General features: G+C 43.2%; 2 protein-coding genes across 2 annotated transcripts; both read right to left on the minus strand.

Annotated features, from left to right (window-relative positions):
* Positions 1 to 3,759: 3,759 nt before the first annotated feature.
* LOC135517034 (collagen alpha-1(I) chain-like) lies at positions 3,760 to 18,969 on the minus strand. The gene is made up of 24 exons (XM_064941064.1): positions 18,952 to 18,969; positions 18,450 to 18,557; positions 18,237 to 18,290; positions 15,997 to 16,050; positions 15,829 to 15,882; positions 15,680 to 15,733; positions 15,464 to 15,571; positions 15,222 to 15,275; positions 14,963 to 15,016; positions 14,649 to 14,702; positions 14,434 to 14,487; positions 14,096 to 14,149; positions 13,933 to 13,986; positions 13,656 to 13,709; positions 13,510 to 13,563; positions 12,928 to 12,981; positions 12,658 to 12,711; positions 11,889 to 11,906; positions 11,559 to 11,612; positions 10,901 to 11,066; positions 7,228 to 7,337; positions 6,766 to 6,846; positions 6,320 to 6,502; positions 3,760 to 6,095 (listed from the first exon to the last, which is right to left on the minus strand). The coding sequence occupies exons 1-24, from the start codon at positions 18,967 to 18,969 to the stop codon at positions 5,943 to 5,945; spliced, it is 1,755 nt and encodes a 584-aa protein (XP_064797136.1). The 3' UTR covers positions 3,760 to 5,942.
* A 419-nt stretch (positions 18,970 to 19,388) lies between these two features.
* On the minus strand, positions 19,389 to 113,040 carry LOC135517035 (collagen alpha-2(I) chain-like). Its single transcript, XM_064941065.1, has 47 exons — positions 113,036 to 113,040; positions 112,612 to 112,770; positions 110,805 to 110,997; positions 106,723 to 106,857; positions 106,007 to 106,093; positions 91,906 to 91,958; positions 86,741 to 86,814; positions 82,720 to 82,787; positions 78,226 to 78,657; positions 77,952 to 78,176; positions 75,206 to 75,250; positions 74,754 to 74,873; positions 72,625 to 72,663; positions 72,327 to 72,380; positions 72,017 to 72,070; positions 64,905 to 65,012; positions 64,645 to 64,698; positions 59,281 to 59,334; positions 58,943 to 58,987; positions 58,474 to 58,527; positions 58,294 to 58,338; positions 58,085 to 58,138; positions 57,916 to 57,960; positions 57,712 to 57,765; positions 57,489 to 57,533; positions 57,325 to 57,378; positions 48,604 to 48,648; positions 48,380 to 48,433; positions 48,150 to 48,257; positions 48,001 to 48,054; positions 47,706 to 47,759; positions 47,458 to 47,502; positions 47,016 to 47,069; positions 26,538 to 26,582; positions 24,451 to 24,504; positions 24,287 to 24,340; positions 24,138 to 24,191; positions 23,927 to 23,980; positions 23,717 to 23,770; positions 23,539 to 23,583; positions 23,384 to 23,428; positions 23,101 to 23,208; positions 21,829 to 21,882; positions 20,000 to 20,053; positions 19,861 to 19,914; positions 19,654 to 19,761; positions 19,389 to 19,465 (listed from the first exon to the last, which is right to left on the minus strand). The coding sequence occupies exons 1-47, from the start codon at positions 113,038 to 113,040 to the stop codon at positions 19,397 to 19,399; spliced, it is 3,621 nt and encodes a 1,206-aa protein (XP_064797137.1). The 3' UTR covers positions 19,389 to 19,396.
* Positions 113,041 to 144,179: the final 31,139 nt, after the last annotated feature.

Consider the following 144,179-nt stretch of genomic DNA (forward strand, 5'->3'; position numbering starts at 1 on the left):
GTTGCAGTAATCCAGACGGGAGATGACAAGTGCCTGGATTAGGACCTGCGCCGCTTCCTGTGTGAGGCAGGGGCGTACTCTGCGGATGTTGTAGAGCATGAACCTACAGGAACGGGCCACCGCCTTGATGTTAGTTGAGAATGACAGGGTGTTGTCCAGGATCACGCCAAGGTTCTTAGCGCTCTGGGAGGAGGAAACAATGGAGTTGTCAACCGTGATGGCGAGATCATGGAACGGGCAGTCCTTCCCCGGGAGGAAGAGCAGCTCCGTCTTGCCGAGGTTCAGCTTGAGGTGGTGATCCGTCATCCACACTGATATGTCTGCCAGACATGCAGAGATGCGATTCGCCACCTGGTCATCAGAAGGGGAAAGGAGAAGATTAATTGTGTGTCGTCTGCATAGCAATGATAGGAGAGACCATGTGAGGTTATGACAGAGCCAAGTGACTTGGTGTATAGCGAGAATAGGAGAGGGCCTAGAACAGAGCCCTGGGGGACACCAGTGGTGAGAGCGCGTGGCGAGGAGACAGATTCTCGCCACGCCACCTGGTAGGAGCGACCTGTCAGGTAGGACGCAATCCAAGCGTGGGCCGCACCGGAGATGCCCAACTCGGAGATGGTGGAGAGGAGGATCTGATGGTTCACAGTGTCGAAGGCAGCCGATAGGTCTAGAAGGATGAGAGCAGAGGAGAGAGAGTTAGCTTTAGCAGTGCGGAGCGCCTCCGTGATACAGAGAAGCGCAGTCTCAGTTGAATGACTAGTCTTGAAACCTGACTGATTTGGATCAAGATGGTCATTCTGAGAGAGATAGCGGGAGAGCTGGCCAAGGACGGCACGTTCAAGAGTTTTGGAGAGAAAAGAAAGAAGGGATACTGGTCTGTAGTTGTTGACATTGGAGGGATCGAGTGTAGGTTTTTTCAGAAGGGGTGCAACTCTCGCTCTCTTGAAGACGGAAGGGACGTAGCCAGCGGTCAGGGATGAGTTGATGAGCGAGGTGAGGTAAGGGAGAAGGTCTCCGGAAATGGTCTGGAGAAGAGAGGAGGGGATAGGGTCAAGCGGGCAGGTTGTTGGGCGGCCGGCCGTCACAAGAAGCGAGATTTCATCTGGAGAGAGAGGGGAGAAAGAGGTCAGAGTACAGGGTAGGGCAGTGTGAGCAGAACCAGCGGTGTCGTTTGACTTAGCAACGAGGATCGGATGTCGTCGACCTTCTTTTCAAAATGGTTGACGAAGTCATCTGCAGAGAGGGAGGAGGGGGGAGGGGGAGGAGGATTCAGGAGGGAGGAGAAGGTGGCAAAGAGCTTCCTAGGGTTAGAGGCAGATGCTTGGAATTTAGAGTGGAAGAAAGTGGCTTTAGCAGCAGAGACAGAGGAGGAAAATGTAGAGAGGAGGGAGTGAAAGGATGCCAGGTCCGCAGGGAGGCGAGTTTTCCTCTATTTCCGCTCGGCTGCCCGGAGCACTGTTCTGTGAGCTCGCAATGAGTCGTCGAGCCACGGAGCGGGAGGGGAGGACCGAGCCGGCCTGGAGGATAGGGGACATAGAGAGTCAAAGGATGCAGAAAGGGAAGAGAGGAGGGTTGAGGAGGCAGAATCAGGAGATAGGTTGGAGAAGGTATGAGCAGAGGGAAGAGATGATAGGATGGAAGAGGAGAGAGTAGCGGGGAGAGAGAGCGAAGGTTGGGACGGCGCGATACCATCCGAGTAGGGGCAGTGTGGGAAGTGTTGGATGAGAGCGAGAGGGAAAAGGATACAAGGTAGTGGTCGGAGACTTGGAGGGGAGTTGCAATGAGGTTAGTGGAAGAACAGCATCTAGTAAAGATGAGGTCGAGCGTATTGCCTGCCTTGTGAGTAGGGGGGGAAGGTGAGAGGGTGAGGTCAAAAGAGGAGAGGAGTGGAAAGAAGGAGGCAGAGAGGAATGAGTCAAAGGTAGACGTGGGGAGGTTAAAGTCCGGTTCCGGGTTGGAGCGAGTTTGCACACGATGGCTCTCTCCTCGTCCAGCTGTCGATCGTCTCCAGCAAAGTTGGCCAGCTCTTCCATCATACTTCAGGTCCCTTTGGTAGATCTGTTCCGTGGCACTGAATAGCATTCTTGAGTTTGAAGAAAAAAACAGAAGCTGCTGACATTCATCTGTGCTTTTTCCACAAAGTGGGTGTGTTTTTGACCAACTCGTAAAAAAGCTGGAGGAAATAACGCTCTGCATCACAGATGTCTACGAGGAAGTCAAAAATGTAAGATGCTTCAGCTGAAACAGGACAGTTTTTTTCTGATACCAGACCAAGCAGCTGATGGACAAACAATTGTCAGCACAAAGGTCCAAGCAGCAACAGGACTTTGAAGTTCTATGACACGTCATTACATACATTGACAAGTGGTTTGATTTTTCAGCAGAACATGTATTGGTGAAACTGATTGGCCTCTATGAGGATCTCTCCTTCACTGACCTGGAGCAGGTGGTTGCCCTCAACATGACAGAGACAGTCAGTATGGACCAACTCTATGAAGAGTGTTGTGCTAGCCAGGAGGAAATACAGAAAGCCAGACAGGATACCACAAAATCCACCCGTGAGAAGTAGGCAGTTTTCCAAAACCTAGGAAAAGCCAACTTGATCAACATGTTCAGGATTGTCTCATTTGTCCTCAGTGTGCCAGGCTCAAATGCCTTTGTAGAGAGGATTTTCTGTCTCATGACCATTAAATGGTCAGACTCAAGAAACTGATGTAGCACAGAGCTGATCAAAAATGAACTTCAAATATCTGGGAACTGTGACTCTGGCTATGCAAGAGGAGAAAGGAAAGGACTGCTTGAATCAGTCAAGAGCTTCAAAAAATATGTAGACTTTGTGAGTGACTCATGCCCATTTTCCTCTTTTGCATTTGAATTTTTTTTTGCTGTAAAAGATCCAAATTGTGATTTCTTTGATAATTTATTTTGGAGGTATATTCACATAAGTTTACATAATGATATAGTTTTAGTAAAGCTATAGGCTAAATGGAATATACAAATGTTTTGCCTTTCCAATTGAATAAGAATACACAACACCATACCCCGGTGGCACCGTGCACTGGCACTAGACCTTTTGTCCCTTATTTGGTAGTGAGAAAGTTGGCAACCCTACCTAAAACCGAATATATTTGCTCCTTGCTAGCTATCCAATTGTTGACTTGTAACGCTACTTTTGAGAATTGATCCACATTTCTCGCAAGTGAAGAGAGAATACCTTTCATTTTCCCAAGTAACATGGCAAGCTAGCTTGTTACCTAACGTTCTTTTTTTTACTTTTCGTTTGCTTCCAAACAGTGGACGGTTTTGCAAAGACCAACGTTTAGCTACATTCGGGTGCCCAGTGTAGTAGATTTTACAAACCTCAACTGCTGAAAATGGTAGTTTAGCAGCAGCTGCATCCTCGTAAACACAACTCACCAGTGACAGTTCAGTGTGGGTCACATGACTCGAGGCCGCGTCATTATTGGTTACGCGTGCGTTAACCCATACTAACATACCGTACAATCTATGCCCATACTTTCTGAGATTGAACAAAGCACAAGCTAGTCTTGGAAATCCTAGACCTAGAGCAACTGAAACATTGTTTACATTGTGGGAGGCAACCGGTCTACCTATGGAGATTAAGCATCATTAAGCATCATTAACCTTTTTACCTCAATAAACCGTTTCTTTTTAAATAAATCCATGGTCTTTTGGGCTATAGCTGATACAATATGAAAGTACAGAATACTGTTATGTGATTTTTTTTATTTAGCTAGTACATTTCTCTGAATGAGTACACAGGTATAAACATGTCCAGTATATAATTTCCTGGCAATAATAACATAAAATCAAATGATGAGAATTTTTACAAAACTAAAACTAAAAATGCACCAATGATCAGTCTCAGCCAGCTAAGGCAATCATGTTGAATGTTGATGTTAGGCTAATAATTGCATATGTTTAGGATACCCAAAAAAATGGATAAATTAATAATACATTGACCTTCTAATAAACCCTGAACATTGTTCCTGAGAAATCAAATCAAATGTTATCTGTCACATGCACCGAATACAACCTTACCGTGAAATAATTACACCTACCTATCCCCCCTACCTATCAGTGATCCAAGTGTGTTCGGAGACAACATTTAGAGAATAAGCCTTCTACTGCAAAGGACACTGTGTCTACTCTTTTACCAAACATTTATATCAGCAATGCTTGGAAAGTTCTTTCTGGAGTTTGTAATGGAAGGTGGCTATACTGATTTGGGGTTGAGTACTTATAAGACGAAACATAATGCATATTCCTTTATGCAAGCTACTGCATGCTAAGACTGAACGCTCCCTGAGACCTTCCTGAATTCCCTGTTCGTTGGTCGGCCAAAACGCATAGGGACAGACCACTACAGCACTGAATTGTTCTGTGACTGAAAATATTAAATGCACTGCTCTCAATGGCCCATATTCACAGTCTCAGAGTAGGGGGGCTGATTGAGGATCAGGTCCCCAAATCCATATAATTATGATCTAATAGGCTAAACTGATCCTTGATCAGCACTCCTACACTAAAATGTTTTGTGAACACAGGCCAATGAAACCACCTCTTCAGCAATTCTAGCTTTGCTGAGCAGCTACAGTGTATGCTGCTTTTCTTTGAGCCTCAGCACTTAATTTGTTGAACAAAGAGAGGACTCGGAAAGCGATTGCTCAGTGCTAAAGCAGGAGAGCCAGCAGCCCAACATAATGCCCCTTTATTAGAACACCTAAAACAGATTTAAAACACATGAAAAGAGTAATGTTTTTAATAATACACATCACGTAGTGTGCACATCCGTGTCTGTGTTGAATATCAAGACTGTACCTGAGACTGTACCATAAGAATGAGCTGAAACAAGCACTGACAGTATGCGGTACATCATTTTTTACAAATAAGAAATAGGCCAGTAACAGAACATGTCAAGCATGAATGAAATAAGGTTTCTTGCCCCAATCACTGCCAAAAGGGAGGGAATAGGTTCATTACAAGATATCAGGGTTTTAGAACCTATTGGTTCTTATCTCATCTAAAGAAACAAGATCAACAACTCAACAGCAAGTTTTTTGGCCTCCTCAAGTACAAGCAGTGGTTTCTCAGTAAGCACCTTTTGAAAGGTCAGTGATGAACCATAAGACAACAGTAGTCGTGTCCAAATAGAACACATTGTTGACCGCTTGAATCCACTGCATCAGATAAAAAACAGACCATTCTGGCATAGGACTGTTCATACAGATGTAGGATCTAATTTGAGCCAGTTTGCTACAGTAGGAAAATAATTATGCATTAACAGGAAATGTGAATTATTATGTGGATTGTAATTAATGGCCTTTTTTAGGGGTTGATACATTTGTTTTGTTACGGCAAATAAATTCTGACATTTTCAAATGGAAATGACAAACTTTATAAGCCTTTTTTAACATTGAATACACTACACGTTTGCATGTCCTGCTGTGCAGAAGAATTATCAGCAACAAAAGAGTGATTAAATATCTGTATACAGAATAAGTTGTTGGCTGTAATGGAAGGCTTCACAGCATCATAAACTGCTGTTCTAAAATGTTTTTGAAAAAAAAATCTAAATAACCATTACATATAGAAATCAAAACAACATTATATAAATTATTCATTACACAACAAATGTCTCTGTAAACAAAAATACAATTGTCCGAAAGAATTTGAGCCTGTGGAAGTTGATGCCCTCTCAAAGAGTAATTTATGTGGAGCCAGTTGACAAGAGAATTGATCGATGTTCTCCAACAAATATATCACATGGAAAGAGGAGTGATGCCTTCACAAAATGGTAGAGCGATTCCCTTTGTCCTCTTGTTCTCTAGATGTATTGGGGTCCTGAACACAGGCTCTTATCCTGGCTCTGAGAGTCCAAGCAAGTGGAAAAGGAGCAATAAGGGCCCCTCTCTCCCTCTCTAGCTGAAACAGATGGGCCCGATGGTGAAGCCAAATTCATGTGTGAAGTTTCCACCCCCGAAGACAGCCACATCTCTCACAGGAAGCAGGTTGAGGTCCTCAAATTCAAACACAGACTCCCGCGGCTCCAGAGAATCCACCTCTTCTCCAGGCTGTCCCAGCATAAACACAGAAACACAGTGAATCAGAAACAGTTGAATCAGTAACACATTTGAATCAGTAACACAGTTGGCCTGGGATAAGCATCAGAAATCCTGCAAACAGATGTCTTTCATGCTTGATATGCAGATATTGTATCTCTTTAATGATACAGTTACTTTAACAATGGGTGAAATATTTAAATAAATGTTTGTCTATTGCATCAAAATCAATGTACCATGCAGTCTTTAAGTGCTCCCAAGAAACTCTGCCTCCTTGTGTCTGCCAGGAACTTGACCTCTCTGTCTGTGTAACCAAGCCTGTGTCCCGGGTGGCATGAGTAGATGATCCTTTGCACGGCTTTCCAACTCTGCAACCTCAGGAAACGCATCTGAACCACATTGGCCCCTGGGTAATAGAACTGCCAGTGGCCAGGGGAGACGGAGTGGTTGTTTGTGAACAATTATGCTTTATACCTCTGCTATGACAGTCTGAGAGACACCAGTACAAATTGAAAACAGCCAACTGATGCATTTTTAATTGAATTGAAGTAACTATGAATTGGTATGTTCAGAGAATAGTTGACAGAGGAGAGAGAGTATGACAGGCTGAGGAAGAGCGTGCATCAAAGAGGAGAATGAGAGAGTGATAGAGAATGATATCATGAAAGAGATAACATTAAACCTGAAATCCTTGTTCCTGCTTGCTGAGCCATTGGAATGAGCTGTTTGTCTCTGATTCCTTAAGCCAGGCCTTCATGGTCATCTACAGGTATAAACAATTATGATTATGTATGAGTATGGGTATTAAGTATGAATATGATTGTGGACATTAGGTTTCAATTGTCAGACACACAATGCTTGATGTCTTGAGTTCTAAAACGTTGACACTGATATCTGGAGGCAAAACACTTAAAAATGTGTCTGTTCACAGTCCTTGATATTAACATTTAGCTCAAAGGCAAAACAAATCTATTTGGATTCCTGTCATAAATGGATGTGTTCTCCGCTAGTCCAGACAGTATCTCATTATTCTGTAGCCACCTGCTGTATTTGGTATTGCAGGAGCATCCCCACTGAGGGATAAATAGAGAGGTGTGAGGGTGAGAGGTGAGGTGTGTGGGGTATTGATGATGTTGTTGTCTACCTGGGCGTCTCGGGGGTGAAGGCAGGTCTGTGCGGGTGTGCCAGAGAAGTTGCAGTAGACTAGGAGAGCATCATTGGGGCTGCCCTGGTTGGGGTCAATATAATACATCCCTGTACAGACACACAGCAACCATAACCTCAGAGTTAGTATACCCTCATCCTGACCTGAAAAGCTCCTGTATATTCACTAGTTTTCATATGAAAATTAGTGAATAGGGACACATTCTCTAGCGTGCACTTCTCTAGGGACATATTCTCTAGGGACACATTCTCTTGCGGGTACTTCTCTAGGGACACATTCTTTAGGGACACATTCGCTAGGGACACAATCTCTCGGGACACATTCTCTAGCGGGTACTTCTCTAGGGACACATTCTTTAGGGACACATTCTCTAGTGATTACTTATACGTTGAAAGGCCCAGCGGTTCTAAATCAAATCAAATTGTATTTGTCACATGCACCGAATAGAACAGGTATAGATAGACCTTACTGTGAAATGCTTGCTTACTTAAGACATTTTTTATTAAATAAACTAAATTAAAAATTAAAAGTAACACAATAAAATAACAATAAAGAGGCGACACTGTATATACAGGGGGTACAGGTTAGTCAAGGTAATTTGCACATGTAAGTAGGAGTAAAGTTACTATGCATAGATAATAAACAGTGAGTAGCAAGGCAAGGGCTGATTTCAAGGTTTTACTGTTAACCTACAAAGCATTACATGGGCTTGCTCCTACCTATCTCTCTGATTTGGTCCTGCCGTACATACCTACACATACGCTACGGTCACAAGAAGCAGGCCTCCTAATTGTGACTAGAATTTCTAAGCAAACAGCTGGAGGCAGGGCTTTCTCCTACAGAGCTCCATTTTTATGGAATGGTCTGCCTACCCATGTAAGAGAAGCAAACTCTGTCTCAACCTTTAAGTCTTTACTGAAGACTCATCTCTTCAGTGGGTCATATGATTGAGTGTAGTCTGGCCCAGGAGTGGGAAGGTGAACGGAAAGGCTCTGGAGCAACGAACCACCCTTGATGTCTCTGCCTGGCCGGTTCCCCTCTTTCCACTGGGATTCTCTAACCCTAACGCTAACCCTTTAACCCTATTACAGGGGCTGAGTCACTGGCTTACTGGGGCTCTTTCATACCATCCCTAGGAGGTGTGCGTGACTTGAGTGGGTTGAGTCACTGATGTGATCTTCCTGTCTGGGTTGGTGCCCCCCCTTGGGTTGCGCCATGGCGGAGATCTTTGTGGGCTATACTCGACCTTGTCTCAGGATGTTAAGTTGGTGGTTGAAGATATCCCTCTAGTGGTGTAGGGGCTGTGCTTTGGCAAAGTGGGTGGGGTTATATCCTTCCTGTTTGGCCCTATCCGGGGGTGTCCTCGGATGGGGCCTCAGTGTCTCCTGACCCCTCCTGTCTCAGCCTCCAGTATTTATGCTGCAGTAGTTTATGTGTCGGGGGCTAGGGTCAGTTTGTTATATCTGGAGTACTTCTCCTGTCCTATTCGGTGTCCTGTGTGAATTTAAGTGTGCTCTTTCTAATTCTCTCTTTCTCTCTTTCTTTCTCTCTCTCTCTCTCTCGGGGGACCTGAGCCCTAGGACCATGCCTCAGGACTACCTGACATGATGACTCCTTGCTGTCCCCAGTCCACCTGGCCGTGCTGCTGCTCCAGTTTCAACTGTTCTGCCTTATTATTATTCGACCATGCTGGTCATTTATGAACATTTGAACATCTTGGCCATGTTCTGTTATAATCTCCACCCGGTACAGTCAGAAGAGGACTGGCCACCCCACATAGCCTGGTTCCTCTCTAGGTTTCTTCCTAGGTTTTGGCCTTTCTAGGGAGTTTTTCCTAGCCACCGTGCTTCTACACCTGCATTGCTTGCTGTTTGGGGTTTTAGGCTGGGTTTCTGTACAGCACTTTGAGATATCAGCTGATGTACGAAGGGCTATATAAATAAATTTGATTTGATTTTGATTTGAGTAGCAGCAGTGTAAAAACAAAGGGGGTCAATACAAATAGCCCGGGTGGCTATTTAATTAATTGTTCATCGGTCTTATGGCTTTGGGGTAGACGCTGTTAGACCTAGACTTGACACTCCGGTACAGCTTGCTGTGCGGTAGCAGAGAGAACAGTCTATGACCTGGGTGATTGGAGTCTGACACTTTTTTTGGCCTTTCTCTGACACCGCCTATTATATAGGTCCTGGATGGCAGGAAGCTTGGCCCCAGCGATTTACTTGGCCGTACGTACTACCCTCTGTAGTACCTTATGGTCGGATGCAGAGCAGTTGCTATACCAGGTGATGCAACCCGCCAGGATGCTCTTGATGGTGCAGCTGTAGAACTTGGAGGAACTGGGGACCCATGCCAAATTTTTTCAGTCTCCTGAGGGGTAAAAGGCTCTGTCGTACCCTTCTCACGTTGAGGGAGAGGTTGTTGTAATGGCACCACACTGCAGGTCTCTGACCTCCTCCCTGTAGACTATCAGGCCTACCACTGTTGTGTCATCAGCAAACTTAATGATGGTGCTGGAGTCATGCTTGGCAACGCAGTCGTGGGTGAACAGGGAGTACAGGAGGGAACAAAGCATGCAGGATCCAGTTTCAGAGGGAGGTGTTTAGTCCCAGGGTCCTTAGCTTAGTGATGAGCTTTGTGGGCACTATGGTGTTGAATGATGAGCTGTAGTCATTGAACAGCATTCTCACATAGGTGTTCCTTTTGTCCATGTGGGAAAAGGGAAGTGTGGAGTGCGATTGAGATTCCGTCATCTGTGGATCTGTTGGGGTGGTAAGCAATTGGAGTGGGTCTAGCGTTTCTGGGATGATTGGTGCTGATGTGAGGCAAGACCAGCCTTTCAAAGTACTTCATGTCTACCGACGTGAGTGCTACGGAGCGGTAGTCATTTAGGCAGGTTAACCTCACTTTCTTGGGCACAGAGACTATGGCGGTCTGCTTGAAACATGTAGGTATTACAGAGGGAGAGGTCAGGGAGAGGTTGAAAATGTCAGTGAAGACACTTGCCAGTTCGTCTGCGCATGCTCTGAGTACACAGCCTCGTAATCCGTCTGGCCGTAATCTGTCTTGTGAATGTTGACCTGTTTAAAGGTCTTGCTCACATCGGCTATGGAAAGCATGATCACAGTCATCTGGAACAGCTGGTACTCTCATGCATGCTTCAGTGTTGCTTGCCTCGAAGCAAGCATAAAATGAATTTAGCCCGTCTGGTAGGCTGGCATTACTGGTTAGCTCATGGCTAGGTTTCTCTTTGTAGTCCATAATAGTTTGCAAGCCCTGCCACATCCGACGAGCATCAGAGCCAGTATAGTATGATTCAATCTTAGTCCTGTATTGATGCTTTGCCTGTTTGATGGTTTGTCTAAGGGTATAGCGGGATTTCTTATTAGCGTCCGGATTAGTGTTGTGCTCCTTGAAAGCGGCAGCTCAAGCTTTTCGCTTGGTGCGAACGTTGCCTGTAATCCATGGCTTCTGGTTGGGATATGTACGTTTGGTCACTGTGGGGACGACGTCTTCGATGCACTTATTGATTCTAATTTGCATTGAAAACGTGAGAGTCCTGAGATTAGGATGCTGTGGCCATTCTTATGTGCCTTTAAATTAGCTTTGGGTTATAGATATACAGTACAGGTATAGACAGAGGGTTTCTGACCGCTGGCGTAGTCGGGGTGGCAGAGCCACAGCTCCATGCAGGTGGTGGAAGGGTGCTCCTTGCTGCCATCAGGGGAGTCTACCAGCAGCCTCAGGTCCTGGTGCAGAGAGTCCAGCAGGGTCTGGATCAGGGGGTAGTTGGGCTTATCTGACAGGTACTGAAGGTCCTACAATGGTGATGAGAATGATATGATCATTATGGAGTTATTCCTTCCACCAGTTCATCTAATGGCCTATTACATCTGCATCCCAAAAGTAGTGGACTAGGTAGGGAATACAATTTGAGACACAGACCTACTTGCTGATCATAAATGACTTGCCTTGAGTTGAGTAAGGGTCATGTTTACTGAGGGTCCTGGAAGTCCAGGGAGTCCAGGTGCCCCTGAAACAAACGCAACAAAAGAGTGGGACTAGGGTTGGAAAATTTCAGTAACTTTCCCAAAATTCCCAGGTTTTCCATAAATTCTGGTTGGAATAATGCTTCAATCAGGTGGTAATATGCAGGAAATCAGGGAATCTTCCAAGCAGGATTTCTGGAAAACCTGGGAATTTTGGGAAAGTAACCGGAATTTTGCAACCTTAAGTGCTGTGTAATGGATGCAATGGTATTGAGTCTCTGTGGTCAATGGACCAATGCGTATGAAATCAGTGTCACTTACCGGCAGGCCCCTTGTCCCAGGTTGCCCAGGAAATCCCTCAAAGCCTTTCAAACCCTATGGAAATACAGCCCATAATGCGATGAGAGTGGACTTATACCATTCCATACTTGCAATGGCATATTCAAATGTAATTTTATAAGGAAATGCACACTTCCTATTACTTTCCTTTGTATCTTCCAGTGTGATGACATGATGTGGTTGTGAATGTTTTCTTTTAGTCTAGGCACTGTGAGACAAAGCTAACACACAACTCTACATGGGGTTCGGTTTTGAAAGAAGATAATGTGTGTATGATTTGAAAAGACGAGAAAATAAGATGTTATATCATACCTTCTCGCCAAACAAACCCTACAGATAAAGAGAGAATAAAAGGAGATGAGTTTGAATATCAGTTCTGAAGCACACTGCTCTGCACTAACAGCTGTTTCAATCTTTCAATGCCCTCTTATTCACTGCATTACGATCACATTAGCCACAGCTTCACTGCTTTTAGAGGCGAGGCAATGGCGTCTTCAATGGCCACAAGTTGAAAAGAGTAATAATCTACAGCTAAACCCGGAGAGAATGGCATAATGGCAGGACAGCCTGGTGATAATAAGGAAATGGACTTGAGTTAACAGAGTCTTGCTTATTAAGACAGTCTGCAATTAAAATGGAATTCGAGACATTATCCTAATCGTCATAATAACGCCTCGATGAAGCATGCATAGTCTTCGTCTTGATGGTTAATAGACAGGGGGTTGTTAAGCTACGTGGCTGAAAGATGAACTTTGTGGTCTAGTGCTCGTTTGTCCTCGCAAGAACTACGATTTCCCGTCGGCAGTGCCCCAAATGGCACCCTATTCTATACTGCAGGAATAGAGGGCCATTTGGGCGGCAGTGAGTGTTGTGCCAGTAATCGAAATGTCACCGGTTCGAATCCCCGAGCCAACTAGGTGAAAAATCTGTTGATGTGCCCCTGAGCAAGGCACTTAACCCTATTTGCTCCTGTAAGTCACTCTGGATAAGTGTGTCTGCTAAATGACTGAAATGTAAAATGTGGGAAGATTTAAAAGGGCTTGAGAAAATATTTCTGAGATTATCCAGAAGGGGGACTTACAGGTAGTCCTGGCATCCCAGGTGTTCCTCTTGGCCCAGACGGTCCAATATTCCCCTGGTGGGAAATAATAGATAATGAAACGTCAATGAAAAGTTATCAATCAATCTTTTCAGAAAGTAAAAGGAATCAAAAGTCTGATAGATCAGTTTAGATTGAATGAGCCTCATCATGGCTTTTGGCAATTGTTACTAGAGGATATGGTGTTATCATAGAGAGTTCTTGCTATAGATGTTTTGAGAGGAACAGTGTGTTCAGATAGTGTTGTTTTACCTGATCTCCCTTTGGGCCCACCTGTCCTGGCACCCCAACAGGACCCACACTACTCTGTAAAACATAAAGTTAGTCAGTTTGTCTGTCCTGGCACCCCAACAGGACCCAGACTACTCTGTAAAACATAAAGTTAGTCAGTTTGTCTGTCCTGGCACCCCAACAGGACCCAGACTACTCTGTAAAACATAAAGTTAGCCAGTCTGTCTGTCCTGACACCCCAACAGGACCCAGACTACTCTGTAAAACATAAAGTTAGCCAGTCTGTCTGTCCTGGCACCCCAACAGGACCCAGACTACTCTGTAAAACATAAAGTTAGTCAGTTTGTCTGTCCTGGCACCCCAACAGGACTCTGATTACCTTGTAAAACTTATGTCTGTCACAGCCCATCTACTATTTACAGCAGAGTATTTTAGGAAATGTCATATTTCTAGATTGTTCCCAAACTTGTCAGTATGTCGTTTTTCTATGGTGTTAAAACTGACATCAGGGCTCGTTTGTAGTGTCTCGGATTAAGAGTGCTGATCTGGAGAATTTTTATGAATGCCAGAAGTTTTTCACACAGAAGTCAGAACCAGAAGTACCTTTAGGCCATCACGCCCTGGCAGACCGAGCGGCCCTATGTTCCCCTTTTCTCCCTGTGGGGAGAGGAACACAGAGGGTGAAGTCTTCACAGTGCATTTCTCTCTAAATTCACTAGTATCAATAATTCAGCCTGATCTATTCATACCTCACTCCCTTTTTCACCCTGATCCCCCCTGTCTCCTCCCAAGCCTGGGATTCCCTGAGAGAGAAAAGACATCCATCAGTTGTGTATCAATCATCAGCTGATCTAAAGCATTATCATGTAGCAATGCATTGCTTTCAACATCCTTTTCTCTAATCAAATAATATTTCTGATAAAGGAGAAGTACGTAAGAGACTCTCCTGTCTGGGATTGAATTATGAAATGGTGAAATAGATGACGACAGTCCTAATTGATGAGAGTAGAAATCTGTTGGACTTACTATAGACCCCACCCATCCTGGAACACCAATCAATCCCACATGTCCCCTCTCTCCCTGTAGGAATGACAGGAAATGTTGGTGCACGCCATGAAATATTATAGTATCATGGTTAAGAGATCGTTGTGTATGTGTGTGTGACCCTTCACATCACCCAACATCTGACCTTTGGTCCTCTCTCTCCTCTTGTGCCCCTGATTCCAGCCTTGCCTCTTTTCCCCTGTGGATGTTTACAATGTTGGTGAACGAGGCAATACACACAGGGTAAAACACACTGACACATCTCGTTCGTCTCCTAAATGACACCCTATTCCCTTTATAGTCCACTCAAAAGTAATGCACTATAAAGGGAATAGCGTGTCATGTATATATGGAACAGGGCGCCAGTTGGGATGCATCCCTCATCTTTCATTCAGGAACCTGAATAATATTTGTTATTTTTCTAGAATACACCCCTTTTATTTCCACTGTTACATTGAATGGATTGAAGGAAGGGGCTCTTACACTCCTTCCGATGTGACCTGTCTTTCCAGGTGATCCATCTCTGCCGTCATCTCCCTGTAGAGAAAACACAGCATCAACAAACAGGGGGACCTAGTCTAGCCTCTCTGTATGCATGAGTGTCCCCAGAGAGGTGAGGAGAACATGGGACCTGAGACTGGGTTTCACAGCACAAGAAGAGAAGAGAACAATAGAGAAACAGAGAATCCTGATCTCACCTTCTCTCCTTTCAGTCCCTGTTTTCCCTCAGGTCCTGGGTTTCCCCTGACACCCTGAAACATTCAACACAGTAGAATGACTTAAAGAAACTTACCAGATGTCAGAGAAAGATAATAGGGTAGAAAATATCAGTGACCTTCTGGTAGTGCTGCTAGCTTTTCAATATCACAATATGCCCATTTGACACTGCTTGAGGTCATCAATATCGGCTAAATAATAAACTTAGACGGACACCGGTTGCTATAAGAGCATAATGAACTAATTACATAATCTGTGGCATCCCTTTGCCCCACCCCTGTGTTTGTGAACTCACCAATGCCCCTAGGGGACCTTCTGGCCCCTGGGCTCCCACCTCACCCTGTGGCCCCTGTGGTGGGAGAGGAGACAACAACAAACAAGGAAGAATGAAGCAGAAGCAAAGAGTAAAATATAATACAGAGTTAATGGTAGATATGTGTATGAGGTGCGGGACATAGCCTGAGTGCGGGACATGTTTGACTTGATAATGAGCAATGGAGTTGGCAAGTATACAAGCAGATCTGGGACCAGGCTAAGATGTTGCTGTTCTTTACCTCCAAACCAAGAAGTGCTGGGGGCCCTCTGATGCCTGGCAGACCGTCAACCCCCTAGAGAGACAATTACAAAATCAAAACATACATTGTAGACTATTTTTGATTTGGTACAGTATATTTTGAAAATGATATTCATAAGAAAACCAGACATTAAATTGGGGTTAAATGGGCTACTGTCTATTTCCCATGAACATTGGACTTGCTTTAGGGGCCAAACTGAATGCAACACTGAATGGGCTCACCTGTTCTCCTGGCTCGCCTGGTCCCCCTGGCTCCCCTTTCTCTCCATCTAGTCCTGGCTCACCTTTATGGCCCAAGTCTCCCTCAGTCCCAACCTTCCCTACTGGACCCTGCAATAGATACCACACCAGCACATGGACAATGTTATTCGTAGGAGAATCACTGGGAACATGGCTGACTTGACTAGACCATGGTCTAAGAGACGGTGAGACACTGACCTGTGGTCCTGGCGTCCCTGTGTCACCTCTGACTCCTTGAAGTCCAGCCACCCCCTTAGAATACAACAACAAGACAACATGAAATCAGACCAAAAGGACAAATGGATAATGCCCTTCACCATGCACTTAGGTTATGAAGCGACCCTTACCGGAGGTCCTGTTTTGCCTTGAGGTCCGATGGCTCTGCTAGGCCCAGACTCCCCCTGGGGAGAAAGGGACAGAGAAAAAAATTGGAATTATAGATGGAAGCGTTTATAATTTCCCTATCCTGAATTGCTACTCCATTTGGTGTGCAGGCTAGGGAATCAAGATATTACCTTCTCTCCCTGAGGTCCATCAGGCCCTGGAGGCCCCCTAGGGCCCATAATACCCTGGGAAGAAATAGAAGAGACCAACGGATCACTGTACATCCTGACAACACTCATCGCAAACCTGAGTGTTTCCCTGATTCCTTGCATCCTATCTCCTTGCTTCCTTCTCAACCATACTGGAGGAGAAGATTCAAGGTCCCTCACTTCAGGCCTTCTTCTCCAATGGGTTTTGAGAAAGAAGCAAGAAAAGTGGGTGTGAGGAGTTGAGGAAAAATGAATCGAGAAAGGGCCTAACAGAGCAGAGAAGTCTAACCCAAGGACGCCAGAGGACAAAAATCAGTGAACCACCTAACTGAGGAACTCAATTTAACCTTGCGCAATACCCTAGATGCAGTTGCACCCCTAAAAACTAAAAACATTTCTCATAAGAAACTAGCTCCCTGGTACACAGAAAATACCCGAGCGCTGAAGCAAGCTTCCAGAAAATTGGAATGGAAATGGCGCCACACCAAACTGGAAGTCTTCCGACTAGTTTGGAAAGACAGTACCGTGCAGTACCGAAGAGCACTTACTGCTGCTCGATCATCCTATTTTTCTAACTTAATTGAGGAAAATAAGGACAATCCGAAATTACTTTTTGATACTGTCGCAAAGCTAACTAAAAAGCAGCATTCCCCAAGAGAGGATGGCTTTCACTTTAGCAGTGATGAATTCATGAACTTCTTTGAGGAAAATATCATATAAAACAGAGATGCTTGTTCTAGGTCCCAAGAAATAAAGAGATCTTTTGAATCTGACAATTAATCTTAATGGTTGTACAGTCGTCTCAAATAAAATTGTGAAGGACCTCGGCGTTACTCTGGACCCTGATCTCTCTTTTGAAGAACATATCAAGACCATTTCAAGGAAAGCTTTTTTCCATCTACGTAACATTGCAAAAATCAGAAACTTTCTGTCCAAAAATGATGCAGAAAAATGTATCCATGCTTTTGTTACTTCTAGGTTAGACTACTGCAATGCTCCGGCTACCCGGAAAAAGCACTAAATAAACTTCAGTTAGTGCTAAATACGGCTGCTAGAATCCTGACGAGAACCAAAATATTTTATCATATTACTCCAGTGCTAGCCTCCCTACACTGGCTTCCTGTCAAGGCAAGGGATGATTTCAAGGTTTTACTGCTAACCTACAATGCATTACATGGGCTTGTTCCTACCTATCTCTCTGATTTGGTCCTGCCGTACATACCTACACGTACGCTACGGTCACAGGCCTCCTAATTGTCCCTATAATTTCTAAGCAAACAGCTGGAGGCAGGGCTTTCTCCTATAGAGCTCCATTTTTATGGAATGGTCTGCCTACCCATGTAAGAGACGCAAACTTGGTCTCAACCTTTAAGTCTTTACTGAAGACTCATCTCTTCAGTGGGTCATATGATTGAGTGTAGTCTGGCCCAGGAGTGGGAAGGTGAACGGATAGGCTCTGGAGCAACGAACCGCCCTTGCTGTCTCTGCCTGGCCGGTTCCCCTCTTTCCACTGGGATTCTCTGCCTCTAACCCTATTACAGGGGCTAAGAGTCACTGGCTTACTGGGGCTCTTTCATACAGTCCCTGGGGGGGGATCTTCCTGTCTGGGTTGGCGCTCCCCAGTACTTCTCCTGTCCTATTCGGTGTCCTGTGTGAATTTAAGTGTGCTCTCTCTAATTCTCTCTTTCTTTCTCTCTCTCGGAGTACCTGAGCCCTAGGACCATGCCTCAGGACTACCTGACATGATGACTCCTTGCTGTCCCCAGTCCACCTGGCCGTGCTGCTGCTCCAGTTTCAACTGTTCTGCCTTATTATTATTGGGCCATGCTGGTCATTTATGAACATTTGAACATCTTGGCCATGTTCTGTTATAATCTCCACCCGGCACAGCCAGAAGAGGACTGGCCACCCCACATAGCCTGGTTCCTCTCTAGGTTTCTTCCTAGGTTTTGGCCTTTCTAGGGAGTTTTTCCTAGCCACCGTGCTTCTACACCTGCATTGCTTGCTGTTTGGGGTTTTAGGCTGGGTTTCTGTACAGCACTTTGAGATATCAGCTGATGTACGAAGGGCTATATAAATAAATTTGATTTGATTTAACCTATTGGGGAAAAAATGTGCAAAAGTGGACATTGATCAATGCCAGTTAATGGCAACTTTTTAAAATGTATTTTTTACTTTGAGTGACATATATAGTATCTGATGCTTGTCACTTCCTGACTCACCTGTAGCCCTGACAAGCCTGCAGGTCCTATTTCTCCCATGAATCCTGACTGACTCTGGTGGATACAGAACAGAGGTGATGTACCAGTCATCAAATTGATCACCCAAAGCCACGTCTCAAAAATCATATTGAAAATGATTTTGATTCCGTTTCATGGTTTCAAAACATAAACTAGAATGTGCAGCTCATTATGTATTGGCATCTGGGCACTCACCATAAGTCCGATGTGGCCCTTCTCTCCTTTTGGTCCCTTCTCCCCATTTTGCCCCAAGGTCCCCCATGGACCCTCCTGCCCTGTGGGCCCCAGAGGCCCCACTTCACCCTACAAATAACAGCCATGTCAGTCAGACATCACCATGATGTAATTTATTTTTATTTTTTAATGTTTTGAATTTTACCCCATTTTCTCCCCAATTTCGTGGTATCCAATTGTTGGTAGTTACTATCTTGTCTCATCGCTACAACTCCCGTACGGGCTCGGGAGAGCCCGATCCAACCCGGAAACCAGTCGCACCAATGTGTCGGAGGAAACACCGTGCACCTGGCGACCTGGTTAGCGTGCACTGCACCCGGCCCGCCACAGGAGTCTCTAGCGCGATAAGACAAGGATATCCCTACTGGCCAAACCCTCCCTAACCCCGACGACGCTAGGCCAATTGTGCGTCGCCCCACGGACCTCCCGGTCGCGGCCAGCTGCGACAGAGCCTGGGCTCAACCCAGAGTCTCTGGTCCATGATGTAATTTCAACCAAATTTTAAACTGTTTGTAATGAGGTTATTTCAACCACAATTCAACCTATTTGTAATGATGCTATTTCAACCACATTTCAACCTGTTTGTAATGACTATTTCAACCAGATCTCAACCCATTTGTAATTTCATTATTTTTGTTTGTAATTACTTTATTTCAACCAGATTTCAACTTGTTTGTAACCACAACCAACACTTATATGGCCCTGTCAAAAATTTGTGTCAAACGCACAAATGTTTACATTTACATTTACATTTAAGTCATTTAGCAGACGCTCTTATCCAGAGCGACTTACAAATTGGTGAATTCACCTTCTGACAATGTTAATCAATGAATAGATATGCACTATACTGTACACACAGCACATTTATATTGATGGCTTAAATATGTAAATCACTGAGTGCCGAAAAGTCAGTGTTTGTTAACCTTCTCCCCTTTGGAACCTGGACCACCAGCAACGCCAAGAGGTCCAACATCACCCTGGGAACCAAAGGAGACATCTCTTTAATTACTATACACTGCTGAGTATACTGTATGTGTATGGTCTGGTTGTGTGTATGATGCCTGGGTAAATGGATGTGTGCTAGGTACACATGTGAGAATCTACAGGTGATGGTTCAGGTATGTACAGTAGATGTCCAATGCCATAGGCAGGTGACGGTGCTCACCTCTATTCCCATAGGTCCAGGAGAGCCTTGTAACCCTTTGAGTCCTTGTAGACCTCGAGCTCCAGGCTGCCCTGGAGGACCAAGTTTCCCACAAGGCCCTAGGTCTCCCTGGAATACACATGAAGTAGAAGAAGTAGTGAGAAGTGAAAGATGGTGAAATATATCTCTAGGTGTTTGTTTAGGCATCATAGTGTCACTATCACCAACCTTTTCCCCATTTGTTCCTGTTTGCCCCTCCAACCCCGATTGGCCAGGAGTGCCCTGGAAACAGGAAATGGAAGAGGACTGTCAGAAAACTCACCTGGCTGAGACCACAGAGTTCCTGTTCGGAGTGTGTCCTACAAACCTGTTCGCCATCCAGTCCAGGAGGACCTAGATCACCAGAAGGTCCCAGCATACCCTGTGATGTTCCAAAAAGTGTGGTTTAACACACATCACAAATTGCTAGATTATACATACAGTTGAAGTCAGAAGTTTACATACACTTAGGTTGGAGTCATTAAAACTTGTTTTTCAACCACTCCACAAATTTCTTGTTAACAAACTATCATTTTGGCAAGTCGGTAATTTTTGCAACAATTGTTTACAGACAGATTATTTCACTTATAATTCACTGTATCACAACTCCAGTGGGCCAGACGTTTACATAAACTAAGTTGACTGTGCCTTTAAACAGCTTGGAAAATTGCTGAAAATTATGTCATGGCTTTGGAAGCTTCTGATAGGCTAATTGGCATAATTTGAGTCAATTGGAGGTGTACCTGTGGATGTATTTCAAGGCCTACCTTCAAACTCAGTGCCTCTTTGCTTGACATCATGGGAAAATCAAAAGAAATCAGCCAAGACCTCAGAAAATAAAATTGTAGACCTCCACAAGTCTGGTTCATCCTTGGAAGCAATTTTCAAACACCTGAAGGTACCATGTTCATCTGTACAAACAATAGTACACAAGTACTATACACCATGGGACCACGCAGCCGTCATACCGCTCATGAAGGAGACGCATTCTGTCTCCTAGAGATTAACGTACTTTGGTGCGAAAAGTGCAAATCAATCCCAGAACAACAGCAAAGGACCTTGTGAAGATGCTGGAGGAAACAGGGACAAAAGTACCCATATCCACAGTAAAATGAGTCCTATATCGACATAACCTGAAAGGCCGCTCAGGAAGGAAGAAGCCACTGCTCCAAAACCGCCATAAAAAAGCCTGACTATGGTTTGCAACTGCACATGGGGACAAAGATCGTAATTTTTGGAGAAATATCCTCTGGTCTGATGAAACAAAAATAGAACTGTTTGGCCATAATGACCATCGTTATGTTTGGAGGAAAATGGGGGCTTGCAAGCCGAAGAACACCATCCCAACCGTGAAGCACGAGGGTGCCAACATCATATGTGGGGGTGCTTTGCTGCAGGATGGACTGGTGCACTTTACTAAATAAATGGCATCATGAGGAAAAATGATGTGGATATATTGAAGCAACATCTCAAGACATCAGTCAGGAAGTTAAAGCTTGGTCGCAAATGGGTCTTCCAAATGAACAATGACCCCAAGCATACTTCCAAAGTTGTGGCAAAATGGTTTAAGGACAACAAAGTCAAGGTACTGGAGTGGCCATCACAAAGCTTGACCTCGATCCTATAGAACATTTGTGGGCAGAACTGAAAAAGTGTGTGTGAGCAAGGAGGCCTATAAACCAGACTCAGTTACACCAGCTCTGTCAGGAGGAATGGGCCAAAATTCACCCAACTTGTTGTGGGAAGCTTGTGGAAGGCTACCCTAAACTTTTGACCCAAGTTAAATCATTTAAAGGTAATGCTACCAAATACTAATTGAGTGTATGTAAACTTCTGACCCACTGGGAATGTGATGAAAGAAATAAAAGCTGAAATAAATCATTCTGTCTACTATTATTCTGACATTTGGTGATCCTAACTGACCTAAATCAGGGAATTTTTACTCAGATTAAATTTGGCTAATATGTAAACTTCTGACCTCAACTGCATTTAGGGGTGCAAAATTGTGGTAACATTCCTAAATCAGGGAATAAGCAGGAACCAGGATTAACCAGGATTAACCAGGATTTCTTGAAAACCTGGAACTTTTTGGGAAAGTTACCAGAATTTTGCAACCCTAGATATATCATTATCATCTATTACAATTGCTGTACTTACCATTTCTCCTCTTTCCCCCGCTGGTCCAATTAGTCCACCAGCCCCTGTCATTCCCTGAAGATGGACCATACAAGGTTTAAAAAGAAGGACAACAAAGCATTACAATGGAACACAGATTACATTTTTTGATTACATTTTTATTTATCCACATGCACAGGATCGCAGATGTAGTTGCACTCAAATATAAAATATATTATTTGGTTACTACATGATTCCATATTTATTATTTCGTAGTTTTGATGTCTTCACTATTATTCTACAATGTAGAAAATAGTACAAATATATACAAATTCAGGAATGAGGTGTGTCCAAAGGGCTGTGCTTGGCATCCCAAGCCATGCCAAATAAGCATCCAATGGGCTTTGAATCGTAAGCCATGTAATAAATTACAAATAAATGTATTGAATTCACCCACTGAAGCCTGACATAAAATGCATCCAACAGGCATCAGAGACTTAATGTCCCATAGTCTAGGAGTTTAGGAGGTTCTATAGAGGTTCTACACACTTAGATTTTTTTTCTAGGGTTCTTTGGTAAGGGAGATGGTTTTATGTGGAACCATAATGACTCAAAGAATGCTTTGAGCCGTTCAATGGTTATTTGCCATTCAGAAAATGGTTCTTTCATCTTTTAGTGATAAAAACGTAGGCGTGGCAGCTCATTAGAATATTTTGGGGCACGATTTGCTCACAGCTCTTTTTGTGCAACTGTGAGTGAGAGTGTCATTCCAGTTGATCTAATCTGTTGTGTTATGTCGTTACATGTAAAATATGAGCATGGCCAGCAACAGTGTCTTGTGAAAGAGTAACGTAAGGCCTGTCAACTGAGAACTGTTGACTAAATCAGTGGTTCTAAATTTTCTCCTCAGGGACCCCCAGCCATTCCAGACACCTATGGAATTTTAACAATATAATATAATACAAAACTCTGTATGGACGTTCAAAAAGTTATTTGTAGAACCATTGAGATGGTTACAACCCTTTTTGGTGCTTTAAATAACCTTTTTTTAATGGTTATTTGAAGAACCTTAAAAAATGGTTATTTATAGCACCATAAAGGTTTCTATTCAAAACTTTATGAGCATCTTTTTTATAGAACATTCAAAAAAGGGTTCTATATTGCACCAAAAAGGTACCCGCTATGGTGACAAGCCAAAGAACCCTTATTTGGCACGATATAGAACCATTAAACACTTTTTAGTGTGTACAGAGGTTACAGTCCTCAGAGGTTGTTTAGGGGAGAAGAGAGCAGTGTCTGAAAAGTAGTACCCACTAGGATTCCTGCTGGTCCGTTAGAGCCTTGTGGCCCCGGAGGCCCCCTGCTTCCCCTTGGTCCCGGTTTCCCCGTGGCTCCATCTGAGCCCTGCAGACCCAAGGGGCCCTGGAACACACAGACAGGTGAGTAGCTTCATCTATTAGTCTTGTTCCCAGTGTGTATTGTGTCTACACTATTGGTCTGGCCAAGCAAGACTAACTATATATTGGCAGTGTATAGAGCATGGATCTATAAGAACTGCTGAGGGAGTAGTGAAAAGGCCAGTTCTGCTGTAATTTACCTGTGGGCCCTCTAGCCCTGTGCGTCCCAGATCCCCTAGCCGACCCTGAGGAAAAAACCCAGAGACACCATTGAAAGGCATGGATTACATTACAGATTGATTTTTCAAGATATTTAGGAAATGTAGTTCTGATATGTGATTCCTGTTGATCTCACCTGAGGTCCTGGAGGGCCTCTATCCCCATGAGGTCCTGATACACCCTATAAAATACAGCCCGGTCAGAACAGGCTCAATACACACATAATTTAAACTAACACCAGACTCAATGAAGTTGTCTACAAGGACTTGTCACATACTGTATGTGGACTTGTTAACGACAGTACAGTTACTTACTGGAGGTCCAGGCTTCCCAGTAAGACCAGACAGGCCTCTTACACCAGTCTCCCCCTGGGACACCAACACACAGTCCACCACACCAATCATTACACATTTGAAAGGAAATACACAATGTGATGCTGTTGGTATAAATTGAGGCCCACAGGTCTGGGATGGACATTTGGAATAGTGTCCACTGTTTACATGACTCAAATACTGTGTCCTTACCCTATGTCCGGTGTGACCATTTGTGCCACGCATTCCCATGCTACCCCGGAAACCCTGGGGGACGAGAAACACAGGACTGGTAACATAAATAAGCTAAGTTGCACACACAGGATGACATGGCAGTGTCATCAGTCAAAAATACCAAACAGAGACATTGTCAGTGTGTCGGTCAAACCCCTTGCCCAGTAGGCCCTACAGAAGCATCACTTACATACATGCCTACTGGCCCCTGGGGTCCCTCCACACCTTCCTTCCCAGTGAAGCCCTGATGCAGAGAGACAGCAACACACACATACACGGTTCAAACCTGTCCTATTTGAGAATCACATCAATCACATCCATCTTAAATGTGTCACTTACCCTCTCTCCCAGTGGCCCAGGGATACCTGTTGGTCCTGTCCGTCCAGGTGGGCCCTGTCGTGGGACAGTAGTCAGTGACACTGCACTCTGTGTGTGATGATGGCCTAAGTCCCCAACACTAAATCAGTATTGGTTGCAATAGTGCTGTCTAATGCTAGACTCACCAGAGGGCCTGAACGACCATCTGGACCTGGCTCTCCAGCAATGCCCTGGAATCCCTGGATGAAGGACAAAGAAGGTGAGAGAGTGATGGAGAGAGTATGAGTAGAGGATGAGCGAATGATAGAGAGAGGAAGAAAGAAGAGATGGGAGCTTATCGCATGGGTCCAGTCAATGAGAACCATTTAAATGCTAATATAAAACAAATCCGAATTGATTACTTACAATCAAATTAAGATGTATGCACAACGCTGTGAGTCACATCAGTGTTTAATTTAGTTTATTATTTTTTTGCTTACAGTTGTTTAATCTTCTGATTAATGACTTTGTAATTATGATTATATATGCGGGGCTATTGAGTAATTGTGTCTCTGGTTATGTACAGAGGTTAACTGCACCCAATTTAATGATGTAAACATCAACAATGGAGTAAAACTGTACCAATGTTCCTGCAAAGGACATTACATCAATGAAGAACCTTCAGCTATTTACAGGTATTAATGGATATGTAGATGGCACATAACTTTTTCAAATGGATCATTATTGGTCATATTGCCCAGATGCCACAAATATTTCTCTTAGTCATCCCTCTTCCTCTGCTTCCTACTCCTGTCTCCCTGTCCCCCCCCACTATGCTCTCTGCCTGGGTATGAGTCTATATTATATAGCAGAGGTTGTAATACAATACACTGGCCAGGTGACTAACTGGGGTACAAACCACTTTCACACCACCTCATATTATATTATCCACATCCCACATAATCATACGTTTATATGAGAGCGTGTGTGTGCGAATGCACAGGTGTGTGTGTGTGTGCCTGTGTGTGTAGTGATGATGCGATATCCCTTACCTACCACCTCATACTCCTAAACCTTTTAATGCTTCCGTTTACAAGTATGGAGAGACACCTGATATCGTTAACTAGCTCAGTGGCAGGTACTTTTCTGCCCTATTAAAATGTTTGCCCAAGTCTGCGTTTGTAGTGGTCATGAAATCATATAAAACCCATCATATAATCCAGGGGTGTCCTATAAATGTGATAAGGTGTTTATATTTGCTACCTTGCACTGCCCGGCCAAAAATAGCTGAGCCTGGAGAATGATATAATTCGCCAACCAATGAATTTAAACATAAAGGTCACTATGAGACTGAGTAACTATAAGAAGTTCTTAGAGTTACTTATACTGAACCAAAATATAAACGCAACAGATAAAGTGTTGGTCCCATGTTTCATGAGCTGAATTAAAGAAATCAGAGAAATGTTCCACGTGTACAAAAAGCTTATTTCTTTCAAATTGTGAGCACAAATTAGTTTACATCCCTGTTAGTGAGCATTTCTCCTTTGCCAAGATAATTCATCCACTTGACAGGTGTGGCATATCAAGAAGCTTATGATCATTACACAGGTGCACCTTGTGCGGGGGACAATAAATGGCCACTCTAAAATGTGCAGTTTTGTCACACAACACAATGTCTCAAGTTTTGAGGGAGCGTGCAATTGGCATGCTGACTGCAGGAATGTCCACCAGAGCTGATGCCAAAATTGAATGTTCATTTGTCTATCATAAGCTGCCTCCAACGTCATTTTAGAGAATTTGTCAGTACATCCAACCTGCCTCACAACCACAGATCACATGTAACCACGCCAGCCCAGGACTTCCACATCCGGCTTCTTCATCTGCGGGATTGTCTGAGACCAGCCACACGGACATTTGATGAAACTGAGGAGTATTTCTCTGCAATAAAGCCCTTTTGTGGGGAAAAAAATATTCTGATTGGCTGGGCCTGGCTCCCCAGGTTGGCCTGGCTCCCAAGTGGATGGGCCTATGCCCTCCAAGGCCCACCCATGGCTGTGCCCCTGCCCAGTCAAGTGAAATCCATAAATGTGGGTCTTATTCATTAATTTCATAGAACCTCATTTCATTCAATTTACTGATTTCCTTATATGAACTGTAACTCAGTAAAATCGTTGAAATTGTTGCATGTTGCATTTATATTTTTGTTCAGTAGTTTCATAGTGACCTTTAAGTGAACCACATGTATTGTGTTTCTGTCTCCATGATAAGACTATGCATACTGCTTTTACTGTACCTTTAGGCCTTTATCGCCAGTTATTCCCACCGAACTAGAGAGACCCTGTAACACATGAGAAACAAGTGTCAACTCAATACACATCAACAGAGGTCATATTGTATACACAAGCACTAATGTGAAGAAGACACACAGGGCTAACCATTAGCAACTACAGTAACTACATGACTACACATATTAAACAAGGACACAAATTCATTAATCTTGTCATAATAACTTTAGAATGTAATGCTATGAGGTTGAAGTTGATGGGTGATTAATTAAAGTGGAAAATTCCTGACATACAATGACAATCATTTGTGAATCTGTCACATTGAGCAGGGTTGTGAAGATTGCCATCTGCTGTTCAGAACCAGAATGATTACAGTTGTCCAGCTATTGTACTGTATATACAGAACTCTCAGGAGTATGTTTGCAAAATTTGCACTTCCAGGAATTTTCCCCAACTGGAAAACTGGGAAAGTTAACAGAATTAACAATTTTGGGAAAGTTGACAGAATTTCTCAACCCTACTCAGACATTTTACTAGAATCCTTTCTGATTACACTAATACTTTTCTTGAGCAATCTTTCAAATATTTTCTCAATTATATGTCAATATACAGATGTAGGATCTTAATTTCAGCCAGTTTGCTACAGCAGAAGAATTGTTCCGGAGCAATAGGAAATGTGAATTATTATGTGGATTATAATTAATGGAAAAAAATAGTGGGGGGTGCAACATTTTTTGTAAGGGAAAATCAAGTCTGAAATTTCAAACTTCAGATGCCTTTTTAAACCTCAAAATCACTAAACATTTTAAATGTCCTGCATTGCAGGAAGGTTCTGCTACAACAGGGTGATACAATTAAGATCCTACATCAGTATGCAGTACAGACAGGGGGGAAAAACCAGACAAAATACATTTGAGATCTATTTTGTGACATTGCTCTATGTATACATAGTGCCTTGCAAATCTTTGTTTAGGCAAGCCTAAATTACTTCAGGAGTAAAAATGTGGCTTAAGAAATCACAAAAGTTATATGGACTTCACTCTGTGTGAAATAATAGTGGTTGATATGATTTTTGAATGACTAACCTTTTCTCTGTCCCCCATACACACAACATCTCCAAGGTCCCTCAGTCAAGTATTGAATTTCAAGCACAGATTCAACTACAAAGAACAGGGAGCTTTTTAGAAAGCCTCATAAAGAAGGGAAGTGGTTGGTAGATGGTTAACAATAACACATCAGAAATTGAATATCTCTTTAAACATGGTCAGGTTAATAATTATGCTGTGGGTTATGTATTAAACCACCCAGACACATCAAATATACAGTTGTCCTTCTGAATTAAGCTGCAGGACAGGAATGAAACTCTCTAGGGAGTTTTCATTCCTTCTTTTGGGAAGTTACTATTGACCACCAAGTGCTAACAGTCCGTATCTGTGAAATGCTTGATAATGTATGTGATATCAACAGAGAGGTATATTTTTTTCTGGGTGACCTACATATTGACTGGCTTTCATCAAGCTGTCCATTTAAGAAAAAGCTTCAAACTGTAATCTGTGCCTGCAACCTGGTTCAAGTTATCAGTCAACCTACCAGGGTATTTATAAACTGCACAGGAATGAAATAATCTACATGTACTGATCACATCATTGCCGAGGCTGCAGAAATCTGTTCTGAAGCAGTATCCACATCCATCGGATATAGTGATCATAATATAGTAGCAAAATCGAGAAAAAACAAGGTTCCAAAGGCTAGGTCCTAATATAGTGTATAACATATATATTAATTTTTTTTAACCTTTATTTAACTATGCAAGTCAATTAAGAACAAATTCTTATTTTCAATGACGGCCTAGGAACAGTGGGTTAACTGTCTGTTCAGGGGCAAAACAACATATTTGTACCTTGTCAGCTCGGGGATTTGATCTTGCAACTTTTCAGTTACTAGTCCAATGCTCTAACCACTAGGCTACCCTGCCACCCTGATATCATACACAACGTTTAGTAGTGATTCCTATGTTGAAGAATTGCTAATTCCAGCTACTAATAAGCATGCACCCATTAAGAAAATGACTGTGGATTGATGAGGAATTGAAATATTTTATAGTTGAGAGGGATGATGCAAAAGGATTGGCAAATACAGTGCATTCGGAAAGTATTCAGACCTCTTGACATTTTCCACATTTTGCAAAAACAGTTTTTTAGACATTTTTGCAAATTTATACAACATAAAAAGTATTCAGACCCTTTTCTATGAGACTCGAAAACGAGTTCAGGTGCATTCTGTTTACATTGATCATCATTAAGATGTTTCTACAACTTGATTGGAGTCCACCAGTGGTAAATTCGATTGATTGGACACGATTTGGAAAGGCATACATCTATATATATAAGGTCCCATATAAGGTCCCATAGTTGACTGTCCATGTCAGAGCAAAAACCAAGCCATGAGGTCGAAGGAATTGTCCGCAGAGCTCCGAGACAGGATTGTGTCGAGGCACAGATCTGGGGAAGGGTACCAACACATTACTGCAGAATTGAAGGTCCCCAAGAACACAGTGCCTCCATCATTCTTAAATTGAAGAAGTTTGGAACCACCAAGACTTCCTAGAGCTGGCCGCCCGGCCAAACTGAGCAATTGGAGAAGAAGGACCTTGGTCAGGGAGGTGAGCAATAACCTGATGGTCACTCTGACAGAGCTCCAGAGTTCCTCTGTGGAGATGGGAGAACATTCCAGAAGGACAAGCATCTCTGCAGCATTCCACCAATCAGGTGATACAGCATCCAGGTGGAAGCCACTCCTCAGTAAAAGGCACATGACAGCCCGTTTGGAGTTTGCCAAAAGGCACCTTTGGCCCGAGCCTGGACTTAAACCCGATCGACCATCTCTAAAGAGACTTGAAAATAGCTGTGCAGCGACGCTCCCCATCCAAACTGAAACACTGTCTGGCTGCACAGCCGATTGGTAAACATACTGTGAATTGAGAAATTGTGTGACTAAACTAAATAAAACTGTAGTGAAACGTCAAAGGGATCTCCCTCCTACCCCCCTGGCCCCATTGTCCCCTCCACCCCTGCCTCAGCCAGACTCAAATGATCTACCAGATTGGGCTCAATCTCCAGCAGAGGACGCCAGTCCACCACCCAACTCAACAGACTGGTATCAAGAGACACCCACCCAGCTAACCGACGACACCCCAGACGAATGGGAGAAACTGCTAGAATCATTGCTACTAGAGTAGAAGGCTCTGTCATAAACGGAAGCCCATATAAGAAATATAAAAGTATTTCCTGCTGTACGCATCATTACTGCACTTGACATAGTCTCTGAGGTGATGAGTCATCACTGCCTTTGCCAGAGAGGACGAGGAGCGGATCCGGTGCAGAGAAACAAAAGGTATATAAAGACAAATTGCCATTAAATTGGCGCTGCCTTCTTGAATCTGGAATTCATTTAGACAACCATTTGACTTTGAGCCATTAATGCTCGACTCAAATTATCTATAGATTCTAACTTGCTGGAACTCAGGTTACCTATCGGACAATTGTACTTGTCGCCATTTGCCCTGTGCTCGGTTTATCTTGATGCAATAATATCTTAACTGATTGAGCTCAACATTCCAGCTGGGTATTTTTGCCACAGACACTGCGGTAGATCAACGGTGAACCTCTGATCTCTCCAGACTAACTTGAATCTCGAAATTTAAGTGAACCACCGATCTCTCATAGGAGGAATCGATACTGAAACTAAATTCTCAGAACTCTGACCGATTGAAACTCTGCTCCTGATCTAGTGGGTCTCCCCATCATCTCTCAAAGGTAATTAAAGAGCTATTATAAGCATTACTATAGAGATAAGTCTTATTATTGTACCAGGCTTTATAGAGCATTAAGGCATTTGCATGTTTTTGATTAACGCTGTGTGTGACCGAGTAACAAATTGTGTATTTTGAAGTGTGTTTGATTATAAAAGACAAAAAACAGAGTGTTTTGAAAAATAAACGGTAGCCTTGCTTTGTCTGGAGTAAAACGCCCTCCCAAGACAGTTAACGGCACGGGAGATAACAACTCTGACACTCCCCTCTACCGGGACACTGGAAACGGAGACCAATACTCTATGACAAAATGAGTTACCATTAAAAGACAAAGAGGAAGGTGTGTCCAGTAGTGATTCATTAATTGTCTTATCGATCTATCTAAGTTTTATTATCCAAGCAATACATAGCCGACGGGCAGAGTAGTGAGACTAAGTTGACTAAAGGTCTTCACACTTTAAACTAGATACATCACAGAGGGGAAATACTCAACCACAGGGAAATCATATAGAGACTGGTGGGACTAGTGCTTAATAACAACTCAGGGATCAATTAGTGGTGAAACAAAGAGTCTAGAGGATAAACGTGGGGTTCACACATCCCAGCTAGAGCTAGACCGTTGAGAGTGACAAGGCTAAAGACCTCTCTACGCGGACAACGTATCGATATAGAAAGAGAGGCTGGGCTACGCGAGCGGTCCTGGTTATACCGAGATAACCTGAAGTATCTATAGTGCCCTGTCCAATCCAGGGAACGGGACGCTAACCACCTCTAGCACCCCGCTGCCGGCCAAGGGGCGGGGCTGAAGGTTTCGTATCGCGACAAAATGAAGAAAAAAATGTTAAGATAACTGATATAAAGGATAATAGTAAAAAGATTTTGAGCATCTTAAATTAAATGTTGGGCAAAAAGGCAAGCTCAGTTCACTCATCATTCATTGAATTAGATGGCTCATTTATCACAAAATCCACTGATATTGGCAGATATTACTTTAATGACATGCCAACAACAACTTATGAACCTACACCTCAATGTGTAACTGACCAAATTATGAAAAACAAGCATTGGAATTTGGAATTCAGTAAAGTGAGTGTGGAAGAGGTGAAAAATGTATTGTTTTCTGCCAACAATGACAAGCCACCTGGGTCTGACAACTTGGAAGGAAAATTAATGAGGATGATAGTGGACTATAATATTATTGCCACTCCTATTTGCCATCTCTATAATCTAAACCTACAAGTTAGTGTGTGCCCTCAGGCCTGTAGGGAAGCAAATGTAATTCCCAATAATAGCAAAGTACACTTTACTGGCTCAAACAGCTGACCAACAACCTGTTACCAACCTTTAGCCAAATTTTGGAAAGAAATGTGTTTGACCAGATACAGTGCTATTCCACAGTAAACAAATGTACAACAACTTTCATCACACTAATAGGGATGGGCACTCAACATGTCCAGTACTTACACAAATGACTGATGATTAGCTGAAAGAAAATTATAATAAGAAGATTGTGGGAGCTGTTTTGTTAATCTGCTGTTGTAAAAATATACAGTACAAGTCAGAGGTTTGGACACACCTATTCATTCCAGGGTTTTTCTTTATTTGTACTATTTTCAACATTGTAGGATAATAGTGAAGACATCAAAACTATGAAATAACACATACAGTATGGAATCATGGAATCATGTCTCCAAAAAAGTGTTATATTTTATATTTCAGATTCTTCAAAGTAGCCACCCTTTCCCTTGATGACAGCTTTGCACACTCTTGGCATCCTCTCAACCAGCTTCATGAGGTAGCCACCTGGAATGTATTTCAGTTAACAGGTGTGCCTTGTTAAAAGTACATTTGTGGAATTTCCTTCCTTCTTAATGTGTTTGACCCTATCAGTTCGGTTGTGACAAGGTACCGTAGGGTGGTATACAGAAGATAGCCCTATTTGGTAAAAGACAATGTCCATATTATGGCAAGAACAGATCAAATAAGCAAAGTGAAATGACAGTCCATAATTACTTTAAGACATGATGGTCAATCCAGAAAATGTCAAGAACCTTGAAAGTTTCAAGTGCAGTCGCAAAAACCATCAAGCGCTGTGATGAAACTGGCTCTCATGAGGACCGCAACAGGAAAGGAAGACCCAGAGTTACCTCTTCTGCAGAAGATAAGTTCATTAGAGTTAACTGCACTTCAGATTCCAGCCCAAATAAATCATTCACAGAGTTCAAGTAACAGACACACCTCATCTCAACATCAACTGATCAGAGGAGAATGTGTGAATCAGGCCTTCATGGTCAAATTGCTGCAGAAAAACACTACTAAAGGACACCAATAATAATAAGAGACTTGCTTGGGCCAAGAAACACGAGCAATGGACATTAGACCGGTGGACTTTGGTCTGATGAGTCCAAATTTGAGATTTTTGGTTCCAACCACCATGTCTTTGTGAGACGTAGTGTAGCTGAATGGATGATCTCCGCATATGTGGTTCCCACCGCGAAGAATGGTGGAGGACGTGTGATGGTGTGGATTGATTTGCTGGTAACACTGTCTGTGATTTAATTCGAATTCAAGGCACACTTAACCAGCATGGCTACCACACCGATACGCCATCCCATCTGGTTTGGGCTTAGTGGGACTATCATTTGTTTTTCAACAGGATAATGACCAAAAACACACATCCAGGCCATGTAAGGGCTATTTGAACAAGAATGAGAGTGATGGAGTGCTGCATCAGATGACCTGGCCTCCACAATCACCCTACCTCAACCCAATTGGACTGCAGAATGAAGGAAAAACAGCCAACAAGTGATCAGCATATGTGGGAACTCCTTCAAGACTGTTGGCATTCCAGGTGAAGCTGGTTGAGAGAATGCCAAAAGTGTGCAGTCATCAAGGAAAAGGGTGGCTACTTTGAAGAATCTAAAATCTAGTTTTGATGTCTTCACAAGTAAGTGTGTTATGTCTTTACATCCCCTGCAATGTCGTGAATCAAGAGGTACCTGTCTAACAGAACACAGAGGGTGTTCTTTAAAGGAAGCCTTGTCAACATAATTTAGGTAGAGTCAGGCATTCCCCAGGGCAGCTGTCTAGGCCACTTACTTTTTTTTCAATCTTTACTATTGATCTGCCAACTGGCACTCAGTAAATCCTGTGTGTCTATGTATGCTGATGACTCAACACTATACAAGTCAGCTACCACAGCAAGTGAAATCTCTGCAAACGCTTAACAAAGAGCTGCAGTCAGTTTTAGAATGGGTGGAAAGAAATAAGCTAGTTCTAAATATTTCAAAAAGTAAAAGCATTGTATTTGGGACAAATAATTCACTAAACCCTAAACCTCAACCACATATTGTAATGTACAATGTGTAAATTGAACACGTTGAGGAGACTAAACTGCTTGGAGTAAGCCTGGATTGTAAAACTGTCATGTACAAAACAAATATATGCAACAGTAGCTAAAATGGGGAGAGTATAATAAAACAATGCTCTGTTTCTTGACATCACTATTAACAAAACAAGTCCAACAGCCACATGTTTTGTTGCACCTGGATTACTGCCCAGCCATATGGTCAAGTGCCACAAAGAGGGACACAGGTTAATTACAGTTGGCCCAGAACAGAGCAGCACAGCTGGCCCTTAAACGTACATGGAGAGCTAACATCAATAACATGCATGTCAATCTCTCCTGGCTCAAAGTAGAGGAGAGATTGACTGCATCACTACTTGTCTTTGTGAGAAGCATTGACATCTTGAAAGCACTGAGTTGTCTGTTTAAATGATGAGCACACAGCTCAGACACCCATGCATACCGCACAAGACACGTCACCAGGGGTCTCTTCACAATCCCCAAGTCCAGAACAGACCATGGGAAACATACAGTACTACATAGAGCCTTGACTACATGGAACTCTATTCCACATCAAGTAACTCATGTAAGCAGTAAAATCACATTTAAAAATCTGATAAAACTACATCTTATGGAACATTGCGAACTGTGAAGAGACACACACACACACACACAAAGGCACACGCATACCATACACATGCTAAGACACACACTGTACATTTCAATATTGCCATATTATAGATTTTTGAAGATATGTTGTGGTGGAGTAGTATGTAATAATGTGTTGTGTGATGTACTGTTTTATTTTGTATGTAATTACCTTAATCTTGTTTGGACCCCAGGAAGAATAGCTGCTGACTTGGCAGCAGCTAATGGGGATCCGTAATAAAATACAAATACCATGAAGCCATTGGTGATTGACAGAGTTACAGAGTTCAATGGCTGTGATAGGAGAAAACTGAGGATGGATCAACAACATTGTAGTGACTCCACAAATTACTTAAATGACAGAGTGAAAAGAAGAAAACAAATATACAGAATAGACACGGCAAAGAAATACACTTTTTGGCCTAAATGCAAAGTCTTATTTTTGGGGCAAATCTAACACAACACTACCTATTTTCAGGATGGTGTGGGCTGCATCATGGTATGGGTATGCTTGACATCCAAAAATACTGGGGTTTCTCAGTATAAAAAGAAATGGAACTAAGCCCAGGCAAAATTCAAGAGGAAAACCCGCTTCAGTCTGCTTTACACCAGACACTCGAAGAGGAATTCACCATTCAGTGTGACAGGTTAAAGGAAAAATTCATAGCCTGTTATACATTAAAAAGTATTAATAAGTTCATATTATGTGAGGATATTAAAACATCTAAGGTTAAAAAGATCATGCATTCAGTATTAGTTGATAGAGATTGATAACATTCAAATTGGGGAGACAGGGTAGCCTCGTGGTTAGAGCGTTGGACTAGTAACCGAAAGGTTGCAAGTTCAAATCCCCGAGCTGACAAGGTACAAATCTGTCGTTCTGCCCCTGAACAGGCAGTTAACCCACTGTTCCTAGGCCGTCATTGAAAATAAGAAGTTGTTCCTAACTGACTTGCCTAGTAAAATAAATCAAATAAAATATAATTGTGTTAACATTTACATTTAAGTCATTTAGCAGACGCTCTTATCCAAAGCGACTTACAAATTGGTGAATTCACCTTCTGACATCCAGTGGAACAGCCACTTTACAATAGTGCATCTAAATTTACAATAATGCATCTGATTACTTTATTTTGTGGTGCCTAAAAGTGTTAATCTGTGATCTACGAAATGCACTTAATCTATGAGCCGGAGATCGATTGCTCTGGTCTCCACCCATATTCCTGGGGAAATCGTGGTCAACACCGTATCACTCTCGTGATTATTTCTCCCCTGTTTTCAGGTACTTTATTGATGATAAAAAAGAGTCATTTAAATGTTATAACTCGCTAACATGTCAAGAGTGTTTAAGGTGTGTCTTAGTAACATCTTGAGGAAGTTAGAGTTAAGTTTGAAGAGAGTAATATGAGCCCTGCTCGGTTGTAGTGAAGAATAGCATCGCACTGAGAGTAGCTGCCCTTTTATGTCAATTGTGAATGAACATGTGCGTTGTTAATAAGATATTTTGCTGTGTTATTTGTATAATGGTTTTTCTGTTGTTTTGTAATGTGTTACTTTTGTAAAATGATTGAACTAAAAGTTGAATTGAGAAAACAACACCGTATCACTCTCGTGATTATTTCTCCCCTTTCAGGGGCGTAACATTTTTGGAGGCAGTAAAAGTTCCTCCTGTTCTGTCAACATGACAAGCGCCTTGGAAGAACTACAGGAAGAGGTAGTAGGAGAATTGCACACCCTTACTAAAGACAAATTACTAGAGATAAGTGATTTCCTTGAAATATCAGGTGAACAGAGAAGAGATATTAAAGACAAATCCCGCATATCATTGATGACTCACATTATGATGTTCCTTGAAAGAGAGGAAGTTGCAGAGTTAGAAGATGGCGGCATGTCGGAATTGTTGCTACTTAAAGACGAAATGACAGAGATGATCAGTGGCATAGATAACAAAACAGGGCAAACTGACCATGATATTGAACCAGCCGGAACACATCACATCATATGCTCCTTTCCTGAGGACGGCTCACCTCTCACAGTCCTGGGCGACTTTAACCTCCCCACGTCTACCTTTGACTCATTCCTCTCTGCCTCCTTCTTTCCACTCCTCTCCTCTTTTGACCTCACCCTCTCACCTTCCCCCCCTACTCACAAGGCAGGCAATACGCTCGACCTCATCTTTACTAGATGCTGTTCTTCCACTAACCTCATTGCAACTCCCCTCCAAGTCTCCGACCACTACCTTGTATCCTTTTCCCTCTCGCTATCATCCAACACTTCCCACACTGCCCCTACTCGGATGGTATCGCGCCGTCCCAACCTTCGCTCTCTCTCCCCCGCTACTCTCTCCTCTTCCATCCTATCATCTCTTCCCTCTGCTCATACCTTCTCCAACCTATCTCCTGATTCTGCCTCCTCAACCCTCCTCTCTTCCCTTTCTGCATCCTTTGACTCTCTATGTCCCCTATCCTCCAGGCCGGCTCGGTCCTCCCCTCCCGCTCCGTGGCTCGATGACTCATTGCGAGCTCACAGAACAGAGCTCCGGGCTGCCGAGCGGAAATGGATGAGAACTCGCCTCCCTGCGGACCGGGCATCCTTTCACTCCCTCCTCTCTACATTTTCCTCCTCTGTCTCTGCTGCTAAAGCCACTTTCTACCACTCTAAATTCCAAGCATCTGCCTCTAACCCTAGGAAGCTCTTTGCCACCTTCTCCTCCCTCCTGAATCCTCCTCCCCCTCCCCCCCTCCTCCCTCTCTGCAGATGACTTCGTCAACCATTTTGAAAAGAAGGTCGACGACATCCGATCCTCGTTTGCTAAGTCAAACGACACCGCTGGTTCTGCTCACACTGCCCTACCCTGTGCTCTGACCTCTTTCTCCCTCTCTCTCCAGATGAAATCTCGCTTCTTGTGACAGCCGGCCGCCCAACAACCTGCCCGCTTGACCCTATCCCCTCCTCTCTTCTCCAGACCATTTCCGGAGACCTTCTCCCTTACCTCACCTCGCTCATCAACTCATCCCTGACCGCTGGCTACGTCCCTTCCGTCTTCAAGAGAGCGAGAGTTGCACCCCTTCTGAAAAAACCTACACTCGATCCCTCCGATGTCAACAACTACAGACCAGTATCCCTTCTTTCTTTTCTCTCCAAAACTCTTGAACGTGCCGTCCTTGGCCAGCTCTCCCGCTATCTCTCTCAGAATGACCTTCTTGATCCAAATCAGTCAGGTTTCAAGACTAGTCATTCAACTGAGACTGCTCTTCTCTGTATCACGGAGGCGCTCCGCACTGCTAAAGCTAACTCTCTCTCCTCTGCTCTCATCCTTCTAGACCTATCGGCTGCCTTCGATACTGTGAACCATCAGATCCTCCTCTCCACCCTCTCCGAGTTGGGCATCTCCGGCGCGGCCCACGCTTGGATTGCATCCTACCTGACAGGTCGCTCCTACCAGGTGGCGTGGCGAGAATCTGTCTCCTCGCCACGCGCTCTCACCACTGGTGTCCCCCAGGGCTCTGTTCTAGGCCCTCTCCTATTCTCGCTATACACCAAGTCACTTGGCTCTGTCATAACCTCACATGGTCTCTCCTATCATTGCTATGCAGACGACACACAATTAATCTTCTCCTTTCCCCCTTCTGATGACCAGGTGGCGAATCGCATCTCTGCATGTCTGGCAGACATATCAGTGTGGATGACGGATCACCACCTCAAGCTGAACCTCGGCAAGACGGAGCTGCTCTTCCTCCCGGGGAAGGACTGCCCGTTCCATGATCTCGCCATCACGGTTGACAACTCCATTGTGTCCTCCTCCCAGAGCGCTAAGAACCTTGGCGTGATCCTGGACAACACCCTGTCGTTCTCAACCAACATCATGGCGGTGGCCCGTTCCTGTAGGTTCATGCTCTACAACATCCGCAGAGTACGACCCTGCCTCACACAGGAAGCGGCGCAGGTCCTAATCCAGGCACTTGTCATCTCCCGTCTGGATTACTGCAACTCGCTGTTGGCTGGGCTCCCTGCCTGTGCCATTAAACCCCTACAACTCATCCAGAACGCCGCAGCCCGTCTGGTGTTCAACCTTCCCAAGTTCTCTCACGTCACCCCGCTCCTCCGCTCTCTCCACTGGCTTCCAGTTGAAGCTCGCATCCGCTACAAGACCATGGTGCTTGCCTACGGAGCTGTGAGGGGAACGGCACCGCAGTACCTCCAGGCTCTGATCAGGCCCTACACCCAAGCAAGGGCACTGCGTTCATCCACGTCTGGCCTGCTCGCCTCCCTACCACTGAGGAAGTACAGTTCCCGCTCAGCCCAGTCAAAACTGTTCACTGCTCTGGCCCCCCAATGGTGGAACAAACTCCCTCACGACGCCAGGACAGCGGAGTCAATCACCACCTTCCGGAGACACCTGAAACCCCACCTCTTCAAGGAATACCTAGGATAGGATAAGTAATCCTTCTCACCCCCCCCCCTCCCCCTTAATGATTTAGATGCACTATTGTAAAGTGGCTGTTCCACTGGATGTCAGAAGGTGAATTCACCAAGTTGTAAGTCGCTCTGGATAAGAGCGTCTGCTAAATGACTTAAATGTAAATGTACATCACAGAATAGAGGAACTGAGAACTGTAACCCCACAACAAGGGGTGGGAACTGAGCAGATTACTGCAGCCAAAGCCAGTGATTCTCTGCGTCAGCCACAACCCCATGCCAATCTTCAGGGGAGCGTTCCGCTTTCACCCAATGCACAGCCCAGCTCGTACTGGCGCAAAGAGTTTAAAATTTCTGGTCAGATAGGTGAACCGGGCCATAAAGAAAAACAGATTTTTTTCCAGCCTTGCCCATCAGATCGAGAATGGACTTAACAGAGGCTATCCTGAGGTAGAAATAGTAGACGCAGTAGTCAGGGCTATTTCTCCAGGCTCACAGCTACGCAGCTACTTGGAAGGTAAACCCCAGCTAACTCTTCACACACTTAGATGTATACTGCGTTCCCACTTCCAAGAGAAGAGTGCAACAGAGTTTTACAAACAGCTAGCTTCAGAAGCACAGCATAGCAAGGAGACCCCTCAAAGCTTCCTGATGCGCGTCTTAGATTTGAGGCAGAAAGTACTGTTTGCATCCCAGGAGTCAGAATCAGGGCTTAAGTATGACCCTGCTCTAGTCCAGAGCATGTGTTTACACACAGTCCTTACGGGTCTCCAGAGTGACAGTATCAGTATAGACATGCAGCCTCTCCTGCTAGAGAGCGAAACATCAGATGAGGTTTTGCTAGAGAAGCTTAACATTGCTTGTGCTAATGAAATAGAAAGACGAAACAAAAAGCGGTTTAATGCCCCACAGCCTGCTACAACTGTAAGTGTAGTCCAGTTAGAAGATACGCCATCTGCCAAGTGTCCTGTGAAGGAAGCCAAAGCTATGATACCCGCAGAACTGTTAACAGAGTTAGCTGAACTTAAGACAGGTGTAGCTTCTCTAAAAGGTTTCAGTGCAGAGATTGCTCAGATTAAGGAGACATTACAGCAGCCTATGTTTCAGTCACCGCCTTGTACCTATGCCCCACCCCCAGTTAGGAGGCCAGATAGGGACCCCCAGCCACCTGTTTCCCAGCAGCATTATTACAGCAACTACAGTCGGTCCCAAGCACCTGACACTGCACAGCATCAATATGCACCTAACCCGTATACGAACCACTCTGCTCAAGCTCCAAGGAGGTGTTTTGTCTGCCAGCAGGCCAGAACAGATGCACGCTGCACACACTGCTTCCGCTGTGGGAGTGGAGAACATTTTCAAGCTGGATGTAAAATCCGGGGAGCCAGACCATCAAGGGAGGCCCCTTTAAACGGAAATGGGTTACCGCTGAGGGACGAGTGTTAACCGTAGCTACCAAAAAGTCCCAGAAATGTGCAAATTGTGCCAGAGAAAATTCATTTGAGAACCTGAAACAATGTTCATCATGTAAAGAGACACTGTACTGTTCCAAAGTATGTCAAAACCAACATTGGACTAAACATAAGGAAAAATGCACTCACCTGAAAATTGACTCTACCAGTGAAAGGTTTTCCTGCACAGAGGAAAATGCCCACTCCTTACCATCCCTAGCTCAAGGTTACCACCCCCGTAAGGTCACCTCGCTAGTCGGCAGACAGTGCCTTATTGAGTGTCACCTGAATCGCCACCACCTCCAAGCTCTATGGGACACAGGCTCTCAGGTATCGGTCATTGATGAACGATGGAAAGAGGAATCTCTCCCAAACGCAAGGCTGAGAGATGTTTCAGAAATCCTGGACTCACCTGATGATCTAAGGTTGACTGCAGCAAATGGGACTGAAATGCCGTACCTGGGATGGATTGAAACAACTTTTCGGCTAGCCTCTGAAACTGACCAAACAAAGGAACTGATCATTCCGGTGCTGGTAATGAAAGGCTGTCACCTATCTCATCCCATCATAGGTTTCAATGTTATCGAGCACATCCTGACAATGACCGAAAAGACTAAACGATACAGTACAGTAAAAACAGCTTTCCCAAGCCTCAAAAGAAACAAGGTGAGAGCTTTTATACAGGCTGTTAACGCAGAACAGACAGATGAATACACAGTGAAAACCAAGAAAGAGAAGGTTGCTGTACCAAAACACAGTAGCATTCAGATTGAGTGCCGTGTAGCTTCCCAGCCTTTCAAAGATGACATGACAATGCTTTTCCAGCCAGATCTGAACCCGTAGTGGCCAGACGACCTTGAGTTCTTTGACACACTAGTCAGAGTCAGAAAAGGTGTTTTTCCAGTTATCCTGCTTGATGTCTCTAACCCCACTGACCACGACATTGCCCTGCTAGGATGCACAATAATCGGTACAGTACAAACCATTATGACTGTGTTACCTGCCCAAGTCTTTAAAAGAACTGTCACCCCAGCCACAGTGAATCACACCAGCGTTCAAACCCCATGTACTGCTACTGAACAGTGGGATCCACCAGTAGGTTTAACTCACCTAACCGAAGAGCAGAGAGAGGTTGTTAGGCAAATGCTTAGAGAAGAGTGTCACTCCTTCTCCAGATCAGACAATGACATTGGCTGCATTGAACGATTGAAAATGACTATTTCTCTAAAGGACTCTGAACCAGTAAAGCACACATACATGTCAGTGCCCAGGCCACTGTATCAGGAGATGAAGGGTTACATTTATGACCTCATAGTCCAGGGCTGGGTTAGGAAGTCAAACTCTTCATATTCTTCACCTGTCGTGTGCGTTCGTAAGAAGGACGGGACCCTCCGGTTGTGTATAGATTACAGAGATCTGAACAGAAAGACACATCCCGACTGCCAGCCCATCCCTCGGGTCCAAGACATCATGGACAGTTTAGGTGGTAATTCTTGGTTCTCCCTCTTAGATCAGGGAAAAGCGTATCACCAAGTGTTCATCTCTGAAGAAAGCAGACCACTGACAGCATTTGTGACCCCATGGGGACTCTATGAGTGGATACGTACGCCATTCGGCCTCATGAACGCTCCTGCAGCTTTTCAGCGGTGTGTGGAGGAGTGTTTGGAAGGGCTCCGGGATAACATCTGCATTCCTTATCTGGACGACACGCTAGTCTTCAGTAAAACATTCGACAGCCATGTGAATGATGTGCGAAAAGTTTTGCAGCGTCTCAGAGAGTATGGCATTAAACTCAAACCAAGTAAGTGTGATCTCTTTAAACCCCAGGTCCGTTATTTGGGCAGAATAGTGTCTGCAGAGGGGAGCCGAGTTGACCCAGCCGATTTTGAAGCAGTAAGAGCATTGAAAGAAATCAGACCAGAGACTGTGGGCCAGCTCTGAAAAATGCTTGGTTTACTCACTTACTACAGACAGTACATCAAAGACTTTTCTTGGAGTGCCAGCTGCCTGTATGACCTCCTGAAAGCAGATTCAGAGAAATTACCTGACCACCCACGGAAAACAAAAACAAAGAAAGTAAGTCATGTGGTGCCCTCAAACAAGCCAATCCTGTGTACTGACCAGCATCAACAGGCACTTGAACAGCTGATTGAGTGTTTGCTTCACCCACCAATTTTAGGTTTCCCTGATTTCACTCAGCCAATTGTTGTACACACTGATGCGTCACACCAAGGCTTGGGAGCAGTTCTTTATCAAAAGCAAGATGGGAAGCTTAGGGTCATTGCTTATGGTGCTCGAACCTTAACAGCAGCTGAGAAGAACTATCACTACCACTCGAGCAAGCTAGAATTTCTAGCTCTAAAATGGGCAAATCACTGATAAGTTCCATGACTATTTGTACTATGCTCCGACCTTCACTGTATACAGCGATAACAACCCGCTCTGCTACATTCTGTCTACTGCAAAACTGAACGCAACCACTTCCAGGTGGGTTGCAGACTTGGCTGATTTCCACTTTACAATAAAGTACAGGCCAGGCAGAGAGAACGGTGATGCAGATGCTTTGTCAAGGATGCCACTGGATGTAGAGTCACTGATGAGAGACTGTTCTGAGGAGCTTCCACCAGACACCAATGCCGCCACGATACAAGCAGTTGAGGTACAGAAAGAGGCTGTTGTACCTTGGTCATTTTCAGCTGCATCTATGTCAGTATCAGCTGAAGGTGAGACAACCACTGCAACAACCAGCTCGATCCCAAAAGATGGGATAAGAGAAGCACAAGAATCTGATCCGGTCATCTGTCCTGTGCTCAATTTCAAACTGTCTGGTTCCAAACCGCCAGTTAAAGAGCAAAAGAAATTCAGTCCAAAGACAAAATGCCTATTCAGAGAATGGGACAAATTGACAATAGACAGTGATGGCATTCTGTACAGAATCACTACAGCCCGCAAGCAGTTAGTTCTACCAGAGAAGTACATACATTACATTACATTTAAGTCATTTAGCAGACGCTCTTATCCAGAGCGACTTACAAATTGGTGAATTCACCTTCTGACATCCAGTGGAACAGCCACTTTACAATAGTGCATCTAAATCATTAAGGGGGGGTGAGAAGGATTACTTATCCTATCCTAGGCATTCCTTGAAGAGGTGGGGTTTCAGGTGTCTCCGGAAGGTGGTGATTGACTCCGCTGTCCTGGCGTCGTGAGGGAGTTTGTTCCACCATTGGGGGGCCAGAGCAGCGAACAGTTTTGACTGGGCTGAGCGGGAACTGTACTTCCTCAATGGTAGGGAGGCGAGCAGGCCAGAGGTGGATGAACGCAGTGCCCTTGCTTGGGTGTAGGGCCTGATCAGAGCCTGGAGGTACTGCGGTGCCGTTCCCCTCACAGCTCCGTAGGCAAGCACCATGGTCTTGTAGCGGATGCGAGCTTCAACTGGAAGCCAGTGGAGAGAGCGGAGGAGCGGGGTGACGTGAGAGAACTTGGTACAAAGGTAAAGTGGTGGAAGAGTTGCACAATAACATGGGACACCAAGGTACCGACCGCACTGTATCACTAGTACGTGACCGCTTCTTCTGGCCATATATGCAATCTGACATTGAGCACTATGTGACTAAAACTTGTAGCTGTGTCAAGCAGAAAAAGCCAGCCAATGAAACAAGAGCTCCTCTGACGAACATTATGACAACACAGCCATTTGAACTGGTATATATAGACTTCCTTCATCTCGACAGATGCAAAGGGGGATATGAGTACATCCTCGTGATTGTTGATCATTTTCCACGTTTCATTCAAGCCTACGCCACCACATCAAAGTCAGGTAAAACTGCTGCAAATCTCATCTTCAATGACTTTGCCCTGAAGTTTGGGTTCCCGTCCCGCATCCACCATGACCAAGGGGGAGAATTTGAAAATCAGTTGTTCCATCAGTTAAAGAAACTCAGTGGCGTGGCGGGGTCCAGGACAACACCCTATCACCCGATGGGAAACGGTCAAGTGGAACGCATGAACAGAACATTGTTGCAAATGTTAAAGAAACTAACCGAGACACAAAAGTCAAATTGGAAGGAGTCTCTGAACAAACTGGTTTATGCCTATAACTGCACCCGTTGCGAAGTGACTGGCTATTCACCATTTTATCTTCTGTTTGGGAGATCACCCAGGCTTCCAGTTGATATGCTCTTTGGATTGTGCACAGAGGCAGGTTCCAGTAACCAGTGAGACTACGTGGAGAACTGGAAACGAGGGATGGAAGAAGCATACGCCATTGCAAATGAAAATGCTCAGAAAGCCGCTGAAAGAAGTAAGAAGTACTATGACACTAAAGTTAGGAGTTCAGTGCTACAGCCTGGCGAGCGAGTTCTGATTAAAAACCTGACACCAAGAGGAGGACCAGGAAAACTCCGTAACTATTGGGAAGATACAATTCACACAGTGGTGAGACAAATGGATTCAGACCTGCCGATTTATGAATTGAGACCAGAAAAGTGTAGGGGACGCTCCAGGGTCCTGCACAGAAACCTGCTCATGTCCTGTGACCACTTACCTTTTGAGACACAACCAGAAATTACCAAAGTGGACAAAAGTCAGAAAACGAGGAGACACCAGCCTGCATCACAGCCTCTAGATTCTGATGAAGACAGCGGGGATGAATATGACCTTCATCATGAGCCGCTACAGGTTCCCACATCTCCTACAGTACCTGAGGAGAGGAATGCTGAACCAACGAGAGAGTGGGAACACAGGCCCCCAACAGTGAAACAGACAGTTGCAGTGCCAGTCCCTGATACGCTACCAGCACAGCCTCTTGTTGAAAAGCGGCTGGAGGAGACAACAACAGTTAAAGACCTGCCTGCTGAGGAGATGAACTTGCCTGCTGAAAATTTGCCTGATGATCGTCCACCAAGTGCCTTTCCTTCATTAACTGATGCTGCTGAACCTGAGGAACCAGCCTACCAGCTGCCACAAAGAGAGAGACACCCTCCAAGACGTATCACCTATGATCAGCTTGGTATCCCTTCCTGCTACAGTATCCAGCCACAGCCACAGTTGTTCCCTGTCTACTCTGCACCAGGACTGGTTCCATGGCTGCCATCACTACAGCAATGTTACTTTCAGCCACCTTACATGTATGGGCTTCAGCAAACATGAGGCTACAGAGTTGACATGTTTGACCATGGACTACTGTCTGATTTCACAGACTGTCAAAAGAGACAATTTGTAGACTATGCATATAGATCATTAAAATTGATGGACTGTTGATCAATAGTATGAGAAAATACTGCTTATGTTATACAGCTGATCAACAGATATGGACTGTGAATATAACTTGTTAGTTATATTCGAACTGTGACCCTTGACCTCTGCTCAAGTACTACCTTACAGAAGAGGATTTTCTAGGTCCAGTGCATACGGACTGTTGAAGAAGACAATGTTGGTAATGTTGGGACAACATTTATTTTGTCGGGGAGAGTGTGACAGGTTAAAGGAAATATTCATAGCCTGTTATACATTAAAAAGTATTAATAAGTTCATATTATGTGAGGATCTTAAAACATCTAAGGTTAAAAAGATCATGCATTCAGTATTAGTTGATAGAGATTAAAAACATTCATATAATTGTGTTAAAGTTCAAATCCGTCAAGCGTACAAAGGGTACGAATTGTGAGAGTAATGTGTAAACGTTATATTGATTACTTTATTTTGTGGTGCCTAAAAGTGTTAATCTGTGATCTACGAAATGCTCTTAATCTATGACCTGGAGATCGATTGCTCTGGTCTCCACCCATATTCCTGGGGAAATCGCAGTCTTTTCTCATTCAACTAAAAGTTGAATTGAGAAAACAACACCGTATCACTCTCGTGATTATTTCTCCCCTGTTTTCAGGTACTTTACTGATGATAAAAAAGAGTCATTTAAATGTTATAACTCGCTAACATGTCAAGAGTGTTTAAGGTGTGTCTTAGTAACATCTTGAGGAAGTTAGAGTTAAGTTTGAAGAGAGTAATATAAGCCCTGCTCGGTTGTAGCGAAGAATAGCATCGCACTGAGAGTAGCTGCCCTTTTATGTCAATTGTGAATGAACATGTGCGTTGTTAATAAGATATTTTGCTGTGTTATTTGTATAATGGTTTTTCTGTTGTTTTGTAATGTGTTACTTTTGTAAAATGATTGAACTAAACGTTGAATTGAGAAAACAACACCGTATCACTCTTGTGATTATTTCTCCCCTGTTTTCAGGGGCGTAACATCAGCAGTATAATAACCTACAGCACTTGGCCAAATCTACACTGGAGTTGCTCACCAAGAAGACAGTGAATTTTCCTGAGTGGCCAAGTTACAGTTTGGACTTAAATCAACTTGAAAATGACTGTCTAGCCATGATCCCCTACATCTTGAAAGAGCTTGAAGAATTATGAATAGATTAATGGGCTAATATTGCACAATCCAAGTGTGAAAAGCACTTAGAGAATTACCTAAGAAGACTCACAGCTGTAATCGCTGCCAAAGGTGTTCCTAACATGTATTGACTCAGGGAGCTGAATGACTCCGGGAGCTGACTATAGTTTAGTTATTTAATTTATATACAATTATTTGTGTGTTTTTTTTTCATTCTTCCACTTTGACATTACAGAGTATTTTGTGTAGATTGTTGACAAAAAAATACAATTAAATCCATTTTAATTAGACTTTGTAACACAAAAGGTGAATAAATCCAATGGGTGTGAATATTTTTGCAAGGCACTGTATACAAGCTCAGTGTCTTCAGGGGTGTGATCATGGTATTGAAATATGATATAGAATGGGAACCTGTGTACCAGGCTTTCCTTCTGGTCCCTCTGTCCCAGGTGGGCCTGGCAAACCCTGTTGGAGACAAGTACACACACACACTCATAATAAGTGTACTGTGATTACGTAATATCCAGCAGCCTACAGTATTCACCAAGGTGGCCGGGGGGGGGGGGTCAATAGTGGGATGATGGACGGTAATTCACACTAGCTTTTAGTCATATCCATTAGATAAGCCCATACAGCCTTGGATACTCTTCATCACCAAGCAGAAGTGTCAGTATGAAGTGTTCTGCCACTTATCTGCACACACACCACAGATCTGCTTTTCTGACAATCACAGATGTTGCCCATTGAGGTGTATACTGTATATCTGATTTGTCAAGAATATTGATGTTTTTCAATGCAAATTGATCAAGTAGGTGGCTCCACTAGTGTTTGTCTGTGCATGGTATGTGCTTACCAGTGAACCAGGCTGGCCATCATGCCCTCTCTGTCCGATGCGACCCTGGGTAGAAGAAGGCAGTGCCAATCAGGTTACCATTCAAATATCAAGAGCAGGACTAAAATCACGCTTTACTAAATACTAAGGTTGAACAAAAATCCCTGTAGAATTCCAAATCCCAGAAATTCTGGATAACATGGACATTTTGTGAAAGTTCCCAGAATTTTCCAACCCTCATAAACACATTCAATAGGAGAGTGTCCTACCTTGGTCCCTCTGTGTCCAGGCTGGCCGTTGCCCCCGTCTGGACCCCTATTCCCCTTCAGAGAAACAGACATTTTTTATGAGTATATCTGTTTCCCAAATGGCACCTCCTACAGGACTCAAAGTAGTGCACTATATACTGTAGGGTATCGGGTGCCATTTGGGACACACATTTTAGGACATGACATCCAGTTTTATCATCATTTTGACCAAACTTAACAGGCAGGCTGATGAAAGAATGACAATCTAAATGTTCCTTTCACTATAATGCATTAATTTTTTTAAGTCTTCTCTGACCTTCAGCCCATCTCTGCCCAGTTTTCCCTGAGGGCCAGTTTCTCCATTCTCCCCCTAAAAGAGGAGACACAAAATCCATCAGTCTTCCAGTGGTAAAGTAGCAGTCTATATAACTGTAGATACAGTGATAAGGCAGGGAGACGACCTACCCCAATGCCTTTAGTGCCAGGTTGACCATTGAGCCCTGTAAAGCCAGGGAAGCCACTAGGACCACTCTCTCCCTGAGGCCCTTGGATGCCCGAAGCACCCTGAACACACTGAGAGATAGAACGAGAGAGAGAAGACAAATGTGTAACTCATAATTTAGATGTCAAAGAGTATGAATCAAGAGTTTTAGTTTTGTTGAATGTCTACACGTCTCCAGAGGCTGGGTTCTTACTCTCTCCCCCTTCGGTCCAGGGTCCCCTTTGTCCCCGTCTGGTCCTCTCTTACCCTGTGGAGGTCAGAGAGGAGTCAGAGGACTGCAGGTACAGTAAGTAGTTGAAAAGCATGCAACCTGATTCTTCAAAGTGTTTTGAATCAATCTAAGGACAATACAACAATGTATTATATCTAATTCAAAATGTATTTTGGGTAAAACGCAGAAGCAGTACTAATACTTACAGTAATTCCAGGGAAACCCTTTGGACCTTGTGTTCCCAGTGGCCCCTTCAATCAAAGAATGACAGAGAAGGGATTGAAGTGTTAGTTCCTTTAGTTAGATTTTCTTGCTTCAAGTAGATAGACATGGAGGCATATCACATCATGGCTCCAAAACTCCAGAAATATTTCACAAAATCTTCCCTTTCATGATGATCTCATTGTCTAATCTATAGCCACACTTCAGCCATACTGACTGACAATGTAAACTGACTAGACTGAAAACCATCTACTTGAAAACCTCACATTTTCAAAGAATACATTTATATTTTCCAACAGGGCTATACATTTGGGTGAGTTTTTTTCTCTCGCCTGAGTAGTCTCGTTTCACTGCCAAAAATAAAATTAAACCATCTAGTGTTCAGCGAAATAACAACACAATGTCAAATACAGGTAGCCTAGTCAAATAATTAACATTGAATCACATTAACCATTACTTTCTCGCAGGACACCTTCACTCTTGCGCAGACATTTAGAAATTAAACATGACAATTTGAAAAATAAGCGAGAATAAAGATGACTTTTGAGTAGTAAGACGTATAAAAGCTACAGATAACATAAATAAGAAGGGGCTAGAAGCGCCTTATACGGTGAGCTACCGAGTGTCTAGGACAGGCAAGCCCGTACAAAAAGGCCAACAAAACTATACAGACAATGCCTTCATCAAACAACACTGTTTCACAATGCATCATATTTACTTTCAATATCTTTTCGATTTTTAATTCGATTATACCTCCCGGTAACCTGCCTCACCCAATGTGATACGGAATCTGCTGTTATTTGTAATTTTTAGAACACATTCAAGAACCTCCAGAAGCTAACTAGCTACAAGCTATTTAGCCATGTTTAGCCACTGCTAGCGGCTTTACCTTCTGCACCTTCTGCTTCCCTGCCCCATCCACCGCTGCCCCCTGGACACTGATCACCTGGCTACATAGCTGATGCATGCTGGACTGTCCATTAATCACGGTACTCCATTCTGCTGGTTTATGTTTTATCTGTCGGCCCCAGCTGCACTCAGTCACTGTGTGTAGTTAATCCGACCCTCCCTGCCTCGTCAACGCCATTTTACCTGCTGTTGTTGTGCTAGCTGATTAGCTGTTGTTGTCTCACCTACTGTTTTAGCTAGCTCTCCCAATTCAACACCTGTGATTACTGTATGCTTCCCTATATGTCTCTCTCAAATGTCAATATGCCTTGTATACTGTTGTTCAGGTTAGTTATCATTGTTTTAGTTTACAATGGAGCCCCTAGTTCCACTCTTCATACCCCTGGCACCCCCTTTGTCCCACCTTCCACACATGCGGTGACCTCACTCATTACAACCAGCATGTCCAGAGATGCAACCTCTCTCATCATCACCCAGTGCCTGGGCTTACCTCCACTGTACCCGCACCCCACCATACCCCTGTCTGCGCATTATGCCCTGAATATATTCTACCATGCCCAGAAATCTGCCCCTTTTATTCTCTGTCCCCACCGCTCTAGGCGACCAGTTTTGATAGCCTTTAGCCGCACCCTCATACTACTCCTCCTCTGTTCCGCGGGTGATGTGGAGGTAAACCCAGGCCCTGCATGTCCCCAGGCACCCTCATTTGTTGACTTATGTGATCGAAAAAGCCTTGGTTTCATGCATGTCAACATCAGAAGCCTCCTCCCTAAGTTTGTTTTACTCACTGGTTTAGCACACTCTGCTAACCCTGATGTCCTTGCCGTGTCTGAATCCTGGCTCAGGAAGGCCACCAAAAATTCTGAGATTTCCATACCCAACTATAACATTTTCCGTCAAGATAGAACTGCCAAAGGGGGAGGAGTTGCAGTCTACTGCAGAGAGAGCCTGCAAAGTAATGTCATACTTTCCAGGTCCATACCCAAACAGTTCGAACTACTAATCTTAAAAATTACTCTCTCCAGAAATAAGTCTCTCACTGTTGCCGCCTGCTACCGACCTCCCTCAGCTCCCAGCTGTGCCCTGGACACCATTTGTGAATTGATCGCCCCCCATCTAGCTTCAGAGTTTGTTCTGTTAGGTGACCTAAACTGGGATATGCTTGACACCCCGGCAGTCATACAATCTAAGCTAGATGCCATCAATCTCACACAAATCATCAAGGAACCCACCAGATACAACCCTAAATCTCTAAACAAGGGCACCCTCATAGACGTCATCCTGACCAACTGGCCCTCCAAATACAATTCCGCCGTCTTCAACCAGGATCTCAGCGATCACTGCCTCATTGCCTGTGTCCGCTACGGAGCCGCAGTCAAATGACCACCCCTCATCACTGTCAAACGCTCCCTAAAACACTTTTGTGCGCAGGCCTTTCTAATCGACCTGGCCCGGGTATCCTGGAAGGACATTGACCTCATCCCGTCAGTTGAGGATGCCTGGTTATTCTTTAAAAGTAACTTCCTCACCATTTTAGATAAGCATGCTCCGTTCAAAAAATGCAGAACTATGAACAGATATAGCCCTTGGTTCACTCCAGACCTGACTGCCCTCGACCAGCACAAAAACATCCTGTGGCGGACCGCAATAGCATCGAATAGTCCCCGTGATATGCAACTGTTCAGGGAAGTCAGGAACCAATACACTCAGTCAGTCAGGAAAGCTAAGGCCAGTTTCTTCAGGCAGAAATTTAAATCCTGTAGCTCCAACTCCAAAAAGTTCTGGGACACTGTGAAGTCCATGGAGAACAAGAGCACCTCCTCCCAGCTGCCCACTGCACCGAGGCTAGGTAACACGGTCACCACCAATAAATCCATGATTATCGAAAACTTCAACAAGCACTTCTCAATGGCTGGCCATGCCTTCCGCCTGGCTACTCCAACCCCGGCCAACAGATCCGCCCCCCCCCCCTCCCCGCGCAGCTACTCGCACAAGCCTCTCCAGGTTCTCCTTTACCAAAATCCAGATAGCAGTTGTTCTGAAAGAGCTGCAAAACCTGGACCCGTACAAATCAGCTGGGCTTGACAATCTGGATCCTCTATTTCTGAAACTATCCGCCGCCATTGTCGCAACCCCTATTACCAGCATGTTCAACCTCTCTTTCATATCGTCTGAGATCCCCAAGGATTGGAAAGCTGCCGCTGTCATCCCCCTCTTCAAAGGGGAGACACCCTGGACCCAAACTGTTACAGACCTATATCCATCCTGCCCTGCCTATCAAAGGTCTTCGAAAGCCAAGTCAACAAACAGGTCACTGACCATCTCGAATCACACCGTACCTTCTCCGCTGTGCAATCGGGTTTCCGAGCCGGTCACGGGTGCACCTCAGCCACGCTCAAGGTACTAAACGATATCATAACGGCCATCGATAAAAGACAGTACTGTGCAGCCGTCTTCATCGACCTTGCCAAGGCTTTCAACTCTGTCAATCACCATATTCTTATCGGCAGACTCAGTAGCCTTGGTTTCTCTGATAACTGCCTTGCCTGATTCACCAACTACTTTGCAGACAGAGTGCAGTGTGTCAAATCGGAGGGCATGCTGTCTGGTCCTCTGGCAGTCTCTATGGGGGTGCCACAGGGTTCAATTCTCGGGCTGACTCTTTTCTCTGTATATATCAATGATGTTGCTCTTGCTTCAGGCGATTCCCTGATCCACCTCTACGCAGACGACACCATAAAACCAAATGTATGCTTTTCAACCGTTCGCTGCCTGCACCTGCACGTCTGACTAGTATCACCACCCTGGCTGGTTCCGACCTTGAATATGTGGACATCTATAAGTACCTAGGTGTCTGGCTTGACTGTAAACTCTCCTTCTAGACTCATATCAAACATCTCCAATTGAAAATCAAATCCAGAATCGGCTTTCTATTCCGCAACAAAGCCTCCTTCACTCATGCCGCCAAACTTACCCTAGTAAAACTGACTATCCTACCGATCCTCGACTTCGGTGACGTCATCTACAAAATAGCTTCCAACACTCTACTCAGCAAACTGGATGCAGTTTATCACAGTGCCATCCGTTTTGTCACTAAAGCACCTTATACCACCCACCACTGCGACTTGTATGCTCTAGTCGGCTGGCCCTCGCTACATATTTGTCGCCAGACCCACTGGTTCCAGGTCATCTACAAGTCCATGCTAGGTAAAGCTCCGCCTTATCTCAGTTCACTGGTCACGATGGCAACACCCACCCGTAGCACGCGCTCCAGCAAGTGTATCTCACTGATCATCCCTAAAGCCAACACCTCATTTGGCCGCCTTTCGTTCCAGTTTTCTGCTGCATGTGACTGGAACGAATTGCAGAAATCGCTGAAGTTGGAGACTTTTATCTCCCTCACCATCTTCAAACATCTGCTATCTGAGCAGCTAACCGATCGCTGCAGCTGTACATAGTCTTATCGGTAAATAGCCCACCCAATTATACCTACCTCATCTCCATACTGTTTTTATTTATTTACTTTTCTGCTCTTTTGCACATCAATATCTCTACCTGTACATGACCATTTGATCATTTATCACTCCAGTGTTAATCTGCAAAATTGTAATTATTTGCCTACCTCCTCATGCCTTTTGCACACAATGCATATAGACCCTTTTTTTCTACTGTGTTATTGACTTGTTTATTGTTTACTCAATGTGTAACTCTGTGTTGCCTGTTCACACTGCTATCCTTTATCTTGGCCAGGTCGCAGTTGCAAATGAGAACTTGTTCTCAACTAGCCTACCTGGTTAAATAAAGGTGAAATAAATAAAAAATAATAATAAAATCAGTGACATGGCAGGAGATGTTTTGAAAAAATTACTGCTTCGCGTACAAGCCAGTGAATTATATGCGTTACAGCTGGATGAGTCAACAGATGTGGCGGGCCTGGCACAGCTCCTGTCCATTACGTTTATGGGGGGTCAATTAAGGAAGACATTCTCTTCTGCGAACCACTGGAAACCAGCACCTGAGTGAACTGGGTGCGCAATTACGCAGGTACTTTCCCGAAATGGACGACACAAACAACTGCATTCTGTCAGGACCCGGTTACGAACCTGGGTCTCCGGAGTGCGAAACAGTCACTTAACCAACTGAGCCACGAATAGTCAGCAGAACCCAGAAGATGAGGCAGACACAGCAGTACTTAAGACGGTGTATTTAATAAAGTAAAAAAGGAGAAGTCCTTCAATACAAAAAATGGCAAATCCAAAAGGTGGTAGGAATAGCACAAAAAGCCTCAAGAGATACTCAAAAAACAAAAACAGAATTCCACAAGAGCATCCACCGGAAACGACAAGAATACACAGAACACTAGGGCTGGGTGCTAACATACAAACACAGAGCACAGAACTGAGGGAAACTAAGGGTTTAAATACAATCAGGGGAAACGAGGCACAGGTGCAAATAATAATGGGGAACAAGGGAAAAAACATGAGGTCAAAAAGCACAATGGGGGCATCTAGTGACCAAAACCCGGAACAACCCTGGCCAAATCCTGACACATTCGTTATCCCTTTCGTGCCCTGCCTCCAGTCCACTTACCGATATCTGAACAAGAGAGCCTCATCGAACTTGCAACAAGCAGTTCTGTGAAAATTTAATTTAATCAGAAGCCACTGACAGATTTCTGGATAGGGCTGCGCTCAGAGTATCCTGCCTTGGCAAATCACGCTGTTAAGACACTGATGCCCTTTGCAACCACGTACCTATGTAAGAGTGGATTCTTGGCCCTAATTACAAGCACAGACGTGTATGGAAAATTATTTCAGACTGAGACTCTCTCCAATACAACCCACCATTGCATTGAGTTATGTGCATCCTTTCAAGCACACCCTTCTCATTAACCTGGGAGTTATTCACCATTTTTTGATGAACAAATAAGGTTTAATATGTATGATGGCTAAATAAAGAGCAAAATGATTGATTATTAATATATTATTATTTGTGCCCTGGTCCTATAAGAGCTCTTTGCCACTTCCCATGAGCCGGGTTGTAACAAAAACTTACACTCAATACTTATGTTTAATAAATATATTGTGTGTGTGTGTGTGTGGCAGGCTTACAATGATGGCAAAAAACAACATTTGAGAGTGCGCTGCCCCTGGTGCTAGAGGGGGCACGCAGCTGGAGGTTGAACGTTTGAAGGGGTACGGGACTATAAAACGTTTGGGAACCACTGGCCTTAGAGGACGTTAAACTAACATGCAAACCGCCTGGGGATGGGTTTCTACACTATGGCAATCTAGCAGTTTACAACTTCTCCAAATGGGCGTTTAATATCACACAGAGATACAGTGTGGTCATCATTCAGATCAGTGTTCATATTGGATCTTTTTTAGATATAGTCTAGTCTTTGTCATTTTGATGAAAAAAGTGGGTCACTTTAGTCAACTTAATGCCCTTTCATTTTAGTCACATCACATTTGTATTGCCTCATTAACCTATACTAAACACAAATGTCTTGTCTTGTGCACAAACATGCATAGCCTTGTCCTACCAACATAGTTTCCTGCATAACATCCTATTCTCTTCCCAACAGCAGAAATACTGTATCACAAACATATACACTGTGTACAAAGCATTAAGAACACCTGCTCTTTCCATGACAGACTGACCAGGTGAATCAAGTTGCAATCTATGATCCCTTATTGTTAAACTTGTTAAATTCACTATAAATCAGAGTAGATGAAGGGGAAGAGACAGGTTAAAGAACGATGGTAAATCCTTGAGACAACTTAGACATCCAATGTATGTGTGTGTCATTCAGAGGGTGAATGTGCAAGACAAAAGATTGAAGTGCCTTTGAACGGGGTATAGTAGTAGAGAACTGCAACGTTGCTGCAAGAACTGCAAGGCTGCTGGGTTTTACACGCTCAACAAAAAGTATTGACAAAGTAGTATGGATTGCACCTCCGTCACTCGGTTGTGGCATTACGATTGTTATCAATGTTCCACAGACGCCGAAGCCACATTGGTGTCCAAAAGTAAAAAGAGGGCTAATGACTTTGAATGGGAGTTAATGTTTCGCCCAGTGATGTGACTTAAACCTTGAGTCCAAATCGAGTCCCAACTCCCCTGTGCTCCAAGTCCAAGTCACCAATGGTCGAGTCACGAGTCCAGTGACGAGTCCCTATGGCTGAAGTCCGGGTCCCAGTGCTCAAGTCCTGGTCCAAGTGCTCAAGTCCTGGTCCAAGTGCTCAAGTCTGACTTATTGGGTCCCCATTAACCCAAAATAAAGTTGTTAACGCAGTCAGATACAGTGTAGTGGCAAGAGAAATTTAGTCAACAAATGGATTACTGTTCCTTTTCCCTTCTTTCTGTGCCACCAAATGTTAGCATATAGGCTACTGGTAATGCTGCCAGGGCCACGTTCAGCTGCAAAACGTTCTCGAATATTGCAGACAGAAAGTCCATGAATTTAGAGTCTAGCTTAACCCTCCCACTTTCCCCACTGCATTTGCTCCAGGTTCTGTAGCCAACGTAGCCAAGTCTCCATCTTTTCCTCTTGAGAAAACGACTTGATTCTGGCACAACCGTTCAAATGATATGACCCATAATACCGGCGCTATGTTTTTTTCTTTGTATTGTGCATTGGCGGGCTGCATTTTACATTCATAAAGCATATCGTGGGCCGTTCTAAAAACTAGGCAACTTGCGGACTGGACCGTTAACCATTTGTTTAGACTACACCTTGTTCAGTCATGTTACCTCATTAGCTAGCTATAGCTAACAACCTGGGACGTGATCAGCAGTAAGCAAAGTATACATTATTCCTTATTCAACATCACAGAGAGGCATGTTTGTTCTACATATCATATTTCTATCTGAATGTTCCAAAATGTTGTGTCCTACTGAACGTGCCCCAGGTTGTTATCTACAGTATAGCTATTGCTAGCGAACGTGGTGTGTCCATCCCACTGCTGAACAGAACTGAGCTACTCAACTGTGCTGCTAATATTAATTGAGCTTATTACTGAAAAGCTCTCAATCTCTCCAAAAGACTATTGTCCAGTCCACTTAGTATCCGTCACATCTCATATTGGTGAACAGAAATGAAAAATCATTTTAGTTTTTTTTTCTGGGTCTATTTAGTCAGTTATAGTCTTGTAATTTGTCACTAAAAATAGGTTTTTGACAAATATTTTAGTCACAATATTTGGGTTACTCTCTTAAGCTAGAGGATAAGGCTATCAGAATATCATACAGCTTGAGGATAGAGCTTTCATCCATTAGCTAAGATCAGCGTTCCACAACACATAAAAGCTTCAATATGTAGGTAATGGGATACACACTGAGTAGTATCATCAGTAGCCTAATGCTGTGACTTAAAACTGGAATCCTTAGTTGCGACATACAACTTATAAATACATCATCAGCTTAGTTCAATTTATTACCCCATCAGAACACAAAATATAAGCTTGTTTTACTATGTTTGTAAACAATGTACAGTAAATGTAAACAAACACTGTATAGCCTAAAAAAATGTTTTACTATAATTTTGGCATAATGGATGGTCAGTACTTGCATCGATAGCTCTGTCTATGAATTTTAAAGTGGTTACATCTCTCTAGATCTTTCCCTCAGTTTTTTACCAAAACATTGGCGGGGTAACCACGTTGTTATTGTTTTAATTAAAGATTCTAGCTTTAAGTGACAGATGGGGGTACTGTGAGGTTGCTATGTGTGTGTGTCTCTGGAAGGAAGAGTGGGGTTTAGGTGGTCAGTCCACTGGGTACTATGCTACTCACCATGGGCCCCTCGAACCCTGGCTCACCCCGGATACCCATTGTCCCCATAGGCCCCTGAGGAAAACAGAGAAAGGAAGGAAAAGAGGGGGTTGGAGAGAGACATTTATAGTCATTTATTTACTAGAGCAGAATTAACTTTACGAGAGAAGAGAGGAGAGACTTACAGGATCACCTTTCGGACCAAGGGCACCACTCATCCCAGGCTGTCCCTGTGAAAATATGAAAACGGTACAGATGACCTTTAACCCGCTGATATTATATATTATTATGGTGAGAAATCCCTCTGAAAAATATATGTTTCCAAATACATTAGTCAATCATCTGGTCCCAAGTTAGGAATCGGGTCCCAAGTTAGGGAACATTACTGTGCAGCTGAGTGAGACTGACCTGGATTCCCCTGAGTCCTGGAGGCCCACTCTCGCCATCTAAACCCTGGGGTCCCTGGTGAAATAAATAGAAAACAGGTCATTTTAAAACATGTTGTATAGTATGTGTGTAATATTTCCAAGTATAGTCTTACGAGCATTGAGTTCTGTTAAATGTGACCCAACTTTAGGCAAGAAAACACAACAAGCAAATGCCTCCTCTTACCTGGGGGCCTCTGGGGCCAATGACTCCAACAGGCCCCAACTCTCCCTAGAAAGTAAAAGCAGGCTACCTTTGTTGAAGGTTGACATATTCAGAAAGAGCTACCAGTAAAGTAGTTAACTAAAAAATTATGGGAAGACCCTCATCTTCTGGGGTCAAAATGTCCCCTCACCTGTGAGCCGTTAACTCCCTGATCGCCAACACGGCCTGTGAAACCAGTGGCTCCCTACACAAAACAAGAATATACACACTGAGTTATGTGATATGGGATGAGTGACATAGCATTAGGAATTGGGGCCCATTATGATATTGTGCTGTACTGTATGAACCCTTTTTTCTAAGAGTGTATGGAAGGTACATACTTGTTTGCTGTCTACTCACCACTGTCCCAGGAGGCCCTGGAGGCCCATCAAACCCAGCCTCCCCCTGGAGAGTCACAAACACATGGACACAAGTCAGTGACACACTCAATTACTGATGAATAACACCCTAAAGTATTCAGAAATGTTTGAATCTGTAAATCTGAAACAAGGTGTAGTATTGTTACTGTGGGTCACTCACATCAGGTCCTGGGTTTCCCTCTGAGCCTGTGAACCCTCTGACTCCCTGAGGCCCCTGAAGAAAAGACAGACATAGGGTTAGACCTTTTACAAAGTATTGTCATAAGAGTGAAAATTAGGGTACAACCCAAAAAAGGCAGCTTGAAAGAAAAGAGACAGTGGACACATCCTCTTCAAGGAATACCTAGGATAGGATAAGTAATCCTTCTCACCACCCCCCCTTAATGATTTAGATGCACTATTGTAAAGTGGCTGTTCCACTGGATGTCAGAAGGTGAATTCACCAATTTGTAAGTCGCTCTGGATAAGAGCGTCTGCTAAATGACTTAAATGTAAATGTAAATGGCACCCTATTCCCTATTTAGTGCACTACTTTTGACCAGGGTCCATAAGGTGCTGGTAAAACAAATGGTGCACTATAAAGGGAAAACAGGTGCTATTTGGACACATACAGCGAGAGAAACACTTACTGGTGGACCAACATAACCGGGACGGCCTGGTAAACCAAAAGAGCCCTACAGGACACACAAAGTTCCGATGTTAAGCTCTCAATAGAGAGGGCTATCAACACAAAAGCCTTCAGTAAAATGCATACATGAGCATTACAGGAATATGAGTAAAAACATTTGATGTGAACTGTACAAGCAGGGCATCCAGCTCTCATAGTACTTCATCTTTCCACTAAGGGGCAGCATATTCCAAATAATAATCTAGACCAGTGATAACTGGGGACCGGGGATGACTTTAATTCAGTGTGACTAATTCAGTAATAAAGGAACAATAGTCAGCAATCATACTTGAGTCTTACCTTCTCGCCCACTTCTCCAATATGTCCTCTTGGGCCCTTGGCTCCAATAAGGCCCTATAAGGCATTATAAAATACATTATAAAGCATTATACATACAGTGCCTTTGGAAAGTATTCAGACCCCTTTACTTTTTTTTACATTTTGTTACATTACAGCCTTATTCTAAAATTAATTAAATGTGTTTTTTCATCGTCAATCTACACTTAATACCCCATCATGACAAAGCAAAAATAGCTTTTTAGAAATTTGCACATTTATTAAAAATAAAAAACTGAAATATCACATTTACGTAAGTATTCAGACCCTTTACTCAGTACTTTGTTGAAGCACCTTTGGCAGCGATTACAGCCTCGAGTCTTCTTGGGTATGACACAACAAACGAGAGGTTGACCGATTAATCGAATGGCTAAATAATTAGGGCCGATTTCAAGTTTTCATAACAATCGTTAATCTGCAATTTTGGACACCGATCATGGCCGATTACATTGCACTACACGAGGAGACTGCGTTGCAGGCTGACTACCTGTTATGCGAGTGCAGCAAGGAGCCAAGATAAGGTGCTAGCTAGCATTAAACGTATCTAAAAAAAACAATCAATCTTAACATAATCACTAGTTAACTACACATGGTTGATGATATTACTAGTTTATCTAGCTTGTCCTGCGTTGCACATAATCGGTGCAACGACAGTGCCTGTTAATTTATCATTGAATCACAGCCTACTTCGCCAAATGGGTGATTTAACAAGCGCATTCGTGAAAAAAACACTGTCGTTGCACCAATGTGTACCTAACCATAAACATCAACACCTTTCTTAAAATCAATACACAAGTATATATTTTTAAACCTGCATATTTAGTTAATATTGCCTGCTAACATGAATTTCTTTTAACTATGGAAATTGTGACACTTCTCTTGGATTCTGTGTAACAGAGTCAGGGTATATGCAGCAGTTTGGGACGCCTGCCTCGTTGCGAACTTTGAAAACTATTTCTTCCTAACAAAGACAGCCAACTTCGCCAAACGGGGGATGATTTAACAAAAGCGCATTTGCAAAAAAAGCATAATCGTTGCACGAATGTACCTAACCATAAACATCAATGCCTTTCTTAAAATCAATACACAGAAGTATATATTTTTAAACCTGCATATTTAGTTAAAATAAATCCAGGTTAGCAGGCAATATTAAACTAGGAAAATGGTGTCACTTCTCTTGCGTTCATTGCACGCAGAGTCAGGGTATATGCAACAATTTGGGCCGCCTGGCACGTTGCGAACTAATTTGCCAGAATTTTACATAATTATGACATAATATTGAAGGTTGTGCAATGTAACAGGAATATTTAGATTTATGGATGCCACCCATTAGATACAATACGGAACGGTTCCGTATTTCACTGAAAGAAAAAACGTTTTATTTTCAAAATGATAGTTTCCGGATTTGACCATATTAATGACCTAAGGCTTGTATTTCTGTGTTATTATGTTATAATTAAGTCTATGATTTGATATTTGATAGAGCAGTCTGACTGAGCGGTGGTGGGCAGCAGCTGGCTCACAGGCATTCATTCAAACAGCACTTTAGTGCGTTTTGCCAGCAGCTCTTCACAATGCTTCAAGCATTGCGCTGTTTGTGACTTCAAGCCTATCAACTCCCGAGATTAGGCTGGTGTAACCGATGTGAAATGGCTAGCTAGTTAGTGGGGTGTGCGCTAATAGCGTTTCAAACGTCACTCGCTCTGAGACTTGGAGTAGTTGTTCCCCTTGCTCTGCAAGGGCCGAAGGCTTTTGTGGAGCGATGAGTAATGATGCTTCGAGGGTGGCTGTTGTCGATGTGTTCCTGGTTCGAGCCCAGGTCGGAGCGAGGAGAGGGACGGAAGCTATACTGTTACACTGGCAATACTAAAGTGCCTATAAGAACATCCAATAGTCAAAGGTATATGAAATACAAATGGTATAGAAATAAATAGTCCAATAATTCCTATAATAACCTTAACCTAAAACTTCTTACCTGGGAATATTGAAGACTAATGTTAAAAGGAACCACCAGCTTTCATACGTTCTCATGTTCTGAGCAAGGAACTTAAACTTAGCTTTTTTACGTGGCACAAATTGCACTTTTACTTTCTTCTCCAACACTTTGTTTTTGCAATATTTAAACCAAATTGAACATGTTTCATGATTTATTTGAGGCTAAATTTATTTGAGTGATGTATTATATTAAGTTAAAATAAGTGTTCATTCAGTATTGTTGTAATTGTCATTATGTCATTGGTCCTCCAATAATCGGAATTGGCGTTGAAAAATCATACTCGGTCGACTTCTACTACAAACTGGGCACACCTATATTTGGGGAACTTCTCCCATTCTTCTCTGCAGATCCTCTCAAGCTCTGTCAGGTTGGCTGGGGAGCGTTGCTGCACAGCTGTTTTCAGGTATCTCCAGAGATGTTTGATTGGGTTCAAGTCCGGGCTCTGGATGGGCAACTCAAGGACATTCAGAGACCTCTCCCGAAGCCACTCCTGTGTTGACATGGCTGTATACTTAGGGTTGTTGTCCTGTTGGAAGGTGAAACTTCGCCCCAGTCTGAGGTCGTGAGCGCTCTGGAGCAGGTTTTCATCAAGGATCTCTCTGTTCTTTGCTCCGTTCATCTGTACCTCAATCCTGACTAGTCTCCCAGTCCCTGCCGCTGAAAAATATCCCCACAGCATGATGCTGCCACCACCATGCTTCACTATAGGCATGGTGCTAGGTTTCCTCCAGACGTGATGCTTGGCATTCAGTTCAATCATGGTTTCATCGGACCAGCAAATCTTGTTTTTCATGGTCTGAGAGTCTTTAGGTGCCTTTTGACAAACTCCAAGCGGGCTGTCATGTGCCTTTTACTGAAGAATGGCTTCTGTCTGGCCACTCTACCATGAAGGCCTGATTGGTGGAGTGTTACAGAGATGGTTGTCTTTCTGGAAGGTTCTCCCATCTCCACAGAGGAACTCTATTGCCCTGTCTGAGTTACCATTGGGTTCTTGGTCACTGCCCTGGCCAAGGCCCTTCTCCCCCGGTTGCTCAGTTTGGCCGGTCGGCCAGTTCTAGGAAGAGTCTTGGTGGTTCCAAACTTCTTCCATTTAAGAATGTTGGAGGCCACTGTGTTCTTTGCTCTGACTGTTCTTTGCTCTGACATGCACTGTCAACTGTGGGACCTTATATAGACAGCTGTGGCCTTTCCAAGAGCTGCAAAATCTGAACCCCTACAAATCAGCCAGGCTAGACAATCTGGACCCTCTTTTCAAAAATGATCGGCCAAAATTGTTGCAATCCCTATTACTAGCCTGTTCAACCTCTTTCATATCATCTGAGATCCCCAAAGATTAGAAAGCTGCCACGGTCATCCCCCTCTTCAACGGGGGAGACACTCTAGACCCAAACTGCTACAGACATAAATCTATCCTACCCAATCTATCCTATGCAATCTGGTTTCCGAGCTGGCCATGGGTGCACATTCTTATTGGCAGACTCAACAGCTTCAGTGTTTCAAGCCTGTTGTCCGGGCCTTTGGCAGTCTCTATGGGGGTGCCACAGGGTTCAATCCTTGGGCTGACTCTTTTCTCTGTATACATCAATGATGTTGCTCTTGCTGCTGGTGATTCTCTGATCCAGCTCTAGGCAGACGACACCATTCTGTAAAATTCTGACCCTTGTTTGGACATTGTGTTAACCAACCTCCAGAAGAGCTTCAATGCCATACAACTCTCCTTCCGTGGCCTCCAGCTACTTTACAAGTAAAACTAAATGCATGCTCTTCAACAGATCGCTGCCCACACCTGCCCGCCCGTCCAGCATCACTACTCTCACTTCTGACTTAGAATATGTGGACAACTACAAATACCTAGGTGTCTGGTTAGACTGTAAAATCTCCTTCCAGACTCACATTAAGCATCTCTAATCCAAAATTAAATCTAGAATCGGCTCCCTATTTCGCAACAAAGCATCATTCACTCATGCTGCCAAACATACCCTTGTAAAACTGACCATCCTACCAATCCTTGACATCGGCGATGTCATTTACAAAATAGCCTCCAACAATATACTCAGAAAATTGGATGCAGTCTATCACAGTGCCATCCGTTTTGTCATCAAAGCCCCATATACTACCCACCACTGCGACCTGTATGCTCTCGTTGGTTGGCCCTCGCTTCATATTCGTCGCCAAACCCAATGGCTCCAGGTCATCTATAAGTCTTCGCTAGGTAAAGCCCCACCTTATCTCAGCTCACTGGTCACCATAGAAGCACCCACCCGTAGCACACGCTCCAGCAGGTATATTTCACTGGTCAATCCCAAAGCCAATTCCTCCTTCGGCCGCCTTTCCTTCCAGTTCCGCCCGCTAGGGACGGTTTCCCTTATGACATAATTTGTAATCAAGGTATGATTAATTCTGTGTATATGCAATTCTGTGTGATTCGTTAGGTATTTAGTAAATAAATAATGAAACCCAATTTTGTATTGCTGATTCAACTTGTTAGCCAGGGTTCGTGAAGATAACCAAGAATTTACAACTTTCAGATGAGACTGAATTAAGGTGATAATTAATATTGACTGCTATTGATGTAAAATATGACTAGGTCTTTAAGGGTTTATTCGGAAGATAACAGCTCTATAAATATTATTTTGTGGTGCCCCGACTCTCTAGTTAATTACATTTACATGATTAGCTCAATCAGGTGATATTAATTACGGATAAATTATTTTATAGAATAGCATGTCATATCACTTAATCTGGCATAGCCAAAGACAGGACACCGCAATGGCCTATTTATTGCCTAACCTCCCTTATCCTACCTCATTTGCACATACTGTATATAGACTTTTTCTGTTGTATTATTGACTGTATGTTTGTTTATTCTATATGTAACTTTGTGTTGTTGTTTGTGTCATATTGCTTTGTTTTATCTTGGCCAGGTGGCAGTTGTAAATGAGAACTTGTTCTCAACTAGCCTACCTGGTTAAAAAAATGTTTTTAATGCCCTATCAACTAAATTTACCACAGGTGGATTCCAATCAAGTTGAAGAAACATATCAAGGATGATCAGTGGAAACCAGATGCACCTGGATCTGTTTTTTTATTTTGTATACATTTGCAAACATTTCTGAAAACCTGATTTCGTTTTGTCATTATGGGGTATTGTGTGTAGATTTCTGAGGAATTGTTTGTAATTAATCAATTTAATAAAAAGGCTGAAATACTTTCCCAAGGCACTGTATGTACTTCATAGAAAGTACACACCACTTGTGCTCTTCATTGGTACACTCATTAGACCAATATTTCAGAAATTATAAGGGCATTGTTTCACTATCCAACCCCCTTACCTCGTCCCCTTTTTCTCCTTTGGAACCACCTTCTCCCCTATACCCGAAGGGTCCCTAAGCAAAATGAGACAGCAATCATTGATATAATCAGAGATAAAACAGAAATAGCACCCTATTCCCTATATAGTGCACTTCTTAGGAAATACTTACTGGTCAAAAGTAGTACACTAAATATAGGGAATGGCTAGAACGGTTGTTTCTGAGAACAGATGGGTTCATAATAAGAAGGTTATCATGTAATCACCAAGTGGTGCCCTCACCTGTCGCCCAGGGTCACCCGGCATCCCAGACTGACCGTCCAGCCCATTCTCTCCATATTTCCCATGGAGCCCTGCTCTGCCCACCACGCCCTTTTGGCCCGGCTCACCCTGCAATATAACAGACACCATCACCCAATCAGAGACTGTGGATCTGTGACAGAGACACCATCACCCAATCAAAGGCTGTGGATCCATGACAGAGACACTATCACCCATTCAGAGTCTATGGTTCTGTGACATTACCGATCCGAGACTGTGTAAACCTGTGACACAGCGAGGACACATAACACACCTGGGCTACATCCCAAATGGCACCCTATTCCTATATATAGGGCTCAAAAGTGGTGCAATATACAGTACCAGTCAAAAGTTTGGGCACACCGACTCATTCAAGGTTTTTTCTTTATTTTTACTATTTTCTACATTGTGGAATAATAGCGAAGACATTAAAACTATAAAAATATGGAATCAGGTAGTAAGCAAAAAAGTTAAACAAATCTAAATACATTTTAGATTCTTCAAATAACCACCCTTTGCCTTGATGACAGCTTTGCACACTCTTGGCATTCTCTTATCCAACAGTCATGAAGGAGTTCCCACATATGCTGAGCACTTGTTGGCTGCTTTTCCTCCACTTTGCGGTCCAACTGTCACGTTCTGATCTTTATTTCCTTTGATTTGTCATTATTTAGTATGGTCAGGGCGTGAGTTAGGGAGGGCAGTCTATGTTTGTTTTTCTATGATTTGGGTATTTCTATGTTTCAGCCTAGTATGGTTCTCAATCAGAGGTAGGTGTCATTAGTTGTCTCTGATTGAGAATCATACTTAGGTAGCCTGGGTTTCACTGTGTGTTTGTGGGTGATTGTTCCTGTCTCTGTGTCTCAACCAGATAGGGCTGTTTAGGTTTTCGCACGTTTATTGTTTTTGTTAGTCTATTCATGTATAGTTTTCTTTATTAAAGAACCATGAATAGAAACCACGCTGCATTTTGGTCCGCCTCTCCTTCAACACAAGAAAACCGTTACAGAATCACCCACCACAACAGGACCAAGCGGCGTGGTGGCAGGCAGGAATGGACATGGGAGGACGTTTTGGACGGCAAGAGTATGGACTATACTACTTGGGAGGAAATAGACAGGTGGGCGGTCGACCCAGGAAGAGTGCCGGAGCTGGAGCAGTGTGAAGAGGGGTATAGGAGAATGGAGTTGGAGAGACAAGCACGGCGGCGCGGTAGGAAGCCCGAGAGTCAGCTCCAAAAATGTCTTGGGGGAGGCACACAGGAAGTGTGGCGAAGCCAGGTAGGAGATCTGCGCCAACTTCCCGTGCTTACCGGGGGGCGAGAGAGACCGGGCAGGCACTGTGTTATGCGGTGGAGCGCACGGTGTCCCCAGTGCGGGTGCATAGCCCGGTGCGGTACATACCAGCTCCGCGTATCGGCCGGGCCAGAGTGAGCATCGAGCCAAGTGCCATGAAGCCGGCTCTACGCATCTGGTCCCCAGTGCGTCTCCTTGGGCCGGCTTACATGGCACCAGCCTTGCGCACAGTGTCCCTGGTTCGCCTGCATAGCCCAGTGCGGGCTATTCCACCTCGCCGCACTGGCAGGGCGACCGGGAGCATTCAACCGGGTAAGGTTGGGCAGGCTCGGTACTCAAGAGCTCCAGTGCGCCTGCACGGTCCGGTCTATCCGGTACCACCTCCACGCATCAGCCTTCCGGTGGCAGCCCCCGGCACCAGGCTGTCTCTCTGTCTCATCCCTACAGGTGCTCCCGCCTGTCCAGTGCTGCCAGAGCCTTCCTCCTCTCCAGCGCTGCCGGAGTCTCCCGCTTGTCCAGCGCTGCTAGAGCCTTCCTTCTCTCCAGTGCAGCCGGAGTCTCCCGCCTGTTCAGCGCTGCCGGAGTCTCCCGCCTGTCCAATGCTGCCAGAGCCTTCCTCCTCTCCAGCGCTGCCGGAGTCTCCCACCTGTCCAGCGCTGCTAGAGCCTTCCTTATCTCCAGTGCAGCCGGAGTCTCCCACCTATTCAGCGCTGCCGGAGTCTCCCGCCTGTCCAGCCCTGCTAGAGCCTTCCTCCTCTCCAGCGCTGCCAGAGTCTCCCGCCTGTTCGGCGCTGCCAGAGCTCCCGCCCCTCAGTCCAGAGGAGCTAGAGCCCTTCATTCCAGAGGCGCCAGAGCTACTCAGTCCAGCGCTGCCAGAGCCTTCCTCTCCAGCGTTGCCGGAGCTTCCCGTCTGCCCAGCGCCATCTGAGCTACCCGTCTGCCCAGCGCCATCAGAGTCGCCAGTCTGCCCAGCGCCGTCTGAGCCACCCGTCTGCCCAGCGCCGCCAGTGCCGTCAGTCTGCCCAGCGCCGCCAGTGCCGCCAGTCTGCAAGGAGCCGCCAGTGCCGCCAGTCTGCCAGGAGCCGCCAGTGCCGCCAGTCAGCCAGGGGCCGCCAGTGCCACCAGTCAGCCAGAGGCCGCCAGTCAGCCAGGGGCCGCCAGTGCCGCCAGTCAGCCAGGGGCCGCCAGTGCCCCTCAACCCAGAGGCGCCAGAGCCCCTCAGCCCAAAGCCCCTCAGCCCAGAGGTTAGGAGGCCACGGAAGCAGACAAGAAGGCGGACTAAGACGTTGGTGAAGTGGGGTCCGTGTCCTGCGCCAGATCCGCCACCGCGGACAGACAGACACCCACCCAGACCCTCCCTATAGGTCAAGGTTTTGCGGCCGGAGTCAGCACATTTGGGGGGGAGGTACTGTCACGTTCTGACCTTTATTTCTTTTGATTTGTCATTATTTAGTATGGTCAGGGCGTGAGTTGGGGTGGGCAGTCTATGTTTGTTTTTCTATGATTTGGGTATTTCTATGTTTTGGCCTAGTATAGTTCTCAATCAGAGGCAGGTGTCATTAGTTGTCTCTGATTGAGAATCATACTTAGGTAGCCTGGGTTTCACTGTGTGTTTGTGGGTGATTGTTCCTGTCTCTGTGTTTGCACCAGATAGGGCTGTTTAGGTTTTCGCACGTTTATTGTTTTTGTTAGTATATTCATGTATAGTTTTTTCTTTATTAAAGAACCATGAATAGAAACCACTCTGGGTTTTGGTCCGCCTCTCCTTCAACACAAGAAAACCGTTACACCAACTCATCCCAAACCATCTCAATTGAGTTGCGGCCAGGTGATTGTGGAGGCCAGCACTCCATCACTCTCCTTCTTGGTCAAATAGCCCTTACACAGCCTGCAGGTATGTTTTGGGTCATTGTCCTGTCGAAAAACAAATGATAGTCCCACTAAGTGCAAACCAGATAGGATGGCGTATCGCTGTGGTAGCCATGCTGGTTAAGTGTGCCTTGAATTCTAATTAAATCACAGACAGTGTTACCAGCAAAGCACCCCCTCACCATCACACCTCATCCTCCATGCTTCATGGTGGGAACCACACATGCGGTGATCATCCTTTCACCTACTTTGCGTCTCACAAATAGACGGGGGTTGGAACCAAAAATCTCACATTTGGACTCATCAGACCAAAGTACAGATTTCCACCGGTCTAATGTCCATTGCTCATGTTTCTTGGCCCAAGCAAGTCTCTTCTAATTATTGGTGTCCTTTAGTTTTTTTTGCAGCAATCTGACCATGAAGGCCTGATTCACACAGTCTCCTCTGAACAGTTGATGTTGAGATGTGTCTGTTACTTGAACTCTGTGAAGCATTTATTTGGGCTGGAATCTGAGGTGCAGTTAACTCTAATGAACTTATCCTCTGCAGCAGAGGGAACTCCGGGTTTTCGTTTCCTGAGAGACAGTTTCATCATAGCACTTGATGATTTTTGTGATGGCACTTGTAAGAAACTTTAAAAGTTCTTGACATTTCTGGATTGACTGACCTTCATGTCTTACAGTAATGATGGACTGTCGTTTCTCTTTGCTTATTTGAGCTGTTCTTGCCATAATATGGACATGGTCTTTTACCAAATAGGGCTATCTTCTGTATACCACCCCTAACTTGTCACAACACAACTGATTGTCTCAAACGCATTAAGAAGGAAAGAAATTCCACAAATTAAGAAGGCACACCTGTTAACTGAAATGCATGAAACCTCATGAAGCTGGTTGAGAGAATGCCAAGAGTGTGCCAAGAGTGAGCAAAGCTGTCATCGAGGCAAAGGGTGGCTATATAAAATATATTTTGATTTGACTTAACACTTTTTTGGTTACTACATGATTCAATGTGTTATTTCATAGTTTTGATGTCTTCACTATTATTATACTATGTAGAAAATACTAAAAAGAAAGAAAAATCCTGGAATGAGTAGGTGTGTCCAAACCTTTGACTAGTACTGTACAGGAATGCTATTTAAGACACCCTGCCCAATAGGGTGTCACTGAGAGCTTATCAAGAGGATGAGAAGTTGTGGCATTATTTGTTTATCTTTATGTTAGACTTTAGACCCCCTTGTAATCAATAACTTGCACTGCAGACATGTGGAGAATATGTACAAATCAGATAGCTTAAACACCTGTTAACTATTGGCAGTTTGGACAGTGTGGACTGTTATATTTCTGGGCCTGAAAAGTGATTGATATTTTATGTTTGTGTGTGCGTGCGTATGTGTGTGTGGACAGTAATTGATATTGTACATGCAGAAGCTCGCCAGACTGATAAATGAGTTCTCAGGTGCACATATTAGGGATGTATTATATATCGGTGAACATATCGGAATCAGACGATATTAGCTAAAAATGCCAACATCGGTATCGGCCGATGTCTAGTTTAACGCCGATGTTAAAAAACGATGTCAAAGGTACTGTGCATACCTATATAACGTAGGTACATGACGTAATGACGCCATGTAAAATTTAGCGCTACACGTGCAACACAGCATTCCTAAACAGCATTCCTAACCTAACTCACACAATGTCTGCTGTGTGGATCGAGTAGTCAAATCGAGCAGTCGTTTGAAAGAGTAAGAACATTTCAGAGAGACAACTCAAAGGGGAAATCCATTAAAGCCAAGATAATGTAATTCAATCAAATGTTTTCTGTCGTGGGTGATGTTGGCTTTCGCCGACTGGTCGAACACCGTTACACACTACCAAGTACTCTATTTTTCAGATGTTGCCCTACCGGAGTTACACAGTAATAGTGTCGTTGCTATTAGCTTCACAACATACATACTATGGAACGCCGTTTGGGTATTTGCGTGCCAAAAAAGATACAATAGCACTGTCAAAGTTGTACAAAAAAAGTATGCAAACAAGCAAAGCTAGCTTGGTACCTAGCTAGCACCAATACAACCAGCCACTAGAAACTGTAGTAATTTATTTATTCTAAGCAATGATTTGGGAATCCTTGTGAGTAAGTATTAGCTATGTTTCCACTTGATGATCGCCAATTGAAATTGAATTTCAGTTCATGAAAATAAATAGCTAGCCAACTCTTTAACCCTGTTGCCCAAAGCTAACGTTATAAGCAGCCAGCTAGCTTCATCTGCCTAGTGGGGCTCGACCGGACTGGGTTATGTGTTGTGAAGCTAGCCACAATAAGGCACAATAGTGGAATTTGCAGTTTGCCTGAAAAATAAAAGTATGTCATTGACAGTGATGCAAATTAATATAAATAGTAGAATTATGCCATACTTTTATTTTGAAGGTTAACCACTAAGTCCACTATTGTGCCGAGCTTCACATGGTTGGGTCTGACAACCATTAATCAAATAAGAACTGTCTTATAAATTAGGGTTATTTTAGATGATGATACCTAGCTATATAGTTAGCTATCTAACTATAGCTACAGAAACAGATTATGTTGTGTTATTTGACACGTCAAAAAGTGTTATTTAACGTGTATCTTTTTTGACACGTAAAGACCCAGGCGGCCTTCCATAGAAATCCTGGTTGAGAATGAAACGACTGAACTAATGAACAACAAAACCGCACAGCAAGTAAGTTAAAGAAATAGGTTTAGATTGTGTTTTACTGGTAATGGGGACATACGTAAATGCCAACAAAATAACCTTTATTTAACTAGGCAAGTCAGTTAAGAACAAATCCATATTTACAATGACGGCCCGAACGACACTGGGCCAATTGTGATACAGCCTGGATTCGAACCAGAGACTGTAGTGACGCCTCTTGCACTGAGTGCCTTAGACCACTGTGTCCATGTTAACTATTTAAAAGGCTGCTAAATTGTTAAATATTCGTTATGGGTTTTTTGGCAAGAAAAATATTGGATATCGGTATTGGCCAAAAATGTCATATCAGTGCATCACTAGCACATATACATACTGTATCTGTGTATATACATACACACACACACACACACACACACACACACACACACACACACACACACACACACACACACACACACACACACACACACACACACACACACACACACACACACACACACAATACAGCCATTCTTCACGCCACGTGTTCTGCCACACGGCCCAGACATCGTAGCTTTCGTATTGGGGAGGGAGAGGAAGTGTTTACAACTGTACCCAAAACCTCAGCAGTCTATGATGTGGGCCGTCTTGTTAGGCTGGTAGCGTCAGTGCTCAGTTCAGCTGAGGTCTCTGACTGGCTAAGACACAACATAGCATGTGTTTTTCTGTTGCCACAAAGCCACAGCTTGGAAATCAGGCTCCAAGCCTTGTGCCAATGTGTTTGTGTGGTTGTGAGGGATGTGGGAAGAGCCTGAGATGCTAATACCTTTAGCTCTACAAAGTGCTAACCGCTAAACAGATTCTCCCACGCTTTCTTTGAGTACATGTTTAGTACAGTAAAATCCTCATAGCATTATGGCATCTATTAATTCAGCTGCAAAACATTTTGATTTGACCAATTTCCCAGGGACAACAATGGGGTCATTGGGTGTTATTGTATAACAGTAATGCGCCTAAACCCAGAACGGATGTCATCAGTACTCAAAAATATGCTATTTTGATTTGACAACAGAAAGACCCTCACACTCTATGATCCTAATGATCACCTTTAATGGCAACGTTTCCATCCAGAGGATTTTCATCACGTCATCTTGGATTGAAATATAGTGTGCAGGCCTTTCTGTTATTTTTACAGTATGTACACTTTTAAAGGATGTGCGTACGACAACAAACATTGCTCCTGTCATCAGTACCATTTCTCCAATTATTCCTGGAGGCCCTCGTTGGCCAGGATCCCCTGTTGGCCCCTGGGTGGGATAAGAAAGAGAGAAAGAAAGAGAGAGGGGGAGGCAAGACAGACAGGCAGAGACAGAAAAATGTGTAACTCACAATAGGTCAAACAGTATGAATCAACACTTTTGCTGAGTGTTGATTCATTGATCAGGCATTCATCTCAACTGCATCATCATTTAAACCAGTATTCATGGTATTACTACCCAGATGATGAGACTCTCTACCAAACCTAAAGTAGGACCAAATATGCAGGGAAGGGGTTTCGCTCACCTGTGGGCCTGTCTTTCCCATCTCCCCAGCTGGTCCTGGGGGTCCCTGCTCCCTCTGCAAGCACACAGAGAAGAAAACAGTGCCAGGAAGAACCAAAACACATCCTGCTGTATTTTATGACCCATATACTGCATAAGACCCTTAATGTCTCCCAAATGGCACCCTGTTCCTGTTATAGTGCACCATTTTTACCAAGACCCATAGGGCTCTGGTCAAAAGTAGTGCACTATATAGGGAATAGGGTGCCATTTGGGATGCATTCCCAGTCTAGTCCTAGTCATGGGTGTCCATTACTTACAGGCCAGCCAGCATAGAGCAAATGGTAGAAAGATGTTTGCTGGAAGAAACATGGAGACATGACAAATTAGTCAGGAATCAAAACGATAAGAAAATGTAATGTATATTGATTCCTTCAACCATAATTCATAGCATTGCCATATTCATGGGACATTTCACTCATAAATAAAAGTGTCAGCTGTTTTCAGACCTGGTTTTCTTATTTTTTTCTGTGCCTTATTCTCTCAAGAAAAAGCACTGGGGCTAAAATCAAAGCTAGTTTTATCATCCCAACTCATTTGAAATAGATAGCAGTATCTGATCGCTGTCTGACCACATGGCTCAGTTCAAAGCCCAGAGTAACAAATGGCCTTTTATTCTTACACAGCATCTTTATTCAATAATGGCCATGCAGTTTTCTGTCACGCTGATAGTCATGCTGTACTATACGGCCTGCAGCTGCGGTCAGTCTCAGACTCAGAGCAGGCAGGGGGATTAAACTGATGAGGGATAGATGGAGCACCGGCTCACACCCACCAGCAGTGTGGGGTCAAAGAATGTACAGCTAGGGAGCCTGGGAAAACCTCTGGGCAATACCTGGGAATTTCGGGGAAAGTTACCAGAATTTTGCAACCCTGCACGGGCAGTCTATAGGGCCTAATACTGTATGTCCTTGTGGAGTTGAGGTAAGGCATCTGCATGTTTCCCATCCGAAACAGTTTGTGTATATATTTTTAGGATTGATTTTCGTACTTGAGAAATGCTGCATCAAACATATTAGTTGGATATAAAAGTTTGCGACAAAGACCTCCTCAGCAAAAATGTGAAAATTAATTACAGATTTCTTGAGTTTTATCTAAGATTAATTTTGACTACATTGAGGCTACGTCATCTCAAAAGGGACAAACAGTACTACTGCCACCTTTTTCTAGTTTTTCAAGCGAAGGTCTTATAAAGGAGTATGCAAGGCACAGGCATTCACTTCACCTAGCCGCGTTCTGCTAGGAGCAAACTGAACCTAGTATGCAGACGCCTTTAGGGGAGAGTTGGGGCAAGGTTGGGTTATTGCTGGGGGTGGGATTTGGGGGTGGAGTTGACATGTGACAGGTTTGAGTTGGGGGTTGGAGTGAGGCTGATTTTAAGTGAGATGGGGTGAGGTATTAGTATTTATTAGGGATCACCATTAGCTGTTGCCAAGGCAGCAGCTACTCTTCTTGGGGTCCAAACACATTAAGGCACTTACATCATACAAAACCCCCAAAATAAAACAGTACATCATATAACATTGTTACACCACTACATATGTACAATACAATGCACGTGTGTGTAGAGTGTGTGTGCTAGTGTGTGTGTGCGTATGTGTGTGTGTGTCCCTGTGTGTCTCTTCACAGTTCACATTGTTCCATAAGGTGTAGTTGTAGCTGTTTTTAAATGTGATTTTACTGCTTGCATGAGTTACCTGATGTGGAACATAGTTCCATCTAGTCAAGGCTCTATGTAGTACTGTGTGCCTCCCATAGTCTGTTCTGGACTTGGGAACTGTGAAGAGACCTCTTGTGGCATGTCTTGTGGGGTATGCATAGGTATCTGAGCTGTGTGCCAGTAGTAGCATTCAACACGACAATACCTCTCACAAAGACAAGTCATGATGCAGTCAATCTCTCCTCTACTTTGAGCCAGGAGAGATTGACATGCATGTTATTGATGTTAGCTCTCCATGTACGTTTAAGGACCAGCTGTGCTGCTCTGTTCTGGGCCAACTGTAATTAACCTGTGTCCCTCTTTGTGGCACTTGACCATATGGCTGGGCAGTAATCCAGGTGCGACAAAACTATTGCCTGTAGAACTTGTTTTGTTAATAGTGATGTCAAGGAAGCATAGCATCGTTTTATTATGGACAGACCTTTCCCCATCTTAGCTACTGTTGCAACTATATGTTTTGACCATAACAGTTTACAGTCCAGGGTTACAACAAGCAGTTTAGTCTCCTTAACGTGCTCAATTTACACATTATTCATTGCAAGATTTGGTTGAGGTTTAGTGAATGGTTTGTCGCAAATGATTTTAGTTTTTAGAAATATTTAATTCTAGGTAAAGCGTGAGCGTGAGGTTGGAGTAGGATTTGGGATGGAATGGGGGTTGTCAACTCACCCGAAAAGCAGCCCACTCCTCAATAGTGTTCTTCCACAGGTAGAAGGACGGCAGACCAGGTGGGCCAGGGGGGCCTGGATCCCCCTGTCGCCCTGCACGCCCCTCAGGCCCCAGCTGGCCCTGTGAGAAACATCATAGGTACTTGTTATCTACACCTAGAATGAGTAAGCTGAAGTCATACAGTCAGTCATAATGGACTGTGAGAGATTTTACAGGAGGACTTGTAGTCAAAGAGAGGCTGAAAAGCTAGGGGTTTATTGTTGTAAACACATGACTTATTATCTCAACTTCAGTCGTAAAACAATTAGCTACTCATGCTCTGATCCTAACGCAGTTCCATCATTTACAAAGACAAAGTTAAGGTGCATTCAAAAGTCAAGCAGAGTAACTCAAAGGCCATTGTCATAAATTGAAGCCACCTCAAGTCATTCCAAAATGTCAGCTCCTCTTACCCTGTCACCTTTAAACCCACGTAAGCCAGCGTGACCGGGAAAGCCCTGGAGAAAGTAAATGAGAAAAGAAAGAGAACAGAACATGTGAGACATTAAGTCAAGTTCATTCAGAGATGTAGTGGAGTGCAGAGGACTTCTAAACTTCTCATATACAGAGATGTAGCTCCTGTATCATACAATCAAACGTGAAGTAACCAATGCTCTTGTAAGCTTAAGCACAACAAAAAACAACAACACATTGATTAACAGACTAAACTTAAAATCCAAATGAGTGTTGACAAAGAGCCCATCATATGCATCTACTGCTTAATATCGTACTGTTATAAACATGAACTACCAAATGTTTTACAACATCTACTCTGTCCACTATTAACAGACTGAGACAGGCAGCCAGAGGAGAGCAGCTGACCCCTGTAAAGTTTCCAGGGTTTCCACCACGGCCCGCTGCCTATGACAGTTAAAAGACTTCCTCCCCACCGTTTAGCTCTAAACGTGCAGTAGTATCTAACAATTCACAACAATACACACAAATCTAACAGTAAAAGAATGGAATTAAGAAACATAAATATTAGGACGAGCAATGTCGGAGTGGCATTGACTAAAATACAGTAGAATGGAATACAGCATATACATATGAGATGAGTAAAGCACTAAGTAAACGTTATTATTGTCTAGTGTTCCATGATTAAAGTGACCAGTGTTCCATTATTAAAGTGACCAATGTTCCATTAATAAAGTGACCAGTGATTCAATGTCTATGTATATAGGGCAGCAGGTTCTGGTCTTTTTAGTCAGCTATCATACACTGAGTGTACAAAACATCCCTCTCGCTCTCCCTCCCTCTCTCTCTCCCTCGACCGCACCTGCTGTCCCGATCTCTGAATGTTTGGCTATGAAGACCCAACTGACATTTACTCCTGAGGTGCTGATCTGTTGCACCCTCTACAACCACTGTGATTATTATTTGACCCTGCTGGTCATCTACGAACGTTTGAACATCTTGAAGAACGATCTGGCTTTAATGGCCATGTACTCTTATAATCTCCACCTGGCACAGCCAGAAGAGGACTGGCCACCCCTCAGATCCTGGTTCCTCTATAGGTTTCTTCCGAGGTTCCTCCCTTTTTAGGGAGTTTTTTCCTAGCCACCGTGCTTCTAAATCTGCATTGCTTGCTGTTTGGGGATTTAGTCTGGGTTTCTATATGAGCACTTTGTGACATCTGCTGATGTAAAAAGGGCTTTATAAATACATTTGACTGATTGATTAATTAAGAACACCTTCCTAATGTTGAGTTGCACCCCCTTTTGCCCTCAGAACAGCCTCAATTCGTTGGGACATAGATAGACTCAAGGTGTCGAAAGCGTTCCACAGGGATGCTGGCCCATGTTGACTCCATTGCTTCCCACAGTTGTGTCAAGATGGCTGGATGTCCTCTGGGTGGTGGACCATTCTTGATACACACGGGAAACTGTTGAGCATGAAAACCCAGCAGCATTGCAGTTCTTGACACACTCAAACTGGTGCGCCTGGCACCTACTACCATACCCCGTTAAAAAAAATTACAAATATTTTGTCTTGCCCATTCACCCTCTGGCACACATACACAATCCATGTTTCAATTGTCTCAAGGCTTAAAAATCATTATTTAACCTGGCTCCTCCCCTTCGTCTACACCGATTGAAGCAGATTTAACAAGTGACATCAATAAGGGATCATAGCTTTCACCTGGATTCATCTGGTCAATCTATGTCATGGAAAGAGGTGTTCCTAATGTTTAGTCCACTCAGTGTATATGTCACGTCAAATATCACGGAAGATTTACATGCAACGAGGACATAAAAATTCCTCAAATGCCGTCCATGTCATTTAAGGGAGCTATAGCCAGACCAGCCTCACCTAACAGTCACACACACACACGCAAGCACACACACACCCTCCGCAGGCCTGACATACAACACAATCGCCAGGACATCTAGACCATAGCCTTGCTTTACATGAGGGGGCTTAATTATTGCAGCCTTCTCCACTACAGAGCCATTTACTCCTGGCCAGCAGGACATCTATCATGTTCGATACAGCCGGGATAAATCACAGTAATGGTGCCGAGTGATCCCAGGCTTTTATAGCAGCAAGAGAGCCAGGCTGAGGCTCCAGGACCAGGACCAAAATGGGCCAGATGTTGCTCCATCTGGGTCTGGTTCTGGCGGCTTCACGCCCCCTCCACCAATCAAAGAGGCTTGTTGATATGCTTGCTGCGACTAATGCAGTGAAGGCATTGACACTTATGGTGCCATTTGGAGCTGTGGAGTAGCTAATGTAAGGAGAGGAACATGAAAGACATCAGGGTTAACTCATGTTTTAACAAGATCAAAGCTGTTGATTATATTCAGATTGATGTCGAACCTAAAGGCCAAACACAGAATATATTTTCTGATTTCATAATGCTCCACACATTATTTTATGATGTGAAGGACTTTGTTACTTGTATTGAAAAGCGCTAGACAAATAAAGTTATTAATATTATAATCATTATTACTATTATTATGATGTTAGGTTTGTTTTCTTGTTTACATAAAAAAAAGTGGTAAGCAAGACAACGATCTCTGCTCTAACATCAAAACCACTAATGAACTGTCCCAAGCAGTAAGCATCACCCTCCATAAACATGAACATTAAAAGTTACACAACATGACACATGAGCACTGGCACAGCGAAAAAGTTGAGGAAGATGTTGAAGACACTTACCTCCTTTCCTGGGGGCCCCATTCGACCTGGGGGCCCTCTCTGGAGCCTATACATCTGGCCATCAGAGCCCAGAACCAGATCCCCTTCCCTGTGTACGATGGACACTGTGCGTGGGCTTTCTGGTCCTCGTTCCACAGTGATAGCCTGGTCAGGGTCTGGCTGGGTGGGGATGTGTGTGGTGGGTCTCCTCTCCTCAGTTACAGCCTCCACAGGGGGCAGGGGGCTCTGAGGTGGGGGTGAAGGCAGTCTGAGAAGGGGTCTGAGGCCACTCCACCTCCTCTCTCAGCAGGTTAGAGTCTGGGTGCTCCTGGTCCAGGGGGGTCTCTATCTGAGTCTTATCGACATGGGGAAACTCCACTGAGGGCTTCTTCGGGGAAAACCCAGGGTCCAAATCAATAATGATGTCATCCAAGGGTTTTGCGGGAAACAGGCCGACACCCCTCCCTCCAGAGTCTTTTGTCTTCTTGTCCGTGGTGATGTTCTCCTCCAAGAGTTTGGAGGAGGGCTCAGGCTTGCCCTCACGGCTGCCTTTGGGGCCCTGACTGCTGGGTTTCCACTGAGGGTTGCGGTGTCCCCCCTGGAGGATTGGATCAGCCAGGTCTGTGTCCTCGTCCACCACAAAGACATCCCCTCGTCCCACCGAGCCTTTCTGGCGGGGACCCCATGTCCCGTCCCCACGCTGACTCCCACTCTGCCCAAACACATCCTATGGCGACACAACATAAACACAAGTAATGTATTGTGGTGCTGAATATCAGTATATGAGATCATAGGTTAGATTACATATTTATCAGAGATGTTTATTTCTTGTTGTGTATGCATAACTTGTGGAAAGCTGTGGAAAGAATTACTTAGAAAAAAAAACAATTTTAAAATACAATACACATCATTGACCTATCTATCAATCATGCATCCCTCGCCTCAGAGCATGTGCAGACCAGCTGACTGGTGTGTTTTTCGGACATATTCCATATCTCCCTATCCCAGTCTGCTGTCCCCACATGCTTCAAGATGGCCAACATTGTTCCTGTACCCAAGAAAGCAAGGTAACTGAACTAAATGACTATCGTCCCGTAGCACTCACTTCTGTCATCATTAGGTGCTTTGAGAGACTAGTGGAGAAGGTGTAAAGTTGTAAGTTCCTCGGAGTACATATCACGGACAAACTGAAATGGTCCACCCACACAGACAGTATTGTGGAGAAGGCGCAAAGCGCCTCTTCAACCTCAGGAGGCTGAAGAAATTTGGCATGTCACCTAAAACCTTCACAAACTCTTACAATGCACAATTGAGAGCATACTGTCGGGCTGTATCATCGCCTGGTTCGGCAACTGCACCGCCCACAACCACAGGGCTCTCCAGAGAGCGGTGCGGTCTGCACAACGGATCACAGGGGGCAAACTACCTGCCCTCCAGGACACCTACAGCACCTGTTCACCCCGCTACCATCATCTCATACTGGCCAGAAAATTGTCAGTCTATTCTTCTTCTGAGAAATGAAGGCTATTCTATGCGAGAAATTGCCAAGAAACTGAAGATCTCGTACAACGCTGTGTACTACTTCCTTCACATAACAGCCCAAACTGGCTCTAACCAGAATAGATGGAGGAGTGGGAGGCCCCGGTGCACAACTGAACAAGAGGACAAGTACATTTGTATTGGCCAGTCTGAGATATGGCTTTGTCATTGCAACTCTGCCTAGAAGGCCAGCATCCCGGAGTCGCCTGTTCACTGTTGATGTTGAGACTGGTGTTTTGTGGGTACTATTTAATGAAGCTGCCAGTTGAGGACTTGTGAGGTGTCTGTTTCTCAAACTAGACAATCGAACGTACTTGTCCTCTTGTTCAGTTGTGCACCAGGGCCTCCCACTCCTCTTTCTATTCTGGTTAGTGCCAGTATGTGCTGTTCTGTGAAGGGAGTAGTACACAGCATTGTACGAGATCTTCAGTCAAGCAAGCCAGGTCCTAAGCATCCTCTCAAACTCCATGTGTGGGGGTCAATTTCTCGCTAGGGACCAGGTCCATATTTGATTTTTGATGGTAAGTTTGTCTATATACAAAGCAAAAGGTATATAAAGGTATAAAACAGAAGGTTAAATAAAATAACAGTATACAGTTTAAGTCGGACGTTTACATACACCTTAGCCAAATACATTTAAACTCACCTTTTCACAATTCCTGACATTTAATCCTAGTATAAAGTCCCTGTATAAGGTCAGATAGAATCACCACTTTATTTTAAGAATGTGAAATGTCAGAATAACAGTAGAGAGAATGATTTATTTAATATTTTGTTTATTTCATCACATTCTCAGTGGGTCAGAAGTTTACATACACTTAATTAGTATTTGGTAGCATTGCCTTTAAATGATTTAACTTGGGTCAAACATTTTGTGTAGCCTTCCACAAGCTTCCCACAATATGTTGACTGAATTTTGGCCCCTTCCCCCTGACAGAGCTGGCGTAACTGAGTCAGGGTGGTGTAGTCAGCGTGCTCGCACAAGCTTTTTCAGTTCTGCCCACAAATTTTCTATAGGATTGAGGTCAAGGCTTTGTGATGGCCACTCCAATACCTTGACTTTGTTGTCCTTAACCTGTTGAAACTCTGGGGGCGCTATATCATTTTTGGATAAAAAGACGTGCCTGTTTTAAGCGCAATATTTTATCACAAAAAGATGCTCGACTATGCATATAATTGATAGCTTTGGAAAGAAAACACTCTGACGTTTCCAGAACTGCAAAGATATTCTCCGTGCATGCCCTAGAACGTGAGCTACAGGCAAAACCAAGATGAAACGGCATCCAGGAAATCAGCAGGATTTTTGAGGCTCCGTTTTCCATTGTCTCCTTATATGGCTGTGAATGCGAGAGGAATGAGCCTGCCCTTTCTGTCGTTTCCCCAAGGTGTCTGCAGCATTGTGACGTATTTGTAGGCATATCATTGGAAGATTGACCATAAGAGACCACATTTACCAGGTGTCCGCCCGGTGTCCTGCGCCGAAATTGGTGCGCAAACCTCAGCTGCAAGTATTTTTCCATGGAATTCAGAGAAGAAAGCAGGCTTCCACGAACGATATATCAATGAAGAGATATGTGAAAACCTTGAGGATTGATTCCAAACAACGTTTGCCATGTTTCGGTCGATATTATGGAGTTAATTCGGAAAAAGTTTGACGTTGTTGGTGACTGAATTTTCGGTTCGTTTCAGTAGCCAAATGTGATGTACAAAACGGAGCGATTTCTCCTACACAAAGATTCTTTCAGGAAAAACTGAACATTTGCTATGTAACTGAGAGTCTCCTCATTGAAAACATCTGAAGCTCTTCAAAGGTAAATGATTTTATTTATTTGGTTATCTGGTTTTTGTGTAAATGTTGCGTGCTAAATGCTACTCAAAATGCTAAGCTAGCTTAGCATACTCTTACACAAATTAGTGAATTGCTATGGTTGAAAAGCATATTTTGAAAATCTGAGATGACAGTGTTGTTAAGAAAAGGCTAAGCTTGAGAGCAGGCGCATTATTATCCCGGATCCGGGATGGGGCTAGTTTTCCACAATTTTAGAAGAATGCTTGGGGTCATTGTCCATTTGGAAGACCCATTTGCGACCGAGCTTTAACTTCCTGACTGACGTCTTGAGATGTTGCTTCAATATATCCACATAATTTTCCTCCCTCATGTTGCCATCTATTTTCTGAAGTGCACCAGTCCCTCCTGCAGCAAAGCACCCCCACAACATGATGCTGCTACCCCCGTGTTTCTCGGTTGGGATGGTGTTCTTCGGCTTGCAAGCCTCCCCCTTTTTCCTCTAAACATAACGATGGTCATTATGGCCAAACAGTTCTATTTTTGTTTCATCAGACCAGAGGACATTTCTCCAAAAAGTACGATCTTGGTACCCATGTGCAGTTGCAAACCGTAGTCTGGCTTTTTTATGGCAATTTTGGAGCACTGGATTCTTCCTTGCTGAGCAGCCTTTCAGGTTATGTCGATATAGGACTCATTTTACTGTGGATATAGATAATTTTGTACCTGTTTCCTCCAGCATCTTCACAAGGTCCTTTGCTGTTGTTCTGGGATTGATTTGCCCTTTTCACACCAAAGAACGTTCATCTCTAGGAGACAGAATGCGTCTCCTTCCTGAGCGGTATGACAGCTGCGTGGTCCCATGTTGTTTATACTTGCGTACTATTGTTTGTACAGATGAACGTGGTACATTCAGGCGTTTGGAAATTGCTCCCAAGGATGAACCAGACTTGTGGAGGTCTACAATTTTTTTCTGAGGTCTTGGCTGATTTCTTTAGATTTTTTTTCTTTAGAAGAGGCACTTAGTTTGAAGGTAGGCCTTGAAATACATCCACAGGTACACCCCCAATTGACTCAAATGATGTCAATTAGCCCATCAGAAGCTTCTAAAGCCATGACATCATTTTCTGGAATTTTCCAAGTTGTTTAAAGGCACAGTCAACTTAGCATATGTATACTTCTGACCCACTGGAATTGTGATACAAGTGAAATAATCTGTCTGTAAACAATTGTTGGAGAAATTCCTTGTGCCTTGCACAAAGTAGATGTCCTAACCAACTTGCCAAAAGTATAGGTTGTTAACAAGAAATTTGTGCAGTCGTTGAAAAACGAATTTGAATGATATTAGAATATTTTCGTTTCTCCATGCTTGTCTCAGAGCAGCGCGAAACGGAGCTGAAATAGATGTCCACAGCGGGAAGGCTACGTATTCTGTGCAGACTAGTGATATTTCTCTTCGGTTACACATCCGTGGAACAGCAGAACAGCATAACGGTCTGGGCAGCCCTTGCTGTGCCTGGTGAGCAGTTGATCTGTTGTCAGAAGAGGAATGGAAATGTCAGGGTGAACCGAAGACCTGACAACCCGCTACATATGTTGACTCTGCCTGTCGGAGATGGAGTTCCAGAGATCACAGGTGTGCCTTGCATGGATTGTGACTTCATCTCGTTCCTCGCCCTTCTCCTTTTCAACGCGTGAGTGAGTCAATGATTCGTCTGACAAACAAAAAACTTTGCGTCCTGCAGGCCCAGGCATGGATCAAAGCTGGCGAGACATTCAATAACGTCATCTTCACAGACTAATCATCTGTGGCCCTTGAGCAATTTGCTCAAAATTGCCACAAACAAAGAGAGATCAAGAAGATTAACGAAAGCATAAAGATTTTGATGAAGAAATGCTGTTTTGAGTTAGAACTGTACACTTTAGAGTACTTAAGCATTGAATACATTGCAAGTTGAGGGATTTTCACAACAGTAGCCGGGCTATAAAAACACTATTGCCCTGCTCATAGGATACATTTGCATGATGGGCTACATTCTTTATTGTAACCACAATGTCACACATAATTTATATCTATCTTCCTTTCCAATTACTTTTATAGTTTGGGATTTAGAAATGTGCGCTTTAATTATTAGTTCCATTGTTTAGATCGAACGTGCAGACTTTTTTTCTTTAAATGATTGTTCTATGTCGGATGCTACATTTTAGACCAGTTGCAATTGTAAGTAGGCCTATTAACGCCTCATAGCCTCCCTCAGCCAGTTAAGTTATTTTATATAGGTCAAGGCTCCAAATAATCACACCTAGCTCGGCTATTAGACAATTCTTTAGTAAAGGGTGAATAGTCTATTGTACAGCTAATAGCCCATCCTGCTCCACTTATGAACAACTAGTAATAACACTTTCCCCCCTTTCCACATGTTAAAGATTCCAATAGATAAAGTGTTTTTAGCCACAATCGGCCCCAACCCCAATTAATACATTTGGGCACAGTCGATAGCGTGCTGGACTTTGCGTTAGAATGTTGAGGGTTCGAAATCTGCTCCCTGCTTGTTTCATTACATTATTATGCTGGTCTCAGAGCAAACAGCCTGGATAGTTACTCCCATCTGGTTCCTCGCTCTCTTCCACGTGTCATTCAGCACGCTTGTGGGCATGAATGTACTGTCTTTTTATTCTGTATATTTGAATTACAAATCAGCCATTACTTAAATCATTTTTCTAGTCTATTGCATAGTTACAATGTGTAATCATTGATGTCCCAGGAGTAGGAGTGGTAAACACTGTTGAAGTGTATAATTGTAATACATACATGCAGACACAGCATCATTCAAATAATGGAGTTTGATACACCTGGTATTGGATATGACAGTAAAAAACTTGCGAAATAGCGATTTTCATAAATTAACTTTTTGACAAAAAAATATGCACAATCGTTTGTCTATACATTAAAACTTCTTAGGGATCGGCGTCCCATCAACCGGACAGTTGTAAATCATGCAGCGCCTTGTGTCACGATCGCAGATTTTAGAGAAACAACAAATGTCGGTACATATAAGTGTCTTACATCGGCTGAAAGCTTAAATTCGTATTAATATCACTGCACTGTCCAATTTACAGTAGCTATTACTGTGAAAACATGCCATGCTATTGTTTGAGGAGAGCTCCTATCAACAAAACACTTTTTTCAACGCGATATGTTTGATAAATTCACCTCTGAATTTACGGTCCATATAGCATGCACGATCGATTTTGTATTTCCACTCGTTCAATTTGCAAAGAAAGGAATCTGTGAAAATCTAACCCTAAACGTTGTTTCAACCAGTCAAATCACATTCGTATTTATTCCTCAGAGATCCTAGAACATAACCAGACTTCACTGTATCATTAGGGGTGTATTATATCCTACTGGACACCACAAATTTGGTCAGAGAGCAACACCTTCATGGCACGCTAATGACGCGAGTGGTCTTCACTTGATCAACTGTAACTTTGTTAAATAAGAACAAATCGGGGTAAAACACAGCTCGCTAGATAGCCAATGAGCTGGGCTTTACGGGAGTATCCGGAGTACCCCTTATCTGTCGTAAAATGTAGCTGCTAACCTTCTGCCACAGCAAGCCTTTTCCTTTTGGACAAAAATTCTAAGAATATGGAGAGTTATGAAGTTATGAAAACTGTTTGTTTTGCAAATGTTGAACTTATAATAGGGCTACTAATACTTGAAAAACGAAATAAATGTGCAAGTATACAGATTTGACGATATTCTCGCAGAAAGATGTAATGTGAATGTTAATGTGTCCTTCGTGATTTGCCCAAATGTAACTGGGTGACTTCACACTAAATGTCATGTAGTTTGCTCATACTTCAAGTTATCTGTCTGAAACATATACTGCTGCCATCTTGTGGACACCATTGGAATTAACCAGAATGATGGCAAGATGTGGACCCTTTCTGTTGCATTTCATAGTTGGTGGTAGAGGGGGAAAACTGTTGTTTTTTACATTCAATTCCCATTTCCACAAACTTCAAAGTGTTTCCTTTCAAATAGTATCAATAATATGCATATCCTTGCTTCAGGGCCTGAGCTACAGGCATTTAGATTAGTCCTTTTAGGCGGAAATTGAAAAAAATGTGTATTTGTTTTGTCAGCCGTCTTTGCTGAAGACAGTCACCAGAGACGGGTGGCTCACGTCAAATTTGCCATTGGAACCTCTCAATATGATTGGTCATATAAAAACCTTGGGACCCAAATGCATAATGAGTGCTCTAACTCTCCCTTGTGGTGGTCTGGAGCAATGAAGCCGTGATGCTGGCTACCTCTAAGTCCCGTAGTCTAAGCTCGCAACTTTTAAAGGAGGAACCACTGCATGTGTACACCCTCCTCACTCAACTACCACAGTAAAAACATCACCTCTTTAGAACTGTGTACTTCCCTTCCCATTTCAACACATACACCATCTAACTACCTGTAACTGACCTCAGATGTTGAAACTCCTCATACAAAACAAGTCCACAACAACCTGAAGTTACATTCCCCTCCCTCCCAGTGCACATTGCTAGCTCAGGAGAGGGTGTGGAGAAGAGAGGAGCCTGCTTGGGGTGAGGGATTGTAAATTCTGTTTGATGACCCTGATGGGCCTCCACAGCAGGGAGCAGTAAAGTTAAGCTGGTCTGGGAGGCATATGGGGAGCAGCAGCCTGCCTGCCCAGCTGTGTGTGTGTGTGTGGGGGGGGGGGCAGAGGACAGTGTGAAGTTCAGAATCAGTGCAAAACTAGGCGCCACATGGTACATATAGTTTCTCTCATCAAAGCTCAATGTGCACATGGTACATATAGTTTCTCTCATCAAAGCTCAATGTAATATGAAACAGAGAGTTAGAGATCCAAACTCAAGGGCACTCGGGTGACTGAGCAAGGGGGGCCAGTGAGGGGCTGGTACGGGGTGCTCCACTGCTGGAAACAAAGGTTCTTTCTCAAGTTCCTCTGCCTGGCCCGCAGTGACTCCTCTCTGATAAGCCGACACTGGATCTGTCCCTGGCTTCTGGCGCCTCTCCAGCTTATCTACTGTATTGTCTGCCCGATATCCCAGCCTGGTAGGCTGTGCTTACTTGGGGTACCATTACAGTGCACGCGCGCACACACACACACACACACACACACACACACACACACACACACACACACACACACACACACACACACACACACACACACACACACACACACACACACACACACACAAATCAGACAGGAGCCAGGGGTGCTGAGCTGTTGTAGTAGTACTCAGTACCCCACTCGGGGGCAGACAACACAATGATGCTTTCCATTATGATCCAGCAAGGTCTTGGCAATTTCGAAGTGATGTTTTTCAGTACCTCAAGTACCTCCTTATGATGGATCTATTAAGAACCTTCATAGGTAATTCAATACATCTCCTTTACATGTTCAGTGCCAAGACAAGATGCCCTATTTGCTCCCTTTACCCAGGGGCCTCTGCAGCAACAGGCTCAAGCAGGCACTGTATGTGTCATCAACAGTAGCGCTTTCAACCAGCGTGCTGAGACACAATGAGGAAACGTGAACTCAGCACAAACAGAGGAATAGGTGGAGGGTGGAGAGGGCCAGATGTGCAGGTGAGTGACAGTTATATAGCATGTTGGTATGTCTGTAGGTTCAGAGCAAGGCACTAACAGCCATAACACAAACACTTTACATAAGACATTTAACTTTCAAATCAAATCAAATTTTATTGGTCACATAGACATGGTTAGCAGATGTTATTGCGAGTGTAGCAAAATGCTTGTGCTTCTAGTTCCGACCGTGCAGTAATGTCTAACAAGTAATCTAACAATTTCACAACAACTACCTTATACACACAAGTGTAAAGGAATTAATAATAATATGTACAAATAAATATATGGATGAGCGATGGCCGCACGGCATAGGCAAGATGCAGTAGATGGTATAGAGTACAGTATATACATATGAGAAGAGAAATGTAATGTAGGTTATGTAAACATTATATAAAGTGGCATTGTTTAAAATGACTACATTTATTTTAATTATTAAAGTGGCTAGAGATTTGAGTCAGTATGTTGGCAGCAGCCACTCAATGTTAGTGATGGCTGTTTAACAGTCTGATGGCCTTGAGATAGAAGCAGTTTTTCAGTCTATCGGTCCCAGCTTTGATGCACCTGTACTTCTTCACTACGCTGTCTGTGTGGGTGGACCATTTCAATTTGTCCGTGATGTGTACACTGAGGAACTTAAAAACTTTCCACCTTCCACCTTCTCCACTAGAATGAATGTGTCTGGGGTCTGGGCTGCATGCCACAATACAAACAAATGACTCTTCCTGTTAGTTTTACATGCTCTTTGTTGACCCAGCTACAGTGCCTTGCGAAAGTATTCGGCCCCCTTGAACTTTGCGACCTTTTGCCACATTTCAGGCTTCAAACATATAGATATAAAACTGTATTTTCTTGTGAAGAATCAACAACAAGTGGGACACAATCATGAAGTGGAACGACATTTATTGGATATTTCAAACTTTTTTAACAAATCAAAAACTGAAAATTGGCAGTGCAAAATTATTCAGCCCCCTTAAGTTAATACTTTGTAGCGCCACCTTTTGCTGCGATTACAGCTGTAAGTCGCTTGGGGTATGTCTCTATCAGTTTTGCACATCGAGAGACTGAAATTTATTCCCATTCCTCCTTGCAAAACAGCTCGAGCTCAGTGAGGTTGGATGGAGAGTTTGTGAACAGCAGTTTTCAGTTCTTTCCACAGATTCTCGATTGGATTCAGGTCTGGACTTTGACTTGGCCATTCCAACACCTGGATATGTTTATTTTTGAACCATTCCATTGTAGATTTTGCTTTATGTTTTGGATCATTGTCTTGTTGGAAGACAAATCTCCGTCCCAGTCTCAGGTCTTTTGCAGACTCATCAGGTTTTCTTCCAGAATGGTCCTGTATTTGGCTCCATCCATCTTCCCATCAATTTTAACCATCTTCCCTGTCCCTGCTGAAGAAAAGCAGGCCCAAACCATGATGCTGCCACCACCATGTTTGACAGTGGGTATGGTGTGTTCCGGGTGATAGATGAGCTGTGTTGCTTTTATGCCAAACATAACGTTTTGCATTGTTGCCAAAAAGTTCAATTTTGGTTTCATCTGACCAGAGCACCTTCTTCCACATGTTTGGTGTGTCTCCCAGGTGGCTTGTGGCAAACTTTAAACTACACTTTTTATGGATATCTTTAAGAAATGGCTTTCTTCTTGCCACTCGTCCATAAATGCCAGATTTGTGCAATATACGACTGATTGTTGTCGTATGGATAGAGTCTCCCACCTCAGCTGTAGATCTCTGCAGTTCATCCAGAGTGATTATGGGCCTCTTGGCTGCATCTCTGATCAGTCTTCTCCTTGTATGAGCTGAAAGTTTAGAGGGACGGCCAGGTCTTGGTAGATTTGCAGTGGTCTGATACTCCTTCCATTTCAATATTATCGCTTGCACAGTGCTCCTTGGGATGTTTAAAGCTTGGGAAATCTTTTTGTATCCAAATCCGGCTTTAAACTTCTTCACAACAGTATCTCGGACCTGCCTGGTGTGTTCCTTGTACTTCATGATGCTCTCTGCGCTTTTAAGGGACCTCTGAGACTATCACAGTGCAGGTGCATTTATACGGAGACTTGATTACACACAGGTGGATTGTATTTATCATCATTAGTCATTTAGGTCAACATTGGATCATTCAGAGATCCTCACTGAACTTCTGGAGAGAGTTTGCTGCACTGAAAGTAAAGGGGCTGAATAATTTTGCACGCCCAATATTTCAGTTTTTAATTTGTTAAAAAAGTTTGAAATATCCAATAAATGTTGTTCCACTTCATGATTGTGTCCCACTTGTTGTTGATTCTTCACAAACAAATACAGTTTTATATCTTTATGTTTGAAGCCTGAAATGTGGCAAAAGGTCGCAAAGTTCAAGGGGGCCGAATACTTTCGCAAGGCACTGTATGCCCACTTGGAAATTCTCCATCACAGGTGGTCGGTGGCACCTTAATTCGGGAAGACGGGCTCATAGCAATGGCTGGTACAGAATAATTGGATCGGTATCGAACAAATCAAACATATTTTCCATGTGGTTGATGCCATTGCATTCACTCCATTCCAGACATTATTATGAGCTGTCATCCCCTCAGCAGCCTCCTGTGTTAATGTATTGATTTCTTCTACTCAGTGGATTTCAGGGGGAAAATGGGAAATTCCTAGGATTCATCATATATGTCAGATCTTTAGTGGCACACCTGGGATGGAGACGAATGGTTATTTCTAATTGGGGTGATATCCCTCTGTCAGCGCCAGTCTCAGTCTGTTCTGGTAGCCTCCATGTCTCTGGAGCTGACAGCTCTCCACTCTACAGGCCATCCTGAGAGATCTATGGAGGCCAACCACTCACACAACTGCTCTAGGCATAGGTGCTACCCCCCCCCCCACCACACACACACACTCACACACACAAGGCCAAATCAAGCAGTAAGGTTCGTAAATCTATCCCAGACACAGGTATGTCTGTAGGCAATCTCAAACTGGCTGGGTCTTGCAGCAGGAGGTAGAAAAATTGGCTTTAAAATAACACCACAATGCTCAGGACTTCCCTGGTGAAAAGAGAAGTAAACATTGAATTGACACAAATTGGAAACCAGAAAATAATAGCAAGGAAAGTGTAGTGGAAATAGCCATAAGAATATGGCTGTTGAAAAAGATGTTATGTTATATATGAATATACAGAGCTGAAAGAAAATGGACATTACAAAAAAAACTAAAAAGTGCTGTCAGCTTTAAGGCTAGAGGACTCTGGACAGATTTACAGTACAGACATGATCAAAGAGGATGAATAACATGGAGTGAAATATTGAGTGGGAGAGTAATAGTAGGCCAACATTCCCACTTCCCAGTAGGAGAAATCCCTCAGAGTACGGGTCAGCTCTTATTCCCAACTCCAACCAACTGAAAAAGCCTCAAGTACAACTTCAGAATCAGAGGATTGCTGTAATAGTACTTTTAACATTTCAAGTTGATGTTTTCCTCCTGTTAACATTGCACTTACAAAATGACTGGGATTTTCACATTGTATCACAATTAAATTTCATTCAACATAGGCCTAGTAATAGGGAGGTGAACATTGCCATTTTCATTGGATAGTGCATAGTGCAATGAAACAGAACCTGCCAAGGTTGAACAAATCACATGTATTTATAAAGCCCTTCTTACATCAGCTGATGTCACAAAGTGCTGTACAGAAACCCAGCCTAAAACCCCAAACAGCAAGGAATGCAGGTGTATAAGCACAATGGCTAGGAAAAACTCCCTAGAAAGGCCAGGAAGAAACCTAGAGAGGAACCAGGCTATGAGGGGTGGCCAGTCCTCTTCTGGCTGTGCCGGGTGGAGATTATAACAGAACATGGCCAAGATGTTAAAATGTTCATAGATAACCAGCAGGGTCAAATAATAATAATCACAGTGGTTGTCGTGGGTGCAACAGGTCAGCACATCAGGAGTAAAAGTCAGTTGGCTTTTCATAGCCCGATCATTCAGAGTATCTCTACCACTCCCGCTGTCTCTAGAGAGTTGAAAACAGCAGGTCTGGGACTTGTAGCACATACGGTGAACAGGTCAGGGTTCCATAGAAAATCCATAACAAATCTCCCCAGTACTCAGTGTTGTAATGTTGAACAATAACTCAACCAAAGGGATAGTTTAGGTTAAACCAGCTCACTGATGACTGCTCTTCTGTCTAACCAACAAAAACCACTGTGAACCTCTTAGATCTAAAACCTCATAACCACAAGCAACATTCAGTGTGTTAATAATACACAAACATTAAACAAACTTCAAGACCTCTATAATCAAGCCGACCCGTTGCACAGTTATTAACATGAAATTGAACTCAATTAAAGCATTATCAAGGCCTTTGTAACAGTTATGCTAATGTATTCATTATGTGGATATTTCTCTCACATACCAAAGTGACTGAACATATCCTATCTAGGACATACACATCTCTGGCCCTGTCATGATGCCATATTGAGGACCTACTAAAGTGTGCTTAAGGACCACATTAATAATTCTACATCAATGGAACATAATCACACTACACCAACCCAATAGAAACATATGGGTGTTTTTACTTGAATGACTTTATTGTCCCCATGGGGAAATGTTGTTGCAGTATCATGTACACGTTTAAAGTGGCGTTTAAATACTGTAGACAAGAACATTCACAACAGTTACATACCAATAAAAGAGACTAGCCTGCTGGCTTTACAGGGTCGATAGGAACATTAGCCTAAGCTGTTAAGGAGGGGTATCACACCTGGCACAAATGATTGTCTAGTTCTGTTTTTCCTGCCAGGGTGCCCTATAACTGCCCTCAGAGGGGAGTAGTTCAAAGTCCGGGTGAGGTCCTACCTCTTTTCTCTTTGACTTTGGTATCCTTTGTCCCTCCAGACAAGCTCCAAGTAAATCCAGTAGCAGGCACCCAAGAACCAAGTACCATCCAAGATGGTAGTGCATGACTGCATCAGACATGGGGCTCTCTGCTCCCAGTAGATTCACAATACCCTCAGCCACACACACTCACTGTGAGGAGAGGCTGGTCCAACTCAAAGCAGACACACCCATAGCCCCAAACACCTAATGGATACACAACCCACACATTGTCACAAATCTTACACAGGGCAAAGTACAGCTCTAATCCTGGGTTGCTCCACGAAATGAGTGCCTTTTACTCATTTTTTAAGTAGAAATTGTGCACCAGTATTGCATTTAGAAAAGACCACATGGATAATTCAATAAATCAGATTTTTTATATTAATTTGCTAAAGTGCCAAAATTCAGCATTTGGACATTTGGTCCCTCTGTGCACCCTCTGACTTCAAGAGAGATTTTTACCCACTTAACCACAAATGTTAGGTTTTCACCATCATTGTAAAGCCCTAGTTATTATGTAGCTTTGACAAAGTAATCTCTGAAGATGATTATTTATTTCATGTGATTTGTTTTAAGGAAAAACAGCTGGCTGGCATTTTAAGGTCAACCCTGTTATGTGAACTGAACTCTCATTTTAATATGGTGAAACCATTAATTTCTTTATGATTCTTTCAAAAGAAACAAAGCACATCTAATAGTCAAATCTACTATTCTACTATTTTTTGGCCATTTTCATTTTTTTTGTTGCTGTGGTGGAACCCAGAGTGGGTCGAGCATAACACATCAACCATGTTACCCATAGATAGATAGGCTGGAAATGTTTGAAAAATTACACTTTTTTTGTGAAGCTTGTATTCAATTGCCCCTCCCTGATGCATATAAGGGAAATGTACGGCAGATTTAAGATTTAAGATGAAATCGTCAACCCTGGCACTTAATAGGTACCCTTGGCACTTAATATAGTCATTTTTTCACTTAACCTCTTGAAATGTATTAAGTTGAACATGTATGTGCTCTTTTTGACAAAATGTTGAAAATAGGTGAAACCAATTTTTTTTTTTTACCAAGTTACACATTTCAAAAGGCACTGAATTGGTGGAACGACCTTCCTACGTTCAGAATATCACGTATTATAGCAGACCTTACAGCAGCTACTTGCTTTACAGATTTCTGATCCTGCCCAACTTCTCGTGTGTGTGTGTGTGTGTGTGTGTGTGTGTGTGTGTGTGTGTGTGTGTGTGTGTGTGTGTGTGTGTGTGTGTGGTGTGTGAGAGAGAGTGTTAATGTTTGCTCGATGAGGGACACAAAAACCTCAACCTCAACCATGACCTACGATTTACAACCAGAATACATGGGATCTCATGCAATGCATGTGTTGTAAATGCTGAACGAAGCTTGTGTCGACAACATGACTCACTCTAACCAAGGCCTAACCAAGTTAGATTGAGGGTGAAAGTAAACATCTGATTATGGACATCCATTGGCACAACAATAGAAACAGCGGTTTCATGGACAACCAAGTGTCTCCAGTTGAGTGAATCCCCTAACAGACACAAAGCCAGAGCTGAGGGGAAGAAGATGAGACTCAGCATCAGATGTAACAAGAATCCCCACTGTTTTCAGACGTGTATGGCTCTGTCTGTTCGGCTCGGAAACGTGGATGGAGGTTCGAGGAGGAGGGAGGCCACAGAACCCACAAGGATGACATGCTCTGGAGCATAAAACTCTCCCCAAAACAGAGTTCCAGAAAAAAACACAGTTGAAAGCAGAAGATGGTAACATTTACTGGAGAATTTCAGAGGTTCAATTGAATTATATGGGGTGGAGGAAGACAAGACCTACAGCGCACTGAATCACAGGCCATAACATAGTGGGTCGTTCCCAAACACAGGAAGAATTTCTTCATGTATATGGGAACAAAGAAGAACCACACTAATGCAACTATAAGCTATTCTAAAGCATGAGAGGGGTTGAGTTGGAGTGACAGTCCCAGTTGGGGATTCTCTGAGACTGTGGGTGTATGAGTGTGGGGTCAGTGGTTCCCTTCTATCACATCCCAGCCTTCCCCACTAGCTAATAGCTTCCAGAGAGCTCCAATGTCTCCTATAGGATAGTATTCCCCATAAAACACTGGTCTGGTGCTGAGCTGTGGTTGAGTGGTAACACTTCCCGGTCTCCACTTACGATTCTGTGTTGGAGAGCAGGGTTCAATCCCTGAATCAACCCTTCTAACTTTCTCTCCTCTTGTCATTTCTACTATGTCTGAAGAAAGCTTGAATGAAAAAGAACATTGGTTGGAGGAACCAGTTTAATGTACTGCATTTTTGAGGGAGCGAGCACACAAGCGATTCGCTGCACCTTTAAAACCTGCAGTAAACGCTGTACATGCCGAATACAATTAGATTTTATTTAGCTATCCTACGAACCCACTCAACCTACTTTTGGGACTCCATGATACAGGTATGGTTGGGTGTGAGAGATAGAAAACAAAACAGAGCTGCCTCCTTCTCCACCTTTATCTCCCTTGCTCCTCCATCTCCACGTCCTCCCCCCCTTGCCCAAACACCTACTCCACTTTCTCTTCTCATCCATGACATATACACTATGAACACCCTTTGTCTCTGTCAAGGAGCCAGTCTAGAAGCATTCAGCCTATTGTTTATCACAAGGGTACCCACTGGGTACCCACTGGGTACCCACTACATTAAGTGCCTATTAAGTGCCACGGTTAACGATTTCATCTTAAATCTGTCATACATTTCCCTTGTGTGCATCAGGGAGGGGCAATTGAATACAAGCTTCACACACTAGTTGAATCAACATTGTTTCCACTTCATTTCAATGAAATTACCTTGATTTCTATGTCCAGTGGGTATATATTTCATAACTGAAACCTTTGGCTGTAGTATTAAATAAAACATTAACATTATACAGAATCTTCCTGACGAGGAAACAAACAGCGCATATAATTCAGAAGTCTAAAGACGTTTTACAACAAACAAAGTAGTTTATGAGTGGGGGTGAGTGACCTGTGGCTTGCTTCTTCCAACTCTCAAATAAATAGTGTCCAAGGGAGAGATGGGGTATGTCCCAAATGGCATCATATTTTGTATTTAGTGCACTATATATGGTAGGGATTATGATGCCATGGGATGCATCCGTGTGATCTCCAGCCTCCTAATTAACACAGGGTTCTGGGAACCTCCGGATCCCATCAAACTTAACCTGGATGGTGGATTGTTTAATCCTTTTATGAAAGAGTGAAGAAAGATGAAAGAGTGAAGAAAGATGAAAGAGTGAGTGAAAGATGTGTTCCCTTCTTTCTTTATATGAGAGCTCTTGATGCTGGATGGAGGTTTGCTCTGACTTGCTCTGGCTGCTGTGTCATCTATTCCTCAATAACAGGAGATCTATAGGGCATCACACAGAGGGCATCACACACATGGAATACACAGAGAAACAAAAATGGTTTTCCAGATATTGTGTTAGCCGCTCTAACACCCTTCCATTTAATGATCCTCAAACCATCCTTACTGAGGTTCCATTATAAGTGTCAAAAGATTACAACTCTGTCAGAATAATCAAAATGGGTCTATTGCCAATGACCGTCATCAATAACAACCCAGGTATGATGAGAATGGATATTACAGTGCTAACATGTAAAGTGCTTATCCAATGTCAAAACTCCCATATGTCTAGCCAGGCACACGTGTATAAGGGTGTGGATACATACATGTCTTTCAGTGTGTGTGCATGTGTGTTTGTTCGTGTGTGTGGTTTGTATGTGTGTGTATATATGTGTGTGTGTGTGTGTGTGTGTGTGTGTGTGTGTGTGTGTGTGTGTGTGTGTGTGTGTGTGAGCGTTCGCGTGTGTGCGTCTCATGTGTGTATACATCAGTGGAGGCTCCTCAGAGGCAGAAGGGGAGGACCATACTACTCAGTAAATTACAATTCTGAAACAAAACATTTTCTTATTTTTAGATTAAAATATACTAAATATACACACGTCACCAAATATCTGATTAAAATACACTGTTTTGCATGAAGGTCTACAGTAGCTTCAACAGCACCCTCTAGAGTAGCACCATAATGTAGCCGGAGGACAGCTATTTTGCTTCCTCCTCTGGGTACATAGACTTAAATTCAGAACCTAGGAGGCTTATGGTTCTCACTCCCTTGCATAGAGTAGTTGACTCAAAGAGAAAGAAAGACAATAGTTGAACAGTTTTTAACACATTAATTTCTTCAAAAATGAAGGAGAAGAAGCAGAGAGAGAGAAAGCATTTTTTGTTTTTGTTTTGTTTGTTACCTTTCACTTAAGCTTTCGGGTTTAAAAATGTATTGCCACCGGGGCCTGCCAGTGTAACTGGTAAACTGTTTGCTGTACACTGCAATGTGTGATAGTAAACCCAAAATCCAATCTGTGTTTACAAACGCGTTAGTTCTAGTTTGCTGACTATGAAGTTCATAGGGTGACAGCAATTTAGGCTGTGTGGCGGTTAGCGGTTAGCTAAAGGTGAGAGGAGAAGAGCACGAAGATGCGAGAAGGAATTATACAACGAGCAAGTGGTAATGCTGTATGTGGCTGCTATGAAAGTGAATTGTGTGTGTGTGATCAGGGATGTATTCATTCCTCCGATTCTGTTGCAAAACGTTTCTTAAATGGAAGCAAACAGAACGAAATGAAACACTTTGTTTTGCAACTGTTTGGACTAATGATTACACCCCAGATTAGCTAGATGTAGGTAAGAGTGTGCAATGCGGTATTGTATGTGTGTGTCACACAATGATTAGTCTAATTTGTCTCTCGACCGTTGCATCTACGTTATAAACGTTAATTTGTAGGCTAGGTTGTACCAACCTCATGATAGGTTTAGGGTACATTTGAGTAGCCTAAACCTATCGCTGTTATATTGAACTTGGTGAATGGAATATGAATGACAGTCATCCAATATCCTGTAATAGAAATAAAGCCGTGCACATACATTTAAAAAAAAAATCCTCCTTAACCTTAAACTGCACCAACCGCCACTGGTATCCTTGAACATGATAGCCCAAACAGCCCCTGTCTGAGAGTTGGCTGATCTTTCAGCACCAGAAAAGGGGTAGGTAGGGTGGAGATGTACAGATAATTACCCTTATTATATCACAGGCTTCATCATGACAGCTCCAATGCAGTGGTAAAGCAAAAGCAGACAACCACTTAATCATCCCATCTGAGGCCGAGGACAAGGAGAACAAAAGCAGCCAACAGATACACACTGTACTGTACACATTCAGCAGATCAAGGTCATATTCGTTAGTGCACATCAGTTCAAAACGTAGCAAAATGTTTTGCAACGGAAAAGGAAAACAAGCTTTTTTTATAATGGACAACGGCAGGTAGATCCCTCTCTGTTTCAATCCATTTTCTTCTGTTTGGTGCCTAATGAATTTGACCCAGCTCTGATCATCTCTGAGCTCTGAGGTGTGTTTGATTTATTATGTCAGGTTGGCAGAGCACCATACCATCCAGGAATAGGATCTACCGCGCTGACACACAGGTTACTCATCTACTAGTGCCAGCATCTACTGCTGCTGGCAATGGAACATTACCAAAGGTGCCTTCTGTCTGAACGATAAGGAGCTCTGTCTGTCAGCACTCCTACCCCGCTCCCAGTTGCTAGGCAACCGCACAAACCTGTCTGTGTTTTGTAACCTCATCCCATCGCCTTCTGAACTACAGGGGAAAAGAATGATTTGGAGGCGAACGTCAGGATCAGGAAAATGAGATTGAGGAAAAAAATGAAAAACCCTGGAAAGCGATCTCTGGTATGTATGACATGGGAGAATGTTGGTCTTGGCTGGCATTGCAGAGTTTTGGCCTGTAGCGTATGTACTGTATATGTCTTACAGATGAATAGGCAACAATGGACAGTCTCCATTTTTCTTTTTTTTCTCCACATTAATGCACATTCCTATACAAATCATCATATCCGGAAAGGCATGTGGTCATACTGATCCTGGCAGAGCATGATCTGTGACTAGAGATACCTTATAACTTGAGATAGCGTATACATGTAGATTCGAGATATTAGGCCAGAGGTAGTGTGGTGTGTGTGTGTGTGTGTTTGGTTTTACTATCCTTGTGGGGACTAGGAGTCTTCACAAGGATATTAAAACAAGGAAAATTCAGCAAGTGGAGACATTTTGCCAGTCCCCACAAGGAAAAGAGCTATTTTGGGATTAGGGTTAGGAGTTAAGGTTAGGGGTTAGGGATAGGTTTAGGGAAAATAGGATTTTGAATGGGAATCAATTGTTTGGTCCCCACAAGGATTGTAAACAATTGTGTTGTAGGTCTTTCCTAATATTACCTCTCTTTCCAGGTGCTCCCTCTGGCCAACTAACCAACTTGACTAGGCGTGTAAGAATTCACGAAAGCTTCCAGCATTTCACATGCATGGAAAAAATACTATAGTATCCTATGGTACAAATACTATTGTATTACTATATTTCTATACTATAATATTCACTGTAGTGTTTTTGCGGAAATTAGTGTAGTATTTTCTGTAGTGTTTTTGCAGACATGACTGCAGTATACTGTAGTACTTACTGTAGTGTTTTTGCAGAGATGACTGTAATATACTGTAGTATTTACTATTGTGTTTTTGCTTTATTATCTTTGACATAGAAGTGGAGTCTTTCTACTTGAGGAAACCTAATGGACAAATACTAAAAGAGCACACTTTCTATAACCTGTATGTAGATAGGACTGGAGTCTAAATGGATAGTTCAGAGCTTCTGCTCTTTTCTATAACCTGTAGGTAGGTAGGACAGGAGTCTAAATGGACAGTTCAGAGCTTCTGCTCTTTTCTATAACCTGTAGGTAGGTAGGACATGAGTCTAAATGGACAGTTCAGAGCTTCTGCTCTTTTCTATAACCTGTAGGTAGGTAGGACATGAGTCTAAATGGACAGTTCAGAGCTTCTGCTCTTTTCTATAGCCAAATATGGTCTATACTTGGCATGTAGGTTTCTCATTCATGGGTGGTGTATATGCAAATGAAATACTGTACTATAGTTTTTAAAAACTGTCGTGTTTTTGAGGACACTAGTGTTTTTGCGGATAATACTGTAGTATTTACTATAATATTCTACAGCATTCAAAAAATATATATAAGTACTACACCTGCTCGAGGGATACTACAGTGTGTAGTGTATTCTACAGTGTACTACAATATACTACATTAAGCACTACATAATCAATGGATACTACAGTGTGTAGTATAGTACAGTGGGTCCTCATTTAAAAGTTGAATCATACCGCAGCGCAGCTTGCGGGATATTGCGCAATGTTATGGCATGTTGGAGTGCATGACATCATAGTATTTTACCGTCAGCCATTGTTGTCATTGATGCTCGTTTGACCACCAGAGGGCATCTTTGAGGGTGTATTTATGAAGCATGTTGGTGCTTGCTTACTTTTCCATAAAATCCGAGGTCCATGCAGGCAAGGCGTTTTGATTGCTAAACCCTATCCGAAAGTGCGTATTCCACGGTTTTTAATTAACCTAGTTTTGCCAAGCAACACAAAATGTTTTACAGATGGTCTCTCTTTCAGAGTGAAACGGTGCTGAAATAGTTGACCACACTCCAGTTGACCACACACTTCAAATCCTATCATAACAATTGGATGACTTTGGGTGTTTCAGTATGCAACAATTTCATGCCATCAATTGCATTAGACTACTTTATTCCAATATTTGTGTTATTCAGTGATATTTATTCCCATAGTAATTCGTTCTGGATCCATCCAGATGTGGTTAGAAAACAGTGCATGTGGTGGGCTATGCAAAGAGATGGGTGAAGTGAAATGCTGTGCTAACGCGCATGAATACATTTAAAGACCCTAAACTCGGCAAGAGTCTATTGTCCTGCTAAACCATTTACACCTGTCCTACAGCCTTGTTGAGTACTTACAGTACGATGCACTTTCACTCCATTCTCCGCATGACTCTCTGCCACCAGATGCTTCCTTCTATTGTTGAGATCTATTCAGTAACATTCCACAGGTAAATGTAATAAATGAAACACATAGCTGTGGTCTGGAAAACATGTTAAACCTTTTGGGGGGGGTTTATTAATCTGTGTTTAGTAGCTGAGGCTTTATGGCTTCAACTTGTTCATTTAGCAGACATCACTTGCAGTAAACCATATATTTTATGAATATAACAGAATATAACATAACATTTTTAGTTTCTCTTAGAATAAAAACCTTATAGTGTAACAACAGTTGTAGTAAGTAATAGCTGCAGAGGAAGAGCAATTCTTACACTATTGTTCTAAATTCAATCACCCTCTTCTTCTTCATCCTCCTCATCATTCAGCTCATTAAAATTCAATTATAATACAATTTGTCACTCCCATTCAACAACTCAAAATCTTTTTTGCATGTGCTCCAAAGGGATAACTTGAAATAACATGATATAGGTTAATTGAATAATCAAAATACAAAAATGTTATTATTTATTATTGTCAGTCCACATATCAAGTGTAATTGTGCCATTGTATTAACCCAAGTTCTCTTTCAACTCCAGGACCACTTGCTAGCAGATGTTGTTGTTGCCTGATGCAGGACTCCAGTACCAGAGGAGACTATAGGACTGAAACATTCACACCTCCATTAATTTACAAAAAGATAGTCTAATAGCTTGGCTAGGTGTGAAAAATCCCCCAAATTGTGCCACAGTTTAGACTACCGATAGATCAGCTGTCAGGATTTGGCCAGGGTTGTTCCGGGTTTTGGTCACTAGATGCCCCCATTGTGCTTTTTGACCTTATGTTTCTTCCCTTGATTCCCATTATTATTTGCACCTGTGCCTCGTTTCCCCTGATTGTATTTAAACCCTTAGTTTCCCTCAGTTCTGTGCTCTGTGTTTGTATGTTAGCACCCAGCCCTAGTGTTCTGTGTATTCTTGTCGATTCCGGTGGATGCTCTTGTGGAATTCTGTTTTTGGTTTTTGAGTATCTCTTGAGGCTTTTTTGTGCTATACCTACCACCTTTTGGATTTGCCATTTTGTATTGAAGGACTTCTCCTTTTTACTTTATTAAATACACCATCTTAAGTACTGCTGTGTCTGCCTCATCTTCTGGGTTCTGCTGACTATTCGTGGCTCAGTTGGTTAAGTGACTGTTTCTCACTCCGGAGACCCAGGTTCGTAACCGGGTCCTGACATCAGCGTTATAATTCCTCCTTGTGATAGTGTGGCGCAATGACAGAAGGACGCAATTTACCACCATCCACCACAAACTGTTACGGCATAAGCTCAAAACTTTTAATTGAGGAACCACTGTATTCTATAGTATACTACAAGCGTCTATAGTAAGTACTACACATGATAAAGGGATACTACATTGTGTAGTATAGTATTTTACAGTATACTACAAAATGCTATAGTATGGACTACACATGCTTGAGGGATACCACAGTATACTACACAATTCTATATCAAATCAAAGTTTATTTGTCACGAGTGCCGAATACAGTGAAATGCTTACTTACAAGCCCAAATCAACAGCACAATTTTTAAGTAAAAAATAGGTAGTAGGTAAACAATAGATAAGTAAGGACTACGCATTATCAAGGGATACTACAGTGTGAGGTATAGTATACTACAACATTTGATAGGAAGTACTAAAGTATTCTAGTATTCTAGTAAACTGTAGTATTTTTTTATGTGGGCAGTCCGCCCTGCGGTGTGCTGAGCAATACTGACCCTCCCTCACACACCTGTGTCTGTGCCTGTATGCTGTGTCTATAATCCCAAGGGCACTCTTTCTCTCTCATGTCTGCCAGACTGTATTGTATTCAACTTAATCAGTAGCATAGGAAACTGACCTTACATTCTAAGGACTCTGACCAGTAGCATTTTAGCAATGACATTATACATTCCATGGTGGTAGTACAATATAGAGGGCTGCCAGTTGACGTACGACGCCTTCTGGCGGCCATGTTGGAAGTCCACCGCATCAATTATTTCAACAATAGCTGAGTGGCTACTCCAAGCTACATAGTAACAGTACCTAAAACTAGTTGATTCATCACCACGGTCAATTTCAGGGCAGTATTTGGCTGCTCTAACATGGCAGGAAAGACAACAGGAAAAACATATACAGATTACTAACAATCATGAAACACCGAGGAGATAAGACTCAAGAACTGTCAGAGAAGCAAAGAAACCTGACTCTGGTCTTCCAACATGGCACCTGGTGCGGTTGCTAGATGATTTGTGACACAACTGTAAGTTTGTTTTTTGTGCATGACCTATATGGATTAGAGTAAGAAAACACTTGGTTTCACTTAAAACATCAAGATCAGCTCTATTAGATCTATTAAACACTCCTGTACACACCAGGCTTCAGTAATAAAATCACAACACTTTTCTCTAGTTGCTTAAAATCCTTACCTGAATTACAAACGTCTGACAGTAGCTATTTCAGATGACGCTTAAAAAGATATCACTCAATGCCAAGTCAAAACAATAGGCTATACAAAGTCATGAAAATGCTAGCTGGGTAAAGTCATTTAAAAAGGCAAACGCTGCCAAGCTTATCTTTAAAGAGAATATTGTACAGTATGAAAGCAGTGACTTTACAAAGTCATGGAAAGTGTCAAATTAAGGATGGATGTTTTTTCCCACTTGTTTTTGGTCCTTAAAACCTGTTGATGCTCTGGGGGCGCTATTTCATTTTTGGATGAAAAACGTTCCCGTTTTAAACAAGATATTTTGTCACAAAAAGATGCTCGACCAAGATGAGACGGCATCCAGGAAAAGAGCAGGATTTTTGAGGCTCTGTTTTCCATTGTCTCCTTATATGGCTGTGAATGCGAGAGGAGTGAGTCAACCCTTTCTGTCGTTTCCCCAAGGTGTCTGCAGCATTGTGACGTATTTGTAGGCAGATCATTGGAAGATTGACCATAAGAGACCACATTTACCAGGTGTCCGCCCGGTGTCCTGCGCCGAAATTGGTGCGCAAAAGTCAGCTGCCAGTATTTTTCCATGGGATTCAGAGAGGAAAGCAAGCTTCCACGATGCTTCCACTAGCTTCCACTATGCTAGCTTTGCATACTCTTACACAAATTAGTCAATTTCTATGGTTCAAAAGCATATTTTGAAAATCTGAGATGACAGTGTTGTTAAGAAAAGGCTAAGCTTGAGAGCAGACGCATTATTTTCATTATTTCATCGTTAACGTTGCGTTATGCTAATGAGCCTGAGGCTTTAGTCACGATCCCGGATCCGGGATGGGGAGTTCCAAGAGGTTTTAACTTGACAGTTGAAAGAAATCATTTAGAACGTTTTATAAAAGTCTACCCAAGAGATTGGAGGGGAAAACACAGTTTGGTTGTTATTGTGGAATATTTCTGAACCGCAGGCCCGTGTCCATGTTTCTCTCTAAAAGATGTAGTCTTAGGAACACAGTGTTAGTTGGATCTTAACTATTTCTAAAACCAAATGGCTTCCGGGCTGTTGGAAGCACACATTACACGCACAAACACGCAAACATTGTCATGCAACATCAAGCAGAAATGGTGAGCATTAAGACATAGCATCTCCATTTGGGACTAACACAATAGTATAGTTGTTAATAACACAAATGGGAAATTCAGTGCAGTCCAATTCTCAAACTGACATTTGCTGGTGTTGAGAGTTCTGGACCTTGGGTTATGAAGGTTCAAAACCATCAGCTAATGTTAAAACCCATTGCTTTGACTTTAGTAATGATGTCTTTACCTAAGGACTCTGACATCCAGAAGTGTTTCATATCTTTGGGGTGCATTGTGGGAGTTGATGATTAACTACTCAAGTGGCATGGCACTACATGGAGCACCTGTCAAGGGAGTTGAGGTCTCAGACGGAATATGCATCAAAATCAGGAACAGCAACAACAGACCCCAACAATCACAGACTACAGAGGCCTCGGCTTCAAAGAGCAGAGAGAGCAGACCTCAAAGAAAAACACATTCAGGTTATGTGGGCTGTATCTCAAGTGACACCCTATTCCCTACATAGTGCACTACTTTTGACAAGCGCTCTGTGGCCATAAGGCTCAAGACAAAACTAGTGTACTATACTGAATAGTGCCAGTTGGTAGTGGGACTCAGTCTGTTTCAGGTCTCAGGACTGGAGCCTTCATCACGCACTGCCTAAGAAGTTCCTTTCCATCTAGTAGAGCCAACAGAGCAGAGGAACTGTAGTGGATGTAGTTGGTATCGTAACACTGTGCTGCTGACATTAGTTAGTGCTGGGTGGGTGGACACAGGGCATGGCATGATATAAAATGTTTTAAAACTTTATTCTCATAAGTAGGTTTCCATCCAATTGGAATATTCTAAAATCGGCATAAAAACAATATGCACATTTTCCCACCAGAGATGTGTTTCCATCAAATTGAGTTGTGGATAAAAGACTGTGCATGATGTTGTAGTGCACATAAAATACCTTTTACATACCAGTTAAATGGGTTTCCATCGCATTTTCAACTCTGATGGTTTTCTCACACAAGATGTCGCATTATATAGTGAGTGTGCCCACTCTGGTATTTACACGTGCGCTCTAGCCAACAGCTCGTAGATTCAGTACGGGAATAGTCTACATGATGAGATCATTATTATGGATGATTTATATTTGTCAAATGGCAGCCAAGCATTGATGATCATGTCACCAGAATAAGACCCTCCATATTGAAAACGAGCATCAAGCTCATCTTGCACTTTCACCACCCTGTGAAGTTTATCTTAACTTATTTCATCTGTAGCCTAATAACCTGCATGCTTCCCTGACGAGTCGTAGTGGGAGGACCACACAACATGCCATCACGTGACTTAGTTTACTTCGATTTGATGGTTATTTATCAATATTTGCATGTAAAAGCGTTTCCCACCGGCATTTCTCGCATTATTCATTTTACCGAAATAAAATGATCCCACCTCGTATAACGTATTTTGTTTTGTCGACATTGGGGAAAGTATACCAACAAATGTTCTGTTTCCATCAGGCCTGTCATTATATTTTTTATCTGTTGTACTTTAATTGTATAAAAAGGTTGGCTGGAAAACTTGTTCAAGAGGAAGATAACAGTCACTCCCTTATCCATGTGTAAAGACTTCCAGATGAAATGTATCCGTACATACATTTGCATATAGTGCAAAATTCTGAGTTAAATCTTGCCGTGCTTTTACAATTGTGTATAAAAACATTGACTGTGTTTCCATATCAGTTTATAATGCTGCCAAATACGACCATCATTTCAGGAATACGTTTATTTATTATAGGAAACTAAACACAACTGAGGCTTTACACCTTAAAAACAGCATCAAGGTATATCAAGATATATATATATATATATATCATGATAAGTAATATTATCACATAGTCGTGATATAATTCTCAGGCTCCAAGTGAAAATAATTGAGGAAGTTTGTGTATGTAAGATTAATTAGTGAGATAAGAGCTTATTATGTGCCCATATATATTCACATTTAATTTGCCCCCCTGAGGCGTTTGCTATTCATCATAATATTACGATCTAAGTGTGCTTACAATCTCAAAATACACACACACACACACACACACACACACACACACACACACACACACACACACACACACACACACACACACGGTCAGCCAAAGGGTTGGTTGGGGTCTCAGGTCCACAATGCTAATTAATCATAGTCCTCCCTGTTTATGATGGAACAAAACAGAACAGATCAGTGGTGTTTTATATTGGGACTAATGAAAAACCAGGGCCGGTCCCTTCTCTGTTGTCTGCATGTCACTGGCTGTGGCTGCAATTGGGGACTATTCTAGATTATACAATGGGTGGGTCTAATCCTGAATGCTGATTGGTTAAAAGCGCATTCCAGCCGGTGTCTATTCGACAAATTACCAAGGGCTAAATCACACATTATCACTTAAATCTACACCTTGCGGCCTATACTGCTGGTCAGTTTCCTTGATTAAACCAGCAGTACGCATCACGTTAATGCAACAAGGAGTCCATCCTGTGCCAAACCAATCTGTGAATCCAGTCAAAGGGCTGTTTCTGTCTCAATCATGGCAGGTAGAAACAGAGCACAGGGCATATGTCACGTCCCCCTTTACAAGAGAGGTTTCTTACCCCAAGGGTTTTTTCCTGGTTAAATAAAGAACAATTACATTCAGCTAGACTTGGGATTCCCCTTGAATCAGATAGACCTTTATACTCACAGTCTTCCCCACTTGCACATCCAAGAAAGAGGAGTCCTTGGATCTCTCTAGCAGGTCCACCAGGTCATTTGAGGACAGCAGGAGCTTCTGGGTGGTAAGAGAGGGAATTAAAACAATCCAGAGCAAAACTAATGAACAAGAAAAGCCCTGGTTACGTCTCCAATTGCATTTATAGTGCACTACTTTTGACTAGAGATCATAGGGTGTGATTTGGGAAGCAACCACTCGGAGTAATGAAATTTACCAGAATGGATCAAACCACAAGAGGAGTGCCAGTCTTGTTGATTCTCTATTGGTAGCTATGATCACAGGGTGCTGTACTGTACAGGGAGTCTGTCGACAGGGTCTTAACTCCTGGAGTCTGTGTGTCTGGTCTGCACACAGCACTCTGACAGGCACCTGGCCCTTTTATCTCCAGCACACTACAGTACTTCGACCATAAACACAGAGCCCCTGTGCCAGGGCTTTTCATTCTATGCACTTGTATATAGTACTCATAAGACTATCATTTGTACCATTTGGAGTCAATGCAGTGGCACAAACCACTAGAACATGACCTCAATCCTTCCTAAACGTCCCCCCCTCTCCCTCTCTTTATGTTGTATAACCATTATTTTGGGTCAGCATAACATTGTTTGAATGTTTTTCTGTGTCATTTAAACATTGTCTAAACGTTAGTTTGGATCAGTCTGATGTTGTTGTGAGCTGCAGCGTACCTCGAGGGCGTGGTTGGTACGTGGGGAGCGGGGGGACTTGAACCCGGCCCCCCCACACTGGGCAGGGTGAAGAGTGCAGTGATGGTGGCCGGCATCTGTGTCGCCCATCAGGAACGTCAGCTGTCGGAATTGGCCCTGTGGAGACAGAGCCGTCAAACACACTCACCTGACCCCCAAAGGTCACGAGAGGTCACTATGTTCAGACGGAATCCCCAGAGGACCCTTCCTCCGTCAGGGCCTCTGAGACACTGAGACAAATATGATGGACAGACAGACTTTAGAGACCTCTACATACATTTATCTACACCAGCTAGCGTTCTACTCCCCAAGCTATGTTTACGTGTGTGTGAGGTCCTGTGTGTGTGATTAAATGTTAAGTATTTTATGTAAACAAAGATCGCTCCCTTTGCAGCAGACAAAGAACACCAGACATCATTTTTCTTTTTTGAAGAATAAAAACGTGTTACAGTATAAAATGCAAATGAATCTGTGCTTTAGCTATAGACTCAGACCCTGCATTCCTTAACTGTTTACACATCAAACCTTTAATGATGATAACATATGGCTTATAATTAGTGCCAAACTAAACAAATAACTTTATTGTGTGAAATATGGACGAAATAATTGTTAGAAGCTAAATAAAATTGAGAGAGAGAGAGAAAGAAATACAGCACACAGTAGGCATACTGTTTCCCCACCTCTCTCTTTTTGGTCCTAATGTGTCATGATTAAACCCGTGTGTCCAAATGAAGCATGGCTTAATGAATACATGTATGTATACATCTGAGTGTCTGAGTGTGTTGGGTAGGGTCCTGGTAGGGCACTGGTCTCGCTAAGGCTCTCTGTCTAAAGCTCATGGTGCATTAAAGGGACAGTTCACCGAAATTACAGAATATATTGGTTTCCTTGTCCTGTAAGTAGTCTATGGACAAGGTAATATGCAGCCCATGCTTTGGTTTTGTAAGTCATTTTGGAATCTAGGTGAACTATCCGTTTAACTTTTCAATCCACTAAACAGTAACACTCACTGTCACAACCTTCATCATCCATCCTTATCTCATCTTCTAAAATCAATTACATCCTCTTCTGACATGCCAGTGGATTCAAGGGCATTCCTGTCTGTCTGTCTGTCTGTCTGTCTGTCTGTCTGTCTGTCTGTCTGTCTGTCTCAGAGCTCTGTCTTTCAGTAGACTAATGCTCTTGTAGTATGGGATGGGTGCACAGAGATACAGTGACAAGGTCCTGAGGCCCATTGTCATGCCATTCATCCGCCGCCATCCCCTCATGTTTCAGCATAATACACGGCCCCATGTCACAAGGATCCGTACACAATTCCTGAAAGCTGAAAATGTCCCAGTTCTTCCATGGTCTGAATAGTCACCAGACATCTCAACCATGGGATGCTCTGGATCAACGTGTATGACAGTGTGTTCCAGTTCCCGCCAATATCCAGCAACTTCGCAAAGCCATTGACAAGTAGTGAGATAACATTCCACAGGCCACAATCAACAGCCTGATCCACTCTACCGAAGGAGATGTGTCGCGCTGCATGAGGCAAATGGTGGTCACACCAAATACTGACTGGTTTTCCGTTTTCACGCCTCTACCTTTTAAAAAAAGGTACTGTATCTGTGACTAAGAGATGTACAGTTGAAGTCGGAAGTTTACATACACTTAGGTTGGAGTCATTAAAATTTGTTTTTCAACCAGTCCACAAATTTCTTGTTAAAAAACTATAGTTTTGGGAAGTCGGTTAGGACATCTACTTTGTGCATGACACAAGTTATTTTTCCAACAATTGTTTACAGACAGATAATTTCACTTATAATTCACAGTATCACAGTTTCAGTGGGTCAGAAGTTTACATACACTAAGTTGACTGTGCCTTTAAACAGCTTGGAAAATTCCAGAAAATGATGTCATGGCTTAAGAAGCTTCTGATAGGCTAATTGACATTATTTGGTATGAAAGGTTCTATATCCACAGTAAAAGGACAAAGATCGTACATTTTGGAGAAATGTCCTCTGGTCTGATGGAACAAAAATAGAACTGTTTGGCCATAATGACCATCGTTATGGTTGGAGGAAAAAGGGGGAGGCTTGCAAGCCGAAGAACACCATCCCAACCATGAAGCACGGGGGTGGCAGTATCATGTTGTGAGGGTGCTTTCTGTAGGAGGGACTGGTGCACTTCACAAAATAGATGACAGCATGGAGGAAGAACAATTATGTGGATATATTGAAGCAACATGTCAAGACACCAGTCAGGAAGTTAAAGCCTGGTCGCAAATGGGTCTTCCAAATGGACAATGACACCAAGCATACTTCCGAAGTTGTGGCAAAAGGCTTTAAGGGCAACAAAGTCAAGGGATTGGAGTGGCCATCACAAATCCCTGACCTCAATCCCATAGAAAATTTGTGGGCAGAACTGAAAAAGCGTGTGCGAGCAAGGAGGCCTACAAACCTGACTCTGTTACACCAGGTCTGTCAGGAGGAATGGAAGGCTGCCCGAAACATTTGACCCAAGTTAAACAATTTAAAGACAATGCTACCAAATACTAATTGAGTGTATGTAAACTGCTGACCCACTGGGAATGTGATGAAAGAAGTAAAAGCTGAAATAAATCATTCTCTCTACTATTATTCTGACGTTTCACATTCTTAAAATAAAGTGGTGATCCTAACTGACCTAAGATTGGGAATTTTTACTAGGATTAAATGTCAGGATTTGTGGAAAAACTGAGTTTAAATGTATTTGTCTAAGGTGTATGTAAATTTCCAACTTCAACTGTATCTGTATTCCCAGTCATGTGAAATCCATAGATTAGGCCCTTATGCATTTATTTACATTGACTGATTTCCTTATATGAACTGTAACTCTTCTAAAGTAAAATCTTCTAAATTGTTGCATGTTGCGATTATATATATTTTTCAGTATATATATTCACAGGGCTAAAGGAACTGTCTGCACAAATGCCTACCTTTCCTCTGTGGAGGAACAACAAACCAATTAAAACTGGTTTTAAAGCCTGCTTAACCTTCACGAAAAACCCATTAGCAAAGGCCTCATCTATATCAGTCTTTATTGTGCTGTAACTGCAGAGAAAGGAAATGGATCAACTGACAATAAATAAATAAAACACAGACAGGGCAAGGTGTTTTCCTCCCCTAGTTGTCCTGAAGTGGATGACCATTAAGGTGAACATTGAAGGGGTGCTAAAGTTCCAGTAATGAAGAACCTAGCGGGAGAAGAATGTTACCACCTCAGAGAGAGGAAGCTCAATCCTCTGAGGGGTTGTCATAAAGACCTGTCGCTGTGGGAGAGAAGGCGATGGAGAATCAATCTTGGCTGGACTGAGCTGAGCACAAAGCCAGATGCTGCCTGCTGTCTGTCCCATTCTGCTCTCCTCTCGCCCCCCCCTGCACTCTGCACTGATACTGTACGCTCTAACACGCATCCTTCATAAATACTGGCTCTGGCTGCTGGCTTCCGCTATGGACAGCACAGGGATGTCTTCATGTGTCTTGGGGAATGGGGGCAGTTGGTGGGGTCAGGGCAATGGGAGGAGCCCCCATCCCAACTCACCCCCCTAAACCTCCCTTACAGGTTGGGTAGGGGGATAGCTAGACCATTGGGTTCCTATACAGTGTGCTTATTCACAGTGTTTTTTTGGCTACAAGATTTGACAGTACCTACATCCTGCAGACCGTTACTGATCTTCTATGATAAATTACCCACCATTCAACAGAAAGGGCACTCAGTTATTGAGTCATTCTGAACAGCAGGAGATGAAGCTGTATAGCCTATGTTGCATAATGTGTTGCTGGTATGTTGCATGATGATTTAGGCAGATACATCCTCTTGTATGGAAACATGCAGGAAAAGGGAGGAGGAGTGGAGAGAGTAGAGGAAAGGAAAGGAAAGGAGAAAAGGGGAGAACAGAGGAGAGAAGAGGAGAGAAGAGGAGAGGAGAGAAAAGGAGAGGAGGAGACGACAGAGGAAAAGAGAATGGAACTGGAGAGGAGGAAAAAGAAGAGAAAGCAGAGGAACTAAAGAGGTGGAACAGTAAGTCCAGTACTTACCTCAAAGGGTGTCTCGAAGCCCTCTATGATCCCTCCCAACAATAGTAGGCCTTCAGATGTGATGCCCATACCCTGGTACACCCAGTCCACACTCTCCACCAGGGCACAGTCCACATACAGCGCCAGCCTAACAGATGATACACTCACAGCTACGTGGTGCCACTGGCCGTCAGACAGACCACTGACCGGGAACCTGGGAATCGGGTCAAAACAATGTAATGGGTGATGTCATACAGTATGGCAAACATGATTGAGAAGGAAGTGCATGTCTCTGTTATTTGCTGTTTTGGCAATAATGTGAAGTGTGTGGTGCACGTTTGCCCTCTAAAAGCTTCACTTCCAAGACAGTGTTGAGATTCAAATATAGTCACACCTCAAATATCAGCTATAAATCTCATGCACTATACAAGAACCAAGGCAACAAAATGACTCTGTCCATCTTCTGGCCAAGTCTTTTGTCTGTCTAACAGTGATGTATTGCTTAAAATCCACTGTGGCTTAAGAAGAGAGGAACAAGCAACCTGCCAGTAGGCTTTAGAAAAACAGCCCTTGAATCGTTTCAACCTCAGTCAACATATACACGCACACGATTTTGCAACTGGGCCCTTTTGTCATGTCTTATTTAGAAAAAATATTTAGTTTCTTGAAAAATACTTTTAGCAACATAAATACTTTTCTCATTTTAGCAGGAACCAAACTGGTATTGGCTGTGACCATTTTATTCAACAATACATTGAATTTACTCCATTGTCCCAAAACAGTTTCTGCACAAAGCGTTTACATCACATCATAAAACATTACATTTTAGTTTAAAACTGAATCACAAACAAAATGAGTTTGGGGATTATGTGGTTTACCTGATTTATTTAGAAAATATGATTTTAATTCCTTATTGAATACATATGTCTGTTTGTTTCCTGTGCTTGTAAACCTGCACTGAGGCTACCATAAACAATATAATTACTTGTTGAAATTGTTATGTATTTAATATTTTTAAGTAGTTATATTGAGAATAAGTAAGTGCATTTGTGTAGATTGTGGTGGTAATTACTGTGTAATGACGGGGTAATGGTCAAATGCATTGCTACAAAAGATGAAGTGATAAGCAGTACTGAGCCGGGAGTGATATACCCCATTTTACACTTTATGGTGGTAATAACCTGGAAATCTTCATTACAGACGGTAAGGACACAAAATAAAATATTATCTTGACAAATTCAAATGTACTTTTCTTGGAGGTAGAGATATAATATCACAAACTCTCTACCTCATATCCATGTTCACCACTGTCACTTCCCAGTTCTTGTGTGAATTGATTTGTAAAATGTTGATTATTACTACAATTGATCACTTTATTCAGTGTGATGGTGATGACGTAAAACTGTGGGACAACTGTATTTCGTAAAACAAAATATATATTTAGTGCTTATGAACATATCAAAGTACCTAACTTTAATTTATTTTACTTTTTTTAAACAGCTGCATTAACTATTTTCAAATTATCAAATTGCTTCGTATTGAAATACATAGCAGTAGATCAAAAGTCAGGGTGTGGGACAACTGCCTTGTCAATTCAAAACAGTGAAATACAGAAATAAAATGCTTTCGAAAATTAACAATAAAACATATATTTGAAAAATTAAAACAAAAGTTTAAGGTTAATTTGTGACAACTTAACATAGGTAATAGATTAAAACCAATTATTATTATTGTTTTTAAATTGCATCTACCCGAGAGACAAAATAAAACTGTATTTGCAAAATCGCCACAGACGGGCAGATAGACATTCTCAGACAAACAGACTCACTCGTAGTGGCGCTGTTGCGTGCTGATGAAGGTGAGTGTGTATGCGCTGATGCGTAGTTGCAGCAGGATGTGGCTGTCATGGCTGAGCAGGGTGAGCACGCTGCGTTCATCTCGCTGTGGGCTTCGCAACTGCACCAACAGGCTGAACTCATCTGCAAACCTGTACAACACAATGCCGGTACACAGTGTCAGTCTCAGTATGTACAGTCCTGGCAAAAAGTTTTGAGAATGACACAAATATTAATTTTCACAAGGTCTGCTGCCTCAGTTTGTATGATAGCAATTTGCATAAACTCCAGAATGTTATGAAGAGGGATCAGATGAATAGCAATTAATTGCAAAGTCCCTCTTGCCATGCAAATGAACTGAATCCCTAAAAAACATTTCCACTGTATTTCAGCCCTGCCACAAAAGGACCAGCTGACATCATGTCAGTGATTCTTTCTTTAACACTGGTGTGAGTGTTGACTAGGACCAGGCTGGAGATCACTCTGTCATGCTGATTGAGTTCGAATAACAGACTGGAAGCTTCAAAAGGAGGGTGGTGCTTGGAATCATTGTTCTTCCTCTGTCATCCATGGTTACCTGCAAGGAAACACGTGCCGTCATCATTGCTTTGCACAAAAAGAGCTTCACAGGCAAGGATATTGCTGCCAGTAAGATTGTACCTAAATCAACCATTTATCGGATCATCAAGAACTTCAAGGAGAGCGGTTCAATTGTTGTGAAGAAGGCTTCGGGGTGCCCAAGAAAGTCCAGCAAGCGCAAGGACCATCTCCTAAAGTTGATTCAGCTGCGGGATTGGGGCACCACCAGTACAGAGCTTGCTCAGGAATGGCAGCAGGCAGGTGTGAGTGCATCTGCACGCACAGTGAGGCGAAGACTTTTGGAGGATGGCCTGGTGTTAAGGGCAGCAAAGAAGCCACTTCTCTCCAGGAAAAACATCAGGGACAGACTGGTATTCTGCTAAAGGTACAGGGATTGGACTGCTGAGGACTGGGGTAGAGTCATTTTCTCTGATGAATCCCTTTCCGATTGTTTGGGGCATCTGGAAAAAAGCTTGTCCGGAGAAGACAAGGTGAACGCTACCATCAGTCCTGTGTCATGCCAACAGTAAAGCATCCTGAGACCATTCATGTGTGGGGTTGCTTCTCAGCCAAGGGAGTTGGCTCACTCACAATTTTGCATAAGAACACAGCCATGAATAAAGAATGGTAGCAACACATCCTCCGATAGCAACTTCTTTCAACCATCCAGGAACAGTTAGGTGAAGAAAAATGCCTTTTCCAGCAGGGGGCAGGGCTATCGACGTTAAGGCTAATCTGAAGATGGTGCTGGCTAAAGCTAAAACTGGCGAGTGTAGAGAGTATAGATATATTGTTATCCACGTCGGCACCAACGACGTTAGGACGAAACCGTCAGAGGTCACCAAGCGCAACATAGCTTCAGCGTGTAAATCAGCTAGAAAGATGTGTTGGCATCAAGTAATTGTCTCTGGCCCCCTCCCAGTTAGGGGGAGTGATGAGCTCTACAGCAGAGTCTCACAACACAATCGCTGGTTGAAAACTGTTTTCTGCCCCTCCCAAAAGATAGAATCTGTAGATAATTGGTCCTCTTTCTGGGACTCACCCACAAACAGGACCAAGCCTGGCCTGCTGAGGAGTGACAGACTCCATCCGAGCTGGAGGGGTTCTCTCATCTTATCTACCAACATAGACAGGGCTCTAACTCCACAATGAAATAGGGTGCAGTTAGCCAGCCTGCCAGCTTAGTGGAGTCTGCCACTAGCACAGTCAGTGTAGTCGCTCGGCTATCCCCATTGTGTCCGTGTCTGTGCCTCAACCTAGGTTGGACAAAACTAAACATGGTGGTGTTCGCCTTAGCAATCTCACTAGAATTAATACCTCTTCCATTCCTGCCATTATTGAAAGAGATAGTGATACCTCACATCTCAAAATAGGGCTACTAAATGTTAGATCCCTCATTTCAAAGGCATTTATAGTCAATGAACTAATCACTGATCATAATCTTTATGTGATTGGCCTGACTGAAACATGGCTTAAGCCTGATGAATTTACTGTGTTAAATGAGGCCTCCCCTCCTGGTTACACTAGTGACTATATCCCCCGTGCATCCCGCAAAAGCAGAGGTGTTGTTAACATTTACGATAGCAAATTTCAATTCACAAAAAAAATACGAGGTTTTCGTCTTTTGAGCTTCTAGTCATGAAATCTATGCAGCCTACTCAATCACTTTTTACAGCTACTGTTTACAGGTCTCCTGGGCCATATACAGTGTTCCTCACTGAGTTCCCTGAATTCCTATCGGACCTTGCAGTCATAGCAGATAATATTCACATTTTTGGTGATTTTAATATTCACATGGAAAAGTCCACAGACCAACTCCAAAAGGCTTTTGGAGCCATCATCCAAACCCACAGTGGGTTTTGTCCAACATGTCTCTGGACCTACTCACTGTCACAGTCATACTCTGGACCTAGTTTTGTCCCATGGAATAAATGTTGTGGATCTTAATGTTTTTCCTCATAATCCTGGACTATCGGCACACCATTTTATTACGTTTGCAATCGCAACAAATAATCTGCTCAGACCCCAACCAAGGAGCATCAAAAGTCGTGCTTAAATTCTCAGACAACCCAACGATTCCTTGATGCCCTTCCAGACTCCCTCTGCTTACCCAAGGACGTCAGAGGACAAAACTCAGTTCACCACCTAACTGAGGAACTCAATTTAACTTTGCACAATACCCTAGATGCAGTTGCACCCCTAAAAACTAAAAAGCAGCATTCCCCAAGAGAGGATGGCTTTCACTTCAGCAGTAATAAATAAATAGATTTCTTTGAGGAAAAGATCATGAACATTATAAAGCAAATTCCTATTTAAATCTGCGTGTTCCTCCAAAGCTCAGTTGTCCTGAGTCTGCACAACACTGCCAGGACCTAGGATCAAGAGAGACTCTCAAGTGTTTTAGTACTATATCTCTTGACACAATGATGAAAATAATTATGGCCTCTAAACCTTCAAGCTGCATACTGGACCCTATTCTACTGAGTGAGCTGCTTCATGTGCTTGGCCCTCCTATGTTGAACATAATAATAAACGGCTCTCTATCCACCAGATGTGTACCAAACTCACTAAAAGTGCCATATGGACGCCTCTCTTGAAAAAGCCAAACTTTGACCCAGAAAATAAAAATAAAATCGGCCTATATCGACTCTTCCATTCCTCTCAAAAAATATCTAAAAAGCTGTTGAGGTGCATCTCACTGTCTTCCTGAAGACAAACAATGTACACCAAATGCTTCAGTCTGGTTTTAGACCCTATCATAGCACTGAGACTGCACTTGTGAAGGTGGTAAATGACCTTTTAATGGCGTCAGACCGAGGCTCTGCATCTGTCCTCATGCTCCTATACCTTAGTGCTGCTTTTGATACCATTGAATACCACGTTCATTTGGAGAGATTGGAAACCCAACTTGGTCTATATGGACAAGTTCTGGCCTGGTTAAGATCTTATCTGTCGGAAAGATATCAGTTTGTCTCTGTGAATGGTTTGTCCTCTGAAAAATCTACTGTAAATTTTGGTGTTCCTCAAGGTTCCGTTTTAGGACCACTATTGTTTTCACTATATATTTGACCTCTTGGGAATGTCTTTCGAAAACATAATGTTAACTTTCACTGCTATGCGGATGACACACAGCTGTACAATTCAATGAAACATGGCAAAGCCCCAAAATTGCCCTCGCTTAGAAGCCTGTGTTTCAGACATAAGGAAGTGGATGGCTGCAAACGTTCTACTTTTAAACTCAGTCAAAACAGAGATGCTTGTTCTAGGTCCCAAGAAACAAATAGATCTTCTGTTGAATCTGACAATTAATCTGGATGGTTGTACAGTCGTCTCAAATAAAACTGTGAAGGACCTTACTCTGGACCCTGATCTCTCTTTTGACGAACATATCAAGACTGTTTCAAGGGCAATTTTTTTACATCTACGTAACATTGCAAAAATCAGAAACTTTCTGTCCAAAAATTATGCTGAAAAATTAATCCATGCTTTTGTTACTTCAAGGTTAGACTACTGCAATGCTCTGCTTTCCAGCTACCCGGATAAAGCACCAAATAAACTTCAGTTAGTGCTAAATACGGCTGCTAGAATCCTGACAAGAACCACAAAATTTGATCATATTAACCAGTGCTAGCCTCCCTACACTGGCTTCCTGTTAAGGCAAGGGCTGATTTCAAGATTTCCGATTTGGTCCTGCCGTACATACCTACACGTACACTATGGTCACAAGACGCAGGCCTCCTAATTGTCCCTAGAATTTCTAAGCAAACAGCTGGAGGCAGGGCTTTCTCCTTTAGAGCTCCATTTTTATGGAATGGTCTGCCTACCCATGTAAGAGACGCCTACCCATGTAAGAGACGCAGACTCAGTCTCAACCTTTAAGTCTTTACTGAAGGCTTATCTCTTTAGTGGGTCATATGATTTAGTGTAGTCTGGCCCAGGAGTGTGAAGGTGAACGGAAAGGCTCTGGAGCCACGAACCGCCCTTGCTATCTCTGCCTGGCTGGTTCCCCTCTCTCCACTGGGATTCTCTGCCTCTAACCCTATTACAGGGGCTGAGTCACTGGCTTACTGGTGCTCTTCCATGCCGTCACTAGGAGGGGTGCGTCACTTGAGTGGGTTGAGTCACTGACGTGATCTTCCTGTCTGGGTTGGCTCCCCCAATTGGGTTGTGCCGTGGCAGAGATCTTTGTGGGCTATACTCAACCTTGTCTCAGGATGGTAAGTTGGTCGTTTAAGATATCTCTCTAATGTTGTGGGGGCTGTGCTTTGGCAAAGTGGGTGGGGTTATATCCTGCCTGTTTGGCCCTGTCCAGGGGTATCATCAGATGGAGCAACAGTGTCTCCTGACCCCTCCTGTCTCAGCCTCCAGTATTTATGCTGCAGTAGTTTATGTGTCGGGGGGCTAGGGTCAGTCTGTTATATCTGGAGTACTTCTCCTGTCTTATCCGGTGTCCTGTGTGAATTTAAGTAAGCTCTGTCTAATTCTCTCTTTCTCTCTTTCTTTCTGTTGCTCGGAGGACCTGAGCCCTAGGACCATGCCTTAGGACTACCTGGCATGATGACTCCTTGCTGTCCCCAGTCCACCTGGCAGTGATGTTGCTCCAGTTTCAACTGTTCTGCCTGCGGCTATGGAACCCTGACCTGTTCACCGGACGTGCTACAAGTCCCAGACCTGCTGTTTTCAACTCTCTGGAGACAGCAGGATTGGTAGAGATACTGATTGGCTATGAAGAGCCAACTGACATTTACTCCTGAGGTGCTGACTTGCTACACCCTCGACAACTACTGTGATTATTATTATTTGACCATGCTGGTCATTTATGAACATTTGAACATCTTGGCCATGTTCTCTTATAATCTTCACCCGGCACAGCCAGAAGAGGACTGGCCACCCCTCATAGCCTGGTTCCGCACGAGGTTTCTTCGTAGGTTGCGGCCTTTCTAGGGAGCTTTTCCTAGCCATGTGCTTCTAGACCTGCATTGCTTGCTGTTTGGGGTTTTAGGCTGTGTTTCTGTACAGCACTTTGATATATCCGCTGATGTAAGAAGGGCTATATAAATACATTTGATTTGAATTTGATTTGATGGATCACCTTGCCATAAGGCAAAAGTGATAACTAAGTGGCTCGGGGAACAAAACATTGATATTTTGGGTTCATGGCCAGGAAACTCCCCAGTCCTTAATCCCATTGAGAACTTGTGGTCAATCCTCAAGAGGCGGGTGGACAAAAACATACCACAGATTCTGACAAACTCCAAGCATTGATTATGCAAGAATGGACTGCCATCAGTCAGGATGTGGCCCAGAAGTTAGTTGACGGCATGCCTGGGCGGATTGCAGAGGTCTTGAAAAAGAAGGGTCAACGCTGCAAATATTGAATCTTTGCATCAACTTCATGTAACTGTCAATAAAATCCTTTGACACTTATGAAATGCTTGCAATTATACTTCAGTATTCCATAGTAACATCTGAGAAAAATATTTAGACACTGAAGCAGCAAATAAATATTTGTGTCATTCTCAAAACTTTTGGCCATGACTGTGTGTGTGTGTGTGTGTGTGTGTGTGTGTGTGTGTGTGTGTGTGTGTGTGTGTGTGTGTGTGTGTGTGTGTGTGTGTGTGTGTGTGTGTGTGTGTGTGTGTGTGGGTGTGTGTACGTCCGTGTGGGGAGATTTACCCGTCAGTGAAGAGTTGTGCTAGGGGCAGGGACAGGGTGGAGTACTGTCCCACCTGCAGCACCGGACACCTCAGAGCATCCAGAGACATGGAGGCATTGCTGCTGTTGGACACCTGCAGCAAGAGCTCTTCTAGAAGGTTCACCTCTGTGGAGAGAAAGAAAGGACAGACACACAGTGAAATAAAGTCACGAGCAGCCATGTCGGGGTTCAAACCTTAACTGTCAACTAACAGCCAGATAACAATTCTGTTGTATTATGAGGCAGACCTCAATCCACTCCTCTGTAACACTCAGCTACCATTCCGAAGATCACCCTGTGAAAAGAAACTCCTTGTACCCCTCCAAATGGACTTCTGACCATAATGTTCCACACAGTGAGTTTCATTTTCTGTGAAAAGAGGGTCAAAAACATCCACCTCATTCCATCCACTTTGCCCATCAATTAATATACTAAATTGGTAGAAACTATTTTGGGAACCATTCCTTCTGGACTGTTGAGGGCTAGAACAAATACCAATAGTTTCAAAATGGTGGTGCTGTAGTGTGTACCATAGTGCCCTCCATTGTTTTGGTTTTCCTTCCATTGTTTTGTTTGTGGACACAAGCACAAGAGGCCTTTCTGTTTGTGTAACACACCAAAGTGGGGTCTGTGGGCTGTTGATGGGCTGTGGGCTGAGGAGCCCCTCCTAAGGGTTATGAATACAGCAGTTGATCAATGGTGGAGAAAATGACTCAAGTCAGCATTGAAAGACATGTATTGTTGTGTATTGATTGGGCTGTAACCTGCAGTGCCTGGCCTTATTCTAAGGTCACCTGGGAACTACACTATCTAAGATGAGGAGGGCTGAGGCCAATTAGACAAACAGGTAGTACTTTAGCACAGCAGGCACTGCAGGCAGGCAAATCAATTAGCCTAGACTGAACTAACCATCCCCTGTAAGAAGCAGGAAGGTTAGAACAGCAGAGTTAAGTCAGGATTGCAATAGCAGTACTTAACATAGACTTCAATGGTTTGACCACAGCGAACATGCTACATACCGCCACAGGGCTTTTCTCCCCGGAAGGGGAGATGCTCTTAGAGCAGGGGTGTCAAACATCGCCTACTTACAGGGTCCAATCCGGCCCGTGGGTGGTTTTAGTAAAACAAAAAAAACTGAAAAGAACATTGTCACACCCTTATCTGTTTCACCTGTCCTTGTGATTGTCTCCACCCCCTCCAAGAGTTGCTTATTTTCCCCAGTGTATTTATCCCTGTGTTTCCTCTCTCTGTGCCAGTTCGTCGTGCATGTTTCCAAGTCAACCAGCGTTTCCCCCGTTCTCCTGCTATTTGCATTCTCCTTTTTCTAGTCCTGGTTTTGACCCTTGCCTGTTTCTGGACTTTGTACCCGCCTGCCTGACCATTCTGCCTATCTTCACCATGAGCCTGTCTGCCACTCTGTACCTCCTGGACTCTGACCTTTTGCCTGTCCACGACCATTCTCTTGCCTACCCCTGTAGATTAATAAGCATTGTAAGACTCCAACCATCTGCCTCCTGTGTCTGCATTTGGGTCTCGCCTTGTGCATTGATATACATATATATACAGTACCATTCAAAAGGTTGGACACACCTACTCATTCAAGGGTTTTTCTTTATTTTTACTATTTTCCACATTGTAGAATAATAGTGAAGACATCAAAACTATGAAATAACACATATAGAATGACGTAGTAAACCAAAAAGTTTTAAACAAATAAACAAATATTTTATCTGAAATTCTTCAAAGTAGACACCCTTTGCCTTGCTGACAACCTTGCACAATCTTGGCATTCTCTCAACCAGCTTCATGAGGTAGTGACCTGGAATGCATTTCTATTAACAGGTGTGCATTGTTGAAAAGTTTATTTGAGGAATTTCTTTACTTTTTAATGCATTTGAGTCAATCAGTTGTGTTGTGACAAGGTAGGGGTGGTATACAGACAAAACACTATTTGGTAAAATACCGAGTCTATATTATGGAACTAACAGTTCAAATAAGCAAAGAGAAACAACAGTCCATCATTACTTTAAGACATGAAGGTCGGTCAATCCAGAACACTTCAAGAACTTTGTGCTGTCGCAAAAACCATCAAGCACTATGACGAAACTGGCTCTCATGAGGCCTGGCATAGGAAAGGAAGTCCCAGGGTAACCTCTGCTGCAGGGGATAAGTTCATTAGAGTTACCAGCCTCAGAAATTGCAGCTCAAATAAATGCTTCACAGAGTTCAAGTAACAGTCACATCTCAACATCAACTGACCTGTCCTAAGGACATTCTCCCAGAAGGATTGTGGCTTGTCAATATGCATTGTAGCAAATTCCAGTCTGCCTTTTTTATGTTTTTCTTTCAAAAGTGGTCCTCCTGGGTCTTCTTCCATGGAGCCCACTTTCACTCAAAAACTGACGTACCTTCACCTTGGAGTTCAGCTTTTAACTCTTTGGCAGTTATCCGTGGTTCTTTTTCTAGCATTCGCGCTATCCTTCTGTTCAATCTGGGGTCGATTTTCCTGGGGTCAATATTCCTGGAGTCGATTTTCCTGGAGTCGATTTTCCTCTTGCGGCCGCGCCCAGGGAGGTTGGCTATAGTTCCACGGACCTTAAACTTCTTAATATTTTTTGCAACTGCTATCACAGGAACATCAAGCTGCATGGAGATGGTCTTGTAGCCTTTACCATGCTTGGCTATTATTTCTTTCTGATCTCCTCAGACAAATCTCTCCTTTGCATTCTCTGGTCCATGTTCAGTGTGGTGCACACAATGATACCAAACAGCACAGTGACTACTTTACTCTGGTCCATGTTCAGTGTGGTGCACACAATGATACCAAACAGCACAGTGACTACTTTACTCTGGTCCATGTTCAGTGTGGTGCACACAATGATACCAAACAGCTCAGTGACTACTTTACTCTGGTCCATGTTCAGTGTGGTGCACACAATGATACCAAACAGCACAGTGACTACTTTACTCTGGTCCATGTTCAGTGTGGTGCACACAATGATACCAAACAGCTCAGTGACTACTTTACTCTGGTCCATGTTCAGTGTGGTGTACACAATGATACCAAACAGCACAGTGACTACTTTACTCTGGTCCATGTTCAGTGTGGTGAACACAATGATACCAAACAGCACAGTGACTACTTTACTCTGGTCCATGTTCAGTGTGGTGTACACAATGATACCAAACAGCACAGTGACTACTTTACTCTGGTCCATGTTCAGTGTGGTGCACACAATGATACCAAACAGCTCAGTGACTACTTTACTCTGGTCCATGTTCAGTGTGGTGCAACACAATGATACCAAACAGCTCAGTGACTACTTTACTCTGGTCCATGTTCAGTGTGGTGCACACAATGATACCAAACAGCACAGTGACTACTTTACTCTGGTCCATGTTCAGTGTGGTGCAACACAATGATACCAAACAGCTCAGTGACTACTTTACTCTGGTCCATGTTCAGTGTGGTGCACACAATGATACCAAACAGCACAGTGACTACTTTACTCTGGTCCATGTTCAGTGTGGTGCAACACAATGATACCAAACAGCTCAGTGACTACTTTACTCTGGTCCATGTTCAGTGTGGTGCACACAATGATACCAAACAGCACAGTGACTACTTTACTCTGGTCCATGTTCAGTGTGGTGCACACAATGATACCAAACAGCACAGTGACTACTTTACTCTGGTCCATGTTCAGTGTGGTGCAACACAATGATACCAAACAGCTCAGTGACTACTTTACTCTGGTCCATGTTCAGTGTGGTGCACACAATGATACCAAACAGCACAGTGACTACTTTACTCTGGTCCATGTTCAGTGTGGTGCACACAATGATACCAAACAGCTCAGTGACTACTTTACTCTGGTCCATGTTCAGTGTGGTGCACACAATGATACCAAACAGCTCAGTGACTACTTTACTCTGGTCCATGTTCAGTGTGGTGCACACAATGATACCAAACAGCTCAGTGACTACTTTACTCTGGTCCATGTTCAGTGTGGTGTACACAATGATACCAAACAGCACAGTGACTACTTTACTCCATTTAAATAGGCTGAATCACTGATTACAAGATTGGAAACGTGTGACACTAATTAATGTTTGTTTTTTTGAAATATCACTATAATCCAATTATTTATTATATTTTCTAAGGGGTACCAACAAATGTGTCCATATTATAGAATATCTTTGTAGAATAAGCAATAATTAACATCTTTTCACAGCTTATTTTCTTTATTCTATGACATACCAAAGGCATGCAAGTATACATGATAAAATAGCTTTTAATTTCAACACTTTTCAGGAGGAATTAAGCATTATTTCAATGAGCTGTAAGGGTACCAACAAATTTGAGCACATCTGTATATAATATATATATAAGTATTCATACTTATCCATATTTTGTTGTGTGTGTTACAGCCCATCTACACACAATACCCCATAATGACAACATGAAAACATGTTGAGTCATTTTTGCGAATGTATTGAAAATGAAATGCAGAAATATTTCATTTACACAAGTATTCACACCCCTTTGCTATGACACTCCAAATTGAGCTCAGGTGCATCCAATTTCCTTCGATCATCCTTGAGATGTCACTACAACTTTATTGGAGTCCACCTGCGGCAAATCCAATTGTTTGGACATGATTTAGAAATAAACACACCTGTCTATATAAAGGTCCCACAGTTGACAGTGCATGTTAGAGGAGAAAATATACCTTGAAGTCCAAAGAACTATCCGTTGATCTCTGAAAATTGTGATGAGGCACATATCTGGAGAAGGGTATAAAACCATTTCTGGAGTGTTGAACGTTTCCAAGAGCACAGTGGTCTTCATCATTGGGAAATGGAAAAAATATAGCACTACCCAGACTCTGCCTAGAGCTGGCCGTCTGAGCAATCGGGCAAAAAGGACCTTGGTCAGGGAGGTGACCAAGAACCCAATGATCACTCTGACAGAACTACAGAGTTCTTTGGCTGACATGGGAGAACCTGCCAGAAGGATAACAGTTTCTACAGCACTTCACCAATCTGGGCTTTATGGGAGAGTGGCCAGACGGAAGCCACTCATGAGAATAAGGCACATGAGAGCACGCCTGCAGTTCGCAAAAAGGCACGTGAAAGACTGAGCATGTGGTCTGATGAGATAATTGATCTCTTTGGTGTGAATGCAAAGCTCTATGTCTGGAGAAAACCAGGCAGTTCATCACCCTTCTAACACCATCCCTACCGTGAATCTTGGGTGGCAGCATCATGCTTTGCGGATGCTTTTCAGTGGCAGGGACTGGGAGACTGGTAAGGATAGAGGGAACAATGAATGGAGCCTAAAACAGGCAAATCCTTGATGAGAACCTGCTTCAGAGTGTGAATGACCTTAAGTGGGGCTAAGATTTATGTTCAAACGGGACAATGACCCCAAGCATACAGCCAAAGCAAAGCTGGAATGGCTTCAGAACAAGAATGTGAAAGTCCTTGAGTGGCCCAGCAAAAATCCCAGTCTCCCATTGAAAATCTGTGGAAAGATGTATATATTGCTGTTCACTGCCACTCCCCATTTTATTTAGATTAGATTTTTTTTTTGATTTGATTAAAAAATCTGCAAGGAAGAATGTGCAAGTCTGATACAGACATACCAAGACGACTCAAAACTGTAATCGCCGTCAGAGGTGTTTCTACAAAGATTTGACTCAGGGGTGTGAATAATTACGTAAATTAGATTTCTGTATTTCATTTTCAATAGATTTGCAAATATTATTAAAAGGTTTTCACTTTGTCATTATGGGGTATTGTGTGTAAATGGGTAAGAGAAAATATTTGATAAATGTTTAATTCAGGCTGAATGTGTAAAGTCAAGGAGTATAAATACCTTATGGAGGCACACAGCACAGTACATTTCATTGTTATACATTTTGGGGGAGGAAACAAACTCATTGCTTGACATCATGGGAAAATAAAAATAAATCAGCCAAGACCTCAGAAAAACAATTGTAGACCTTAACAAGTCTGGTTCATCCTTGGAAGCAATTTCCAAATGCTTGAAGGTACCACATTCATCTGTACAAACAATAGTACGTAAGTATAAACACCATAGGTCCACGCAGCCGTCATACAGCTCAGGAAGGAGACACGTTCTGTCTCCTAGAGATGAATGTACTTTAGTGCAAAAAGTGCAAATCAATCCCAGAATAACAGCAAAGGACCTTGTAAAGATGCTGGAGGAAACAGGTACAAAAGTATCTGTATCCACAGTAAAACGAGTCCTACATCGACATAACCTGAAAGGCCGCTCAGCAAGGAAGAAGCCAGTGCTCCAAATCCCCCATAAAAAGCCAGACTACGGTTTGCAACTGCACATGGGGACAAAGATTGTACTTTTCGAGAAATGTCCTCAGGTCTGATGAAACAAAAATAGAACTGTTTGGCCATGATCATCATCGTTATGTTTGGAGGAAAAAGGGGGAGGCTTGCAAGCCGAAGAACACCATCCCAACCGTGAAGCACGGTGGTAGCAGCATCATGTTGTGGGGGTGCTTTGCTGCAGGAGGGACTGGTGCACTTCACAAAATAGATGGCATCATGAGGAAGAACAATTATGTGGATATATTGAAGCAACATCTCAAAATATCAGTCAGGAAGTTAAAGCTTGGTCACAAATGGGTCTTCCAAATGGACAATGACCCCAAGCATACTTCCAAAGTTGTGGAAAAATGGCTTAAAGACAACAAAGTCAAGGTATTAGAGTGGCCATCACGAAGCCCTGATCTCAATCCTATAGAAAATGTGTGGTCAAAACTGAAAAAGTGTGTGCGAGCAAGGAGGCCTACAAACCTGACTCAATTACACCAGCTCTGTCAGGAGGAATGGGCCAAAATTCACCAAAATTCAAGTTTGTGGAAGGCTTCCTGAAACGTTTGACCCAAGTTAAACAATTTAAAGGCAATGCTACCAAATACTAATTGAGTGTATGTAAACATCTGACTCACTGGGAATGTGATGAAAGAAATAAAAGCTGAAATAAAGCATTCTCTCTGCTATTATTCTGACATTTCACATTCTTAAAATCAAGTGGTAATCCTAACTGACCTAAGACCGGGAGTTTTTACTAGGATTAAACGTCAGGAAGTGTGAAAAAGTGAGTTTAAATGTATTTGGCTAAGGTGTATGTAAACTTCCAACTTCAACTGTATCATGAGAGCCAGGACTAGCTATATGGTCACACTGTGTTGCCATCTGGAATGGAGCTGAAGGACCATAACCCTATCTGGTGTCACAGTCAGCATACCAGCATTCCACTGGTCCACATGTATAAGATGTATGTTTGGTAACCAGAAACGCTAGGAAAAGCCATTGATTTGAGTAATGGCTTAGTATCCTCTTCCTGCTCGCAGGACAATTCGGAGCAAGAGATCAAGTTAGTCTGAAACTAATTTGTTTAACATCTGATTTCGCTGCTCATTCATGGCTAACTCGCTCTCTCTGAAATGAAGTCCACGTGGTGATAGTATCATCTTACATTTCATTTAGCTTAAAATGTTCACATCTTATGGAAAATCGTGCAGTTTCAGATAGCAATCTCAACAATCTGCTAGTAATATTACTGTAGGTAGGTGGAGGTACGAACCATGCTTGGGAATTGGGATTTACAACTTCAACTGTGCTTGCTGCTCTAAGCAGATCTCTTGAAACTTTTCAGTTGCCTCAGGCATGTTTTAATCAGGGGTTGAAACCGGTTCAGGGAACAGAACCCCCCACCCCCCCAAAATAACGGAATCTTTCAAGGAACAGAAATGGAACCTGGAATGAAAGTGATCCCAACTGATCTGGAGCAGAACTCTTTAAAAGCATGGGAACCGGTTAATAATGTTATTTTACGTTCCAGGCATTTTTTCTAGTCCCACAAAAAAATGTCTACGCAAAGCCCTCACTCTGTCACTCAGAAACGTATTCCAGTGTCTGCCTGCAAGCTGAGCATTTTTGCCAGTGTATGTGTGTTTAGGCTACCTGCCCCTCCCCCCTCCGAAGCATAGGCTACTGTACTAACATTACAATCACGATTCAGAAGATAGGGAGAAAGATTTTTAGCTAGAGAAGAATGGATTAACTTTTCAATGCCAGTTAAGGATACTACAGAGAGAAATAGTAATGGTGTCTTTTTGTAGTCATTAACTCCGCCATGGTTTGTTGGACAAAGCTTACGAGGAAGAAGAATGGTGTTTTGTAGGGTTTTTGGAAACGTCAAAAATAAGGTCTGTGGTAAACACAGGCTTAGGAGATTTTATACATTTTGTTCTATGAGATAATCTTCATCAGTTAACGTCACTTTTTGTGAAATTTGATGAATTTATGTAATAATAAAAAAAACTAAATCACAAATTCATGAAGGTCATGTTTACTGACAGTTATTAATTCATAGAACAAAATGTATAAGATCTCCTAAGCCTGTGTTAACCTTACCCTACCTTATTTTTTCAGTTTAGTCCAAAATCCTATTCTTTCCCCATTCATTTTCCCCATAGGAATGGTTGAACAAACCAGAGGTCACTTATTTCCGGGTTTTAGGACGACAAACTGGTGATCTCTATTGGCCTAGTTATCACGTTTCACATTGGATTTATTAACTACAAAAAAGGTAAGACGTGTTTTTAATGCTGGTGCTGCTCTGCACACACAGGCTTTTTAACTCGCTTGCTCATTAAATAGTACCTGCAAAACACCAGTCTCAAAGTCAGATGGGATGCTGGCCTTCTAGGCAGAGTTCCTCTGTCCAGTGTCTCTGTTCTTTTGCCCATCTTAATCTTTTCTTTTTATTGGGCCGTCTTGAGATATGGCTCTTTCTTTGCAACTCTGCCTAGAAGGCCAGCATCGCAGAGTAAACTTTTCACTGTTGATGTTGAGACTTGTGTTTTGCAGGTACTATTTAATGAAGCTGCCAGTTGAGGACTTGTGAGGCATCTGTTTCTCAAACTAGACACTATAATGTACTTGTCCTTTTGCTCAGTTGTGCACCAGGGCCTCACACTTTTTATATTCTGGTTACAGCGAGTTTGCACTGTTCTGTGAAGGGAGTAATACACAGGGTTGTATGAGATATTCAGTTTCTTGGCAATTTCTCGCATGGTATAGCCTTCATTTCTCAGAACAAGAATAGACTTGTTTCTGGACATTTTGAGCCTGTAATCGAACCCACAAATGATGATGCTCCAGATACTCAACTAGTCTAAATAAGGCCTGTTTTATTGCTTCTTTAATCAGAACAACAGTTTTCAGCTGTGCTAACATAATTGCAAAAGGGTTTTCTAATGATCAATTAGCCTTTGAAAATGATTAACTTGGATTAGCTAACACAACGTGCCATCTGTACACCTATGTAGATATTCCATTAACAATCAGCCTTTCCAGCTACAATAGTCATTTACAACATTAACAATGTCTACACTTTATTTCTGAGCAATTTTATGTTATTTTAATGGACCAAAAATGTGCTTTTCTTTCAAAAACAAGGACATTTCTTAGTGACCTCAAACTTTTGAACGGTAGTGTATGTAAACAACTAGCTTGCCTGCTCTATCCGAACTGATTGGTGAAGTAGTTTAATGATCTAAATGTAAAAAACGGTTCATTTCCCAGATAAAAAAAAGGAACAGAAAGGAAAAATATAAACCAGTACTTTTTGGGGGTTTGAACCGGTTCAGAACTTTATTTTGCAGGTCGGAACAGCGGAATGGAACAAAATAAATTGTGGTTCTCTTCAGAACGAAACCATTGGAAAATAATTTAGGTTCCAACCCCTGGTTTTAATATGTGTGAACATTTGGATTAATAGAGTTCACTGCAACCTGGCTTTATGGCAACATATCAATTCCATCTCCCCCATCTGAATTGTATGGCCAGGTCACTTTAAAGAGGGGGCGATGATTTTTACCACAAACAAACACTCTAATTTCTGTATTTGATCCAAGAGTTACGGACAAAATACCTTTATATCTCAACATCATTTATGGATCGTGTGAGCTGGCTTCAGTTCACATGCTAGCATTGCCAATCCATGAGTCAATGGGTAATGCAGTGATTGACTGAATGCTGCGTGTGTTGGGATACATATCCAGTCCTTTTCATGGGAAAGAGAGACTCTCCCACACTGGGGCATTCCTCTCAGACACCTCATGTCTGTTGCCCTGCTGCTCACACACACATGCACGCACGCACGCACGCACACACACATGCACCACACACACACCACCATGAATCTGAGGACTAGAGGGATAGGGAATGGGCGTTCCTGGGGCCGCAGTAACAACGTTTTGTTAGAACTAAAGCGCATTACTTCATAAAGTAATTAATGAGGGACAGGGATGTGATAAGCTTTGCCAGGTGTGATCCAGCTACATCTAATTACACCTGTGGGACGGCGAGCGGTGACCTTCTCCTCAAATGATGTTGTTAATTCATCAATAATAAATTAATCATTGGGTTGGGGCACAATGAAAACCAGCTGACAATTTTACTGTGGAGGATAAAGATTCTCAGTTGTAGGTGAAACACTAGTGGGAGCTGGAAAACATTCTCACACACTTAATAAACCACTTAGGATTTAAACCCCTGATACTCTGCATTAAGCCCCCACTGGTGGTACAGAATTTGTGAAAGACCATTTTGTGTTACCACTCTGTGCCCTTGAGAAGAAAACACTAGAACGCAGCATAATCAAAGGATCGTGATGATGAGGAGGGTGGCTGCCAGTCACGCTTGTTCTGTTCGCCCCCTAATGAAAGTAAAACAGATGTTGAGTTCCTTACGAGACAATTCTGCATCAACCAACATGGTAAGAGAAGTTTGAAAACCTTGTGAAGGGTGTGTGAAAACCTTGTGAAGACTTACAGAAAACGTTTGACCTCTGTCATTGCCAACATAGGGTATATAACAAAGTATTGAGAAACTTTTGTTATTGACCAAATACTTATTTTCCACCATAATTTGCAAATAAATTCATTAAAAATCCTACAGTGTGATTTTCTGGGAAAAAAATCTCATTTTATCTGTCATAGTTGATGAAAATTACAAGCGTCTCTCATCTTTTTAAGTGGGAGAACTTGCACAATTGGTGGCTGACTAAATACTGTTTTGCCCCACTGTACATATACATACATACATACATACATACATACATACATACATACATACATACATACATACATACATACATACATACATACATACATACATACATACACACATACACACATACACACATACACACATACACACATACACACATACATACATATCAAAAGTTTAGATAACCCTACTCATTCAAAAGTTTTTCTTTATCTTTACTACTACATTGTAATAAGACATCAAAACTACGAAATACCACATATGGATTCATGTAGTAACCAAAAAAGCATGAAACAAATCAAAATATATTTTATATTTGAGATTCTTCAAAGTCGCCACCCTTTGCCTTGATGACAGCTTTGCACAATCTTGGCATTCTCTCAACCAGCTTCACCTGGAATACTTTTCCAACAGTCATGAAGTTCCCACATATGCTAAGCACTTGTTGGCTGCTTTTCCTTCACTCTGCGGTCCAACTCATCCCAAGCCATCTCAATTGGGTTGAGGTCAGGTAATTGTGGAGGCCAGGTCATCTGATGCAGCACTCCATCAAGCTCCCTCTTGGTCAAATAGACCTTACACAACCTGGAGGTGTGTTGGGTCATTGTCCTGTTGAAAACAAATGATCCCACTAAGCGCAAACCAGATGTGATGGCATATGGCTGCAGAATGCTGTGGTAGCCATGCTGGTTGTGTGCCTTAAATTCAAAATAAATCAGTGTCACCAGCAAAGCACCCCCACCACATCACACCTCCTCCTCCATGCTTTACGGTGGGAAATGCACATGCGGAGATCATCCGTTGACCTACTCTGCATCTCACAAAGACACGGCGGTTGGAACCAAAAATAATACTTTTTTGGTTACTACATTGTTCCATATGTATTATTTCATAGTTTTGATGTAGAAAATAGTTTAAAAAAATAATGAGTAGGTGTGTCCAAACTTTTGACTGGTACTGTGTATATAAATACTGTATATACAGTAGAGGTCGACCGATTAATCGAAATGGCCGATTAATTAGGGCCGGTATCAAGTTTTCATAACAATCGGAAATCTGTATTTTTGGGCGCCGATTTGCAGATTATAATTTTTTTTTTACACCTTTATTTAATCTTTATTTAACTAGGCAGGTCAGTTAAGAACACATTCTTATTTTCAATGACTGACGGCCTAGGAACGGTGGGTTAACTGCCTTGTTCAGGGGCAGAACCACAGATTTTCACCTTGTCCGCTCGGGGGATCCAAACTTGCAACCTTACAGTTAACTCGTCCAATGCAATAACGACCTGCCTCTCTCTCGTTGCACTCCACAGGGAGACTGACTGCCTCTTATGCGAATGCAGTAAGCCAAGGTAAGTTGCTAGCTAGCATTAAACTTATCTTATAAAAAACAATCAATCATTATCACTAGTTAACTACACATGGTTGATGATATTACTAGATATTAGGTAGCGTGTCCTGCGTTGTATATAATATGACTGAGCATACAAGTATCTAAGTATCTGACTGAGAGGTGGTAGGCAGAAGCAGGCGCGTAATCATTCATTCAAACAGCACTTTCATGCGTTTTGCCAGCAGCTCTTTCAAGCCTATCACCTCCCGAGATGAGGCTGGTGTAACCGAAGTGAAATGGCTAGCTAGTTAGCGCGCTCTAATAGCATTTCAAACGTTACACTGGCAATACTAAAGTGCCTATAAGAACATCCAATAGTCAAAGCTTAATGAAATACAAATGGTATAGAGGGAAATAGTCCTATAATTCCTATAATAACAACATCCTAAAACTTCTTACCTGGGAATATTGAAGACGCATGTTAAAAGGAACCACCAGCTTTCATATGTTCTCATGTTCTGAGCAAGGAACTTAAACGTTAGCTTTCTTACATAGCACATATTGCACTTTTACTTTCTTCCCCAATACTTTGTTTTTGCATTATTTAAACCAAATTGAACATGTTTCATTATTTACTTGAGGCTAAATAGATTTTATTGATGTATTATATTAAGTTAAAATAAGTGTTCATTCAGTATTGTTGTAATTGTCATTATTACAAATAAATAAATAAATGTGTAAAAAATTGTCCGATTAATCGGTATCGGCTTTTTTGGTCCTTCAATAATCAGTATCGGCGTTGCAAAATCATAATCGGTCGACCGCTAATATACAGTATATAATAATAAGTGCTTTTGGGGGGGTCGTGGGCCGAATAGCGACCAGGGGCCCTAAGCGACTGCTTATGTTGCTTATGCCTGGAGCCGGCTCTGTCTGTACTGCTGCTGCTAATTACATGGCAATGTTTGCAAATAACAGATATAAATAATATACTTACTCATGATATACGTCTGCCAGGTAAGCCTACTTTTTGGGGGTATTTTGTATTAGGATTCCCATTAGCTGTAGCAAAAGCAGCAGTTACTTTTCCTGGGGTCCACACAAAACATGAAACATGACATAATACAGAACGTTAATAGACAAGAACAGCTCAAGAACTACATACCAAATTTTTATTTAGGCACACATAGCCTACATATCAATACATTCACACAAAACTACAGTATCAAGGTCAAATAGGAGAGAGGCGTTGTGCCGTGATGTGTTGCTTTATCTGGTTTTTGAAATCAGGTTTGCTGTTCATTTGAGCAATATGAGATGTCTCTATATAATACTTGAATTTGTTCTGGATTTGGCATGCCTGGTGGGTAAGTGTGTGTGTTAGAGCTGTAAGTTGACTATACAAACAATTTTGGATTTTCAACACAAATGTTTCTTATAAAAAGAATAAGTGATGCAGTCACTCTCTCCTCAACTCTTAGCCAAGAGAGACTGGCATGCATAGCATTTATATCAGCCCTCTGATTACAATGAAAAGCAAGACGTGCCGCTCTGTTCTGGGCCAGCTGGAGCTTAACTAGGTCTTTCCTTGCAGCAATCGACCACACGACCAGAGAATAATCAAGATAACAAAACAAGAGCCTGCAGGACTTGCGTTTTGGAATGTGGGGTCAAAAAAATATCTTTATTACAGACAGACCTCAGCTTTATCGGACTCACCTGGACTCCATCACGTTAGGAATTACCTCCCCTATTTCTCTTACTTCCTCAGTTTCTTTCCCGAGTCAGCATTAATGCCACTATGTGTCCCTTGTCCAGACGCTGTTCGTATTTTGTTTTCTGTCTGTTTACCCAGTAAATATTCACTTCCAGGACTTGCTTCTCGTCTCCCAGCGTCTGTCCTTACAGAATGCTGACTCAACAATTTGAAGCGTCTGGGATTTTGTTTTTTTGTTTTTGTTGGTGACATCAGGTCTGGGTGCTGCTGCCGAAGCAACTGTGGATGCCTCGTCCACCCCGTCGGGCTCCCGCGCCTCGGCCACTCCATCGGGCTCCCGCGCCTCGGCCACTCCATCGGGCTCCCGCGCCTCGGCCACTCCATCGGGCTCCCGCGCCTCGGCCACTCCATCGGGCTCCCGCGCCTCGGCCACTCCGTCGGGCTCCCGCGCCTCGTCCACCCCGTCGGGCTCCCGCGCCTCGTCCACCCCGTCGGGCTCCCGCGCCTCGTCCACCCCGTCGGGCTCCCGCGCCTCGTCCACCCCGTTGGGCTCCCGCGCCTCGTCCACCCCGTCGGGCTCCCGCGCCTCGTCCACCCCGTTGGGCTCCCGCGCCTCGGCCACTCCATCGGGCTCCCGCGCCTCGTCCACCCCGTCGGGCTCCCGCGCCTCGGCCACTCCATCGGGCTCCCGCATCTCAGCCAGCTCACCCAGGTGGAATGCCGGGGGGGGGGGTCCACTAGGCTCAGATTAAAGATATGACAGATAGGAGAGGCTATGGAGTCAGCTACCATCCTCAGTAGCTTTCCATCAGTTGTCAATGCAATGAGGTTTGTTATTATTGATCTTTGCAGCTAACATTTTATTGAGAAGGTTTCGGGGAAAGTATTTCTTAAGACCCACAAGACAGTTATCACATCAACTGGCAACACATGGAGTGATCGACAAAAGCACGCACCACACAGACAGACCGGGGCAATATTGCTGGAAATGTATTGGCAGATATTGTGTTAAGTTTGGTTTTTAAGCCAATAGCGGCTAACCAGAAGTGGGATAATGTAAATGTTGCCTTGATTAGATAGTAGCTGAGAGCTTGCAGTGTCTGATACTTGTGAGATTTGTTATTGACCGTTTGCGGTGGAACACATGAAAATTGCAAGCACTTTCAGAGTTGTTTGGCCTGTTGGAGATCCCTGTGCTGTACTATATCATTAGACAAGCTGTAGTTCTGTGAGGACGGCTACATCCTGTCTGTCCTCTGACTATCTGCCTAACAAGGAATTATTTTTATAAAGCACACATGTGGATCTCTGTATGCTGCATTACAGTAAAAGCGTATATAGATTCCTGCATCCGCCACGCATTGCCTGTCTGTAAAGAGTGACAGGTGTTGATAGTTATGAGTCTTATCCCAAAGTCCATATGACACGGTGTGTTAGGCTTCAAAGCTAGCCACTAGGGTTGCCAGATCAGACCAGTTTGAGGGTGACTTTCTGAATATTACCAAAGACAGACCCACATATACTGTCCAAAGCAGACCTGGCCACCCCCAGTCTCTCTCTAATGGACGGTTCCTGCTCTCTGAGGCATCAAAGAGCCGTCAGTCGTCCCCTGCTCCTCTCCTCTGCCGTGGCAGCGACCCTCACATTCACACAGGATTGATGGGCTGTAATAGCATAGAGGCAGAGACTCCCCTTAATATGAGATCACAGGAGAATCCCAGGCTGGGGGTAGGCAGAAAGGAGGAGAGGGGGCTTCCAGAACGGTCTGGATGGATGAGTGGGGATGTGGGCCACAGGCTCCTAGAGGCAGGTTTGGGACACTAAACAGGGGATGATGGGGCCCATCATGAGCACATATGGTGGACTGTGTCTGCACAATGAGAAAAGACAGAAAGCTGAATGTGCATCGACCCTGGACATGATGTCATAGGCTAAACTACATCAGTAAGCCCCTGCTAGCATTTCCTTCACATCAGATGAAGTCAAATGTAATTCAACTGAGAACTGGCCATGTTTAAGTATGTTTTTATTTTGGATTACAGCCATTGAGCAAGAAAGCTATTGAGAAACATACATACTTTCAAATACAAAATATACAAACCTCACACAAAGAAACACACACACACACACACACACAAAGGCTAAAAGCACACCACCCACCTGACTTGCCTTAGGAACTTGAGGTTATTTTAATAGTCTTGCTATAAGTAACTTGGATATCGTTCATCTTGAAAACAATGAAAACAATGAAAATACTTTAAACAGAAAGAACACATATTACTTTATCAAGTTATTTCAGAAAAAGCTGCAGGATCTAATGAAGGAAACATTGAAAAACATGTTCATTATTGTTAAACACCCAAAATGCAGTCTCATTCCAGAAGAGTGATAATGGGCAGTGTCAACATGAACACAGGCCTTCTGGAATGGGTTTGTTTTGGATGTGTGGTTCTAGCACAGACAGAGGAGGAAGACAGTGGAGAGGAGGCCAAGAAGAAAGCCTTACAAATCATTGCAGAACAAAGTCATGAATTCCAACTCATCACCCTTTTCTCTCGGCTCTGAATTCCCCTCTCCCACATTCAGGTTCAGACATCATTGAAGTGTGTAAAGAGCTTATCTCTAGAATTTGTGCTTGTCTAGCCAGTCTCCTACAGTAGGTCCTACAGCTCAGCTCTCTCAGGGACCTTGCTCTAGATAGCTCTTGTCCAAGGGTTCTCAACTATAAGCACCACTTACCGGTGGACTACAATTCCAATGTTGTGTTTTTGAAAGTTTAGAAACGTCAATAATTAAGGCCTTTATCTTTCATATCAGCAAGAAATAATCTTTCAAATAAAACAGATACACTTAGCACAGTAGCAGTTTTGCACAGATCCATACGGCTGTGTGCCTCCAGACGACGAACTACACTTCCTCCCCAGTGGCTGTGTGCCTCCAGACGACGAACTACACTTCCTCCCCAGTTGAACTTACACACAGGTGTTCACACACCCTAGAGAGCTAATTGGCACAGGTGGTCACCTCTGTCTTCCATAAACAAGCGCTGTAACATGGACATATGGCCGTGAGGGAACACTAACCCTATAACAGATGTGTAGTCATTTATGATTTAAAACAATTATAATTATCGCTGATTTGAAAGATACTCTACATTCCTTATGTTTCCAAAAAAGTACCGGAAGCGATGCATGTTAATGTTCCAACCGAGTGTCGGGGCTCTAAACCCTTTACACATTTTATGGATATGGCCTTAATGTAAATGTTTCTTACAGAGGAGATACTGTATGAAAAAACATGCATAAGCATGGTAGCAATTGATAGGGAACAGTTAGCAGAATATGGGAACATTATTAGAGGTGAGGACACAACACCTAACACAAGACTGAATCTAAACATTAAACTGTTAACTTTATGTGCATTTTACATTTACTGTACTTTTCGCTGCATTTGTTGATAACAAAATCTGAGAATACTCTGGATACATTCATTAACATGATAAGAATATTCCTGGAAAATGTGGGGTAGGTAAAACACAAGACAAAAAAAATTACAAGTGTTTGAGTGAGGACTAACTGGTGTCACCTAGGGGCCACACAGTTCCTAAACAATTTCAATGCACTTTTATGACTCAAAGAAGATTTAACTATAAGATGTATTTTTTTCAGCTCTTCTAGCTAAACATACAGTCTCAAAACTTGAGACTGCTGTTGAAGAACTAGAGCAAACACACTTAGTAGTTGGCATCCCCGCCATCACACAATTACCGTTGTTTACGCAATCAAAAAGGTCCATTATAAATCGCAATCTTTGTCAGGTGGGCACCATTTGAAAGCCTGTTCTATTGCCAACATGACTAGCTAAGTTATAAAATATGATATTACAGTTTTAGGCTTCACGGTGCAATTCAGAGAAACAGATCGTAATTTTGGTGTGCATAGAAATTCGTCATGAGCGCATTCAGGTGCGTGTGCCGCAGTGAATTTTCTTCACAATAGACAATCATAGGCTCCTTCTGTTCAGATAAACCCAGGGCATGACAACATGTCATGTTGTAACTGTACATAAAACCTAAATATTAAATTAGGCCGTAATCTATGAATTTCATATGCCTGGGAATACAGATATGCATCTGTTGGTCACAGATACCTTAAAAAAAGGTAGGGCGTGGATCAGACAACCAATCAGTATCTGGTGTGACCACTAATTGACTCAGTGCGACACATCTCCTTTGCGTAGAGTTGACCAGGCTGTTGATTGTGACCTGTGGAATGTTGTCCCACACCTCTTCAATGGCTTCGCAGAGTTGCTGGATATTGGTGGGAACTGGAAAACACTGTCATGCACGTCAATCCAGAGCACCCCATACATGCTCAATGGGTGACATGTTTGGTGAGTATGCAGGCCATGGAATTGTGTACAGATCCTTGTGACATGGGGCCGTGCATTATCATGCTGAAACATGAGAGGATGGTGGCGGATGAATGGCACAACAATGGGCCTCACGATCTCGTCACGGTATCTGCGTGCATTCAAATTGACATTGATGAAATGCAATTGTGTTCGTTATCCATAGCTTATGCCTGCCCATACCATAACCTTGCCGCCACCATGGTGCACTCTGTTCACAACGTTGACATCTACTGCTTGCCCACATAGTGCTATACACGTGATCTGTGGTTGTGAGGCCGGTTGGACGTACTGACAAATTCTCTAAAAATGACATTGGAGGCGGCTTATGGTAGATAAATTAACATTAAATCCTCTGGAAACAACTCTGGTGGACATTTCTGTAGTCAGCATGCCAATTGCACACTCCCTCAAAACTTGAGACATCTGTGACATTGTGTTGTCTAACAAAACTGCACATTTTAGAGCAGCCTTTATTGTCCCCAGTACAATATGCGCCTGTGTAATGATCATGCTGTTTAATCAGCTTCTTGATGTGCCCCTTGGAAAGGGATAAATACCCACTAACAGGGAGGTAAACACATTTGTGCCCAAAAATTTGTGCCCAAAAATCAAGCAACCCAAAAAATGTGAGTTGCCCAACTAGCTGGAGGGATGGGGTAGTTCAAGTTCAGAACGGCTGTCAGTCAAAACCCATACAGTGTTGTGAAGTGCAGAGCCAGAGCTCTGACGTCATGCATAGCATGTTACTGTAAAGCCACTGCATTCCAATTTAGAGGTTTACCAGTGCCCAAATCTGCCATTTTTAACAGGCACAAGTGTAAAGGGTTAGCAAAATTCGCATGGGAAGGAGATACCTTCATCAATAGGTGCTAAAGGAAGTTTAGTCTCTATGAATGCGATATTAGGAGCCCTACATGGACACTTGAAGACTGGCATCCGTCCAGCACATTCACATCCAGTCTCTCAACTCTGCAGTGCGATTAACATTCTATCAACCCTGTAGATGTACTGTAGAGTTATGGGAAGGAAGACTGCTGGCCTTACGACAGATTTTATTTGTGCTATGAGGACATAACTCTGTATCTCCCCAAGTAAATAACCACACAAGAACATTATCTCACTGGTCGCTTCACATCTGCACTCTGACATCTGACACACTCTCATCTCATTCCCCTTGTCACCATCTATAATAATTGGTATGATATACAGTCCATCCCTAGATTCACTGCACCACAAAGGAGAGGAATGAAACACCAGGACTTTTTCCTTTTCAATTAGACTCCCCTATGGCCTATTATGTAGTATACTTATGTGCACAATTAGTTGTGAGTGGTGCAGTCTGGATATCCCACAGGGCTATTTTGGGTACATGCCATTAAGTGAAAGCTGCTGCACCTTCACAAGATGGGAGGAAAGAAAAGAGGAAAGTTCTGTCTTCTCCTTTTTGGGTCAAACTACTCTTTTAATCAACCTCAAGGTTTCAACACCTATCCTTAAAGGGCAGCTAAAAAAAAGGACCTGATTCTTAAGAGGTTTTTAATCTATGAGGAGATGGAGGGGAAATCTACGGCAGTCTATTTGTATCATGCTGAACACCGACATTTAAGGCGCATTTCCAGTGCTGTGGGTATTCTCCACAGAGCTAGTGGTTATCAGTGGTAACCACAGGGGAAGCTATTAGTCATTAACCCTAAGTCTTAAACAAACCTTCACCCCTGCACTCCCTGGTCTGGACCACCTCCAGACTCCCTAATCAGGGGAAGTGGAGCCGCCTGCCGCGTCAGCCTTCCCTGGGATCACATTAATGTAATAGGCCGGGATGGGCCAGCGGATACCCCAATTACTCTAGTCCATTTACTGGCCTCTGCCAGGGAAGGAAGGAGCCTTAATAGGAACATGATTAAAGACTTCCAACTGGCCCAATGAAAAAGCAGCGGACTGACCGGCAGAGATAAATGGAGAAAGCAAGAGAGAAAGAAGAGAGGAGGACATTTCTTTATTCTCTTCTCCAGATCATCCACTTCCCCTTTGGATGTTAAGTTGACCTGAATGGTATGATGGAAACATTTAGGGTTCGCCTGCAGATTTGGAAGAATGTACAGCACAAGCAAGAAACACTCACATGTACAGTATAAGCAATAATGTTTTAAAGCCAACAGATATCTGAAAGACAAATGACATTCATTGGTCAGGTGTAAATAAAGTCATTGAAAGGTGAAAGAATGGGAACGTCCTTTTAGAGATCAACACATTTGGCGAACTTCTCTGACATCTTTGTTTGCTTGAAGACCGCCTTGTTAACTGGGGCTGCATTCAGTGAGGACCCAGACTGGGATTTGAATGGACTGAATGGGTATAACAGCAGTGTTACAGACCCACCCTGCAGACTCATAAGGAACCAGCCCCACAGCCCACAGGCCAGCTCGTGGCTTGGCAGAAAAAGACAGATCTGCACTTCTAATAATGTAGCAAATAGCACTGCTAAAGCTAACTCTCTCTCCTCTGCTCTCATCCTTCTAGACCTATCGGCTGCCTTCGATACTGTGAACCATCAGATCCTCCTCTCCACCCTCTCCGAGTTGGGCATCTCCGGCGCGGCCCACGCTTGGATTGCGTCCTACCTGACAGGTCGCTCCTACCAGGTGGCGTGGCGAGAATCTGTCTCCTCGCCACGCGCTCTCACCACTGGTGTCCCCCAGGGCTCTGTTCTAGGCCCTCTCCTATTCTCGCTATACACCAAGTCACTTGGCTCTGTCATAACCTCACATGGTCTCTCCTATCATTGCTATGCAGACGACACACAATTAATCTTCTCCTTTCCCCCTTCTGATGACCAGGTGGCGAATCGCATCTCTGCATGTCTGGCAGACATATCAGTGTGGATGACGGATCACCACCTCAAGCTGAACCTCGGCAAGACGGAGCTGCTCTTCCTCCCGGGAAGGACTGCCCGTTCCATGATCTCGCCATCACGGTTGACAACTCCATTGTGTCCTCCTCCCAGAGCGCTAAGAACCTTGGCGTGATCCTGGACAACACCCTGTCGTTCTCAACCAACATCATGGCGGTGGCCCGTTCCTGTAGGTTCATGCTCTACAACATCCGCAGAGTACGACCCTGCCTCACACAGGAAGCGGCGCAGGTCCTAATCCAGGCACTTGTCATCTCCCGTCTGGATTACTGCAACTCGCTGTTGGCTGGGCTCCCTGCCTGTGCCATTAAACCCCTACAACTCATCCAGAACGCCGCAGCCCGTCTGGTGTTCAACCTTCCCAAGTTCTCTCACGTCACCCCGCTCCTCCGCTCTCTCCACTGGCTTCCAGTTGAAGCTCGCATCCGCTACAAGACCATGGTGCTTGCCTACGGAGCTGTGAGGGGAACGGCACCGCAGTACCTCCAGGCTCTGATCAGGCCCTACACCCAAGCAAGGGCACTGCGTTCATCCACCTCTGGCCTGCTCGCCTCCCTACCATTGAGGAAGTACAGTTCCCGCTCAGCCCAGTCAAAACTGTTCGCTGCTCTGGCCCCCCAATGGTGGAACAAACTCCCTCACGACGCCAGGACAGCGGAGTCAATCACCACCTTCCGGAGACACCTGAAACCCCACCTCTTCAAGGAATACCTAGGATAGGATAAGTAATCCTTCTCACCCCCCCTTAATGACTTAGATGCACTATTGTAAAGTGGCTGTTCCACTGGATGTCAGAAGGTGAATTCACCAATTTGTAAGTCGCTCTGGATAAGAGCGTCTGCTAAATGACTTAAATGTAAATGTAAAAATGTAAATTCTGCAATGTGCAGTGCCATTCACCCTGATATTGTGGACAGTAATCCTCCCCTGTGTCTTGGTTGTCTTGTGGCTGATTCGGTCTTACAAGCCAGACTCCAGGCCCTGCATAATTTCCCTATTTAATGGCCAATTAAGCCTCCCTCCCAGCATATGCTGTTCTTATCCAGAGGGGCTAATCACAGTTAGGAGGGTTAGGGTGGGCATAAAAACTTCCTGCACTGTTTTCCTCTCACTTAATGGTGGGTTTAATCCGTCACAGTTGGACAAAGAACACTGTAATCCCTCATCGGAACAATATGGGATATACATGAGGGGGTTGAAAGCAGATTCAATAAGTACAGCCTCTGTGCACACATGTGCATGTCCCTGTACAGTGCTTACTGCTCACTGCAGCACAGTATGCCCTCCATCTGCAGGTTTCCAAATCAACTCTGACGGCTGCATTTATATCCCGTAGACTAAAGGCAATTGTTGGCAACAATGTGATCTAAAGTAACCATTAATAGCGTGGTTCATATGGAATGTATTTCTGGTTATTTGATAGCTTGTGCTCTATTACTTCAGAGAAAAACCATCAGATCTATATTAAACACACTGCCCTGTCCCAACACAGTGGAAAATTGTATCTGTGTCACTCTATACCAGCCGCCTCAATCATGACAGGCTGGCAGAGCCACGACACTCAGAGCAGGTCTTCTCATTTAGAACAAAGGGAGTTTTAGGAATAAGTGACTCAATTCCTGATGCAAAGTTTCAGCAAAGACTTATTGTAATTTAATCAAGCTCCATAGGTCAATTGCCCTTGGGTCAAATTAGGCAGATTGACGGTATTAGGCAAACAACCTGCAAATACAAAGGTATTATTCTCCATCTGACCAGTACATGATCAGCCTTGAGCAAAAACACAGTAAAACCAAGCTGATGTAGTCAATGGACTATGGGACTAAACACCTCCCTCTGCAACTGGATCCTGGACTTCCTGACGGGCCGCACCCCAGGTGGTAAAGGTAGGTAATAACACATCTGCCATGCTGATTCTCAACACAGGGGCCCCTCAGGGCTGCGTGCTCAGTCCCCTGCTGTACTCCCTGTCCACTCATGACTGCACGACCAGGCACGTCTCCAACACCATCATTAACCTCGTCAATGACACAACAGTGGTAGGCCTGATCACCAACAACAATGAGACAGCCTATAGGGAGGAGGTCAGAGACCTGGCAGTGTGGTGACAGGATAACAACCTCTCCCTCAACCTGATCAAGACAAAGGAGATGATCGTGGACTACAGGGAAAAGAGGACCGAGTACGTCCCCATTCTCATCGATGGGGCTGTAGTGGAGCAGGTTAAGAGCCTTAAGTTCCTTGGTGTCCACATCACCAACAAACTATCATGGTCCAAGCACACAAAGTGTTGTGAAGAGGGCACAACAAAACCTATTCCCCATCAGGAGACTGAAAAGATTTGGCATGGGTCCTCAGATCCTAAAAGGTTCTACAGGCTGTAGCATACTGACTGGTTGCATCACTGCCTGGTATGGCAACTGCTCGGCCTCTGACCGCAAGGCACTACAGTAGGTGGGGCGTACTGCCCAGTACATCACTGGAGCCAAGCTTCCTGCCATCCAGGACCTCTATACCAGGCGGTGTCAAAGACTCCAGCCACCCTAGTCATAGACTGTTCTCTCTGCTACCACCCAGCAAGCAGTACCGGAGCGCCAAGTCTAGGTCCAAGAGGCTTCTAAACAGCTTCTACCCAAACAAACATCTAACATCTAATCAAATGGTTACCCAGACTATTCGCATTTCCCCCCCTTTTACACCGCTGCTACGCTCTGTTGTTATCATCTATGCATAGTCACTTTAATAACGCTACCTACATGTACATATTACCTCAACTAACCGGTGCCCCCGCACGTTGACTCCGTACCGGTACCCTCTGTATATAGCCTCGCTATTATTATTTTACTGCTGCCCTTTAATTACTTGTTACTTTTATTTCTTATTCTTACTCATATTTTTTTTAAACTGTATTGTTGGTTAGGGGCTCGTAAGTAAGCATTTCGCTGTAAGGTGAATACCTGTAGTATCCAGCACATGTGACTAATACAATTTGATTTGATTTGACTGCACTAGTATTGGGTTATCTCATGGTCTATACAGCTCAGGTCATGATTGCAGCCACAGGTACCAGCAGGTGTCTTTGAATTTACAACCACTGATTAGCACTCTTCCCCTTCTGTACTTTCCCTGAAATATCCTTTGTTACGCCATCCTTCAACTTGCATTTGTCAATTGCACCATCTGCTAAAACCATCCACAGCTGAGTACCTGTTTTATTCCTGAGATAAAATGAGCCAATGACTAAGACCAACTGTATAAGGATGCTACTGTACATTTATAAACTGCAAACTGCCGTTTGGTAAAAATCTAAAAGGATTTGGGTTGGGATTAGGGGAGAAAAGATGGAAACCATTTAAAATGCAGAGCCAAAGCAGGAGACGTGTAAAGTATTTTCTCAAAAGACAGAGAGGAGCATTTCTCTTGGCCATGGACAAGATCCCAGGTTATAAAAGCTGAAATGCCTGTGCTTTGCTTTACCGCTTGACTTGAAGCAGGATATCTCACAATAATCAGGAGCGTTTAATGATGGCAGAGATTCTGGAGGCCGTGAGACAGAGACCGTACAGAACAGACCCTGTCGACAAATAAACTTAGTAGCCAATAACGAGACACTTCATAGGACAGCAGGCAATTTGACATGGCTGTTGAGTAGTGATGGTGGGAGAAGAAAAACCCCCCGATTAAGTTACATATCAGGATATTATCTGACAATATATCATATCGTTTTGACAATATTGCAATATTATTTTTGCTCTAGTTGGTTGTACCTGCACAAAAAACT

Source organism: Oncorhynchus masou, chromosome 28 (assembly GCF_036934945.1).
Source record: "Oncorhynchus masou masou isolate Uvic2021 chromosome 28, UVic_Omas_1.1, whole genome shotgun sequence".
NCBI lineage: Eukaryota > Metazoa > Chordata > Actinopteri > Salmoniformes > Salmonidae > Oncorhynchus > Oncorhynchus masou.

Excerpts from the sequence above, each read along its gene's own strand:
- LOC135517034 (XM_064941064.1), bottom strand. Across the intron at positions 18,291-18,449 it reads AGGGCCACATCGGACTTATG|AGTCAGTCAGGATTCATGGG; the intron begins GTGAGTGCCCAG and ends TGTATCCACCAG. Across the intron at positions 15,276-15,463 it reads CAGGCGAGCCAGGAGAACAG|GGGGTTGACGGTCTGCCAGG; the intron begins GTGAGCCCATTC and ends TTGTCTCTCTAG.
- LOC135517035 (XM_064941065.1), bottom strand. Across the intron at positions 58,528-58,942 it reads CCGGTTATGTTGGTCCACCA|GGGCCTCAGGGAGTCAGAGG; the intron begins GTAAGTGTTTCT and ends TCTTTTCTTCAG. Across the intron at positions 21,883-23,100 it reads ACGGACCAGCAGGAATCCTA|GGAATGACAGGGGCTGGTGG; the intron begins GTGGGTACTACT and ends GTCCATCTTCAG.